The following is a 144,179-nucleotide window of genomic DNA, read 5'->3' as shown; positions in this document are numbered from 1 at the left end:
GAGCTTTGTCTGCTGTTAGAGAAAAAGGCAAGGACAGCGACTTCCTACAAAATCAATCCCTGTTTGTAACTAATTTAGAAATGATAAGCACAGAGACTACTCGTCCTTTTTTTTTTTAAAATATATTTTATTGATTTTTCACAGAGAGGAAGGGAGAGAGACAGAGAGTCAGAAACATCGATGAGAGAGAAACATCAATCAGCCGCCTCCTGCACATCCCCCACTGGGGATGTGCCCGCAACCCAGGTACATGCCCTTGACCGGAATCGAACCTGGGACCTTTCAGTCCACAGGCCGACGCTCTATCCACTGAGCCAAACCGGTTTTGGCGAGAATACTCTTCCTAATTTCAAAGTCGGGGGGGGCGGTGGGGTGGGCAGGAATCCTTCTGAGAGCTATGTGCAGCTGAGTGCAATGCAACAGATTTACTGAGCATGCCATGGCCCAGGCACAAGGCCAGGTGCCCAGGAAGAAAAATTAAACCCGACCCAGTCCCTGGTCTAAACGAGGTCATGATCATGACAGATATGTGAAAACAAAGAGCTCCACTTCGTGTGATAAATAAACTTGAAACTCTGTTTAATACCCATATTCCATCCAGTTCACACCGTTTCTGCCTCCAGAGAGCTCACGGGGCCGGAGGCACCACAGCTTCTAGAAGGCAATTTGATACTGATTCTCAGCTGCTGAGTCTTTATTCTGAGCCAATATCCTGTTGGTTTTTGTGCACTGTGTGAAAATGGCCCAAATGAGGAAATCAAAGCTGTATGCAAAACCAAACCCACACACACTCCCAGCATCATGCAAAGCTCACACCACATTCTTGGCTGTCTTTGGTCTTCGAGAGACACAGAGAAGGAAGTTACTCAAGCAACCCTGGATCCAGAGTCCTTGTTCTGTGCCAGTTATGATGGTGACAGGCTGGGTCCTTGGGGAGCTAACAGGTGGGAGTGCAACACCCAACTATGGAGTTCCCAGCTGATCTGGGCTTAGTTTATCCACCATACCTGCTATAGAGACCCAAGTGAATTATCCCAGACCCATGCTGACTCAAGGAGTGTTGTACTTCAGAGACGTTGTGGTGTGAATGTAAGCTTTCCTCCAGAGTTCACAGGGACACTGACTGGATAGGTCAGCTATGTGCAATTAGAACATCCAGCTGCCAGTCTCACTGCTGTGCAAGCAAGAAGACCTGTAAGTACACACTGGACACATATTGTTATCAGACTTGGGTGGTTACTAACCCCTCCTGACTCATTACTCACAACTTGGAAGGATACTGCTCATCTTCAACAATATACTTAGTAATATTATGTGTCTGCTATGTGTCAGGAATAGTTCTAGGCAATGGAGACATAGCAGTGAGCAAAAATGTAAACCATTGTAAATGTCAATTATGCTTGAAAAAGTGTTTTTTTTACAAAAATGTAAGCCATTGTAGAGCTCACTTGTGTGTGTGTGTGTGTGTGTATGTGTGTGTGTGTGTGTGTGTGTATGTGTGTGTGTGTGTGTGTGTGAGAGAGAGAGAGAGAGAGAGAGAGAGAGAGAGAGAGAGAGAGAGAGAAAATCTAGCAGTCAATCAACTGAATGTGTAGTATGTCTGATGATAAGCGATAAGGGAAGATGACTGCTGTGGGTAGAGGTGAGGTTGCGATTTTCAATATGAAGATACCTAGTGGAGTCATGTGACCTTGGGGAAGAGCATTCTAGGCAGAGGGAAGACTAATGTGCAAATGGAGAAACACCAAGAGGTCACTGCACAGAGGAGAGTGAGGTAGGGGCAAAGGGAAGAAAATGAGATCAGAGAGGCCATGCAAGGCCAGACTGGCCCTGGCTCTTTCTATGAGGGTGAAAGGAAGCAATTGCAAAGTTTGGTCAGGGAAATTACATGATCTGACTTTTGTTTTAGAAGGATAATTTTGGATTCTTTGCTGAGAAAAAACTCTAGGGGAGCCAGGTAGAAGTAAAGTGATCAATTAGAGGCTATTGCAATGCCCCAAATGACAGATGACTTGGACTAAGATGGTAGCAGTGGAGGTGATGACAAATAGCATCTGAGCTGCAGAGAGAGTGAAATGGCCATTAACTGAGATTGGAAAGAATGGGGAGGAGCAGACTTGAGGGTAAACATCAGGAGCCTGGTTCAGGACAGGTAAGTTTGAGATGTTTATTAGACATCCAAGTGGAGATGGCTGTTTTATATAAGTCTGGAGTTCAGGGGACAGGTCTGGGCTAGAGAGAAATTATGCTTTGGCAGAGGCTGAGTGGGATATTTACAAGCCTGGATGAGATCAGCATGGTGGTGAGTGTAAACAGCGAGGAGAAGCCAGAGCACAGTTCTTCACTCCAACTGACAGAGACGTGATGGGGGACAGGTTGTCCTACCGTTGGGTAGTAGATACATAGGAATAAGAATATACATAGCTTTTATCATCTGCTTGCAAGAATGGTTATTTTAGCATAGAATGTCAGACTTGACTGGAACACTAGAGATCATTTCTAGAAGAACCACCTAATTTTGGGGATGAAGAAACTGAGGTCTAAAGAAGAGAAGTGAATTGTTCCCTGTAGATGATTTCTTTTGTGACTCCTAGCTGTAGAGGCGGTGTGTGTGTGTGTGTGTGTGTGTGTGTGTGTGTGCGCGCGCGCGCGCGTGCGTGCACACGCGCTGTGCTAGGGATGGAAGTACTCCTCATGTGTTGGGTGACTTCTCCTATTTGCTGAGCCAGTAAATGACCCTGCCTTTTCTCAGAGGTGGGCCCTCCAGAGTCCTAGGCTCTGAGAATGGAGGTTAGGCTATGGAGCTTAGATAAGATAAAACTTTAAAGTTTGCTTGCAACCCCGCTCTTCCTTCTTTTGAGGTACCAGTGCTCTTAGATTCTATAACAAGTTAAGTTACCTCTAAGAGATGATCAGGTCATATATCTTAAATACTTACGTGGGAGTATTGTATATTCTGTGCTGATTCTTCCAAGGATATTTGCACTGGAGGCCTTATATCTCCCATGGTAGAATGGAAGGCTTTGCAATGTTGGGGTGGTTGGTAGAGTTAGATACCATGAAGATTAAGAGCATGGGCTTTGGAAACAAAACAATTGGTTTTGAATCTGGCCTCTGCCATTTACTCGTATGTGAGATCTTTGGCAAGTTATGTAGCCTCAACCCTTGGTTTCCTGTGAAGGGTTACTAGGAAGATTAAATGAGAGAATACTTGTTTATTCTCTCATTATGGTACCTGGCACATGATGCGTGATGAATTACTGGTGGGAATAATTGAGGTTTTACCTGCCAGAAGGCTGAGCTGAAGCCTGATCTTCAGCTAGCATGCACACGGACGATTGCGTGCTGGCACATGTAAGGACTGATTGTCCTTCGTGGTCTGGAGGGTTCAGGAAAGACACGAATCTTAATTAGGGCCGTTAAAGATGGGTAGAATTATTTTTTCATTGGGAATCAGAAACCTACCAAAACAAATCTTATTTAAGTCATTCTTTTTTTTTTTTTTTTTTTTTTTTACAATCAATTCATTTTGTAAAATGCATATTAGCAAGAAATTGGACGTTTCTTGCTTAAACTAATTAACTAGCCATTTTGAAGTATCTTAAAATAGAAAATATTTGGATCACATTTTAAACAGAAGCTCTAAAAGTGTAAGCCATTAATTTACTTCTGACTTTCATTGCCCGAGAGCTTCAGGAAAAGAGAAGAACTTGGCTTGATGTATTGTTTTATATAGTTTAGTCAGGGCTGAAATGGGCTTTTGATATGATTACTGGTCTCTTTAGAATTTCTAGTGCAGATGATTTCCATGAGGAATTTATTTCCTCAGTTTTATCCATCAGTTTTAAAGCAAAAATATTTAAATAGTGAGTGGGTTTCTGAACTCGGTAAACCCATTAAGCTGTTAGGGCTGTAACAATGACACGGAGTGAAATATATAATAACTGTTGCAATACAAAGTGGATTTTGTCCTCTGGGGAGCTCACAGCTGGTTTATCTCGAGTTTACTGAGGTTTCAAACATTCTGTTGAAGTCCATTTAAATTGCCTTATTCATTTTCCTAAGTGTTCATGTTTGTCCTTGTGGTCATTGTCAGTGTTAGAATTCATAGTGGATCCCTTTGCTGGCATTAGGGAAGGCCTTGGAGGTAGTCATAGTAACTGAGCTCACAGTTGTGATGTTCAAAGACTAAATACTCCAATTAAGAGGCAGACATTGTCAGGATGGATGAAAAGACAAGACCCAACTCTGCATGATCAGGAAAAATGTACTTGAAATATAAAGCTGCAGGTAACTTGAAAATAATTTGATGCTACAAGGTGTGGCATAAAAACATCATTTGGAGGCTGAGGTGGCTGTAATAATACCAGATAAAATAGACTTTGAGAAAAAGAATACAGCATTGCCAGAGGTAAAAAGAAATGATAAAGGGGACAAGACAAACATAAGTGTGTATGTGCCTAACAACAGCCTAAAAATGTATGAAGCAAAAAATGACAAATTATAGGAAAATAATTACAAAATTTTAGTAGGACTGCTGTAAAATGAGCATTTATTTTAGTGTATAATACATATGTGTTTTATTGTACCTGGTGCATTCATCAATATATATCATTTTGGGGCCAAACAACAATCCTTAATAAACTTACAAGGACTGAAATAGTATAGATATATTCTCTGACTATAGGGAAATTCATTAGAAACAAATAACATTAAGATATCTGGGTGAATAGCCCTAGCCGGTTTGGCTCACTGGATAGAGCGTCGGTCTGGGGACTGAAGGGTCCCAGGTTCGATTCCGGTCAAGGGCATGTACCTTGGTTGCAGGCACATCCCCAGTAGGGGGTGTACAGGAGGCAGCTGATCGATGCTTCTCTCTCATCAATGTTTCTAACTCTCTATCCCTCTCCCTTCCTCTCTGTAAAAAAAATCAATAAAATTATTAAAAAAAAAATATCTGGGTGAATCCCAATATTTTGCAATTAAAAAGCACATATTAAACATTAATGGGAAAATAAACTCATAAAAACATTAATGGATTAAAGATGAAATCATAAAACAAATTAGAAGATATTTTGTTTTATTTTATTTATTTATTTATTTAATATATCTTTTTATTTATCTCAGAGAAGAAGGGAGAGGGAAAGAGATAGAAACATCAATGATGAGAAAGAATCATTGATTGGCTGCCTCCTGCACACCCCACACTGGGGATCGAGCCCGTAACCTGGGCATGTGCCCTGGCTGGAATCAAACAGTGACCTCTTAGTACATAGGTCGACGCTTAACCACTGAGTCATGCTGGCTGGGTTAAATTATATATTTTAAACTCAGTGAAATGAAAGTACAATATATCAAAATGTGTGAGATGTAGCTAAAGCAGTACTTAGAGGAAAATTTGTGGCTTTAAATGCTTATAGTAGATAAGGACAAAGAACAATGACGTAGGTATCTCCTCACAAAACTAGGAAAAGAAGAGCAAAGTAAATCCAAAGTATGTAAAAGAAAGAAAAATAATGAAGACAAGAGCAATGACACAGAAACAAATGATCCAAAAGTGGTTTCTTTGAAAAGATCAACAAAACAGAAGAACTTCTAGTTAAACTGGTGAAGAAAAAGAACATAAATTAGCAATATTGGGAAGAAAAGAGGAGTTATCACTACAGATCTTACAGCTATTAAAAGGATAATAAGAGAATTTTGTGAACAAATGTAAACAAAAAATGAGATAATTTAGATGAAATAGACAAATTCCTTGAGAAATTGATTTAAGATGAAACAGAAAATCTGAATAGTCTCATTTTCAAATAATGAATTGAATTCATTATAAAAAACCTTCATACAATGAAAACTTCAGGCTCAGGTGATTCCGTTGGTGAGTTCTATGGAATATTCAAAGGAATAACTCTTTTGGAGGATAGAGGAGAAAATACCTTCCCGCTCAGTTTTGAGGCCAGCATAACCCTAATATCAAAGCATGACAAAGAGAATTAAAAATAATTCCAGACCATGATCCTTCAGAAACCGAGTTTCAAATATCCTTGAAAAGATTTAGTAAATTGAATTCAGTACTACAGGGGTGGGCAAAAGTGGGTTTACAGTTGTTCGTGTGGAGGGAAACATGCAGGTTACAGTTGTTATAATAGTTTTATTAACTCAAAAGAATGTCACAATGCAACTGTAAATCTACTTTTGCCCATCCCTATATATTAAAAAGGATTATATAAAAGTTATTTTTGCAGAAATGCTGATTCTAAAATTTAGAAATGCAAGTGACATAAAACAGCCTAAGCAAATTTGAAAAAGAACCAAGTTTAAGGATTTATGCTACCTGATTTTAAGACTTACTATAAAGTTAGAGTTTAACACTATGTTGTTTTTGTGAAAAGATGGTCATATATATATATAGATCAGCAGCAGTAAAGCAGGTCAAGAAAAGAGACTAAAATTCAGAGATAGTCCCAGCTATGTATGTTCAATTTTCAACAAATGCTGCTTGAGTAACTGATCTCCATATGAAAAGAGAAAACATCAGCCTTTATCTTACTCCACACACAAAATTAACTCAAAATTAATCACAGACCTAATTGTACAAGCCAATACTATATAAAAACTTAAAAGAAAACATGAGAATAAGTTTTGTGACTTTGGGTAGGCAAGAATTCCTTAGATACAACACACGAAGCACAAACCACAAAAGAAAAAAAATATGATAAATTGGATTTCATTAAAATGAGAAACTTCTGTTCACCCAGAGACACCATTAGCAACACAAACATGCAGGCAATGGAAGGGGAGAAAATATTTGCAATGCATATATATGACAAAGAATTCAATTCCAGAATATATACAGAATTCTTCTTACAACTAAATAAGACACACAACTTCGTTTTAAAATGAGCAAAACATCTGCACATATAAATATAAGTTAGCTGAAACCGGTTTGGCTCAGTGGATAGAGCGTCGGCCTGCGGACTGAAGGGTCCCAGGTTCGATTCCGGTCAGGGGCATGTACCTGGGTTGTGGGCACGTCCCCCAGTGGGGGGTGTGCAGGAGGCAACTGATCGATGTTTCTCTCTCATCGATGTTTCTAGCTCTCTATCTCTCTCCCTTCCTCTCTGTAAAAAATCAATAAAATATATTTAAAAAAAAAATAAATATAAGTTAGTTCAACTGTTTTGGAAGAGTATGGCAGTTTTTTTAAAAAAGTTAAACATATAGTTACTATACAAACCAGAATACCTTCCTTAGGAACTTACCCAAGAGAAATAAAAACTTATGTGCACAGAAAAGATTTGTACACAAATATTCATAGCATTATTATTCAGGAGAGTCCAAAGCTGATAACAACTCAAGTGTCCATCAATATTTGCTAATTGGACAGACAAAAAATGATATACCAATGTGATGAAAAAGTGCTCAGAAATTGAAAATAATGAACTATTGATAAAAGAGTAACATGAGTGAATTTCAAGTCATGCTGAGTGAAAGAAGCCAGACACAAGAGTCCATACTATTACATTCCATATGTATAAAATTCTAGAAAATGCAAACAAATCTACAGTGACAAAAAGTACATCAGTGGAGTCTGGGGTGGAGAAAAGGAAGAATCTTCTGAGGATGATGGAAATGTTTTATATTTTTATTATAATGGTGGTTTCATGTGTGTATACAGTTGTTAAAAGTTATCAATTCTAGCCCTGACCGGTTTGGCTCAGTGGATAGAGCATTGGCCTGCAGACTGAAAGGTCCCAGGTTCGATTCCGGTCAAGGGCATGTACCTTGGTTGCGGTCCTATCCCCAGTAGGAGGTGTGCAGGAGGCAGCTGATCGATGTTTCTAACTCTCTATCCCTCTCCCTTCTTCTCTGTAAAAAAAAAAATAAATAAAAAAATCAATAAAATATATTTAAAAGAAAAAAAAAGAAGAAAAAAAGACACCAACCATAAGTTTTGGGGTTTCCAAGGCCACTCTCACATTAGACCAGTTGGCACAAATTTGTGGTCCCCACAGACTCCCTCAAGTTGATAATCTATTACAGTGGTTCTCAACCTTCCTAATGCTGCGACCCTTTAATACAGTTCCTCATGTTGTGGTGACCCCCAACCATAAAATTATTTTCGTTGCTACTTCATAACTGTAATTTTGCCACTGTTATGAATGGTAATGTAAATATCTGATATGCAGGATGTATTTAGGGGTCGTGACCCACATGTTGAGACCGCTGATCTATTAGAATGGCTCACAGAACTCAGAAAAACATTATATTGTAACAAGGGCTAGAAATTGGAACCAACCAAAGAAAGAGATGCATAGGGGTAAGTCTGGGAGGGTCCAGAAGTGATGCTTTTGTCATCCCCCGGGATGGGTTTCCCACCTGGCTTTGAAGTGGGACAATACTCAAGGGATAGTGCCAACCTGAGTCCAGTGTAACCACCGTGCAGGTAAGAGCAGATTCTCAGCTCTGTAGCACCAATGTGCTGCTGCTTCCTCTCTGATGGCTTTTTTGCGGGTCGATCTTCATGCTAGTTCACGAGTGTGGTGGTCATGTGCTATGTTAGCTCATTGTCCCCTTTGTTTTTTGTAATAAACTCTGATTTCTGTTCAGAATCCATCTTCTCAGTCCCCCATCCCTTACAGAACTCTGTTTCTGGGATAGATGACCCCAACCAACTTCAGATGTGGAATGTGCCCTTTTAGGTTTCAACCAGATCAGCACATTCCTTTCCCCAGATCGTAATGATAGATTCATGTGACCCGTTTTGGTCCAATAAACTGTGGGGAGGCATTGTCCAGGGGCCTCTGAGGAAGAAATTTCTTGAAATTTCAAAAGGCCTGTATGACAAGACTCTCTCTCTTCCTGTTGGATGTTAACAAGAGAGTAAGTAGCCCCAGAAGCCATTTTCCAACTACAGGATGAAACCTTAGGATGAAGAAGACACTCACTGAAGAAGGCAGTCTTTGGAATCAATGTTTCACTGCTAGAGCAAGCCTCCCCTGAAGTTCACACGACCCCTGAAATTCTCAGTTAGGTGAAGCCATGCAAAAAGAGAAAATATTAAGGACTAAAGAAAATGACACTTGTCAAAGAAAAAAAAAAATACAAACTAGTACAGGGCTTGGATCTGACTGGATTAACTGTTTCTAATTACATATAGTTCCCTATTACTAGTGTTCTTTTTAATATTAGGGGTTGGTATTCTGTATCCCTGAATTAGAAGTTGCGAAGCGTAGAATCCAGTCGGTTTTACCCCTATCTGGCTGGAGTGACTATCAACCTGTTTCCTCATTGAGCATTTGGGTTATAGTCCTGAAAATTCTTTGACCTGTTGGGAAGAAATTAAAAAAAAAAGTTTGGACTTCTAGCTGGGAAGTAGGTGTGTGTGGATGCATGGTGGAGGTGGTGCGTTGGTATTGAACATTGAGATTTGGATCTTATTTGTAACCTCTCCGTACTCATTGGTTGGTCTCACCTGGGATGTACTGCGTATCCCCCAAATTTGGAATCATATCTTCCTGCTGTTACCTTATACAGGATGGTGCCAAAGTGCCGGGGTCCAACCCCAGCGGGTCCAGGGGTCCCCAAAGGCGTGGACGGAGTCGGCGAAGAAGGAAGGACACGGAGACAGCGTTCAGTTGATCAGCAGCCTAGCCAGGATCTCCAGCCAGGATCTCCAGCCAAGTTCTGGTCTGGATCTCCAGAGAGGTTCTGCTTAGGATCTCCAGCCAGGTTCAGTCACCAGGTTCTAGTCAGGTTCTCTTGCCATGTTCTATAGTCAGGTTCAGTCCAGGGTCTATTGCCATGTTCTCTCCAGCGAAGTTCTTCTGTCTCCAGGCTCCGTGTAGGTTCTGTCTTCTGAATTCTGTCTCATGAGTTCTGTGTTCTAAGTTCTGAGTGTTTCTGTCTTGTTACAACTGTATTTATACCAGTTGATTCAATCCTATCAATCTCTATTACAAAGGTTAGGGCGTTTCTTATCTCCATTCCAGGGAGTAAAGATTATGTAGCTTAAGCATGCTTGTTCATAGTTAAAGTGATTAATTACCCGCCTGGCACTTAGTTGAGGGGTTTTATTCCCTCCCTAACTTCAGGGGAAAATCCCTACCTGGGGATTCAACCTTTCTCGGAGAGGTGACCTTGGTTAAAACACAGCGCCAAGAAGGTGAGCAAACATATTAAGAAGAGTATGCCACATATGCCAGGTCCCTTGAAACAGCAAGCATGGACCGGCTCCTGGCACCAAAGTAGGTTTGTAGTTGTTCATATGGAAAATAATACAATAATTAATAAATAATAATGCAAGAATAAACTCTGTGTTTCACATACTCACAACTGTAAGCCTACCTTAGCCCCACCCTGTAGTTTAGCTTGTCTTGGACAAATGCTGATTGCCTGGTCTCATGCTCCTTCCTCCTCATGAAACTACTTCCTTCATCCTTAGATATTTTTCCATAGATAACCTGAGTGCAGACTAGAACATTTCTAAAATATTATTTTTATTGTTAAAATACTAATTTTATTTGATAAAAGTTAGAATAAATAAGTAAGCTCCCAAAAGAGAGAGGAAATAAGAAAATTCCTCCACTTAGAGTTAACTACTGTCAATTCAGCATCAACTCTTAATAGTTTCCTTCTTATGTGTATCCATTCTTTCAATAAACATTGACTCTACTGCTGTTACAATGATGAATCACTCTGCATTTGCAGTTTTGTAATTTGCTTTTTCACATAACCAGACATTGTGAACCATTTCCCACAGAGAACGTAAAATGGTTCCTCAGTTGGGTCTTGCAAATTGCCTGGCACTTTTGCTCGGGGATGCGCACTTTAATTAAAAGTTAAGTTCCATATACAGATCGTTTCTTTCCATCTCTAAATTTGCTTATTCCAGGAAGCCCATTTGTTAAAAATTATGAACAGAAGGGCAGAAAGAAGAGAAATCTTTCTTTCCATTTAAGAGCCACAGAAAAATGCTCTGAATGTATATTTGACATTATCATCTGCTTCGCAGATTTCTTTGGCTGGGATCCATTTTAATTGTGTTGCTCTCTGCCACGTGGACTCAGACTCGACGAAACCCTCAGTGTGCCTTCACTGGGGAGATGTGGGAGAAGAGAGGTGAGAGGTGGTGGAAGGTGGGAGTAGGGGGCAAGGAGAAGAGTTGAGAGTAACCACACCGGTTCCTGATCTGAGGACTGGGGGTCAAGTGAATGAATGTCGGCATTACTCTAACAAATCAGACATTGAGAAGATTTACTATGGAGGCAAATTGGCCTTTCTCTTTAATCTAATTGGCCAAATGCAGGCTGTTTTGGGGAGTGGGGGGGGGTGGGGAGCAATGTTTTTTTTTGCAGAATATGAATAGGTGGTTCTGCATACATAACAAAAAATTTCTGTGATCAAGCAAACTTGGGAAATGCTGTGTTTTAGATACAGTTCTATAATGCAGGACTTCTCAGGGCATTTAGCATGCTATTATGCACTGTGACTTTCCAAGAGAGGGAAATGCTCAACTTTTCCTAAACTCACAGACTCTCTCTCTTTGAACTTGGGTGTACACATATTACAACTCTGGAAAATGCTAGTCTTCGAAGTACAGTTCTCTACTGATACTGAATCAGGAAAAAAAACCAAAAACACCCAAAAGTGGCTCCATTGTTTTACTTAGGGTTGAGGTATCATCTTGTACTTTGCCTTTCTAGGGGGTACTTCAGTCAAAAACTGCCTTCTCATTGGGAGGTGGGGTGTGACAGAAGTCATTCTTGGGGATTTTAAGTGAGCGACTCTAAGCCCAGACGCTTCCCTGAGCAATCTTTGACTAAAGTTGGTTCTCTCCTTACCTTGCTTGCTGGAGAAGTTTGCAAAACAACAGGTGCTGGCTGAGACTTGAAAAGTGTGTTGATAGGTCTCAGTTCCTTCCCACTTGTATTCCTCAAACTCTCCGTTATGGAGGCTGTCAGCCTGGAATGAGACGCAGGCAGCTTTCCTTGCTAGAGCCAGCGAAAGGGCTCCAGTGGCCTCCTGACCAGCCCACTCTTCCTGGGGCCAGTGATTTACTGCCCTGGGCTGAGTTGGGGAAAGTCCTTAATGAGCCTTAAGGCCTGGAGCTGTGCTTGGAGCTGCCTCTAACCACAACTATTCTTATCAAAAAAATTTGCCAGAACACTGAGACCCCAGAAGAGGACATCAGATGGGGGAGTGGTAGGTGTTTTAAAAAAAGGAGGCAGGGCAGCATTCCTAGTCATCCATAAATTCAAACAAACAAAAGAAAATCACATCTAACTGTACTCAATTGCTCCTGTAAGAGAAGGAGTGTAATTCAAAGAGGTTTATGTATTTTGGCGGAGGATGGGATGTGTGGGGGAGTCTGAAAGCATAGAATAACATGACCAGGAATTAGCTCCAGCCGCTGGCCACCTCGTGCTTTCTCACTCCATCCAGCTCATGTGCCTTGAGCCAATATTTTTTTCTTTCTTCTTTATCCCTATTTGATCTTTCCCATGTCTGAGATGCCAGGGGGTGTTAAAAGAAGGGTTGCATGTGTCCACAATAATATCTTTCATCTCATAATTAGGAACCATTTCAAAGCACAGTCATATATTTTATTCTGTATGTTCTTACACCTAGCCTGTGAATGAGCATAGGATTAATTCCCCATTTCATAGATGAGGAACTGAAACACAGAGACTGAAATCATCACACAAGTTAATGGCAGAGCCAGGTGGGAACTTTGGGTTCCCAGCCAGGGGTCTAGGCTCACGGATCGAGGGCCCTCTGGGTTGCCACTCAAGTTCTCTGAGCTTTGACGTCTCAAATGAAAAAGAACTAACCTTTGGTCATAATAGTCCACCCACTGCAGGTTGAATCAAGATTATGAAGAGTGTTTATTAGAAAACCTTTCTGAGTCACCTCTCCGTGGCAGGGCTTGAGTTGGAATTGTGGAGATAAATGAAGACACCTGAATGGGAACCGGAAGGGGCTATTTATTCAGACCTTGCTATCCTAAGGGAGTCCACTACCATTTGCACTTGTCAGAGACTTGATTAATGACTCGTAATCAAGTCATTAAGAGGTGTGCCCTCATTGGAGTGGCTGACTTGAAGTGGGATTTGTTATGTGATCAGTTAGCAGCCCATAGTTGACTTTCACCAGTTTGCCCTAGGTTGGAAGTGGGAACAAAAATGAGAGAAACTGTCAGTTATAAATCAAGTCTTGGCCATTTTGGACCAATACCTATTTGGGTTATTTTATTTTGGCTTCCCAGTTGGTTGCTGTAGATGTCAGGTTGACTTCCTAGATGGGTTGTTGCCAGTTGTGGGTCACGGTTCTATTTTTATAAATACTCTGGCCCTTGAACGTTTGTATATTCAGTTTCTCAGGATTGAGAGGGGCAAAGGAGCAAGGAGGGGGCCTGGGAAGCGCATGGCAGTGAGGGCTCTGGCACCACCTGAGAATTACTAAAGCTCTGCTCCTACTCTTTGGGCCAGACACTGTTGGGGATTATTAGGAGACAGAAGTAAAGAAGTGAGAATTAATCTTTTAGTCTTAATATCTTTTCTCTGGTGCAACTTTATTTCACTTGATATTTTTTAAATTGATTTATTATTTTTTATATATATTTCTATTGATTTCAGAGAGGGAGGGAGAGGGAGAGATAAAAGAAACATCAATGATGAGAGAGAATCATTGATCGGCTGCCTCCTGCACGCCCCCTACTGGGGATGGAGCCCACAGCCCAGCACATGTGCTCTTGACCAGAATCAAACCCAGGACCCTTCAGTCCACAGGCTGATGCTCTATCCACTGAGCCAAACCAATTAGGGCGCACTTGATATTTTTAGTTTCCGCTCTTTGAGAAGGGCCCAGTGTAGCGGGATACTGCTTATTATTTCCAAGATAATGAACATTCGGATGTTATTAGCAAGTGTGTGTTCAGCTCTCTGCCACCCGGTCCTGGATACTTGGGGTATTTTTTGATTCTGATTCTCTAGAGAGATCCTATTTTGCCTGGAGGAAATGGGGATGATTTCTTAAAGGCGGTGACATAAGAAAGAAACTTTGAAGAATGGATAGATTTTGGGGCAACTTAAAAATGTACTTAAAAGTGGAAAGAACAGGACAATAGGAGCAGTGTGGGCAAATATATGGAGTGGAATGAGATTGTATTCACTGAATGGCAAATAGCCTGGTAGAGGAATAAGATTGGTTTGGGGTTAAGATTGAAGGGACTTTGAATCATTCTTAGGAGCTTGGCTTTTATTGGTGTGGGAAGCCTTAATGTTTTTGAATGGGATCTGAAATGATCAGAGTCATTATTCTGCCAGAAGAATGTGTGGTGACTTTGAAAAACAAGTCAGGTTTGAAGCTGGGGAAACTAGTCTTTTTTTTTTTTTTTTTTTAAGTGTTTTCAACAAAGAAGAAAGAAGTTTGAACAGAAGTCAACATGTCTTTTGGAAGGCAACTGTCAAAAACACTCCAAATTAAATGTTTTTAGGACATCTATCTTTTATATGCACATGAGTCACAAACCTGTTTTAGATCTAACATGGTGTTTCTGAAGCTATCCCTCAGGCTCCGCTGTGAGGCCAGGTAGAGCCATCAACAGTCAAATTTATAATGAACAACATAAACTGATGAACAAAAATAGATCCAGAGGCATAGAAACATCAAACAGTCAGTCCGTCAATCCCCAGAGGAAAGGCAGGGGAGGGAGGGGGGAGAGGGTAAGAGATCAACCGAAGGACTTGTATGCATGCATATAAGTATAACCAATGGACACAGACACTGGGGTGGGGGCATGCCCTGGGGGTTGGGGGTGGCCAATGGGGAAAAAAGGAGACATATATAATATTATATGTAATACTTTAAACAATACAGAATTTAAAAAATAAAATAAAATAAAATAAAATAAAATAAAATGTAGCTGCTGGTAACAACAGGTAAGAAAGAACAAGCTGTGAGAGTGAAGGCAGAAGTACCAACTTAGGGAGCAAAGAAGGGCAGCTTGGAGACTCTCATAGCCAGTTAGCCTGGAGGTCAAATCACCCCCGGTATTGCCGACAACAATCAAGGCTTAACTACAACAAGACTGCGCACAAAGACCACTAGGGGGTGTACCAAGAAAGCATAAAAAATGCAGAGACAAAGAAACAGGACAAAACTGTCAATGGAGGATATTGAGTTCAGAACCACACTTTTAAGGTCTCTTAAGAACTGTCTAGAAGCCGCCGATAAATGTAGTGAGATCCTCAAGAAATCTAATGAGACCCTCGATGTTATGATAAAGAACCAACTAGAAATTAAGCATACACGGACTGAAATAACGAATACTATACAGACTCCCAACAGCAGACCAGAGGAGCGCAAGAATCAAGGCAAAGATTTGAAATGCGAAGAAGCAAAAAACACCCAACCAGAAAAGCAAAATGAAAAAAGAATCCGAAAATACGAAGATAGTGTAAGGAGCCTCTGGGACAGCTTCAAGCGTACCAACATCAGAATTATAGGGGTGCCAGAAGATGAGAGAGAGCAAGATATTGAAAACCTATTTGAAGAAATAATGACAGAAAACTTCCCCCACCTGGTGAAAGAAATGGACTTACAGGTCCAAGAAGCGCAGAGAACCCCAAACAAAAGGAATCCAAAGAGGACCACACCAAGACACATCATAATTAAAATGCCAAGAACAAATGACAAAGAGAGAATCTTAAAAGCAGCAAAAGAAAGAAACACAGTTACCTACAAGGGAATACCCATACGACTGTCAGCTGATTTCTCAACAGAAACTTTGCAGGCCAGAAGGGAATGGCAAGAAATATTCTAAGTGATGAATACCAAGAACCTACAACCAAGATTACTTTATCCAGCAAAGCTATCATTCAGAATTGAAGGTCAGATAAAGAGCTTCACAGATAAGGGAAAGCTAAAGGAGTTCATCACCACCAAACCAGGATTATATGAAATGCTGAAAGGTATCCTTTAAGAAGAGGAAGAAGAAGAAAAAGGTAAAGATACAAATTATGAACAACAAACATGCATCTATCAACAAGTGAATCTAAGAATCAAGTGAATTAATAATCTGATGAACAGAATGAACTGTTGATTATAATAGAATCAGGGACATAGAAAGGGAATGGACTGACTATTCTTGGGGGGGAAAGGGGTGTGGGAGATGCGGGAAGAGACTGGACAAATATCGTGCACCTATGGATGAGGACAGTGGGTGGGGAGTGAGGGTGGAGGGTGGGGCGGGAACTGGGAGGAGGGGAGTTATGGGGGGAAAAAAGAGGAACAAATGTAATAATCTGAACAATAAAGATTTAATAAAAAAAAAGAAGGGCAGCTTGGTTTGTTTGGTAAAGGGCAGTAGTGCATAGAGTGGATCCTTGTACAGCAAAACGAGGGGGAGAAATTTAAAATATATTTATCATAACGTGTCCTTGAAACCTTGGATAACCAAGATTTGACTGAATTTGCATTGATTTAAAATCATGGTTTTTGGAATAAATGTCTGCTATTAAGTTATTTGCTTGTAAGTGTTCTAGAATCCTTAAAATATGTGCATGGTTTCTGATCCAATTCATGAGTTAATCTTACTGAAATAATCAGATGAATTTTCAAAGATGTATGCATGAGGATGTTTTTCACAATTTTTTTTATTGACTTCAGAGAGAAATGGAGAGGGAGAAAGAGATAGAAACATCAATGATGAGAGACAATCACTGATTAGCTGCTTCCTGCATGCCCCACACTGGGGATTGAGCCTGCAAACTGGTCATGTGCCCTGTCCAGGAATTGAATTGTGATCTCCTGGTTTATAGGTTGATGCTTAACCACTGAGCAACACCATCCAGGCTTTCACAGTATTTTTTATAACAGTAAAAAATAGACACAATAGGAAAATAAATACATTTTGGTATATTTAATCTATGACATTGTGCAGTCTTAAAAATGATATAATTATATGTTGACCTGGAAAGACATTCATGGTATGGTATGAAGTTTAAAGAAAGGAGGTATCCAAACTATGTACATAATATGTTTCTATTCTAGTAAGAATATATTCTAACTAAATATACACACACATATATGTATATATATTTACCAGATGTCTATATATAAGAACATTAAGAATATTGTATATATGTGTATGTATATATGTATGTAGAAGCATCTGGAAGCCACATAGCAAAAAATAACAGAGGTTTTATCTAGGCTATTTGATATGGCTTCTTTATTTTCTTCTTTAAATACTTCTGTATTTTCAAAAAAATTTTTCCATGAGAAATTAGCAATTAATTTAAAGAGATTACTTCTGTAAAAAGAAATAGGATGATTTGACCATTCTAGAACCTTTTTTTGGCATAAAAATAAATGGTAGTCTTTTTATAATGTACATATACACATATTTATAAATATACAACTGTTCGTAAATTATATAAATTTATATATAGTGTGTGTTTGGGTTCCAGTAGTTAAATATATACATCTATCTATAAAAAGGCCATACATGCATATTTAGGAAACCTAGAAAGTACACTTTGTGATGTAGTTAAATTCCCTTTTGTAAGTAGATTAAGTGACTCTGTATAATGGTGTGTTTTTCCTTAGAAATGATAGTCCCCTCCAGGTGGGGAAAATCACTACTCAACCCTGGATCTTTCAACCTGAGCTTTGGAGGGTGGTTGCATAGCAACTGCTGTTGGTGTAAATGACTAGTCTTGGTTCTCTGGGGATGCTATTGATTTGTACAATAAAACTGTGCATTCAGATCCTTTGCTGGTTATATTAGGATAAAAAAGCTGCATGAGCTAGGACCTTTTAGAAGCTTTTTGAAAAGAGACTGATTGGGATGAAGGACATTTGATTTGTTCCACTGGAGATAATGCATTGCATACAAGGTGGCAGCGAACACTGAGATTCAAGGAACGAATTCTTTCCCTTTTTCCCTATCAGCTTTCACTGAGTTCCTCCTAGGTACCAGGCATCCTGCTGTTCACTAGGGATACAGAGATGATCAGATGTTGTCTCTGCCATTTGCGAGCTTCTACTCCAGTGGGCGAGAAAAACACAAAAGTTAATAACTAATACCTGATGCTAAGTGACAGAAGTATGTACAGAGGTATTCTGGGACACGGAGAAACGGTATCCAGTGACACCTGGGATTGTTCCATAATCATTTCTTTGGCACTGGGGAGACACAGATGAGTGAGACTTGGCTCCTGGCCATCAGGACTTTACAGTCTTAGAGGGGAGACAGAAAAAAACAATTCAACCTCAGACAACGTGGTAAATGCTCAGCTAGCATAGGGATTAAAACATGAGAGCGCAGAGGTGGGGATTAATGAATGATTAATGCCTATTTAATGCTCTACTGTTTACGGAGCCCTTAAAACATACATTACCTCATTTGATGTTTATGAACAGGTAGGATTTACCTCCTTTCATTGATGAGGAAACTGAGGCTTGGAGATGTTGTGACTTGTTAAAGGTTGGTGTATTAGTAACAAAATACCAAAGACGGGGTGGCTTAACCACAGGCATTTATCTTCTCACAGTTCTGGAGACTAGGTCCAGCAGGGAGGGTTCCTGATGAAAACCCTCTTCCCGGTTTGCAGAGCACAGCCCTCTTGCTGTGTCCTCACATGGCAGAGAGAAAGAAAATGAGCAAGCTCCCCGGGGTCTCTTCTTATGAGGACACTAATCCTATGAGACCAGGGCCCCACCCTTATGACATGACCTCATTTCATCTTAATTATTTCCTTAGAGGACCTATCTCCAAATATAGTCACACTGGGGCTTAGAGCTTCAACACATACATTTCTGGGGACATAAACATTTAGTCCATAACAGTTGGGCTGTGAACTTAGGGTTTCAGCTTTCAAATGGTACGGACCTGAGTGTGTATATTTCGTATACCACCCTGGATCTCAGAGGCATTTTTTTTTTTATACCAATGTGATGAATCAGTGACTCTGTCATAAGGAGCTTTGACATTTGGGATCTCTGCCTATGCTCCCTCGTCCAGCTGGTCTTCAGGACTCCCTTTCCACAGTGCCCTGGGTTTATACAAGATCCATCAATACTCATTTTGAGCTTGTCACTTGGAACTTCCAGTTTTAAGGAGGGGAGATGGCAGGAACGGAGATAAAACTGGGCTTGCAAGAACTGAGGCTGAGATGGTGGATTGAGATCAGAAGCTGGAGGCTGGTTCTGTCTTAAAAGAGGAGGATGCCTGGAAGGTTCCCATTGCCCCATCCAAGATGAGATGGCAGCCTGCTGCAGGAGCATTTGGAGGAGGTGGAGATGGAGGTGGAGAGCTAAGAGCAGTAGTGAGGGCCACAGGGCTGGGAAAGGGCAGTTAGCTGCTGCCCCATATTGCATGCCCCTTCTTCTTACCCCCCGTTAAGGACAGCAAGCTGCTTCTTCCTGCTTGTATGGGGTTAATGTTCCCCCTTCTTGGCCTCCTTCAGCTTCATGATCTTCAATCTTGACTGCACCTTCAGATGACCAAGGGAACATTTATAATGTTAGTGCTCAGGCCCCATCCTCAGAGATTCTGACTTAACTGGAGGATTACTTAGGGTTTCTATTTTCCAAATAACTTCCACAGGAACCCAAGGAAGAAAATCAGACACATTCCCTCTGTCCCCCCTTTTTAGGGTGTGGGGCATACACTGTGAGTCCTTCATTTCTGACAGTGTCATCTATTTTGATCCTCTCAAAATAGATAGGTCTCATCGATAGAGAAGTATCATGACCTTGAAGGTGAAAACTTGGGACTGCACTTGGCCTGTGAGTTGTGAGGCCTCCATTGATAGGCATGAGGCACAGGTAGAAAGAAAAGCCAACCTTAGCATGAGGAAATCAGGAAGGAATGACTTCAAATCACTTTGCTGGTTTGGGCAGACACAGTTTCATTTCATGTGTTCCTTGAACATCTGGACGTCTACTATGCACCAGGTGCTGGGCTAAGAGCTAGCCCTTTGGCATGTGGCAGGGCTGGTGAGAGTGGCACAGCCTTGGGCAGGGGCTCTTTGGGCATTGTCGGAGCATGGTGGAACAAAAAAGAGGTTCTACCAGGCACCGTTCCCTTTGTCTACACGACTTATCTACTGAAAGAATAAAATTAGTTTTTTTCATTTAAAATTAAGCCTAGTAATCCCATTGGAATGAAGGTTTTCACACTGCAAAAAAGGGTCATTATGACAGGTTTAAACTACAGCCTGGTGACCAGGAAAAGAGAACACATAGCTTTAGACCCACGTGTCCCCTCTGGTGAAGCTGACTGCTCTGACACCCACAGATGTCCATTCATCTCTGCGCAGGAACATTCCACTAAACAAAGCCAGTTGATTAGCTCACATGCTGAAGATTTTCAAAATATTATTCCTAAGGCATTTTCCATTGTTTTGTTTTAATTCAAGAGGGTTTTTATTTAAGACGTAGAGGTCGTAAGTTTTATATCCTCAGGCTTGATTTAAAACCTAGCTATGTTGGATAGTAAACAGTGGTCTTATTTTCTTGTAACAATAGCTCGTGACATTGTAGTAAGAAACTGAACTTGGCAGCTGAACATAACAGAAAGTGTGTGGTTTTTTGGAGTTAAACAGACCCAAATATGAATCCTGATTCTGTCAGTTACATTGTTGGGATCTGGGACGAGTTACTCAACCATTTAGGTTCTGTTTCTTCAACTTTAAAATGAGGATAGCAACATGATAAAGTGTGTGCATACCTTGAATGGTACCTACTATGTAATTGCTTTTTGCTGAGTTTTCCTTTCTCTTTTTGTAATGTCATGACACATCCGTCTGCAACCTCCGGGCCCACGTTTGATGAAGCATAGAGCACACAAGGTGGCCTTTGTTGAAATTCGACTTTGGAAAAAGAGAACACATAGTTCCTCCCATGAATTATGAATATCAAAGGAAGATAAAATAGCACGTTTCTTAAATGTGTAAATGACATCTGATTTGTATGTTTGTGAATGGTTGAATGGTAGGCAGCCACAATGACTTTATGTTGATGTGACAAGAAAAACAATAATACCTGTCCATAGAGCCTTATCTATGTGCCAAACACTTTGCATATGCTGCCTTATTTTATCCTCACAACTCTCAAAAAGAGGTGTTATCATTTCTTGTTATAAATAAGGAAACTAAAGACAAGACCATTTGTCTTTCCGAAAGCCACACAACCAGTGGCAGAATTGGGATTCCAAGCTGAGGGGGTCAGTCAATCATTGAAGACGGTGGCTGTTATATCAGCAACTAACCGTTAATAGATAATCAATATTATTTCTTGACAAATCTCAATCATGAGGCTAGTATTCCAGTACCAGTATGTTGGAACTTGCTGAATGAATGGCATCAGTGTCTGTATGTAGGGAGTGCTTAGCTATCCAACAGGATAATTTCCTTAAATGGGGGCATAAACTGGGTGAATGGAATAATGTTCCCTAAAGAACCCAGGGCTCCTTTGGGACAATGGCATCTACAATGCAGTGGGTACTCACTAATAATGTTAATGTTTGCTTTATAGTTTATTGAATGAATGAACAATTATTTACTTAACTGTTTTGTCTTTGTTGAACATTTTGGTTGAGTACAATTTTTCCATGTCACCATAGAGCTATTTTGACTACCTTCTTGACTACTCACTTATTTTGGTTTATTAAGTCTTTGCAAGTATATCTTTTGGGCGACATATTTATTGTTTTGACATTTATGTTGTAATGACATGTAAAGGGTTTATAGCAAGGTCAGAATTCATCCAGTGAATACATTGAACAGCAACAGAATATGCACTTTGCAATGATGAAAAGGTCTTAATAATTTTTCTGTAGTCAGTCTAATGATTTCAACTAATCTTTAATGTACATGAGTTTAATTCCTATTAGGAGCAGAAAACTTGGAATCATTTCAGGTCTCGCTTCATACTTGTCTTTAAGAATTTAATCTTTTTCTGAGTATCAGTCTGTAGTTGGCTATGTTTTCTCCATTTATATGCATTCATCCGGGTCAAAATGTGGTTAGAGCGATGACATACAAAGGAAACTCAGGACTCCTGACACAGAGCCAGGGGCCTGAATAAACATTCCTGTGTCTGAGATTTTGGGGTTGGGGGAGGTCTCTGGACCTGTCCCCTCAAAATGTCAGGAGCTTACTGCATTTCCTAGAGAATGTGCCTTTGGTGATAAAAAACAAAAATACATAGCGATCAGTACATGGATATATCTTGCTCTTTTAAAATTAGGCAGATGATGTTAAAAGGTTGTTGGTGGTGTTGATGAAGAAGAGAGTGGTTGGTGAGTAAGATCTTAATAACAGTCCTTTATTGAGGCAAACAAAGCCCAAAGACAACATTTGGGCAAACACTATTGAGAGCACAGCCACACAGAACCCACGGGACTCCATAAGAATACAACCAAAACTGACTCCAGCCCTCATGGCTTACCTCAGTCCAGAAAAGATTCATGTTGGGGATTAATGGGCTGCATAAGGTGTCCATGGCCAAGAGGAACTGACAGGGTCAAACCTCTAGGAGTCCTCACATTTCTGGTTTCCCATTAGATTTTATCTGCTGTTTCAAGCAGTAGGGTCTGGCAAGAGGGATACAAAAGACTCTGTGATTCAACTTTCACAAGAGCGGGGGAAGCAGCAAGGCCAGGCCTCTCTGTTAATACTCCTCTGTGCTTTCAGACCACAGTGTGAGAATCTGGAGATCAGAGGGCAGGAGGAGGCTGCAGCGGGAATCTTGGCCTTGTATCAGTTTTAGGGAGTTTTGCATAAAGGTATTTACTTTTGGAAGATAATATTAGCTCACTTATTTCCTATGGAAACTGTAAAATAAACACTTCCTTTAAAATAAACACATGCACATACTTAATTCCTATTTGTGCCCTTTCTCTGACTAGGGAGAAAGAAGTGTGTGTGTGTGTGTGTGTGTGTGTGTGTGTGTGTGTGTCTTTGTGGCTACATTTTTGGTTTGCTTTGACTTATTTCATGCTGGCTGCCAAGCAGACATGGATGGGTGGATTTTGATCAGGGTAAAAGCAGTTTGCCCATTATCTGCCATGGTGGGACTTGCGCTTACCCGTGGGTAGGCCTCCCTGAAGTTCAGCCTGTCTGTCAACATGCCTATGCAGCAAGATTGATGTATTTTGAGGTGGAATTCTTTTTCAAAGTCTGCGTGGGCCAGCTCCTGGTCTAGTGCCATGTCTTACATAGTAATGTATATCACGAACCTTCACGGAGAAAGAAAAAACAGGCCCGTGTTTTTGAAGTGCCCTTCGGCTTCAGGCAGTCCTGGTTGCCCATATCGTTTTGGTAAATTCTTTTTGCAGTAGCCTCGGAGTGAGTCCAGGGTGCAGAAGAGAAGAACGTATTGTGCTTGTGGTTTAGCAGTTTATCTGTCACCGCTCCTGTGAAAGAGCCAGGCTGCCTCACGGGTGATTAATTCAATGCCACTGTGCTAGGGTAACAGCGAGTCACTTAGTGCATGCTGTAGTCAGTCTCTGAACTAAAAGGTGTGCTGATTTCTACATTGGAGCAGTGGGCCTGAAAAAGGGGGAATTGTTTTAGGCTTATTAAAAAGAATAATGGTATTGCATCCCCCCTTCCATTGATTTTAAGCACTGTATCAAGTATGGCATTGCATATCAAATCACCTCACGATTTCTATGGGTCAGAAATTTTGAATGGAGTAGCCTCGACTCTATAGATTGATTCAGGGAAAACTACTCTATGATGTTGAATCTTTTTTAAAAAAGTATACTTTTATTGATTTCATAGAGGAAGGGAGAAGGAGAGAGAGATAGACACATGAATGATGAGAGAGAATCATTGATTGGCTGCCTCCTGCATGCCCCACACTGGGGATTGAGCCTACAACCTGGGCATGTGCCCTGACCAGGAATCAAACAGTGACTTCCTGGTTCATAGGTCGACTCTCAACCACTGGGCCACACCGGCTGGGCTAATGTTGAATTTTTTGACTCATAAATATGGTACTTGCCATTTATTTAGGGCTTTAAAAATCTTCTCTCAGAATGATTAAGCAGTTTTTAGCGTAGAAATCTTACACATTAAAAAAAATGTATGTCTAAATATTTTGTTTTGTTTTTTTGATACTATTGTAAATGGTAGTATTTTGGGGAGTAGCTTAGTGGGGGTTTTGACTCAGGCTCTATTAGGAGGTTGCTGTGAAGATATTGGCTGGGACTGCAGTCATCTGAAGGCTTGCCTGTTGCAGGAGGATCTGCTTCCAAAATGAGTCAATGTAGGCTTTTATTCCTCACCACATAGCTTCTTCTTAACAGTGTGACAGCTAAATTCTCTTCAGGGAGGGAGAGAGAGAGAGAGAGAGAGAGAGAGAGAGAGAGAGAGAGAGAGAGAGAGAGACTTCTCTATTGCTTTTTTGTTTTCTAGTTTATTGATTTCTGTTCTTTATTATTTCCTTCCTTATTCACTTAAGGTTTAACTTAGGTCCCTTTAAGCTTTTTCAGTAGGAAGCTTAGAGTATTGAATTTAAAACATGTTCTTTCTCATGTGAGCATTTAAAGCTATATAATTCCCTTTAAGCACTGCTGTAGCTGCATCCTACTCAGTTTGATATGTTGTGTATCTGTTATCATGCAGTTAAAACTATTTACAAATTTTCCTTGTGATTTTTTCTTTGACCCATGGCTTATTTGGAATTATTTTATATAATTTCAAAAAATGCAGAGATCCTCCAGTTATATTTTGGTTATTCATTTCTAATTTACATCCATTGTGATCAGAGATATACTTGATATGATTTCAATTCTTTAAAATGTATTGAGACTTCTTTTATAACCCACCAGAGGTCTGCCTTGGTGAATGTGCCATTTGCACTTGAAAAGAATATATGCTTGACCATATTACATGTAGTGTTTAAAAAATATCAACTAGGTCATTGTTTGATTGAGTTTTCAGATCTTTTATATCCTTACTGAAAAATAGAAAAATCCATTTGTTCTATCAATCACTCAGAGAAGAATGTTGAAATCTTTGTTTCCATGTAGGTTTGTTAATTTTTCTCTTCTGTTCTATTAGTTTTGCTCCATGTATTTTGAAGCTCTGCAATTAGATGCATACACATTTAGAAGTGCTATGCCTTCATGAAGATTCACATGCTTATCATGAGAAAATGTATCTCTTTCTATCTGTTAATCTTGTCATGATGTCTACTCTGTCTGAAATGAATATATTTCCCCAGCTTTTCTTATGATTAGTGTTTTCTTGGCATATATTCTTTTAAAAAATGTTTTTATTGATTTTAGAGAGAGGGGGAGGGAGAGGGAGAGAAATAGAAACGTTGATGAGAGATTGATGGGCTGCCTCCTGCACACCCCCTACTGGAGATTGAGCCCACAACCCGGACATGTGCCCTGACAGGGGATCCATCCAGTGACCTCTTGGTTCATGGGTCGACGCTCAACCACTGATTGAGTGGCGTATATTCTTTTATCCTTTTATTAGTAATGTCTCTATTTCAATGTGTTTGAAATGTTTTTCTCATATACAGTGTATAATTGGGTCTTTCTTTTTAAAAATCTTATCTGGCAATTGGTTTTGTAATTATAGCGCTTAGACATTTATTTTTAATGTATTATTAAAATACTTGCATTTAAATTTATCATCTTGCTATTTGTTTTCTATTTGTCTCATACTTTCTTTTCTCCATTTCCTCTTTTTCTGAGTTTTTTTTTTGGATTAATTTAGCATTTTGTTTTATTTCTAATGTTAGCTAATTTCTATACTTTTTTTTTCTTGGTGGTCATTCTAGTGTCTACAATATGCATCTTTAAGTCCTCATAGTCTGCTTTCCAGTAATATTCTACTACTTTACATATAATATAAAAACATTAAAGTTATTTACTTCTATTTCTCCCTCCCATCCTTTCTGCAATATATAAGACCTTTTACTTATACATGTATTATCAAAATACATAGTTATCATTTTTGTTTTAAACTGTGTTATATTATAAAGGAATTTAAAAATGAAACAAATCTCTTTTTTATTTGCTTGTACGCTTACAATTTCCAGAGTTCTTTGTTCCTTTTGTGTATCTGAGTTTCCACCTGTTATCATTTTCCTTCAGCCTGAAGAACTTCCTTTAACATTTAATGTAGTGTAGGTCTGCTGATTATAAGTTCTCTCATCCTGTTTTTGTCTGAAAATGTCTTCATTTTGCTTTTATTTTTAACACTATTTTTGATGGATATAAAATTCTAGGTTTGTTTTTCTTCTTTCTTTCAGTAATTTTAAGAATGCTATTCAGCCAAAACCGGTTTGGCTCAGTGAATAGAGCGTCGGCCTGCGGACTGAAGGGTCCCAGGTTCGATTCCGGTCAAGGGCATGTACCTGGGTTGCGGGCACATCCCCAGTGGGCGATGTGCAGGAGGCAGCTGATCAATGTTTCTCTCTCATCGATGTTTCTGACTCTCTATCTCTCTCCCTTCCTCTCTGTAAAAAATCAATAAAATATATTTAAAAAAAAAAAGAATGTTATTCAATTGTCTTTTGGTTTACTTTATTTCTGATATAAAGTCAGTGATTTTTCTTATCTTTGTTCTTCTGCATCAGTTGTGTGTTTTTTCTCTCTGGCTACTTTAAGTACTTACAGTTTTTCAGTACTTCAGTATTTCAAGTTTTCAGCTATTCTAATAACGGTGTACCTTAATGTGTTTTTCTTTATGTTTATACAGTATGGGCTGTATTGATACTCTTGGACCTCTAGGTATGTATAAGGGTGTCTCCAAAAAATGTATATAGACACTAATCATAAAGAAAGTGTTTATTATAATACATTTCATTTCCATAATATATATTAATAATAAAAGTATAATATGCTAATTAGGCCGGACATCCTTCCAGATGAAGGCGGGGCTGCGAGGGAGGGATCCAGGCAGCCACCGTGGCTGTGAAGGCCTACTCTTGCACGAATTTCGTGCATTGGGCCACTAGTACATATATAATTTTGAAAAGTTTTGGCCATTATATTATACTAGAGGCCCGATGCATGAAATTCATGGAAAAGTAGGCCTTCCTTTCCCCAGCTGCTGGCACCAGCTTCCCCTCTGGCACCCAGGACCTGGGCTTTGTTCCAGCCACCAGCAGGCATCTGGGACCCTGGCTTCCCTCCAGTCCCAGCTTCATCCAGAAGGATGCCTGGAAGGATGTCCAGAATGATGTCTGGTCAAATTAGCATATTACCCTTTCATTATTATAGATAATTTCTATGTCCTCATGTTCACTAATACTTTCTTTTCTAGTGCACAATCTGCTATTACTCTTATTCAGTAAAATTTTCATTTTGGATAATGTATTTTTCAGTCATAGAAGTTCTATTTGGTTTTCTTTTATATCTTCTTTTGTTTATATTCTCCTTTAAATCTTTGAACACAGAAAAAGGTAATTTTAACCATCTTTGTGAATTCTGTCATCTCTGGAATTTCTATATATGTTTCTTTGAGTAATTTTTTCTTTTTTCTGGTTACAGGTCCCATTTTCTTGCTTCTTAGAAGGGTTAGTTATGTTTTGAGAGGATCCTGGACATTGTGAACCTCACATTGGTAAGTGGATTTTGGTATCTTCTTTTAAAGGTTGTTGGACTTTATTTTGGCAGGCAGCTCTAAGTTGCTTGTAGATCAGCTTGATCCTTTTTAGGTTTGTTTTTTAGTACAGGTCTGTAGTGGTTTCACTCTAGTACGGTTTAGGCCCAATACTCCAGGAGTCTCTTCTAAATGCACTGCTTGTTCAATGAGATTTATCCACACAATGGTTAGAACTTGGATGACTTCCAGCACTGTATGAGTTCTGGGAATTGTTTAGCTTACAGCTCCTTGTTAATTGTTCTTTCACTCATAGCTGTTTTTTTTGCCTGGTTTTGTGGTGTCTTACCACACATATGAAGAACTGGCCAAAGACTCAAGGGCCACCTATGCAGATTTCTGGAGCTCTTTCTCTTTGTAACTCTCTCCTTTCTGGTAGTTTGCCTTGCAAATTCAAGCTGTCCTAGACTCTCCAAAGTCTAATATTATTTCTTTAATTCAATAAGATCTTGTGTTCTACTTGGCTTCCACTTTTATACATTTTAGTCTCCAGGTAGAAAGCTGGGGAATTTTTAGTGCCAATCTAATTTTTTTCTTTTTTTTTTTCTTTCAGGGACCAAGTCCTGTGCAGTGTGCAGTCCATGTTTGAAAAGAGTTGTTTCATATATTTTGACCTTTAAAAAAAGTTGTTTGTAGTGGCAAGTCTAGTTCCAGTTACTACATCACATATTGTAAGTAGAAGTTATAAAACTGATTTTTAAGGCAAAATGCAGTAATCTTTTCCATCACTTTTTGTATAGTTTTATCTGATGACTGGTTAACTGAAAAAAAAAAAACACACACACACACACCATCTCTTAGCTCAATTTTTAGAAATTAACAATTTCCAATAAAAGCACTAGATCCTTAGAGCTGAATTGATCTGATGCGTCCTTTATGCACTGGGCAGAATTCCAAAATGATTTTTTGGAAGGAAACTTGGCTTCAATCTCTTTTAACAAATATCAAAATATCCTCCTTTTTTCTCACTCATTCTGTTTTTAACTTTAAAAAAAATGAATTCAAAACAGCTGGACGAGAGACACATCAAATCATAAGGAATTGTGCTGCCCTGGATTGCCAGTTACAGTGCATAAAAGTTTGTTGCATACCTTTATACAGAGCCGTTAGTGTGGTACACAAAGAAAGGCCTCTGATTGCTATCTTGGCTAACATGGTGGTTTTATGTTCCCATAGTTTGGAAGCTATGACTTAGGAAAAACCATGGTACCTGGCTGACAAATCAGTTGACATAAATGTGCTAACCAAATCCTGGCAGGTGGCCTCGTCTGCTGGCTGGCTTCTGGGAAATGATAAACCCAGAGGCCTGAAAGACAGATCACCACTATCTCCAGACTGTGAAAGTTCTGGAATCAGAATCTGGAGCAAGTTCATTGCTCACTATTTTCACTGGAAATGAACCAAAGAAACTGCCAAAGGCTCCTTCTATGTCTGACACCCGTCACACAATGCAACATTGTTTGTCAAGTTCTTTTTTTTAATCTTGGTGGTTTTAGGAAGTTAAATACACATACATAATTATCTATCTATCTAAATATATGTATGTTATAGATGTACATATTATCTTCATAGTTTATATGTTTTAATATACAGATAAAGCTATTGGAAGATAGTTTCTCAGTTACCTCACCTGTAATATATGGATAATACTAATTCATACTGCAAAAGGTAGATTGATTAATACTCTTAAATAACTCAGTGCCTAGTTATATTATTATGTAGGTATAACATATAATAAGACGCTAGTGCTTCTTTGTTACCCCAAGACTCATTTTATAAAGAGTGCTATGAGCTTGGCTGTACTCTGCCCTTGTTTTAGCTTTTTTGTGTGGGTGTGGTATTTGTCTATAAAACTCTATTTTGCATATATTTTATTTGTTTATTTATTTTGGCACATATTTAGAAACACATTTTGATGGTTGAGGTAACAGATCTACCTGGGTGTTCAGATCTATCTGCCAATACCAAGTAAAGAACTGAGGTAAGAAAATTCAAGTTAAGTTGTGGTCATTCACAGGTGTTGGGTGGAGAAGCAGAAATTCTCACTTTGTAGGTGTTGTTCTCTTGTCTGAGATTTGGATACAGGTATGACAGGCAAGAGTGGAATTATAAAATGTTGAATGGGAAAGGCAAAACAAGTTAAAAGGTTTCATAGAAAACACTAGGTCTATTTTATTTTAAAAAAATATGTTTTTATTGATTTTAGAGAGAGAGGAAGGGAGAAGGATAGAGAGATAGAAAATCAATAATTGACTCATCAATTGGCTGCCTCCTGCACGCCCCCTACTGGCGATCGAGCCTGCAACATGGGCATGTGTCCTGACCAGGAATCGAACTGGTGACCTCTTGGTTTATGTGTGAACAGTCAACCACTGAGCCACAGGCTAGCCACCAGGTATATTTGAAAGAGAAGGAACTTAGAAACATACTACTATCGTGCTGATCATTTACCTATTGCAGTGATGGCGAACGTTTTGAGCTCGGCGTGTCAGCATTTTGAAAAACCCTAACTTAACTCTGGTGCCGTGTCACATATAGAAATTTTTTGATATTTGCAACCATAGTAAAACAAACATTTATATTTTTGATATTTATTTTACATATTTAAATGCCATTTAACAAAGAAAAATCAACCAAAAAAAATGAGTTCGCGTGTCACCTCTGACACGTGTGTCATAGGTTCGCCGTCACTGACCTATTGACTGAGCCCCAGTCCCACAATGCTATACTCAGCTCTGTGATGCTTAGAGCTCTATCAAACACATATACCAGCTGATAATTTTGCCAGCTGACTTCCTATTGGGTTCTGTTAATTTCTATCGCTAGAGGGAGACTGGAAGGGAGGAGCTGTGGAATAAAGGCTTCCTATCTTATTTCTATTGGGTCTTGTCAGTGTTGTCTTGATGTTGGAAGTTTACTCTTGTCTTTGGCTTCTTTTAACTTTGTCAGACTAGGTATATCTTACTTGCTCAGAAATATCATTGGTAGCCAGGTGTTTCCCTTTCCTCAAAGCCATGGGACTCTGCTAAGATTTTGAAATGCTATCAGCAGCTAGAGGTACCAGTTCCTCAGAGGACTAAGCTCCAACTTAGTGGGTATTCCTTTTCTGAGTTTCTAGGTTTTGATAACCTCAACCTCTTTCTTTTCTCCCTAGTCCTAAGGGTTGTATAGTCTTCCTTTTCTTATCATCTCTAGCTTCTCTAAGTTCTCTCTTTTGTTCTTTCATTTCTCTAATACCTGTGAAACCAATTCTCAAATTAAACCCTCCTCTCTGTTTAAACATCTGATATAATTTTTTTTCTTCCTTATCTCCTCCCTTCTTTCCTTCCAGGGATAGACCAATTCTAATAGGAATACCAGTAGTCCTAGTAAACATACCATAAATAATAGAATTCTTGGACTGGTTTGATTATGACCTTGGCCTTGAAGGTAGCACTGAACTTCTTTTCAAAGGAAAATGGGGCACTCTTACTTAGTCCATGCCTTGAAGTGGCATAATCATTAAATTATCAACTACGGTGACTTGGAATAAAGTTCCTGTTAAAGGAAGTTCCTTGGGGAACAAAGTGGCTTGCTGCACTTGAGTATTATGTAGTAACTAGAGGTCCGATGAACGAAGATTCGTGCAAGAATGGGCCTTCCTTCCCCTGGCTGCTGGCACTGCCTTCGCTCTGGCTGGAGACACCTTTCCGCCTTCCCATGCTGCCAGAGGCCCGGAGCAGCTGGGGGTGGGGTGGGGGGGTGGGGTGGAGTGGTGCAGAACACCTGGGTCTTCACCATGGTGATGACGCAAGCATCCCACTCTGCCCCCGGCCACTCAGCGCCTGCATATGCAAATTAACCCACCACCTTTGTTGGGTTAATTTGCATATTCACTGCTGATTGGCTGGTGGGCGTCGCAAAGGTATGGTCAATTTGCATCTTTCTATTTTATTAGTGTAGATAATAACTGCAAGGATTGTAGCATGAGATAGCTTTTTTAGCCTGCACTGAAGGAACCGCAAAAAAGAAAATGACACGCTCAGTATTTAAAACTCTCACCCTATGTCAGAGAACCAGAGAATTTCTATGGCTGCCTTATAAAAGACCCTTATATTTCTCAGAGTATTGGAACAGTATTATTAAAAACCAAATTCACAATTTAATTGTGTGGATTGCAGAACTACAGTGTAAATTGAGACCACAGACTTGCCACATTTCTAATGTGAAAGTTAGGGACTTGACTGGGAAAGAGTGGGACCTGAGATTTGGAATGAGGATATTCTGGACTCAGAAAAAGCTGAAATATTCAAACCTCTCTTAAGTGTCCCTGAACTTTCTTTGTGAGCAAGGTAAGCTCTTCCTTCTAAGTTTGAGATGACCTCTCCCTTTACTCAAAAACACTGTTTAATCTCACCTAACCCTGTTTTCTTATGAGAGACAACCTCATCAAGACCACTTTTCATTGGCTCTAGACTTATAGCTAGATCTGACTCTCATCTTGTATAGGCGTACAAGTGTAAACCTGACCTGTGAAGTAGCAGTATACTTCATGAGAATGACATGATTTAGTTAATTTATATGACCTAAAACCTGTTGAGTAAGGAGTATGTGTGGAAATAAATTCTAACTGTATTAGACCAAGGAGAATACAATATAGTATGAAGTTAGTCTGATTTTATTGATATGGGGGCATTTATAAGAGGATCTGAGTTTAATGTGTTAGCTTAACTAACTTAAAGTGGCTCTGGCAGGGTGCTTGATTGGTTGACCAAAACTTGGACTAAATAGTGGCCTACATTCTCTTAGGCTGAAACGTCAGAACTTGCAGAGCAGGGGTCGACAATGATGGTTTATGGGTCAAATCTGCAAGCTAAGAATGGTTTTCACATTTTAAAGGGTTGTCAAAAGAAGGAGGAGGATGGGGAGAAGAACCATATTTGGCTTGCAAAGCTAGATAAAATGTGTGCTATCTGGCTTTTATAGAAAAAGTCGAGTACCTCTGAGATGGAGGAGGAATCAAAGGTTTAAGGTGGTAGGAATAATGAAATCATTTTATCATGTGCCTCTTCTCTACCTCTTCCAAGTGTATTAAGACCCATGGCCTGTGTGGTCACAGGCAGAACATAAATGGGGACAAGTGGACTCCTCTCACTCCTCAGTGTTTTCATTGAAGAGAAAATACCCTTTGAGAGATGGAAACATGGGTTATGAAACAGTAGTGAACCTTTGCCTAAGGACCAGTTATCTGTTGGGACTTTTCTTGCTTTAGTAGACATGGCTTCCTGAAGGAAGAGAAGACATGGGTTGCTGGGACCCATGCTTCCAATCACCTTATTCAGGCTGAGGTAAAGTTTTCTAAGATAAAGTTGTCTTGCATATCTCCACGCACCTCCTTAATCAGTACTGGAGCTGATAAAGTGATTGCTGATTGGGTGACTGGTTTCCATGGTTACCACAAAATTCTTTTGGGGTAAGAAATGCCATTCCTTTTCCAGTTTACCTTTTCCGACTCACACACTTTAAAAAAGCAATGTTTGTAGTTCCTGCCTCTTCTGTGTCAATGAGAGAATTTATTTTTTAATGTGTATGAACTGGCAACTTCTCTGGAGGTAACAAAGCATTGTTGTCGGAATGAAGTCATCTGTTTGGAGAGCAAAGCCTCAAGTATCATTCAAGGGGCGGGAACCCAGTGCCCTCTGCAAGCTCAGCCCTTTGGCACACAGAACCATTGTCAAAACCTGTTTCCAGAGCAACTGATTTCTTCCCTGAAATTACTTAGCAGCTCTCTCCCTAAGGGTCTGGAGAAAGTTCTTTAAAGGACCTTATGTTAAGGCAGCTTGTCCCTGGTGGAAATCAAGATCATTGCCAGCAAAAGAATTTAGTAATACTCTTAAGTGGCTCATGTAATAAACTTTTATGGTTTCATGCCAAGGTGTGTGTTTGGGGGTTGAGTTCTATTTGATGTCCCATGATCTCTGAAACATGCAGATAGACGGTCAAGACAATGTCTGGTTTTGGGGGCTATTTTCTGAATAGTTCTGTATCTGAATACATAATACAGAGAAAATAGCTATTATCCATGCATTTACCCCAAATCAGGATGGAGTAAGCAGCAATTCATTACAGACTTTTTTCTGACTCTGGTACAGTGGGGCGTGGGGGAAGAGAAGACTAGTCTCTCTTTTGACTTTTTAAGTCTTTACTTTTAAAAACGTATTTTAAAATACCTACAAAGTTTAATTTGAAAACGAATGTCCAAGACTGAATTGCTGAGTCAAAACTAACAAAAGTGGAATTTAATATAAGAGTAAAAATCTGTGATTAGGTTAAAAAATCAGTTTCCTAAATAACTACCAGGTGGGGAAACTCTCTATTTTACAGTCAGAGGGAATCTTTTCCTATTAAGGGAGATCACGTCTTCTACCCTCCCAACTCCACCAAAGCCTCTCTTGGGCCGTGTGCAAACAAAGGATAATTTAAATCTCATTTAAAAAAAGATTACACAGAATACTTCATTGTTGAATGATATTCATTAATTAAGAGCTAAAGAATAAGAGCATTTTAACTACACAGCTGAACTAACAAAATTTGATATTTAGGCTATTAAAACCTAAAATCCAGGTCAATCATTGAAAATAAAATTGAGCACATACAGAAAGTGAAAACATAACTGAGAAAATGCAAATGGCTATGCAGAGACAAGAAGGCATTGGGGTCCCATGGGTAATCTTCTATGAGTGAAGTATGTTGGATACACTTAACCTTAGGTCTCTTGATTAAACCCAGGATGGTTTTCACATTTGTGGGGGATGAAAGGACATGGATTCCATTAGGTCACACGAGGAGGGCTGCAGCCAATTGAAAGAAAGCCCCAGCCAAAGGCCATGCACGGCTGGTCTAGAGCAGTGGTCGGCAAACTGCGGCCCCTTGGGTGAGGCTCTTCCACAAAATACCACGTGTGGGTGCGCACGTACAGTGTGATTGAAACTTCGTGGCCACACTCAAGGGGCCAAAGAGCCGCATGTGGCTCGCGAGCCGCAGTTTGCCAACCACTGGTCTAGAGTAGATCTTTCACCTGCCATGGCGCGTTAGTTTCAAAGCATCTGCACCTTCATTATCTCTCTTGCTCCTCCTGCCTTACAGCTGTGGTCATTGAAGTTCTGAGAGAAGAAATTGCTTCAAGTTCCCTGAGCCAACTAGCAGCAGTGCTAGGGACTATTCTCCCAGGCCCTTGCTTTTTCGTATGTGACCCCCCCGCCCCCCACACAAGAAGGCTGTATCCTTCAAAAGGTTGTTATCTTATCTGAGAAATGTTAACCCCAATTTCTACCTTGAATTTAAATTGGGTGGAGGTGGAGCACTTCCCTATCCAGTCTCTCCGTCTATGAGCTGCTTCTTAAGTCACCCGGGCCCCTGATTCTGGTTTCCTTTCAGTGGGGTCTCCAGATAGAGGGAGTTGGCAGCAGCACCTAGGGCATTGGGGTTGCTGAGGCTTTGTGGCCCCTCCTTGAATGGACAGAGCCTGGAATAGTCGTTCCAGGAAGCAGTGGGAACCACATAAGCTGTCATTCCTAAACTAGAGGCAAATTGCCCTGGTCTTCCCAGAGAGCAGAACTTCTATGGGTACTGAATTGGGGGAACCTCTGCTTTTTTAACTCCTCCTTCCTATTCTTCTCATACTCATCACTCGCCCCCCTTTCCCTGTCATTGATCACATTTCCAATCCAGAATATTCTCTTGTCTTTGTATACATGGTCGTGCTGCTTCACTAATGAACACTCACACTGGCTTTTTAGATGGGATTGGGGTTCTCAGCCACATAACCGCATGGATGGTCTTGCTATGTATTCCCATGATGTCATCTCTGGCCCCTGTAGGAGCAAATCTCAACCTGTCAAACCAGTCCTGCTGGGCTGCAGACTCATTTATTTAATTACTCACTTCAACACCACTCTTCGCTCCCACCTCTCCCCATTCTGGCCACATGTCCTTCCATATCTCTGTGCTTCAGACACTTAATTGCCAGACTGACATGGCATGGATTCGGTTTACTCAATCATCACAATACTAAGAAGTATTTATCGAGTGCCTAATTATGCAGGGTGCTATATAAAAAGGGCTGGTGACCATGTGAAAAGAATAATAATCCCTTACATTTTATGACAAGTAATGCTATCATACCCATGATCTCCTTTAATACATCAACTCCAGCTATTTATGTCTTACACCTCTGTCGAAAGAGATGTGGGATACTTTTGGCAGACCTGAGACGCTGCTCACAGGAAGGACTCCTAAGTCTTGTGGGCAAAAGAGTTACACAAAGGTTCTCAAGGACCAATTTATTGAAAGCCTTTGACATTTCTCTGCCTCTGATTCTGATTCTGAGTTGAAACACCATTGTGGGAAAACAGGGGATAGGGAGGGGGCAAGAGCCATTCCTCCAGTTTAGGAATGTGAGAAGGTGATTTGGAGGAAGGGGAACAAGTGAGGTACATTTAATGTTCCAGGGTTGGTCCTATGTCAAGTAGACAAATATTTAGACTTGCTAATCCCCCAAAAGATTTCACTTCCTACAACTTGTTAGTGAGATGTTAATAAGTATGGCACAACAAGAGGCATCCATTATCAAAGAAATTAGGAAATAAGATATCCTTGACACACATTAGCATCATAAAGGCTCTGAGAAACCCTGCAGCAAAAGAAACAGTTAAACCTTGTTTGACCCAGAGTTTCCCCAAAGTATTGGGTCATGGGACCATTTTGGGGAGGAGTACCTGTGAGCCTCTGTTTCCTTCATAGGGTTCTCTCAAGATCATTTTGAGAAGTTCTAAATTTGACTAAGTTTTGTAACGGAGGGAGATACAATAATAAAAGAAACAGTCTTGAGAATAAGGAGGAACCAGAACAGTGCCTAAAATGAGAGGCTGAAGGACTGGGGTAGAGGTGGTGGTATGCCTTTGCTATTATTGGCCATGGTGAGGGACTTCATGCTGTGAGGTCTCACCTTCGTTGTCTCACTGTGAGTTTTCCTCTGGGAGAAAGACGATTCTAGGGTTGAGTTGTTTCCCCTTCAGTTTAGGGAGAAAGTCAGAAGATTCTAGGCTTGGGTCCTGGTAGACTTTTAATTTAGGATCAATGGATTCAAACCTACACTCTTGATTTCTTTGCTGTGTGTGTGTGGTCAGGAAACAGGTACTCATTAGGAACTACATTGTTGACCCTTCACCTACTTTTAGAAATCCTTTTACAGTTTTTGCATGATTTTCCCTGGAGGAGGTTTGGGATCAGGCTGCTGCCAACCTACCAGATGACACGCACTATTTCTGGAAACTCTTGACCATATAAAAATACCTAAAATGTTTTTTCCCTTGTCAAAATATAAGACCTGGCCTTGGTGAGGTTTTAATCATAAATTAATTTTGCTTGGAAAGGCCCCAATATTTGGTCTGTTTTTTAGGACGACCTTTGAAATTCAGTTCCAGGGTTTTAGCACGTGTTCTTCAACAAATAACCTGATGTATTTGAATGGTGCTGCTAAATTTCTGAAACAGCATTAAAGGATGTTATTTTTTGGTGTGGCTGGGAATAAAAATACCTTGTTAAACTTTTGAACCATACCCCTGTGCCTAGCTAGCTGGGCAGATGGGGAGAGAGAATGCCTGGTTTTATTTTTTTGGAAGGGGGTGGTACCATGTGAAGTTTTTCCCAGCATAGTTTCACTTTATTTGAAGAAGTTTATTAGACAAGACTAATCTTTAGGCAATAATAGAGATTATTTGAGATTCAAATATTTACACTTTGAACTAGCTGTAGAAATATTTACTGATTTCTGTGATTTTAACTTAGACTCTGTTATTCACTGTATTCAATTCCTGCTTTGTTCTTGGAATGCAGTTTGAGGTAATATATGAAATGTATAAATAATTAATATGATGGTAACTGTAGAATACTTTTTCCATTGAGAAAGGTTTACGAATAATTTCAAAGAAATCTGAGGCTGGTTTTAAACTTTAGAATAAGTTTTGGAGGTAGGAAAGACAGTTGTGTTTTTTTTAAAAATAAATATGCTTTCATTGAATTACCTCTGTGACTCTTTATATGGAGGTTAAGACTTTCAGGAAGAGGGCTGAAACTTTACAGCTAAGGTCCATTTTGATTATCTTTGATTTGAATTCATTGCTTTTAATTTGCCATTCTTATGCTATGATTTTCACACGGGTAAATGAAGGGTATTTTGACTGTCAATGTTTTGACATTTTTATTAGAGAAATTTGAAAATCACTTATTCATGCCAATTTCATGATCCTCTGGCGCTTCAAAGGAAAGAGTCTGCAGTATCCTAGCCATGCAACATCTCAAGAAGGACTTACATTTATCCTCAAAAATGAAGTTTCTCTTGGTATATGTTTGGCGAACATATTGCAGTGCTAAAAACTTGTGCAGAGGAGCATTTTGAAAAGATTATTCCAATTTAAAAGTGATTCTGTAACATCTGTGAATTCAGTGTACATTTCAAGAAAAATGTTGTTGGCTTTGTCTTCATGCTAAAGTCATACCTTAAGCAATAAAACCCAGAGATGTCCTTCTGAGCTGCCATGATTCATTCTTCAACTGTCCCACTTCTCTTTCATGTTTTAGGGTAATGACTGCATGTAAATGAAGTTAGAATTTCATGTAGTATAGATTTTGATGAAAAAAAGATAATAGCATTCTTCCAACCTCTCTCTTTTTGTTCAGGGATCAATTTCGTTTGCTGTGGTCCTTCAAAACCAGAACTCCCAAATCTTCAGTACAAATGGCAGATATATGTATATATATATATATATATATATATATATATATATATATATATATATATATATAAAAGCAAGCCGATTTTTTTTAAGTGAAAGCAAAGTTTTATTACAGAAAAGCCCCCTGCTACAGGGAAGGGACCTAAGTGGGTTGCCCAAAGCAAGCTGATATTAGATTCCTCCAAATTCATCCCAAGGATGGGCCTACTTGGGACAATTTTGTGAACACCCGCACACTGTTATTTCCTCCCTTCCTTCCTTCCTTCCTTCCTTCCTTCCTTCCTTCCTTCCTTCCTTCCTTCCTTCCTTCCTTCCTTCCTTCCTTCCTTAATTTTTTTTGCTACAAAAAGCTTTATTGTTTCCATTTAGCCCAATGCGTGGGAGTGGGCTTTGGGTAGTTAAAAGAATGGCTGGAGGTTTCCCAGAGAGGCTCAGGCAAAAGCCAGACACCTGGGAAATGCAGAGGGGCCCCTCACAGGCCTCTGGGCTCCACAGGCTCCTAGTGGTGCCTGAGGGTGAGCCTGTAGAAGAGATAGTCGCCCAGCCCAGCCTGGGGGCCGGCAGCCTGCGGAGATGAGTCAGGTGTCGCCCATCTTCTTGATGAGTTTCACCTCCTCACCCAGGAAGTGGTTCTGCAGGAAGTCACAGAGCTGAGGGTCTGCGGGTAGAACCAGGGCCTGCAGTTCCAGGAGGGCCTGGTTTAGGCTCCTCTCCGAGGCCAGGGAGGCTTCCAAGGCGTCCTGAGTTTTGCCCACTCATCTTGGGGAGGCTTCAGCGCATCCTGGAGGAGAATGTGGCCACCGCACTGTTTTTGCATCTTTAAGAGACGCTCAGCGCCCTCACGCTTCTTCTCCATCAACTCCCAGAAGAAGTGGCCCATGCCCTTGAGAGCCACATCGTCCTGGTTGAAATAGAAGCCCCAAGAGAGGTAGGTGTGGGGGGCCGGCAGGTGCAGGTTGGCCAGGCGGTTGACCGCAGCCTCCACCTCGGTGGAATAATTCTGACGAATTTGGGAGCTTATGGTTGTTGGGCAATAAGGAGTTAAGGCAGAGAAAAACGGTGTGTTGGCTGGTCCCAGAGGTGGTTCTGAAGGTGGTGACTGGATGAGACACAGGAGAGAGGCCGGAGGCTGGAAGAAGGAACGTCCCTGTGTCTGTTCCGTCTAAACACTGTTGAAGCAAGAGACAGATCCGGGAGCGCTGAGGGCACTGTCTTGATTTTCTGGTAGAGCAGTAGTTTGGTAGAATTTCAGGGCTCATAGACCACTGCTGCTCCCTATGTCATTGAAACAACAGCAACAACAAAGCAGGTTATTCTGTAGGTAATTGGAAACATTCCTTGATTGGTTTTGGGGTAATCACATGTTCCAGTGGTTCTCAACCTTCCGAATGCCGTGACCCTTTAATACAGTTCCTCATGTTGTGGTGACCCCCAATTTCATTGTTACAAATTGAACATAATTAAAGCATAGTGATTAATCACAAAACAATATGAATTATATATGTGTTTTCCAATGGTCTTAGGTGACCCCTGTGAAAGGTTCGCGACCCACAGGTTGAGAACCGCTGTCAGAAGCATAGTTTTGCCCACCCCCTCCTTTTTGTTGAAAGAACAAATAAGTGGATAGCAAGGCAATTAAAAGCTTTCTGCTATCAGAGCCTACCTGTAGAGAAGTTGACTTAGTGGGTCTGCTGATAATAATTTTGTCAAGAACCAGTATTGTTGTTTTGTCATAAACAGCACATTGCTGTGTCTCAGATTTCCTCAGCCCTCACCTTATTCCAGACCCCATCACCTTATTCCAAAGCTACTGTAGCTACTTCCTAGCTGGTCTCCTGCCTCCAGTCTCTTGTATCTTCCAGTCCCCAGTGGGTCTAGTTGGCTGAAATGTCATCTTCCTTCCTAAAATGTCAAGTCCCACTTGTTAATTCTTTCGCAAAAACCTGTAGTGGCTCCCCACTGTTGACCTCCTCAAGCTGAAACACCTGATTCTATGCGGCAACATGCAAACACCTTCTCTGCTTTGGACCAACTGAGTATGGCCCGGGTTTTATATTCATGCCCACCCATCTTTTTTTTTTTTTTTTTTTGTGGTGGGGAGATCAAATTTTTACCCATCAGGCAATCTGATAATATGTACTGGGTCTTAAAATGTTCCCACTCTTGAGGAAAGAATTCTTCATAGAGGAAAAATTTAATGTACAAACATGGCCATTGCAGTTTTTTATATAATTAGAAGTTATAACCTAAATGTTCAGCAAAGCAGAATTAAGTGTGGCACATTTATAAAACATGGACAATGAAAATGGTGTATACTAACTTGTAACATAAAAAAAAATACTTACATTCCAATAAAAGAGAAAAAATATTAAACTCTCTATGCAGTATAAGCTCAAGGATATATATCCTGCTCTCCAAAGTCCAAAGTCTACAACTGTCAGGGGAGGGTATCTGTGGGTGTGGGATTATGGGCTACTTTCATTTATTTATTTATAACACTTTTTAGTGTTGTTGATATTTTAATCAGAAAAACTTTACTTATTTTTTCTTTTTATACATTTAATGCTTTTTCTGATAACAAGGGTAATCTGTACCCATTGTTAGAATATCAGGCAATACAGAAATATATCCATTTTGTAAAAAATAAAAATCACCTTAATTTCAACTAAAAAATTCATCAAGTGATAATTAGTGTTTTTTCTCCCGTTTGTTCTGCTAACACATGACACACAATAGCTGTGGCTTAAACTGTACACATTTATTTTCCCCTCGTGTTGAGGGTTGAGGCTGGCCGTGGATCTGCCCCGGGTTCTGGGATGTGCTCCATGTGTCGTCTCATTCTCCATCTCAGGCTAAAGGAGCAGCCCTGCTCAGGCTGGTCCCCATCTTCACAGCAGAGAAGACTAGATCCAGAACCACACCATCACATTTAAAACCTTCCATTGCTCAGCGCAAGTCGCATGGATAAGCCCCATGTTACTGTGGCAGGGAGGTATATCCCACCCATGGCAGGGGCGGAGAGTTAGCTACCACAACCACCAGCAACGTTTTGGTTTATAAATCCTTTCAGACTTTTCCATATACCAGGGCATGTGCTGGTCTGTCACTGTCACCTTCCCTCAATCAGCTCTAGTTACATGGCCTTCTTGCCTTTCCCGTGACCTTGCATTTGTTGTCCTTTTGCCCCAAATTCTCTTTCTTCAGATATCAGACCTTCTAGTGAGACCTGCCCTGACTCCCATATTTATAATTGGAGTAACCCACTGCACAAAACCATTTCTCTCCCTTCCTTGACTGATTCCCCCCCCCCCCCCCGCCCCACTACAACATTGACCAATTCCTAAACACCGTGCATTTTACTTATTTATTTTATTAATTGCCTGGCTCCCTCAACTAAAATGTGAGCTCCCTGCGGGAGGATGGTTGCTATTGCTTCTTCTGCATCCCCAGTGCCCACGTTGTGTTCAAGAAACGTTTGTCAAATGCACGAACACATGGGTAAATCTCAGAGGACCGTGTACCGGAATTGATAAGTGGGTTACAGGGAAAAGGCGTGTGTTTGTTCCATGCTCACTTATTGGGAACCTGCTATGTGTTCGGCAGTGTGGTCATGACTGGGGAAACAGGAGAACGTAGACTGTCCCTGCTCCATTCCAAGTGCATGTGGCGACTGGCTCTGCTTGTTCAGGCTGGCTTACCTGAGCAGTATTCCTTAGGGAGCCGTGGGGCACGTTTTTCCGTTTTTTTCCTTTTGAAAATCTAAGGAACGGTATCAAGTGCTTCTGGAAACTCTTCAGAAATTAGAATGCATAACATTTTACTATCTGCCTATTGGAGGTAGAGGGGATCAGGGATGAGAAAAAGACCAACTTTTAATAAACCAGTTTTACTATTAGAATATCAGCAATGGCTTTGATGGAAGAAGGGAGAGGGGGGAAGAGATCAACCAAAGAACTTGTATGCATCTATGCATAACCCATGGACATAGGCAATAGGGTGGTGAAGGCTTGGGGGGCCAGGCAGGGGTTAGAAGGGGTCAATGGGGAATAAAAGGGAACATATACTTTCAATAATAAAGATTTATTTTAAAAAAGAAACAGCAAAAAAAAAAAAAAAAAAGAAAAGAAAAAGAAAATGAAGTTTGTGCATTACCTTTGTTCTTAAATGTATCTTTATGAGCTCATTTTCCTGTTTCTGGGATAATTGAGATGTAGCTGAATTGCATTCTTTGCAAAGAGCAGGCCGGGGTATATTCAAATTTGAATTTTAAAAGGAGCCTCTTACCATCACTATAGCTCTGGGTCAAATGCTGGGTTGAGTAGGAGTAGAATGGTTGTTTCAGAATCATTTTATGTTGAAATATGTTTTTCAAATGTTATTTTAAAGAAACCTAGGAAAAGCCCACAATTTGACAGGGGAAGCAGATTGCTCGTCACACATCCATGTGGGACTCCAAGATGTGAAGTTAAGGTTCTTAGTCAGACAGAGCTTGTGAATATGGAAGGCCCATAATCGTCATAAAAGTGACATAGCGTCCTAAACACCCCTCTAGAACACTGAGAAGGTCGTACCATAAACTGCAGGGTAAGACATGGACTACCATGGTGGGGGGAGCTATAGGGGCCTTATGCACATCTTCCATGCTGAGGCAACTCTAGTAATAAGGGTTTTATTTTTATTTTTTTAATAGATTTTTATTGATTTCAGAGAGGAAGATAAGGGGGAGAGAGAGAGAGAAACATCAATGATGAGAATCATTGATCGTCTGCCTCCTGCATGCCCCCTCCTGGAGATTGAGCCTGCAACCTGGGCATGTGCCCTTGACCAGAATCAAACCCAGGACCCTTCAGTCTGCAGGCCCACGCTCTCTCCACTGAGCCAAACCGGTTAGGGCTAGTAATAAGGGTTTTTTCACAAACATAAACAAACCAGAGACTACACATCTCTCTCTGCAAAGCCCCTGGCACCGGCCTTTTGCCCATTCTCTCCCATGATTATATATAAAAGATTCGCTGGCATTTAATAGGAAAGTACAAAACCTCTGAAGACCCAGGTAGAGATTTGGTGGAAAAAACTAACAAAAGCTCTAATCTCAGACCCTGGGAGGTGTCTCGCCTCTGTAAGTAGAAGCAGATTTGATATCATTCCTTGAATTAGAACCATCTGATGCACAAAGCCCCTTCTCAGCTGCCCTGCATCACTTATTTTCCAACTCCCTCTTCAAACAGTTTGTCTTCCAATAAAGCATGTTATCGTTTGTTCAGAAGACTGATAACCCAAGAGTCGTGAATAATGGAAAAATGACAAAATGTGCTCTACATAATCAGTTGGCAGAGGAAGGAGAAATAGCAGCTGCTTGACTGTTGTAACATACATTTTTAAACTGTATTTGTGAGTCAGTTGGATGCCAAGTCACAGATTTTCTCCAACAATCTCAGGATGGCTTAAGGCCATGCAGATAGGAGCTTCTTGGTGGTGTTCTTCTAACCCCGAGCCTTTGGTTTTGGGGCGTCGGGGGTTAGAGGAAGGCACCTCCAATGTAAATGCCAACTGGAACCAGATAGTGATATTATGTACACACACATTTTTGTCATCTGTATAATGTCAACCTCCATAAATGGTGAATGCAGGTAGGCAGTGATTTACCAGGAAAAAAAAAATCAATGTCATTTGGGGGGGGGGGGGGGTGGAAATTAAAATCAATTTATGGGAAAAATCAAAGTTGATGGCCAAATTTTTGTAAGCCAAAATAAATACTTTATATAAGAACAGAAATTGATATTCACAGGGCTCTGAATGATCATTTTGCAAGATAACAAATTTTTGGAGGACTATATTGGTTCAGGTGACAAGTTAAAACCCCAGCTCTTCCCCTTATTGGTTCTGTGATGGTTGGTAAGGGATTTAACCTTGAAGAACCTGTCTTCTTAACTATAAAATGAACACCATAACATCTTATTTATGAGGTTCTATTAAAATGAGTTGATGGATATATAAGTGACTTGATTTTGTTTATTAATGTTTAAAATTTATGGAATTGAAATATACAGAGAATAATCTAACATATACCCATGTACTAATCACTAGGTTTAAAAACTAGTAATACTTGCCTTATTTTCCTTTTTAAAAGAAACCTCAAACCAAAATATTAGCAATATAGTTGATTATTCCTTATTCCATCCTTGGCTTCTTTTATAGAATTAACTATTATTCTAAAATTGGTTTATATCTTTTCTGTCCATATTTTTCTGTTTATTATGTATGTACGTATCCCTAAACAATAGATAGTATTGTTTTGCAAATGTTACATATTTATAATTATAATTATACTAGAGGCCCTCATGCATGGGGGTTGGTGTGGGGGGAAGGGATCCCTCAGCCTGGCCTGCACCCTTTTGCAATTTGGGACATCCCTCTCACAATCTGGGACCACTGGCTCCTAACCACTCGCCTGCCTGCCTGCCTGCTTACCCCTAACCACTCGCCTGCCTGCCTGATAGCTCCTAACTGCTCACCTGCCTGCCTGCCTAATCACCCCTAATTACTCACCTGTCTGCCTGATCGCCCCTAACCCCTCTGCCTGACTGCCTGATCACACCTAACCACTCTGCCTGCCTACCTGATCACCCCTAACTGTTTGCCTGCCTGCCTGACCGCCCCTAACTGCCTCTGCCTCAACCCCGCTGCTGTAGCTTTGTCCGGAAGGCCATCTGGAATGACGTCTGGAAGGTTATTCAGCTGTCCGGTCTAATTAGCATATTACGCTTTTATTATTGTAGATTATAAATAAAATTGTTTAAAATCTTTTTGCAATTACCTTTTATGCAACATTAATTTTAAAATTTAGCCATGTTGATACATTAACAAATATTACATTTATTTAAGTTGCTATCTAGTATCCCATTATATATAATTATTCATTTCCTCAGTGAGCCTGCTTCTAAATTTTTGCTATTTAAGCAAGGCCTCCATGAACATTCTTGTACATCTCTTCTTGGGCATATGGGAGATGGTTCTCTGGGTTTAGTGTCTAGAAGTAAAATTCTGGGACAGAGGTTATATGCCTCTTTAAAAGCTAAAAATATTGCCAAATTACTCATCAGTCTTAGTATGTGCCCCGTAGGTGAGTTCTAGTTTCTCCATTTCCTCCTCAACAATTAGTTTTTTTTAGATATCTTGTTTTTCTGAAGTGATATCTCACATCAACTTGCATTTCTTTTCTAGCTACTGAGGCTGAGAAGTTTTAGGTATTCCAGTTTTCTGAGAATTTCTGTTCAGACACTTTATCCACTTTATAATTGCATTCTTTGTATTTTCTTACCAATTAATAAGAATTATACTTACCTTTTAATTTATGTGTGACAAACAGTTTTTCCCATGTATGTGGTTTGTGTTTTAGCTTAGTTTATGGTACCTTATATGGTAAAAATTTTAATTTTCAATATAATAAATTTCAATATAATCAGAAAAAAATCAACCTTTTCCTTTATGATCTGTGCCTTTGGCATTTTTTTGGGGGGGGAACAATTCATTTCTGTATGTTCACAAAAATATTATCTCCCTATTTTTTTTCTTTTAATACTCACATTTAGGTTTTTAATCTGTCTACGAAGCTAGGTTAAAATAAGTTCTTTTTTTTTTTTATATGGACAACGGTAGTTACAGCAACATACATTATACGGCTCATCCTTTTCCACTGACTTTTAATGACACCTCGTATACATGTGTTTTTCACCACCCTGAGAAAGTTAATGTAACTTTACTTGTCTTCATACTTGCACATTTTCTTAGTCATTAAAGTGGTCTGACTATTCTTGGCCCTTTTCTTGTCCATATGACTTTCATCAACTTGTAAAATTCTGTAAAACTCCCTGTGGCAATTTGATAGAAATTGCATTAAAATTCATAGATCAGGATGCATTGAAACGATATCTTAGATATTGAGCCCCCATCCATTCCCATTATTTCTTTTTACACATATTTAGTTTTGTTATCGGAGAGATGCACAGATGGTCTTTCCCTGTTGCTAGTGGCAGTAGGGTCTTTCGGGTACCGCTGGCATAAGCATTTCTGGAGGCCCCCACGGGAGGATAAGATGTGGTAGAAAGCTTTATTTGTGTGGAAGGACATGCTTGGGTTTCCAAAGTCCCATTTCCCTTTATCCAGTCCTAGAAGAGGGGCAGCTGGGCATTCAGCAGAACTAGAAGCAAAGCCATTGTCCAGAGTTTCTGTTCCGTGGTGGAGCTGGGTCCAGGACAGGCTAGTTACAGTCCATCCGTCCACTGGGTGGGGTCCACATGGCTCAAAGCAGGGGAGCCAGGAGAGCATGCAAACAAGAGCGCAGGAGAGCAAGGGCGAGAACTGTGTGTAGGAGATTACATATCTTAAGTCTTTCTGCTCCTGCGGTGGCCACGCCTGCTATGGCCAATGGCCTGTTCCCAGGTATGACTGACACACAAGTACCTTCCCTATGTCACCCAGACTCTGTGGGGCATACATCTAATTTTTGGCCTTCCCTTTGCCTATTTCCAGTTATTCATAACTGGGTTAAATTACAAAAGTATCAGTTTTTTATTATTCAGTGCTGTATTAATATTTTCTCAAAAAACATTGAGCATCTTTTTTTTTAAATATATTTTTTTATTGATTTCAGAGAGGAAGGGAGAGGGAGAGATAGAAACATCAATGAGAGAGAAGCATTGATCGGCTGCCTCCTGCATGCCCCCTACTGGGGACCGAGCCAGCAACCCAGGCATGTGCCCTTGATCAGAATTGAACCAGAGACCCTTTAATCTGCAGGCCGACGCTCTGTCCACTGAGCCAAACCAACTAAGGCACATTGAGCATCTTATGTTACATGTATTACCTATTACTTAATGTTGTTTTGTTGTTGTTGCTTTGACCAGGCTTGCCATGTCTGTTGGAAACCCCATAGTTTCAATGGTCCAGGACCTGTTTTTATGTTAATTTTTCAACTTGGTATTCCTTTAGGCACGGGTAGTATAAATTTAACCCCCATACCCACCTATGTCACAGGTTAGAGACTTTTCCTTCTTCTCACATGAACTTTCTCCCCTTCCTAAAACCCCTGCAGATGAAGGACCATCTCACTACTGTCCTGGACTGTGGGAGGCTGCCCTTCGGGAGACCTTGCTTGACAGGAGACTCAGTTCTAGCCTCTGCCCTATCATGGGATTTTAAAAAAGCCATAAGTTTCTGGGTGGACATTGAAACTCCAGTCCCAGCCAGGACACCTCTTAGGCCACCGAGACCCTCAGCTTGCATGCTTACCACTCTAGTGTTAAGTCATTTCATTTCTGCAGTTCCCTTTTGAGACCAGCTATATATTAAACACAGTTTTGGTTATATTTTAGAATTTCTAAGAGTAGGAGGGAATGCATTGTCATAACAGGTAAACTTATTAAAACCTGTGTAGGATTTTACAAATATAAGCTAGAGATACTTTTTTATCTTGTACTGCAAACCATCATTCCTAAAGTAATTTGTGTTTATAAGTAGTTGTTTTCATGTATTTGCTTTGCTGAAAGCAGGGTACACACCACAATTTTACGTTAAACTTACTTGGGAGAAATCGAAGCACGAATTGCAATTTCGTTTCTAAGGTTGTCGTAAAGCCTTGGAAAACAGGATGATTCCTGGCTGCAGGGGAAGACATAATTCTATTTACTGCTGATTTATAGGAATCTTTACATTTACATCATTGTTAATTCTCTGGACCAGGATCAATCAGACCCTGCTGGGTAATGGAAAGCCAAGAAGCTCAAAGGGACGTGTCCTGTTTTGTATGTCCAAAGCAAGGGATTTTGGCATTTTGATAGATTGACAAGCTTTGCACTCATCTGCTTTTTTTACTGAGTTCATAGAAACGGGCTTCTTTCCCAAATGGAGGATACTAAGAATTTATTTCCTAAAGAACAGTTTTATCATCATTCTAGGTCTGATTCTCTCCGACAGAATGAAGTTTTTGTAGGCAATAGAGATTTTTGTTGGTTGGCCAGAGTACCTGTCTATTGAAATAGTGAAATATTAGCTGATACTTTCGACTTAATATGGTTCCTCTCTCCTGTTTAAATGTTTGTTACTCCTAGATTTTTATTTTGCATTGTCATAGCAACTCATTTCAAAAAAACAGAGGAGTAGTTAGCAAACTCAAATTATTTCACACCAGAATTGTTTATTGTTTTGTTGTAAAGGTAGGTTGACAGTTTAGGAAAAATCAGTAACTTGATTATATGAGTTGATGCTTGAAGGTGTTACCAGATTTTAGGTACTTACTATGATCAGGAATCTACTAACAAGTTTGAAAAGTCACATGTTAGTGCATTTAAAAGGTAGGTATCTACACTAATAAAAGAGAAACATGGTAATTGGCGTACGACCGCTACCCTTCCCATTGGCTAATACCCCTGTCACTCACAGAGTAGGGCCGAGATATGCAAATTAACTGGCAGCCAAGATGGCGGCCGGCAGCCAGTCAGCTGATGCGAACAGGGAGGCTTGCTTGCTTTAGTGACGGAGAACTCCAACGTTCCCCGCCTGACTTGCCGGCCTCTCAGCTGCAACTCTAAGCAACTATGTTGCGAATATAGAAGCTAAAAAAACCCCAGAAACCTGCTTTACTCAGCGGAGCTTCAGCCAGCTGGACCGCAACATTGTATCAAATACAGATGGTAAACAAAGGCCAGAAACCTGTTTTCAGCAGCCGAGGCCTCAGAGCTAAAGCTGGCCCAGAATAAAAAAAAAAAAGAAAAAAGAAAAAACGGAGTGGTTGGGAGCTTCAGTCCCAGCCTGAAAACAGCCCTCAGCCCCTCAGCCAGACTGGCCAGGCACAACAGTGGGGACCCCCACCCTGAAGGGTGTGTGACCAGCTGCAAACAGCCATCATCCCCTCACCCAGACTGGCCAGGCACCCCAGTGGGGACCCCCACCCTGATCCAGGACACCCTTCAGGGCAAACCAGCCAGCCCCACCCATGCACCAGGCCTCTATTCTATATAGTAAAAGGGTAATATGCCTCCCAGCACTGGGATCAGTGGAGCCGCGAGGCCTCCCGGCACCGGGATCAGCGTGACAGGGGGCAGCGCCCAAACCCCCTGATCGCCCTGCAGCTCTGTGTGTGACAGGGGGCGGGGCCCCAACCCCCCTGCCCTCCAATGGGCCCTGCTCTGTGTGTGATGGGGTAGGGCCATAACCTCCCCATTGGCCCTGCCCTGAGTATGAGAGTGGCGGCGCCCCAACCACCTGATCGGCCCTGCTCTGTGGGTGTTAGAGGGTGACGCCCCAACCCCCCCCCCCCCCACGGGCCCTGCTCTGTGTGTGATGGGGTAGAGCCATAACCTCCCCATTGGCCCTGCCCTGAGCGTGACAATGGGGGCGCCCCAACCCCCTGATCGGCCCTGCTCTGTGGGTAATAGAGGGTGGCGCCCCAACCCCCTGATCTGCCCTGCCCTGAGTGTGACAGGGGGCGGTGCCCCAACTCCCCTATCAGCCCTACTCTGTGAGTGACGGGGGGAGCTCCTCAACCCCCTGATCAGCCCTGCTCTGTGCATGACAGGGTACGGAGCCCCAACCCCCCTGATGGGCCCTGCTCTGTGCGTGACAGGGGGCGGTGCCCCAACCCCCCAATCGGCCCTATCCTGAGCATGACTGAGGGTGGCATCGCAACCTCCCAATTTGCCCTGCTCTGTGCATGACAGGGGAAGGCGCCCCAATTCCCCAATCGGCCCTGCTCTGACCCCGACCAGGGGCTGCACCTAGGGATTGGGCCTGCCCTCTGCCACTCGGGAGCAGGCCTAAGCCAGCAGGTCATTATCTCCTGAGGGGTCCCAGACTGCGAGAGGGCACAGGCCAGGCTGAGGGACCCCCCCCTTCCCCCAAGTGCACAAATGTTTGTGCACCGGGCCTCTAGTCCTTTAAATAATTGGTAAAAGAAATATGAATAGTATCCTAACTAATACAAATCTAATTGCTCTCCCCAGCTTTTGCCACTGATGAATATTTAGTAATAAAGAAAAAAAGAGTGCACCTGGATGGGTCCTATCCTCTGTTAAAGCTTTTTGTCTCCTTGAATCAAAGGACTTTAGAGGAGATCAGGGTGAAGGTGGAGAGAAGGCTAGTCAACCATCTCTGTGACAAGACGTGCTCACATTTCCTTACGTGGTCAGCCCTAAAGCATCATCAGATGATTTAAAAATAAACATGTGAACAACGACTTCACTCAAAAGATGAACAATCTAATAATTGGTCACATCTTCTTGACACTTCTTACTTATTTCAACTCTAGAGTAACCACTGAATTTATAGTGCACAGCTAGTCAAACTTTTTTTTTTTTTTAGTGTCTACTTGTTGGTTGGTGTAGCTAATTTCTATTCCTGAAATAACATGTTCATTAGCATTGGATAGGAGCTATTTTGAATCACTCTCTCAAAGACACCTACCTATCACAATGGTGAAGGAGAGAATGAGACTGTGTGGGCTCCACGCTGAGCTCTGCCCCTGTCTAGTGATTACCCTTGGCAAAGCTGCTTTAGTGCTTCATTTATTAAAATGCACATAATAACAGCACCACCCTCACTGGGTAGCTGGGAGGATTAGAATATACACACAGAAAGCATGTGTGCCCCATATAGTGAACATGCAGTATCAGCCACTGTAACTAGATGTGCACATATTCTGCACGGAAGCACACTCAGAGTACTTCGCTCTTAACAACACACTAATAATCAAAATAGCATCCACCATCCCTTTGGGAACTAAAATGTGATTTTTCAGCTGAGAAAGCAAGTGATCTATCTAGGTTGATGATTCCATAGGGGAAAGTAATGCCTCTCTTTTCTGATATTTCAACCTCTTTAGGAGTGAACCCTAGGCAACTAAATTCGAATGTTAGCTCTTGTGTGCTTTGTTGATTACTCATCTTTCTAATCCAACATTTAATAAGAGAAATCTGATTTTCACATCTGGGCAAAGGACTTAAATATCAGTTGTGTTTTATTCATGGTGCCTTGTCCAATTCCCTTAATTGTCCTTGCAATGTCATTTTGCTGCCCCCCTCTTTCTTTTGCTGTTCAGAACCAAAGCTTTTCCAACTGGAACGATCCACTCTGGCTTTTGAAATGCTAGCTCTCCAGCTGGTGATGGAGTGTGTGTAAACGGCAGAAAGCCTGCGCTAGTGAATTTCTGGTTTGCATTAGACCATCATGGTTTATTGTTTTGAGGGCTTTTGAAGGAAAGTTCCAACCCATGGTGTCATGCCACATCTCCAGGTGACCCATTCCTTTAACATGACCTTCTTGTGCTTAGCAATCACTTGGGTAAATCTTTAGATACAGTTCATCACCGTCATGTCTCAAATGAGGCTAATCTGAATCCCTTGAAAGCACGCATAAAATATGTAATTGCCCTTGAACATAAGCACAAATGATTTACTGGTAAATATTTGTTTTACTAGACCACATCCCACTTCCCCAGACTGCAATCTGTATTTCACAGATGCTTGTAAGACCCACATATTCTTGTTGGTTCATGATGGTTCTAAGTCAATGGCTACTTAAAGGTCCCCCCCACCCCCTGAGTAAAAAAGTAATAAGAGACAGAGTAAAGGATCTTTTATTTCTTTTATTTATTCTGCTGTTGACTTCCCTGACAGTGGTTTCCATTACTCTCTGGGCTGATTTGCTGTTCATTAGACCTTCTCTTAGCCTTTGGCAATCAAGACCCTCTACATCTGAGCTTTTTACACTTACCTCTCTGGTCCTCCTAGCAACATTTCTTTTTCTCTGCAGCCAGGTGCGTAAAGACCAGCCTTTGTGTCAGTTGTCCTTATTCATGACCTCATACGTTGTCCGAGGCTCTCTTCCCCTCCTTCCAGCTCTGGACTGTCATCGCTAGTTCCCTCCTGACCTCTTGGTCTTAGACTTGATGGGTCATGCCTCCTTCCCAACTCCATGAGAAGCTTGTCATATCCAGTTCCACTGACCTAGACATTCCGGAGTATAGACATCAATCCGTGTACACAGTGAAGAATATTCTCATATATAGCTTTGGATTTCTAGCATTTCTGGTGTGGTCTCTGGTGTCCCCGCTCCTTCTCTGGTCCATCTTAGTCAGATTGGAAAGACAAAGATAGTCTTTTATTTCTTTGGCATCTCATGTTTTCAACACTCCACCATCCATGTACATATATATTGTTCATTGCCTTCTCTATGTCTGGTGTATCTTTTTTTTCAAATGACTGTTACAGTGCATTTTAAGTATTTTATTATTGAAGGCAATGAATTCAGATGTGGTAGTTCAAATATAGCATAAAAACAACATATTGTCTAGACTTCTTGCCTTCTCATTATATACAAAACTAGAGGGAAAATGGGGATCCTGGAAAAGCCTTGGCATTCGTGAGAATGTCAAGGATGAGCTGCGGGGATATGTAGATACCAATGTGTAGACACCAACAGGGATAAATGGCTTTCCAACTATAGGACATGTCCACCTTTGCTTATTCATTTCTTTTTCATAGTGTTGCTTGCCTCATCAACATAAACGATCATGAGAAAAAGAGAGCTGTTGGTATTTTGCTTAGGGGGGCACCTTACTAAGTTTTTTGATTTACATTAATAGAGATACCAATTCACTTTTCCTGGCTCTCATCCTGTAAGATCAGAGTTCTGAAAAGAGTTAACGAAATAATTTGACTGCAGCATGCCTGCTTAATCTGCTAATGTATAGTAATTTATGAATATTGCAATTATTCATAGCTATTTAGAGTGGAGAATATCCCAAGCATGCTTGGCAAATCCATTATCCGTGAAAAACTGTATGTATTTAGATGATTCCCAGGGTAATAGCATTCTCCATCCCACATGTTTGAAGATGCTTTCTTGAGCCTTCACTCAGTCACAGAATCTCTGCCTGCCAACCCCAGTGATAACTGTTCACCCCTGGATGGGGGTTCTTTGTACCCAAATGGTCCTTCTTAACTTTGCTATCCTTGAGATTAGGAAGAAAAGGAAAGAGAAAGCTGGACCATATTTACTTGTCAGGGAGGGCACAGTCCCATGAGGCACTTGGTATTAAACTTCTGGAAAAGCATTTTATATGATGCTCCTTGTAGGAATTTGGGATCAAGTTAGGGAGCAAGCAAAGGCCTCTGAGGATGTCTGTGGTTGTTTTAACCTTTGAAAGTCTGCACATGTGCTATATCGCAAACCTCAACACCATTTTTTGGAATTCCTTCATCAATGCATTTAATAAAAATGTACTGAGTGCCTGTGATACGCAGGCAGGTGCTTGGTGTAAGGGGATAGTGAGAAGTAAAACAGTCTAACCTTCTGGGACTTACCTTCCAGTGGAGGGGACAGGTAGTACAACAGTTACAGAGTTTCATACACTCCATGGTAACCACTGGCGGTGGGACATGCCAAGAAGGAAAGTTCCAGAGTACTCGAAGAAAAGTGCCCATGTAAGACAGGGTTGGAGATATCTTCCTTGAGGGACTGAGGTTTGAGATGAGATATGAGATGAGACATGGCATTAATCAGTCTGGTGGAGGTGTGGGTGGGTAGGGGGATAGGACATTTATGTGTCAACTTGACTAGGCTACAGGGCCCCGTTGTTTGGTCAAACACTGATACCATGAAGTTTTTGTTTGTTTTTAGATGGGATGGACTTTTAAATCAATAGACTTTGATTCAAGCAACTTACCCTCCGTAATGTGGGTGGGCCTCATCTATTCAGTTGAAGGCCTTAAAAGCAAAGAGGTCTCCCAAAGAGGAAGGGCTTAGAATTCTGCCTCCAGACTGCAACAGAGAAATTCTGCCCGAGTTTACAGTCTTTGGGCTCAAGACTGCAACATCAACTCCTGCTAGAGTTTCCAGCCTGCAGGCTTGCCCTGGGGGCTTGGCAGCCTCCACAATCATGTGAGCCAATTCCTTAAAATAAATCACTCTCTTTAGGTAGATAGATAGATAGATAGATAGATATAGATATAGATATAGATATAGATATAGATATAGATAGATATAGATACAGATATAGGTCTCCTATTGAATCTATTGTTCTGGAAAACCCCAACTAAAACAGAAGGCGAAGAAGACGTTGGCAAAAGGAACCATGTGTGCAAAGGCTCTGAGGTGGAAGGGAGCCGGCGTTTGAGAGAATAAATCATGGGCAGTATTACCTAAACATGGAGAGGAGAGCTAGTGGCGTAGGAGTAGCCAGGCCAGAATCTTGTCTTGTGAAGCCCTTTATGAAAAGCTAGGACTTTAAACACAGCTGCAAATATTAATTCCTTGGTTTTGTATGACTCTATTCTTTTAAATTCACTCACTCGCCAAAGTTTTTAATAATTGTTTACATATTATTCATTCTTATACTTTTCTTACCACCATGTAAGATTTCCATAAGTCATTTTTATCTACATACTAAAAACGTCATTCTTTCCCCTTTTCTCCCTTTTCCCATCTGTACAGGGTGTTACCTCCCTAGATGTTTCTTCTTTTGATCTTCATATTAGTCGTGCAGTTGAGCATTTCTGCTGGCTGAGGCTTCAGGTCTAACTTTATATAGGGTGTCCCAAAATTCACGCAAGATTTGAATTTTGTGTGAGCATTAACAACAACAACAACGACGACGACGACGACAAATAAAAGCCTAATTTTACTTGTTTTTTTGAATCAGATTCTAATATCTGTTGCCCTTTGATTTCAATCCCTTCAATTTGATAAGCATTACCAAGTACCAATTATGGCCCAGGAACAGGGACAATGAAGACCAATGAAGACCACGGCTTTGTGTATGTTCCAGCAAAGCCATGGAGGCCATTTACCTGATGTGCTATTCCATACATAACCCTATGCTGTATACTTTATGAATCAATAAAAAATTTACAATTTTTAATTATAAACCTGTGTTTTCTATCAAAATTACTTCTTGCGTGAATTTTGGGTCACCCTATACTTTGGTTCCCCAGTTTGTCCACTCTCGGCTTTGCTCCCCACATCCTTCATGACTTTCTTTTTACAAATGATCCATCTCTCAGTCTGAACTGTCTTGAGGGTCCACCAGTAAAGGTGCCTGGCCTTCTTTAAGGGGAGCGGGGTGTAGGCATTTCAATCTTGGGCAGGCTTGGAAGCTGCTGGAACTGAGCATCCTCATGGTGATGATGAAGAGATGGCCCAGCTGTTCCTGCTATCTAGGTCCTCAGCTCTGCCACAGCTTTTTTTTTTTCTTTAAATGTACTTTTATTGATTTCAGAGAGGAAGGGAGAGGGAGAGAGAGATCAATGATGAGAGAGTCATTGATTGGCTGCCTCCTGCATGCCCCCTACTGGGGATCGAGCCCACAACCCAGGCATGTGCCATTGACTGGAATCGAACCTGGGACCCTTCAGTCCACAGGTGGTACTCTGTCCACTGAGCCAAACCAGCTAGGGCCCAGCTTTTTTTTTTTTTTTTTTTTTTTTTAACTTCACCTAAGAGCATGTTTTTATTTATTTGAGAGAGAGAGGAAGGGGGAGAGAAACAAAAGTTGTGAGAGAGAAAAACATCAATCAGTTGCCTCATGTATACATCCTGACTGCCGGGGTCCAGCCCCAGCAGGTCCAGGGGTCCCCAAAGGCGTGGACGGAGTCGGCGAAGAAGGAAGGACACGGAGACAGCGTTCAGTTGATCAGCAGCCTAGCCAGGATCTCCAGCCAAGTTCTGGTCTCGATCTCCAGAGAGGTTCTGCTTTGGATCTCCAGGGAGTTCTGTGGCCATGTTCCCTCGCTAGGTTCTTCAGCCAGGCTCCATCCAGGCTCTCCAGCCAGGTTCTGTCCAGGTACTCCAGTCAGGTTCAGTCACCAGGTTCTAGTCAGGTTCTCTTGCCAATTTCTGTAGTCAGGTTCAGTCCAGGATCTTTTGCCATGTTCTCTCCAGCAAAGTCCTTCTGTCTCTAGAGAACGTTCTGTATAGGTTCTGTGCCTAGGTTCTGTCTCTCTTGGTCCTGTCTTCCAAGCCCTGTGTCCTAAGTTCTGTCTCTTTCTGTCTTGTTACATCTGTATTTATACCAGTTGATTCAATCCTATCAATCTCTATTACAAAGGTTAGGGCGTTTCTTATCTCCATTCCAGGGAGTAAAGATTATGTAGCTTAAGCATGATTGTTTGTAGTGATTAACTACCCGCCTGGCACTTAGTTAAGGAGTTTCATCCCCTCCCTGACTTCAGGGAAAAATTCCTACCTGGGGAAACAACCTTTCTCGGAGAGGTGACCTTGGTTAAAACACACAGCGCTAAGGGGAGCAAACATATTAAGAACCGTATGCTATATATGCCAGGTCCCTTGAAACAGCAAGGATGGACCGGCTCCCAGCACCTGACCAGGGCTGGGGATCAAACCTACAACCCAGGTACGTGCCCTGACTGGGAATTGAACCCAAAACCTTTTGATGTTCCAACCAACTGAGCCACCCAGACAGGACTCTGCCCAAGTTTGCATACTTTCTGAAACCTAGCTATTCAGTTTTTCCTGCAACGATGTAAGCTTCCACATTTGTTCCTGGTGAAGCCCTTTTCTCCTTCTATTTGTCAGAAACAGTTTCTGTGACTTGTGGCCCAGGGAGCATATAGCTCCAGCAGGAAAGAAGAAGGGTGAAGAATTTGGGTGTGGCTGGAGAGAATGTGTGGGAGTAGTTGTAGATGAGGCAGTTTGGGCCAGGTTTTAGTAGAGGGTGACAGAGACCTCAAAGAACTTAAGAATAAAGCTGTCTTCTGAGAGAACATTGTGGAATGTGTTCAGTTATTGAGAAAGTGAAGCAAGAACCAGTTGGGCCCGTCAGTGAGTTTATTTTATTTTATTTATTTTTAATAATTATTTATTGTTGAAAGTATTACATATGCCTCCCTTTCTCCCCCATTGACCCTCCCCAGTCTGCCCCCACCCCCGCCCCAGGCCCTCACCACCCCATTGTCTGTGGCCATGGGTCATGCATATATGCATACAAGGTTCTTGGTTGATTACTCCCTCCCGCCCCCTTTCCCTCTGAGATTCCTCACTCTTCCATGCTTCCATGTCTCTGGGTCCACTCTGTTTATCAGTTTATTTTGTTACTTAGATTTCACATATGAGTGAGATCATGTGATACTTTTCTTTTTCTGACTGACTTATTTCACTTAGCATGGTACGCTCCAGGTCCTTCCTGCTGTCTCAAAGGGTAAGAGATTTTTCTTTTTTACTGCTGCATAGTATTCCATAGTATAAATGTACCACAGCTTTTTTAAATCCACTCATCTACTGATGGGCACTTGGGCTGTTTCCAGATCTTAGCTATTATAAATTGTGCTGCTATGAACACAGGGGTGCATACATTCTTTCTGGTTGGTGTTTCAGGTTTCTTTGGATATATTCCTAGAAATGGGATTGCCCATCAGTGAGTTTATTACTGAAGAGTTCCAGAATCTGTCCCAGAATTCCATGGGAGAGGCAAACTCAGGGAAATGGTGTGAATTCTATGCAGGATGTGGGAACCTAATCCTCCGTTTTGTGTCAACAGAAAATGGCTGGTCAGCCTGGATTGTAGAAAATAGAAGCCCAATAAAGTGACATCATGGGAGAGAGCTCCCTGTATGCAGTGCAGGGACCGGCAGTGACATGGACCAGCCTGGTGGTCACAGCCAGAACTGTCATCCTCTTAAGGCCTCAAATGGCCAAACCATTCACTCTCCTGAGCGAACTCCATGGTCATAAAAAACCTTATTATAATATGGATATTCATGGAACTATGCTTCTTGGGGAGGAATCTGCAGCTCAGGCCAAAATGAGGATTAGGGCTTGTCTAGCAGATATGCTTCAATGAAAATTAATATGCTGACAATTTGGGTTCCTGCATGAATCTTGCGGGATTAGTTAATGTGGGTCCACTGCTGAGATACTGATCGAATTTCTGACTTTATGAATCTGAGGATAGGGTTGTGGACTGTGGTGAATTCATTAGTTCAAATGACATTATGAAGCCAGAACTTCTTTGTACTTCCATAAAACCACATTTTAAAAAATTCTATATTATAGGCAAAGGTTTATTATATGCTACCCAAGAAGGTTGTTTAGGAAGGGAGTGACATGATCAGAAAGACTCCTGGTAGCAGGGCAGAGAGACTTTGGCAGAAGGGAGACCAGGTAGGAGGTTGCTATGATGGCCCTGTGGAAGCCAAGAGATCTGAACTAAGGCAATAGCAGTGGGGATCGGGGGAGATGCCACTGCTGGGCTGGACTAGGGTCTTTAGATCTTCATGACCTGTTGACCTGTTGGATATAAAGGGCAAGGGACTGGTTGGAATCCAGAATAGCTAACGAATGTTTTGTCTTCCCCCACTCCCTTCATTAAATAACCATATCTGAATTCCCACAGACAGTGCTATAACAGTTAAATTGTGACAGTATGAAAAACAGAATCTGAGTTAAATTAGTGCGAGGTCAGCCCAGCGCACCAAACCACCAAGTCCCTAAGAGGTTTAGCAGCATATTGGATAAAGTGAAATTAATCCTTTAGAGCCACAAGTTGACATATGCAGACGCTAGGAACCCATAAACTGTACTGTGAGCATTAGAAAAGGAAGCCAGGAAACGCAGGGAACACATCTGCATTCTGTCCTGCAAATAAGGCCCGGCTCACCGTGTCATTTGCTTTTGTAGCGGTGGACCAGGAGGAGGAGGCTCTGAAACCGTCACATCGTTGACCTTTACAACCCAACACGCTGTCGATTGGGCCTGTGCACAAACTCGAGGCTGTGCAGTCAGGTCACTGTTTAATATGATTCACTGTCCTAAATTTAGAAAAGGCTGTGGTTCTAACAGCAAGTGATAAAAACCAGAGAATTTCAAGTTCTTGTTGGCGGCCGTGGGTTACATTCCCTTTTAGGCGAAGTCAGAGCTGCCAGCTGCCTTCATGAAAATGACCAGCCTGTTAGGAGAAGAATAGCCAGGAGGTGCTGCAGATAAGAAGTTACAGAGGATTAAAAACTCCCCTCCACTTTTGACTTCACAGTTAAAATATTTTCTTTGTCTTAAATTGCTTTAAAAGCAAGACCCATAAGTGCCTTTGGTGACCCTTCACTAGCTTGCGTGAAATAACGGGCTGTGTGGTTATGTGATGGGTTCAGGATCCTGGCTGCAGCTAACCGGTGTTGGAGAGCAGACCTCAGTCTGCATGAAATAGTTGCAGATTTGCCAATAAGTCATAGAATACAGTAGTTCATGTGTGACTCGGGAGCCCCCGCCACAGCTGTTTTGAAAACTGGACCACACTGATGCCTGAAAGAACCAGAAACCTGTCTCATCGGATTCCGTTGGGCTTATCAATATTTTCCCCTCGGGGTACAAAGAAGGCTTTGTGCTGCCGAGCTGATAGCTCCGCTGGAGGGAATGTGCATGGCAGGGAATGTGCCAACAAGCTTAGAAAAGAAAACAGAAAAGCAGTGGAGACACTGTCAAAACGAAGTGCCATGTTTTTTGTTCCCTCTATGGGGCCACATGTTTATGCTGAACAGATCCAGGGGCATCAAAGTGCTGGCTTTGCTTTTTAAGAAAACGCCTCCTCTTTCTTTTATATTCTCTTCTGATAGTCTCTTCTGTGTTTAACATGCTTCAAATGCCATAAGCTTCATTTTATTAGGAAACAGCACACACTGCTCAATCTGGGATAATAGAAGGTATATCTCTTCTATTTTAACATATAGGGGTAGACAAAAAGCGTGGTGGGGGGCCCAATTTGGGGGGACCCAATGCCCCGTTCAGGGGTCTCAACTTTTTTGCATTCAGTGCTAGCTTTTGAATGCTAGAAATTTTGATGGGGTATCTCCAGACATGAAAGAAACAGTAAAAACATCAATGTAGCTACTCTTATGGTAAAACCATGTTTTGCAGCATCTCTAAAACCATCTACAGTTATTGCAATAGTCACCATCACCCTTCAGTTTGGTGTTGCTGTATCAGTAGATTTACTGTCCTGCTCTTATTCTCTTACATACTCATGAGGCGAGTATCTCACATTTCCAGTAAACACACTTTCTTTCTTTGACTACTCTGCTTCTTAACACTTGTTTTAAACTTATTACATCCTGCTCTGTACCCAACTATGCAAACCCACGGATCTTAACATTCCATCTGGCACACATTGCCGGAACTGTAAGTTTTATGCTATTGTAGCAAAAATAAATGTTATATGGAGATGAAAACTTGGCAGCATATTTATGTGGCTCTGGAACATGCCTTGGCATACTGCCTTCACACAATATTGGCACGATGGATAATCTCAAACAAGTCACAGAAAATTTGTGCCTTGATTCTACCTTCTGCAAAATCTGAGTAAATTTGTTTTCTATAGACCAGTGATGGCGCACCTTTTGAGCTCGGCGTGTCAGCATTTTGAAAAACCCTAACTTTGGTGCCGTGTCACATATAGAAATTTTTTGATATTTGCAACCATAGTAAAACACAGACTTATATTTTTGATATTTATTTTATATATTTAAATGCCATTTAACAAAGAAAAATCAACCAAAAAAATGAGTTCGCGTGTCACCTCTGACACGTGTGTCATAGGTTCGCCATCACTGCTATAGACATACAATGAAAGCACTGTGAGCTCTCTAGAGGTGATCAGCTGTGTAACCTTTCTGCAGGTTGGATTCTCCAGGAAACTGACCCTGAGATGGAGATAAGCATACAGAAAGGGTCCTGAGGAGTATCCTCAGGATGAAGAAGTGTGGAAAGAATGGAACAAGGAGGACATGGCAGGAGAGCTTGGCTGTGGTTCCACCCAATAAGTTCTTAGCCAACCCCATGAGAAGCTCTGGGTCTGGCATGGTCCTTTAGATTTGTGCCAAGTTGGAGCAAGGGCGTAATCTCTTTATCTAGGTTGACCAGTCATTGAAGATAGCCTGCCCTAGGAAGGGGCAGTGACTTTGGGTGAGATAAGTCTCTTCTGTTGAGGCACATCCCAGAGAGGGCTCCTGGCAGAGAGCTGTCATCCCACAACATTCCCAGGAGGTGGGGAATCAATTCTTTATTGCACAGTATATATAACAAAAACCAAGCTAGAGGAGGCATAGGCGCACAACTCTGCTTTCTTTCATGGTGGTGGGTGGTTTCTAGTGGAGACCGAATTGTGGCATGATTGGTTACAGTGAGAATTCCTCTTCTTTGCCTCCAGCACCGTCACACAAAGTTCCAGGGCACCCCGATGCTGTAGATCTGACTGCAAGGTTCTAGCAGGGGAATTGCCCAAAGATTCTTCCTTGGATTGGGTTGATCATCTTGCTTTCAACAAGTCTTGTCTTCTTTATGCACCCAGTATGATGTAATTTGGCTATTTTCTAACAGTCAAAGTGGAACACGTATTACATCATGTCTCTCAAGTCTTGGTTATTTGTGCAAAAATAATCAGGTGTTTAGAGAGCACTGCATTTAGTTGATTTGTCTTCTAAATCTTATAAGGTAAGATAGTACTCCTAATCTCTCCCTTTTTATGACCTTAACATGTTAGAGAACAGGTCAATTATCTTGTAAATTGTCTCTTATTCTGGACATGCCTGATTGTTTCCTCATAATGTTTAACTTGTTCCTCTTCAAGGTAGGAAATTAGTGAATTTAAGTGCTTGATAAGAGTTAGGTTAAATAGTTTGGTAAGAATACTTGATTATACTCATTTTGGAAAAGAAAAGTTGTAAAATGCATTTTGGAGCTTCAGAATCCATGAAGAAAAATTGACAGCACTAAGGGGAAGTAGATGATTTTAAAATTATAGTTGGACAATAAAAAGTCTTCTCTCAGCAATTGATAGGAAAACAAGGCAAAAAATAATCAGTAAAGATATTGGGCCGTGTTCGGCAACTGCGGCTCGCGAGCCACATGTGGCTCGTTGGCCCCTTGAGTGCGGCTCTTCCACAAAATAACACGTGCAGGTGCACGTACAGTGTGATTGAAACTTTGTGGCCCATGTGCAGAAGTCGGTTTTTGGCCCGGGCAAGTCTATTTTGAAGAAGTACTGTTGATATTTGCCTCTATTGACTAATGAGTTTGCCGACCACTGATAGGGAATCTAAACAAGGCTGTTAACCACCTTGACCTAATTAATATTTATAAAAGATTAATACCTCATGGGTGGAGGTGGAAGAGGATATATGGGGATAAATTGTGATGAAAAAAAATAAAATAAAGGGAAAAATATAATATTAATATCTCAATGCTTAAAAATAAACATTCTCTTCAAGCATATGCAGCATACTCATCAAGATAGACCATATATCAAATCATAAAACAAGCTTTTATAATTCAAAAAAGATTGAAATTGTATGTATTATAACCTCTGATCAGAGTCATTATATGATAAGTCAATAATAATAAGATATCTAGGAAACCCCTAATATTTTGGAGATTTATCTGTAATACTGTCAGCAATAAATTAAAAACACTTTTAAATAATTTATGAATTAAAGTAAATAAGAAAACATTTTAAACTAAAAAAAAAGAGCCCTGGCCAGTTTGGTTCAGTGGATGGAGCATCGGCCTGTGGACTGAAGGGTCCCAGGTTTGATTCCGGTCGGGGGCATGTACCTTGGTTGCGGGCACATCCCCAGTGGGGAGTGTGCAGGAGGCAGCTGATCGATGTCTCTCTCTCATCGATGTTTCTAATTCTCTGTCACTCTCCCTTCCTCTCTGTAAAAAATCAATAATATATATATCCTATCTAATAAAAGAGAAACATGGTAATTGGCGTACGACCGATACCCTTTTCATTGGCTAATCAGCGAGATATGCAAATTAACTGTCAGCCAAGATGGCGGCCGGCAGCCAGGCAGCTTGAAACTAACATGAGGCTTGGTTGCCTCAGTGATGGAGGAAACCAACGTTCCCCGCCTGCCGCTGCCTCTGAGCCGGCAGTTTAAGAAACGTTGTAACAAATACGCCCAACTTCAGCCAGCAGATTCGCAACATTGTAAGCAAAGGCCAGAAACCTACTTTCAGCCGGAGGCCTAAGAGCTGGAGCCAAGCCTCAAGCTAAAGCTGGCCCAGAATTAAAAAAAAAAAAAAAAAAAAGGAAAAAAGGAGCGTTTGGGAGTTCAGTCACCCCCAGCCTGAAAACAGCCCTCAGCCCCTCACCCAGACTGGCCAGGCACCCCAGTGGGGACCCCCACCCTGATCCAGGACACCCTTCAGGGCAAACCAGCCGCCCCACCCATGCACCAGGCCTCTACCCTATATAGTAAAAGGGTAACATGCCTCCCAGCACCGGGATCAGCGTGACAGGGGGCAGCACCCAAACCCCCTGATGGCCCTGCGGCTCTGTGTGTGACAGGGGGCGGGGCCACAACCTCCCTATCCACCCTGCTCTGTGCCTGATAGGGGGGAGCTCCCCCCCCCCCCACGGGCCCTGCTCTGTGTGTGACGGGGTAGAGCCATAACCTCCCCATCAGCCCTGCCCTGAGTGTGAGAGTGGCGGCGCCCCAACCCCCTGATCTGCCCTGCTCTGTGGGTGATAGAGGGCAGCACCCCAACCCCCTGATGGGCCCTGCTCTGTGTGTGACAGGAGGTTGCTCCACAACCTCCCCATCGACCCTGCCTTGAGTGTGACAGGGGGCGGCGCCCCAACTCCCCAATCAGCCCTGCTCTGAGCCCGACCAGGGGCTGCACCTAGGGATTGGGCCTGCCCTCTGCCACCCTGGAGCAGGCCTAAGCCAGCAGGTCGTTATCTCCCGAGGGGTCCCAGACTGCGAGAGGGCACAGGCCAGGCTGAGGGACCCCCCCTCCCCCCCCCCCCCGAGTGCACAAATTTTTGTGCACCAGGCCTCTAGTATATATATAAAAAGAAAACAAAAGTACAACCTATCAAAATTTGCAGAAAGCAACTAAAGCAATGCTTAGAGGGAAATTTGTAGCATTATTATTTATTTATTTTTAATCCTCACCTGAGGATATTTTTCCATTGAAGCATTATTATTTATTTATTTGTAATCCTCACCTGAAGATATTTTTTCATTGATTTTTAGAGAGAGTAGGAGAGAGAGGAAAAGACAGAGAGAAATATCCATGTGAGAGAAACACTTTGATTGGTTGCCTCTGGCACATGCCCTAACCAGGACCCAGGCCAGGGAGGAGCATGACCCAGGCACATGTCCTTGACTGGAATCAAACCTGGGACCCTTTGGTCCACAGGCCAATCCACTGAGTCAAACCAGCTAGGGTGGGAAATTTGTAGCTGTAAATGCTTATATTAGAATAGAAAAGTCAAATAATAATAGAGGATCCAATTTGAAAAGCATAGAAAAAAAGAAGAATGAACTAAACATAAAGTAAGTAGAAGGAAAGAATTTAAAAAGATAAGAGCACCTATATATATAAAAGCCTAAGTGACCATTCGACCATCAGACTGTTCAACTGTCTGACCGTTCGACTGTTCAACCGGTAGCTATGATGTCTGACCATCAGGGGGCAGATGCTCAACGCAGGAGCTGCCGTGACTTGGCAGTTGTGGTTCTCAGAACTAGAGAGGAGGGAGCCCAATTCCGGGGTGTGTCACCCGAGAACCACCCTCTCGCAATCTGGGATCTCTCTCGGGATGTCGGAGAGCTTGTTTTGGCCCCATCGCTGCAGGCCAGGCCGAGGGACCCCACCGGTACATGAATCTGTGCACCGGGCCTCTAATAAGTAAATAAAAAGCACACAGCAACTGCAAATCTCATATTTTGTTGTTTGGAGTGTAAGATGGTATATTTACTTTGGAAATAGGTCTGGAAGTTTCTTATAAAACTAAATATATACATACTCTTGGACCCAGCAGTTCCTTTTCTAGGTATTTATTCAAGAGAAAGAAAACATGTTCACAAAAAGCATTTGTACAAGAATTTTTATACAAGTTTTATTTATAATAGCCAAATGAACTACTAATATATCCAATAATATGGATGATTCTCAAAATCGTTCTTTTGAGTGGTAGAAGCTAACTCCAAAAAAGTATATGCTGTATAATTCTATTTATGGGGACTTCTGGAATGGGCAAAAGTAATCTATGGTATAAAACTTCAGAACTGTGTTTGTCTCTGAAGGTGGAGAGTTGGGGGGGGGGATTGACTAGGAATGGTCATGAAAGAAATTTCTGTTAATGATATGGACTTGGGCTACACAGAGGCATCTATTGGTTAAAACTGAGCAAATATAATTTAATATTTGTGCATTTCATTGCATGTAAATTTTCCATCAAAAGAAAACATTGTAAATAAATATTGAACTCTACTTAATGATTTGCATACAGAATATTTAAGGGTAAACTGTACTGATGAACTTCACTTTGAAATATGACAAAAAATAAGATGAATTGATGGGTAAAGAATGCATGCAAGATGTAAAGATGTGATAAAATAAGTATAGTAACAAATAAATGGTACCATTGGTGTGGTGCGTGTATAAGTGCACTGTAACATTCTTTCAACTTTTCTCTTAGAAAACTGTCAAAATAAAATATTGGGGTAAAGGTATTTTGGGGATAATTAGAGACAGTTCAATAAGGACTGGATATTAGGTGACATTAGAGAAATTTTTCTAGTTTTCTTTGGTGTTTTAGTGGCATTGCAATTATGTATGAGAACTTATTCTTAGGAGCAGTAAGCTAAAATATTTTGTAGTTATGTGTTATGTCAGCAACTCATTTGAAAATGGTTCAACAAAAATTTAGATAATATGAAAAATAAAGCAAAATGTTAACAATTATTTAATCTAGAGCATGATTACTGGGCTGTTCATTGTCCTTTCCTTTCATTATAAAATACTGAAAAAGTAAACAGAAGTAGGGAGATAAGATATCAAAGGACAGCGAATAAAAAGAATGGAAACTCTACACTTGAGAGATTTACAATTTCCAATCTTCCTTCAAAAGGACCAAAAAGGGGACATCTGTAATACTTTCAACAACAAAGACAAATAAATAAAAAAGGATCAACTTTAGGTGGGACCTATTGCTGGACCTGGTTGAGAAGTCCAAGTCATTAACACTCTCTTCCTGCCTTATGTCTTATTTTATTTTTGGACCATTCTTACTTCAAAGTTTGAATGTGAACATCTGTGTCCATGACTTTGACTTTTTGTCCTGATTCTAGACTACATTGTTTATGCGTTTGATGCTATATCTTTTTCACCTCAGATTAAGAACCAGGTTTTTTAGATTCAACATATTCATTGAACCTTAATGCCTAAACTTTGCTTCACTAGAGATCCATCAGACACTTAACAAAAAATTTACTGTTGAAAAGAAATGTAGGAAGAAGAGTAGGTATAACACAGCAAGGTGTCCGTATTTGTTTTGGCTTAGCTTCTGTTAGGTGACCATACCCCAAGAAATGACAGAGAAACATAGCCTATGCACACAACTCTGGGCCTGGGAGGAGGCTGGGGGACAGATGTTCTCACAAAGACCACCAAGTCATCATGCCTGGGAATGTACTGGGAAGCAGCATTTGGCTATCTTCTTGGTCTCATTTTATGTTTGTGTCTGTGTCTGGGTACATTTATGGCTATTTGGGTTTGCTTCAGGAGCTGGAAGGCTTTCTTTGGAAAAATTATGCTTTGCTTCATTTCACTGAAAATTCCTCAGCTAACATATTTTCCTATTATGGAATCTAGCTCTCAAAGGATTTTTTGGCTGAAAATAGATAAATGTCTTGATAAAAAATGTAAATAGAGTGAATCTCAGAGTATCTCAAACTGCCTCCATTTTAACTCCCTGTATGATTCTGATGGAAATTTGGGTGCCCTTTACATTGAATATACTAGATTAGTGGGCCCTGAACATAACTGTCCCCAAGGATTTCATGGAGAGCTCTTCTAAATTTAGATTCTTGGGTCCACCTAAAAAAAATCCACAGAATCAGGATCTCTAGGTGATGGGCCCTTGAAATTCTTTTTTTTTTTTTTTTTAAAGCTACCCAATTACTCAAATGGTAAGCAAGTTTGTAGATCTATACACCAGTGCCTCTCAAATTTTAATGTGTAATTGAATCACCAGGATATCTTGTTAAAATGCAGATTCTGATTCAGTAGGTCTGAGGTAGGGCTCAAGGTTCTGTATTTTTAACAGAGCTCCCTGTGCTGCTGGTCTGCAGACCACCCTGTGAGTAGGGAGGAACTAGATTATATCCCAAAGTCTTCCTATTCCAGGGAGCCTATTTGGCCAACATTCAGGATGTGACAAACTTTCTTCTCACCTCCTTGCTTGATATCTCTTTGCTTTGAAATATTGCTTGAACAGTTGATAACTCAGATTAGGTTAACCATCCACTTCGGTTTACCCAGCAGGGTCCTAGTGTATGTCTCCTGTCCTGGTATAATTACTAAAATTCCTTCACTGCACTTTGGAATAATAAAAATTGAGTGCTACTGTCAGGTTAAGGGCAGAAGCAGCTGTAACATTAAAATGATGCATCGGCTGCACTTGTATTTCAGTGCAACCCTCATGAGCCTCCACTAGAATCTCTCTCTGAACCCAGGTGCTTGCTGTGCTACCATGTGTACTTCAGTGCTATGTTGATAAACCTAAATCCTAAACTAGGGAAATAAAGGCATTAACATTTATTGAGTTCCAACTATGAACCAGATAGAGGGAATTCCAAATTGGAAGAGATCGCTAAGATCATTGAAGGACACGGTATAGAAAAGTTTAATTCACCTAGATTTCCTGGGCAAACCTCTACATCTAGTATTGTAGACCTAAAAACCTCATAAAAAGACTTTGATATGACTATGAAAACAGGTAGAGGAGGTGGATAGGAACAGAGAAAACTTGGTGCTTTGGTTACTCTTACTGCAGTAAAACGCCCATGAAAATGCACCCAGCGATTAAGGAAAATTGAACAGAGGGTGATCGGCTCCTGGAACTCCCATCAATGAGCTATGCAGGTTTACCTGGATCATTTCATTAATCTTGCAGTAACATGACTATTTTAAAGAATTAGAAATTTTGGAATAAATTTGAGTGTGTGGCAGGGTTTTCAATTGTAGAAATTTACCTGGGCCAGTCTCATGTTGCACGTGCATTATCTTATTGAGTATCCAAAATAACTTCACAGGGTCGATAGTATTATTATCATCTCCATTTTACAGGTGAGGAAAACTGAGGCAGGAAATTTAGTTTCATGCAAGGTCACATCTCAAGTGAGAGATAGAAGTGAGATCCAAACTTGGGTATGTGTAACTCTGAGGTCCTTATTCTTAACCACCCCATATGGTTTCTGTGCATTAGTTAATGTTCCCATTCTTTCCACATCTCAAAAACAACATGCTATTACCCTACAGTCTAATGTGACTTGGGATTTGGGCTCAGGATCAGGGACTATGTGAGATACACTAAATATGGAGCAAAGACAGAAATCCATTTTGTTGACTTGGGGTTGGGGCAATTAGACAAAAATGTATGAATTTATTTTACAACTTCATGAGGTAAAATTGAAGGACAGTGACTTGCACATATTTAGAGTGTACACTTTTATACAGTTTGACAAATGTATACACCCATGAAACCATTCATGTAATCAAGTTAACAATTATTACTATCTCCCTAAAATTTCCTCCAATTCCTTTGTAACCCATTCCTACCTCTGTCAAGATCCAGCAGCAACTACTGATCTGCTTTCTATCACTACAGATTAGTTTACATTTTTAAAGAATTTTATATAAATAGAACCATACAGTATAGACTTCTTTTTGCCATGCTTCTTTCACTTGGCATAATGATTTTGAGATTCATCTGAAATTTCAATTTGTTGAGCATGTCGCTAGTTTTGTTTTGTTCTTATTTTTTGTTTTTTTAATTGCTGAGTCGTTTTCATTTCCCTGATGGTAGGCATTTAAACTGTTCCTATTTTGACTATTACAAATAAGGTCACTATGAACATTAGTGTAGAACTCTTACTATGGATATGTTTTCATTTCTCTTGGGTAAAAACCTAGATGTGGACTAGCTAGGTGGTATGGTGGGTATATGTTGAATTTTTTAAAGAAACTGTCAAATTGTTCTCTAAAATGTTTGTAGTATTTTACATTCTCGACAGCAGTGCTCCACATCCTTGATCTGGCAATGAGGACTAGCTGAGATAATAGAAACTCAATGAGGAGGAATATGCTTGTGGAATTATGAAACATCGGATTGTGTTGCTACTGGAAGTGGGGAAGGCTGTCTTTGGAGATTTTACGTAGGCCGAGACTATGTTTTAGACTCTTACATAATCTAATCAGAGCTAAAGAGATTGGCTAGAGAACCTTGTGCACCTACTTCCAACTGATGAAAGAGTCTGAAGCAATGTGACCTTTTCAGTTAAGCTGCCAAAGAAGACTCAGTTGAGGAAGTCAGAAAGTGTGGGCGGAAATGCATGGGTTTCAAATTAGATAAATATGTGTATGATTATTGACTTTATAGCTGACAGGCCATGATTGTGTTCTGGACACTTCTACTTTATAAGCCTCAGTTCCCCTTATGAATAATATATGTAAAGCCCTTGACATACAGTAACAAATAAATATATATTTCTTTATTTTTCATAGATTAGTACTTAAAATATTAGAACAGTATATTCATCATTTTTTGAGAATTATCTTTTAAAACTCCAGACTTCTTTGACAGACCATTTTTCTTGTATTTGTGTAATTAGTGAAGCCATGCTTCTGGTCTCTCCCTCTCTTGGCTATAAATTCCGTGAAGACAGCAGACTTGTCTACCTGGCTCCTGGTTGTATTCCCAGATATTAGCATAGAAATTGGTACACAGTAAGCAATAATATTTATTTCTTAAATAAGTGAATAAATGCTGCTTGAAAGTCATTGCTATACAACTGTTGGGTCTCTGGCAAGCTTCTTAGTTGCCTGTTTTTCCTCAGGAGAGGCTAAGATACCAGAACGCATTCCAATCAGCAAAGGCTACGAAAGGGAAAAAACATACACAGATGGCCAGAGGCAGCTCCCCTCATTCTTCTTCATTCCAGAAAATAACTCCCCAAATAGAGTCTTTTTTTTTTTTTTTCTTGATAGGGATATTTTGCCTTGTGAGATAGCTATTAGTTCAATAAAAAAAAATCTTGGTTAGCCCTAACCGGTTTGGCTCAGTGAATAGAGCGTCGGCCTGCGGACTGAAGGGTCCCAGGTTTGATTCCAGTCAAGGGCATGTACCTTGGTTGCGGGCACATCCCCAGTGGGGGGTGTGCAGAAGGCAGCTAATTGATGTAAAATATATTTTTAAAAAATCTTGGTTATAAATGCTGTAACTATCAGCTTTTACAAGTTTATTTTGAATGGTCGGGGAATTTCTTTTTCTGCTGTACATTTCCTCAGGTTTAGTGGCTCTTCAATGTTGTGAAAGTACCTGATATATAATACAACCAAAGCTGAAGCCCTGTCTGCAAAGTTGAGAGCTGTTGGGATTTTGGCTTTTTAAAACATTCAAAAGGAACTTTGAATGACTGCATGCAAATCAGGGCAGTAGGGGATGACACAGAATCAGAACTGCTTATACACAGTGATTGGAATCCTGAGGAGTCCTTCTGAGAGGCACCCAGGGACGAGGATGGGAGGCTAATGTCAGTAGCTGGCCTCTGGGCTGGCATGTTAAGCCAATTAATGACAAGGTGCACCTGGTAGCTGAATTTTCCTTTCCATTTTCTCTTTCAAGAAAATGTATATTTAAAAGAGAAAGCTAGGCGGAAAGAAAGGCCAAAAATACAAAAAGGGGAACAACAAGAAAGGCAGGCCTTTATTGACGTCCCTGCCCCTGGCAATTTGTTCTTTTTTTCTTTTATTTCTTTCTTTTCTTTTTTTTTTTTAAAGAAGAAATGCAAGAATGTGCTTTTTGAACGATCTGAAAAAAAACACGGTGTTTCTATCTCCAGTAGAACTTGAACCACATTTGAGATTATGTTAGCTTTAGTTGACAGCTCTTCAGCAGAAGGGCTAAAAATGCAAATCCTCAGTTTTTACTACATGTGGAGTTTTTCTTTAAGATTGTCAAGTCAATATGGTTGGGGAAGATGGTAATTAGGAGTGAACAGATGGCCATTTTTAGCTGAGATATTAAATCTAGATATTTAATAGAATCATTTGCCTGTTGGAGTCAGTGGGTGTGATGTAGTATACTGGTTGGCAAGACATCAAGTTTGTCAAAGCTACTTAGGAGCTATGATAGAGATTCAAGTTCCTTATAAGGTTTTTCGGAATGGGGCAGTGTTACAGTGGGGGGAAGATTTCGATACCATGCCACACTATGCCAGAACCGTACGCCGAGGCTCTGTAGACTCAAGGATGCAAAAACAGAAACATATTAGTTCCAACCAACAGCATGGTGGCAGAGTCAAAAGGGCACTGGAGACGCTTCTACTACTGCTCTGCTCTTCCATGACCGTGATCTGGGGCAAGTCGCTGAGTCCCTCCCGCTGGGCTCCAGGGTCCTCATTTTTCAAATGGAGGAGGGCTGCGATTAAAATGCAGGTCAGTTATTTTCCAAAGCCTTGCCCAGCTAGGAAGGTCTCACTAGATCAAAGGAGCTTCTATGTCTTTGTGTCATGTGGGCACTTTTCTGTGTTCTTGTTAGTTGAGTGCAAAACAGTACTCACACTTTCCAAACATCAAGGTTTCAGTCTGCATCCTTCTCCTCCGTGCACTTGATACTTTAAGGATTTGAAAGGCTATGGGTGTGTGCACTACAGATTTCAGAAAAATCCAGCTGAGCTCAAAGCTAAGAACATGTCAGTGGTAGCTAAGCACCTCTGAGATTTATCAGAAAGGCCACTAGGCAGCAATCAGAACACCCATCCAGGCCATGTGGGTGAGCTGAAAGATAGAAGATGAAGATCTGGGTAGCATTGGGATTTTCCAGCTTTTATATAGTATCTACTCATGCCATCTTTACATAAATTTAAATAAAAATGTTCTCAGAAAAACATGTAGTCAGAGTGTGGCTAAAGATTTTTGGTTAGACCAAGGGATGGGAACTGTTGTGAGGGAAATTTCATAGCAAAGATACTATTTAATGAAACTAATTACCTGTGGAACTCCTAGAAGGAAGGACACATGGCCTAACTGCACTACAAGAGAAAACTTTACTATTCGGAAGCAATCATAGTATAATTTCACTACAGGAGAGGCAGTTCATGTCTTCACAAGTCCAGTGTTTGCCAAGTACGTAAGTCACCTCCGAAAAAGGTATTTATGATCATGATTATCCTCAACGTCTCAGACTCATCATCATGACGTACACATTCCTGCAACCATTGTAAAGAGCAAGGTCTGTTTTGTAACCAGTGGACACTCTTGGACTTAGAGGCAGATGACAGCTTTCCTGAGAGGGAGCATGAGCCTTGTGAGGTGACAGCACCCCTGACACCCGGCCCGGGTAGAGGAAGTCAGGACTCAAGGGGCAGTGTTCCTACCTAGCGGCGGCTGAATCAGGCTGGGTACTGGGTCCCCTCACCCAGAATCTCTGGGTGCTTCTGTCTGCGTCTGAACAATTGGCCAGGTGGATTAGACGGCTGCCTTGGGTGGTAAATCTTATGGTTTTAATTAGACATGAGTTTATCAAATGCATGGCTAGTGCCCAGGATTAGGCAAGGATGAGATGCCTTTCCAGCAAGCATTTTCTTCCCTCATACTCAATGTGGACACACTTCGCTTTGTATACAGGTCTGACTGATGAATGAGTCTAAAACTTAGAAACTCCTCTCAATTTACTTTGAACAAGATTTCCTCATTCCATGATTTCTTTAAGCCTCTCCATGGAACTGCCCAGTAGCTTAGGTTATAGAAGGGTTGGCAAACAGTGTGGATATTTTATTTCATTTATTTTATTTTTTTAAAAAATATATTTTATTGACTTTTTACAGAGAGGAAGAGAGAAGGATAGAGAGTTAGAAACATCGATCAGCTTCCTCCTGCACACCCCCCACAAGGGATATGCCTGCAACCAAGGTATATGCCCTTGACCAGAATCGAACCCGGGACCCTTCAGTCCGCAGGCTGACGCTCTATCCACTGAGCCAAACCGGCTAGGCATGGTGTGGATATTTTAATTGCTGTTTGGAAATTCAAGATGATTTGAAAAACAAATGGAATTATCAAACTTCCAGAATTTAATATAAACAATTTTCTGTGTAAATTCTTCACTATGACTATGTGTCGATGTGCCGACATCAACTAGATATGGAATGTAAACAGGATTGCAAATCTCACCAAAAAAAAAATTATATATATATGTGTGTGTGTGAGTGTGTGTGTGTATGGAAAGAGATAGGTTTTATTAGTAAACTTATCTTAAATAATCACCTATTATTACAATTAAAAATAACTAAATATGAGTTAAAAATTCAGTGTGAAAATGTATATGTCCATTGTCATCTTAACTCATGATTGCTGATTTTTTAACTCCCACATTTATTGCATGGCTGCCTCCTTCTAGTCTTTTGGGACTCATATCTTCCCTGACTACTTTATCTGAGAAAAACTTCCATTAAAAAAATCCCCTACCTGTCTAGTCCAGGGTACAAAAGGACAATTATAGCAGAGACCACAACATGTGCCTTTTATTCCTTTACCAGAGGCCCGCTGCATGAAATTCGTGCAAGAGTAGGCCTCCTTCCCTTTCCCCCCACCCCCTCCCCCCTCGCTGCTGGCACTGGCTTCCCTCTAAAACCTGGGACCTGGGCTTCCCTCCGGCCCCAGCTTCGTCTGGAAGGATGTCCAGAATGATGTCTGGTCTAATTAGCATATTACCCTTTTATTATTATAGATATCCCCCCCCCCCAATTTTAGGTAGGCACCTAATTGTCCAAATAGATGGATCATTTTCCAGATGTCCTTGTAATTAGCTGTGGTGTGTGACTAAGTTTGTGTCATCAGAAAGGGAGAGGAATGGAAATATAACACATGTGGGTCATCTCCTTAGTGATGAGTCACTTGCCCTGGACATTCTGTATTTATTCCCCACAGGATGAAATGCAGACATGGGGCTGGTGAGCTACTCCAACCATGTGCATAAGGATGCCTCCCTAGGGTGTGGACAGGGCAATCCAAGAAACCTTGGTTCTTGGGAGCCTTTACAGATGGAGCCACCTTCCACTCCTGGACAGGTTACCGCTGGGAGCAATATATATACTTCTATTTACTTTGAGCATATGTATTTCTGATCTCTCTCTTACTGAGATTTAGCTGTACACTAAGCAATACACTCTCTACCCCATTGCCGGGAGCCGGTCCATCCTTGCTGTTTCAAGGGACCTGGCATATATGGCATACGGTTCTTAATATGTTTGCTCACCTTCTTGGCGCTGTGTTTTAACCAAAGTCACCTCTCCGAGAAAGGTTGAATCCCCAGGTAGGGATTTTCCCCTGAAGTTAGGGAGGGAATAAAACCCCTCAACTAAGTGCCAGGCGGGTAATTAATCCCTTTAACTACGAACAATCATGCTTAAACTACATAATCTTTTCTCCCTGGAATGGAGATAAGAAACGCCCTAACCTTTGTAATAGAGACTGATAGGATTGAATCAACTGGTATAAATACAGTTGTAACAAGACAGAAAGACTCAGAACTTAGAATAGAATCAAGAAGACAGAACCTACACGGAGCCTAGAGACAGAAGAACTTCGCTGGAGAGAGCATGCCGGAGGATCCTGGAGAGGGACTGGCCTCGGAGCCTAGAGACAGAGCCTAGCAGGAGAACATGGCAAGGGATCCTGGACTGAACCTGACTACAGAGATTGGCAGGAGAACCTGACTGGAACCTGGACACTGAACCTGACTGGAGAGCCTGGACAGAACCTGGCTGGAGAACCTAGCGAGGGAACATGGCCACAGAACCTGGCTGGAGATCCGAAGCAGAGCCTCTCTGGAGATCAAGACCAGAACTTGGCTGGAGATCCTGGCTAGGCTGCTGACCAACTGAACGCTGTCTCCGTGTCATTCCTTCATCACCGACTCCATCTACGCCATTGGGAACCCCTGGACCTGCTGGGGTTGGACCCCGGCACTCCCCGAACCCAAATCCCAGGTATGTGCCCTTGACCTGGAATCAAACCCTAGATGCTTTAGTGCTCGGCTGACACTCTAACCACTAATAGCCAGGACTCTTTATTTTATTTTTCTAATAAAATTACTAAATGTGCCATTTGATAAACAACTTAGATTTTATATACTCCCCTACTACTCTATTAGACTCAGTATGGCACATCTTCTTAATCTAAAGATCAATACAGAGTCTTCTTTCTTTGGACTCAGTATGGCACATCTTCTCAATCTAAGAATCAATACAGAGTCTTCTTTCTTTGGACTCAGTATGGCACATCTTCTCAATCTAAGTTCTGTACTATCCACCTTCTTACCCTACTTATCCTCTATAGGGGGGTCTGTAGCACCCTGGTGGAGTCCTATCCGTCCCGAGTGTGGGGTTCTCAATGGGGGGGGGGCTTACCTAAGGGAATCCTGTTCCAGGGGTTCCCAAAGGTGTGGACGGATTCGGCGAAGACTATCCACCCTCTTCCTACGGTGGAGTCTGATCCGTCCCGAGTGTGGGGGTTCTCAATGGGGGAGGGGGGCTTACCTAGGGGAATCCTGTTCCAGGGGTTCCCAAAGGTGTGGATGGAGTCGGCGAAGAAGGAATGACACGGAGACAGCGTTCAGTTGGTCAGCAGCCTAGCCAGGATCTCCAGCCAAGTTCTGGTCTTGATCTCCAGAGAGGCTCTGCTTCGGATCTCCAGCCAGGTTCTGTGGCCATGTTCCCTCGATAGGTTCTCCAGCCAGGTTCTGTCCAGGCTCTCCAGTCAGGTTCAGTGTCCAGGTTCCAGTCAGGTTCTCCTGCCAATCTCTGTAGTCAGGTTCAGTCCAGGATCCCTTGCCATGTTCTCCTGCTAGGCTCTGTCTCTAGGCTCCGAGGCCAGTCCCTCTCCAGGATCCTCCGGCATGCTCTCTCCAGCGAAGTTCTTCTGTCTCTAGGCTCCGTGTAGGTTCTGTCTTCTTGATTCTGTTCTAAGTTCTGAGTCTTTCTGTCTTGTTACAACTGTATTTATACCAGTTGATTCAATCCTATCAGTCTCTATTACAAAGGTTAGGGCGTTTCTTATCTCCATTCCAGGGAGAAAAGATTATGTAGTTTAAGCATGATTGTTCGTAGTTAAAGGGATTAATTACCCGCCTGGCACTTAGTTGAGGGGTTTTATTCCCTCCCTAACTTCAGGGGAAAATCCCTACCTGGGGATTCAACCTTTCTCGGAGAGGTGACTTTGGTTAAAACACAGCGCCAAGAAGGTGAGCAAACATATTAAGAACCGTATGCCATATATGCCAGGTCCCTTGAAACAGCAAGGATGGACCGGCTCCCGGCACCCCATCTCTCTATTTCATTTTCTTCGTAACAGTTACCACTATCTTTATCTTATTTGTTTATTATCTTTCTCCTCTCGCTAGAATGGAATTTCCATGAGAACAGAAATCTTGTGTTAACTCTATATCCCTAAGACTAAAAGTGCCTGGCACATAGTAGGTGCTCAATAAATATTTGTGAATTAATTAACAATTAATTAATTAGTTGTCATTAGGTCAGTAGTAACTAGTAACTAGTTACTAGTAAGTAGTAACTAGTGCATTCGTTATAAGAGTACTTTTGAATGGACTGTTCCACGGCTACTGAGAAGGTGATAACTATCTGTAAGAATGTGGCTTTGATTTGAGTCACATCATCTTTCACTGGGAAAGTCAAATTGTTCTATCTTGTGCCACATCTCAGCTTCATCAATAAGAGGCCAAGGTCTAGGGCTCATTTGAAGATGGCAATTATTTAATTCTTCTGTTGTTTCAAAGGGGATAGTTTGGTGGGATAGAATGAGGTAAGAAAAGGGGAAAGTGTGAGCAAAAATAGCTGGATGGAAAGGTAAAAGGATTAAGAAGTACAAATTGGTAGTTATAGAATAGTCACAGACATGTAAATTACAGCATAGGGAATATAGTCAATAATACTGTGATAGCTATGGATGCGGCCAGGTGGGTACTAGAAACATCAGGGAGGGAGGACCGCTCTGTGAAGCACATGATTGTCTAGCCACTCTGCTATACATCTGAAACTAATACAGAATAATACTGAATGTAAATTGTAATAAAAAAATAAAAAAATTACCTTAAAAATTGTATTTATTTTTTCTACCAAAAACTTAAGGGTCATGAGTAGGGCAACTAAAACAATTCATTGGCCAATCTACACACTTGGGGGTGCTGTGAATAATTCAACTGGGATGATACGTACAAATAGGGCCTGTTTTAGGCTAACCTAACCACAACCTAATTAAGTATCAATTCACATGCTTTCTTCAAAAGATAGGCACCATGTTTGAGAAATGGCACTCCAAATATTTAATGAGTAACAAGCTCACCAGGAAACACAGAAGTGCTCCCAAGTTTTCTCCTGTGACTGCATGTCACTCAATCTATCAGCTCCCAAGATGTTTAAACTCCAGGATAATTCCACTTTGATTCATTTATGAACAGGAGAAATTGACCAGTAGGCTACAATAGAAAATTATTTAAAAATTATTGATTAAGCTTTTAAGGTAAGAAAGGGCTTTTGTAAACCAATTTTCTTTTAAAAAATTTAAATTCAAACATAATCTGGAGGCCAAAAGAACACATTTTAGGACATCTGCTGCCCATTTTTGGTAGAAATAAACATTTTGAACAGAGGGTCATGGAAATGGGCAAGATATGAACACACAAAAAAAGAGATGTGATAGACAAGAAGCTACCGAAACAATTTGCAAAAGGAAAGATGTATCTATAATGAGAAATTTAGTAAGGCCTCAAAACCTTAGTGATTAGTTATGGGTTAGGTTAGAATCCAGGGGACTTTTTGAATAGAACCCCAGCAGGTTTATGATGTATGTGGTGAGATAACAGGGCAGTGGGATGCATTTGGTCATTCATTCCACACATATTTGGTCATTCATTCCACACAGGTGTACAATTACTTGGTGATGAACTGGTGGGAGGGGGGGTTATCCTTTTATCCAGTGTCAAGATCATTATCAGTACATTTCATGTACTCAAAGAGTGGTCACATATTTACACCTGGTACATCACAAAAGAGTCGTACAAATGAGGTATTTAGCCCAGAATTGCTGGGGTGTTTCTCGGCACCTAGAAGGGTTCAGGAATCTGGAGAAGGGGCTGCATGTAAATTAGTAAAGAGACAAGAAATATAAATTTGGAAGGCATTTTGGGGAGCCAGAGGAGACCTAGTTTCAGTAACCAAGTTCTTCAAATCTCTGGATCCCTAGCTTTTTATTAACACAAATTGCCCTAAAGCAAAGCAGATATAAATATCAAAAGATAAGGTTTGGTATACAGTTGGCATTGTCAGGTTGGGGAACTGCCTTCACCATCAGGCAGCAGGCAATAATATATGCAAATCTTTAGGTTTGGGGAAATGTTTTTGGCTATTCCAGCAGCAGGTAATAATAATATATGCAGATGTTCAGGTTTGGGGAAATGCTTTCGGCTATTCCAGCAGGCAATAATATGTATCTTCAGCCCTGCTGAATATAGAAGCCCATCAACCTTTTGAGGACTTCTTGCATTTATTATGACATGCTGGAACTAGCTTCCAGCACAGAATGATGTTTACAACTAAGTCAGTAAAGAGGCGGAAGCCACAGAGGAGTATGATGCCATAGTAACACTTCTTTACCCAGCATGCCTGTTCTGGGACCTTTATGTCTTACAAGGAGAGATGCATTCTCTCTCACGGTGAATCAGGACACAGTCTGACTCCGATATGGGCATATTCATAATGCGGTGAGATATTTTACATCTGGACTTGACCAACTAGTGAGAGTCAGTAAAATCCTTTATCCCGAGTTGCACTATAATTGGCAGGGAGAACAATAAAGTAGATGCGAGTTTGCTCGACCTTGAATAAAGAAGTATTGTTGAGAGAAAATGAGCAAGGGCAGACTGAGGTTTCCAGTTGAGTAAAATCCTACTTGGTTTCAGCAGAAATGATTGCTTTTCGAGTAAGCTCGAGATTACAGTGGTTCTCAAACTTTATCACATGCACGAAAACGCGGACATGAAGATTTATCCCCAGAGATTCAGACTCAGTGAGCCCGGGGCTAGATGTTGAAAAGTGCATTTTCCAAAAGCTTCCCAGGTGATTTCTGAACACGTGGTTCTTGAGCCACACCTTGGAGGAGGACCGCTGTCTAGAAACCACCAGGATTACCTGGAAGCTTGTGATGGGAGGGCAGAGACCCGAGGCAGGGTTTTGGAAGCAATCTGGCACAAGCTTCTACAGGACAAGATGCTGTTCAGTTTTCCATCCCTAATGAATAGTATCTGGGGCCTACAGTAGCTGGCACGCGATTGAGAGCCATTTTAAACAAGACAGAACAAATGATGTGCAGCTGCAAACTGCTACCTTGAAATATAAACTCAGCTGCAGTTTGTATCCAATTTCTTGCAGATGTGGCACAGCCACGCGGTAGCAGTCTCTGGAGCCCGTAACGCTGCAGGGGTGGCTGCACGAATCGGACAAGGGCAGCCTGCACATGTGACCATTATTATTTCTCGAAGTTATGACTGTGTAAATATGCAACATGACCAAAGATTAAGTGCCTCAGCATTGCATTTCAACCGTGCTTCTATTTCCCTGACTGTAACACAAACCCCCCATGAATATACTGTCTATGCATTTTTATTTCTCTTTTGGGGCAACTTGATAGCCACTATATTGCATTAAAAGTACATCACAGCAATCTTAACTTTCCGACACTTGTTTGCTATTTAGTAGAATATGCTAGGGGAAATATTTTGCAGAGAATGACTGGCTGATTTGAAATTCCCCTGGGGCTCACCTGGGGGAGATGCTGAATGTACCTGTAGTCATGTTGATGGAGTGTATTCTCAAACTCTAGATCAGTGGTTCTCAACCTTCTGGCCCTTTAAATACAGTTTTATGGTTGTGACCCAACCATAAAATTATTTTCATTGCTATTTCATAACTGTAATGTTGCTACTGTTATGAATCATAATATAAATATCTGATATGCAGGATGGTCTTAGGCGACCCCTGTGAAAGGGTTGTTTGACCGCCAAAGGGGTCGTGACCCACAGGTTGAGAACCACTGCTCTAGACTATATCACAATTCCTTGGGTGGTGTTTGTGTAAAATACAGCTCCTAGGTCTCACAGGCAGACATGCTGATTCAGGCCTGCAGTGGAGTTGAAGAAGGAGCATTTTAAACAAGATCCATGGATGATTCCGAGGCAGGTGGTCTACAGCTTCCCCTTTGGTGAGCTCAATAGGGAGATGCAAAGCCATGGAAATTGTGGCCTCTGCGATTGATGCACATAAATAGAAGAAAGATAATAAAGACATTCATTACAGGCAAGTGATGAACAAATCCCTAATAATGGCCAACGTTTACTGAGCACTTGCTATGTTCCAGGCACATATCATAACTCATTTATGTCTCAGAATTAGGTTCTGTTACTATCTTTATTTACCACTAAGTTGAGGCAGAGAGAGGTTTATTATCTGGCCTAGAATGCCTTCATAATAGCTATTAAGTAACATTGTTGGGTTTGAGCAGGCAGTTCTGCTCCCAAAACCACTTATTCTAACTCCAACCCTGCAGCCCCCAGCCAGTATGCTTTGCTTTCAGAATTCAAACTTGCCAAGTATATAGGCCAGTGTTTCTTTATTTCATGTGTATGAAAAATTGTATAACAAAAGCATTTTCTCAGAGTTCTCCTTTAACAAAGGAATTCTTATTTTTAACAAAAAGAATCAATTTGGTAGCATTTGTACTTTTAAAAAATCACACACTGTAATCACTCCAGCAGGCACTACACTTAACACTGGGGATATAGAAATAAAGGTCTTCCAGGGAGAAGACAGGGTAAGGAGAAAAGGAGGTGGTCAGAGTCCAGGACAATATACTGCAATTGCTTTTCTAAATGAGATCAATAGAGCTTTTACTTTTCAAGTTGGTGATACCACTGGGTGAAAATGACTTACCGCCAACATGAGAGGGAGTTCAGCATTAATTTTATACATAGTTTTCATTTTTATACATGTCTGTGTAAGACATCTTGTTCTTATAAACAGTGTGAATAGACTGTTTCATTATAGTAATGTCACTCACTTCTTTTGACTACTTTTGTCTTCTATACCAAAAATCACATGGAGAACTACCATAAAATTTTTTTTAATGATCTGTAGCTGATAATTAGGTTCTATTTCAATTTTGTTTAAAATAAAGATTTCAAAATAGTTTTGCCCTTTATAAGGACATGCTATGTAGTCACTAGAGTTATTCATTTCTCAGCTTGTAGAAAACAACAACACAAATAAACCTTACCTTTATCCTTGAAATATCTTCACCAACCTCAATAAATGACTATTAATTTTATCTGGTACTCTTACACTTAGAGGCACCCCTTCACCCCTTTTAATGTGACATGTTTAGAAAGGGTTAAGAAATAAAAAAATATTATTAATTGCAATGCAATTTTACCAATACAGTATTTTCTTTCAAGTTCTTTTAACTTCTAATGTGCTTTGGAGATACACACTAAAAACTTTTAGCTATTCAACTTATGAAAAATGCCCACCATCTGACCTAATCGTCAAAGCCAGTTCCCTTTGTCAAAGAAATCAGCCAAAATCTATGTATCATCCATTACGCATTTGAAAGTTAACACTAAAAAACTGTATAAGTTAAATTTTAAGAATGTGATTTCTGCTGTTTTACAAATGTTGATATTTCAAAGAAAATAATTACATTTCTCTTTTAATTTCATTCAATGGAATCCTTTATGTTAGAAAAAGTCTAATTTCACTTATCATTAAACGATGGAATGGAACACAATGGAAAATTTCATTCATATCATTTTATAAAATCCACTAAATATAAATTATAGATAATATAGATGACAACAGTCATGTCAAGATTAACCCATTATAGGTAATGTAATTAATTGTGTTATATTTAAACAGATTTAGGCACCCATGGGCATTAAACCTGAGGTCATTTTAAATTCAGCATTAGAACATTGTCCATCTTAAATTATGTCTCTATTTGTAGTTTTTAGAACCATACAAACAGTAGAGATCCAGTTCCAAAATGTCTATGAAGGCCATTTATACTTAGGGAATCTTAAAAAAAAAAAAAAAAAAAAAAAAAAAGGACTTCCCCCAACCCTAGGTCCCAGGCAGATGATGGGGTTTTCATTTTGTTCACCCCTTCCCTGTAGGTATATTCCTTCCTGGGTCCTATCTTTTGTAGAGTAATTTTACCTCTCACTCCTTTTTCTGCCCTGTACTTGGGCTATTTCTTCAGCACCCCCTACAGACCATAGTCCTGAGCCACCTGGATTTACAAAGGCACCCAAATCTAGCAACTCATTAGTCATGCTACTTCACTCAATTGTTCTCAGTAATTCTCCCTTCCCATATTTGTTAGGTGTTTTTATCTACAACTAGTAAGATATCTCCATTTATTAAAAAAAAAATTCTTCAGCATTAATTAGGTGCTTTGATCCCACTAGATGACAGAGTTACAAAGAGGAGATAAAAAACTGCTTCTATTTTTGTGGAACTCACTTTATAAATACAAAGAGATATGCAATGGTGGGTTAAAGAGCTAACATGAAAGCATTGGAAACGGCCTATATAAACAACTGCCCAGAGGAGAGAGTGGGGCAAGGATACAAGAGAGATCTCACTTGAAAGAAGGTGAGGATGAAAGCTTTTCAGGCGGAAGGAACAGTTGGGGCCGAAGGTATAAAATGGCATGGTATATAAAAGTTAGCATTGGTGGGGCATGGACTATTTAGATTAGCTAAACAGAACTTTCCACAGTAAACAAATGCTACCAGGAGAACCCAAAGTTGTTTTGAAATATAAAAAGAGTTTTTTTCCTTCTTGCTTCGAGTTGATGAAAGGGAGAGATTTTGGCAGCAAAGCAACTATGTGGAGCTGGCTCAGGAAACTTTATAGAGGTCATTTTAAACTGTAGGTGTTTGGGGCTTTGTTGAACAGTATCTTGGAACACAACAGAAATTAGTTAATTTCAAGATTGCATAGCGGAAACTGAACATCTTGTAATCACTTGAAACTGGTCCTAATCGGCCTTACTATTTTGCTATATGGACCTCAAAATATCAAAACAAAACAGGAAGATCTAGCTTCATAACTGGTTTGTTGAGAAATTGCCCCTCCAAAGTAGCAGTGGACTATAAATAGAGAATACTTTTACTTTGTTCTATTATTTACTTCATCCATGACCCATTGAATCTCTTTCCTTATCACTTGATGATGTCTTAGGCAGATTCTATAACTTTCCAGTCATCTTTTGCAATTAAAAGCTGTCCTCCATTCTGTCTATATGTCTCTCTCTCACTGCCTTCCAGGGTGGCATTTTCCTATAGTTCCAAGGACTGCAGGGTAATGGGGTGTGGTCTGTTTATTCACTCCTCCAGAACTCCAGCACAGGATTGGAGGGTGAGAGGGGGTGTTGTCTGTGTCTGGAACACCTCTTCTATCTCCCTTTTCTAGGCAATAATAGTTCAGCTATCAGGTGAAGAGAGAAGAGTAAAAAAAAAAAAAGAAGAAAATATAATTTTTCCTTACTAGTGAGGATGCCATCCTCTTTCTAATGGTTCTGCCAGGTATAATGGAAGGTGTTCACAAGCTGGTTTTCTGGGGTGGGAGGGATCATGTAGATTCCTCAGAGGGGACTATGGAGCCCCCACAATCACAGTCTCTTAATGAGGGAGACCCAGCTCTTGCCTGAGCTTTTAACCTTTCCTCAGCCACTTGACCGTATTCCCCAAGTGTCTTTAGTGTCCTTTGCCTCTCTGAAGTCCTGAGAGGGGTGAGGGAGGCTTGGTGTCAGACATTTGTTTGGGATAACTCTGGAATGTGAGGCAATTGAAGCCTTTTGTTTTCAATCATCAGATTCAGGACAATAATAAAAAAAAAAAGAGTCCAACCTGACACCTTTTCACAGTTTCATTTTAGGACTATTTTCTTTGTTAAGTAGAAGGGTCTCTCCAATTCGGCTGGGTTCTTGTGGTCAGCTCTGGGGCTGCATTTGAAGGAAGATACTGGAAATCTCCCCTCAACCCTTTTACCCCTTCAAATTAGAGAAACTAATTAGGGTTGCCAGATAAACTGATAGTAAGGTAATCAGAAGCCTCTTATTTGATGAGACATTTAGTGGAGTTTTGAATATGTTTGGCCTGGAGAAGAGATGATTTGGGGATTATATGATAAGTAGAGGCCCAGTGCACGAAACTCGTGCATGGGTAGGGTCCCTAGGCCTGGCCGGTGATCAGGGCTGATTGGGGCCTTCTGGATGCTGGCCAGAGCCAGGGCCTTTCTTCATTCCGTGCTGCCCCCTGGTGGTCAGTGCACGTCATAGTGAGCGATCAAACTCCCGGTCTCCCAGTCGAACTCCGGAGGGGGCATTTTGCATATTAGCCTTTTATATATATAGTTTCTAAACAGATGATGAATCTATCAGATAGCATAGGGATTAGGACTTCTGCACCCGGGAAGTTACAGGAAGATTAATGTTATTCTGTGTAATGTCATTCTACTTAAGAATTTCTAAAACCCAAAGTTTTCTAAAGGTAAAATTGACTATCTCAGGAGGCAGTGAACTCCCTATTATTGAAAATATTTAAGTTTAATTTGACTACTACTTGGTAGGAATGCTGCCAAGGGACTTCAACAATAGTAATTCATAAGTTGACTTTTAATATTCCTTTCAATTTTGGGGGTTGTTTTACTCAAGAGAAAGACACAAAATAGCTAACCACATTAGTTAAAACTTATGAAGATTCAAAATACTGATGGGCTCAACACTGATCTAGGTTCTGATTCTCAGCTTTTTAGCTTTTCACTTAAAAAGCACAGTATTTATGCCCCAGCTGGTTTGGCTTAGTGGTAAGGGCATCAGCCTGCAGACTAAAGAGTCCCAGGTTTGATTCTGGTCAAGGGCACATGCCCGGGTTGCGGGTTGGATCCCCTATGTGGGGCATACAAGAGGCAGCCAATCAATGATTATCTCTCATCATTGAGGTGTCTATCTCTCTCTCTCCCTTTCTCTTCCTCTTTGAAATCAATAAAAAATTATTTTTAAAAAAAGCACAATATTTGTGATTCTATTTTGTTATTTTATAAAAAGACTATTTTGATGCATTAGCTAGAGTGTTTATGTATTTATATTAATAGGCAACATGTGTTTTTAGGTAGAACACATGTCTATTTTTTAGGGCATCATCTTACCAACATCAAGACATTTTACAAAACTTGTAATCAAAAGATTTATTGGGCAAAGATTCAAAACCAAGGTAATTTGATGATTTCAGGAAAAACAGTGAGTACTATTGCTTTTTCAATATGTACTATTCTTGGAATATTGATGTTTCGATGCTGACTCTTATGAAACAGATTCCAATTAAAATTCCATTGGGCTTTTTAGAATCTGAAAAAGCTATTTTAAAGATTAATCAGAAGAACAAACTGGAGAAAATAGGCAAAACTTTTGAAAATGAAGAGCTTATAGCCCCACTTATATTTTATTAAAATTTTATATTAAAACTGAAATACTAATATAAAATAGATTGATGAAAAATAATAGGTAGCCCCAAAATAGACAGTGTTGTATAAAAGAATTTAATCTATTTCAAAGGAAGCATCATAAATCAGAATGGTGAGAGGGATTTATTCAGTGAATTTTTGTTGCACATATCTGATTAGCAATACAGGAAGCGGAAAAAATAGATTCAGATCCACATTTCATACTATGTTTCAAACTATAGCCTAAATTGACGAATAAAGTATTATTAATAGACCATAACAAAACCTAGATTAATATAGAAGAATATTTAAAATCTAAGGATTAGGAAGACCTTAAGTTAAAAAGAGAGAGAAGAAATAATAGAAATGTATTATGCCGAAATGTAAAACATCAAGAAACAACACATGCAATAAAAGGAAAAACTGGTAAAAATAATTGGCACTATATATGACAAAGAAATGCTTAATTTCTTTACCAAATAGAGCTCATTTAAATTCATCCGAAAAATTACTAAAACTAGAGACAGGGGGCATGAGCATGTAAGTCACAAAAGAGAAACTTCAAAAGGCAAATAAACATATGGAAAAATGTCCAGCCTCGTTCAGAAATGTGAATTAAAATGAGATGTAATTTCACCTTCTAAATTATCAAAGATTTAATTTGTTTAAAGACCAATCACACTGATGAGAGAACAGAGAAAAGCAATCTAGTAATATGTGTAAAAAGTTTAAAAATGTCAATATTCTTTGGCCCTGTCATTATTCTATTTCCAGAATCTCCCCTGAGGAAATAATGCAAAACAGAGCAAAAGTTTCACATTTTTGCAGAATATTGAAAATCATAGTTAAAAAAAGAAAAGAGATAAGGCAATAGTTAAGTAAATTATGGTACCTCCTTATTAAGGAATACTGCAATGCCACTAAGATTGTGTTTGATAATATGAAAAGATGTATTTTATAATGCTAGGCAAAATGATGAAAGTATGTAATTTCTTACATATGCTTTACAAAAAAGACTAGAGGGAGGGTCATCAAAATATTAACAAAAGTTGCCATCAGTGCCAGGGATAATATCACTATATTTTGGACCGTGTTGGAAAAACCCAGCCAAATTCTTATTTGGCTCTGTTTTCTCTCCATGCCATGTGGCTTACCACCGGACTGTTAACTCATCATTTCCTCAGTCAGATGGTAATAAATTTAATTTGATTACCTCTTCCTTTCCATTAGTGATATCAGCAGGTGACCTTGGTTGTGCCTGAGACGTTTTTTTGGCCTCTTAATCAGGTTTGGGAATCTCCTTTGATTTTTGAGAAACACATTAGCAGCCATTTAAATGGAGTTCTTCCGCAGTTGAGTGCTGTCACTTATTTTTCAGTTGATTCTATTAGCTCTAGTTTTACAGAATATCACCCTTTCCGGTGACCTACAATTTCTGGGACTGTATTTATCTGGAGCCTATCGCCTGACATGTGCTGACTACACCACCTATCCTCTTTTGTTCCCCTACTCATCCAACTCATCCACTGAGCCTTGACTTTTCCTTTTGGTGACTGCCATTTCAAGTTTGGCTATTTGGAGGGTTGCATGTGTGGGAGGAAAATTCCAAGCAATCTGACCCAGTTTAGAAATCCCGGGCTAGGATCCCATCACGAATGCAGATGGGTAAATCTACGTGCTGTCTGCTGATGGCACACCACAGAACACATCACGTTTCCCACCCCCAGTCACTTCCTATCCTATCAAGAGACACAGTTAGGGATCACAGATGCACAAGACCGGCTACTTGTTTGCCAGATTCTCACAGGAAACAATGAGGTCAGTTTGCCACGTCTTTTTCTTAGTAAACTCATGCTGACTTCCGGCAATCACTGCGCGCTTTGCAAGTGCTCATAAACTCTGCTTACTAATTCCTCCTAACATTTGCCAGGGATACATGCAATAATACTTTTTCCTGGTTTTTGAAAATCAAGAAACCTGCTCATGACCAGTTTTATTCTTCAGATCTTGATCTTCATCATTTCTCAAATGTTATCGTAATCCTACCTGCATTTTATTTCAGCTCGCTGAAATGTAATGAATTTGGGTAGTGAGACCTAAACTCGTTTAGCATGATTCGGTGCTTTCTTTCAAACTTACCTTACATCTAGATGTTTAATTCCCGACTAACGATGCTTGTTCTGTCCTTTTCAGATGGAAGACCATTCTTGATGGAAAAGATCAAGCCACACTAGAATGAGGTAATTGTTTCTCCATGTCATCTGTTTGAACTAAACCATCTTCTCCATTAGATTTAAAATCCATTGATTCTTTTTACTCAAAATACAGTTTGTTGACTTAAACATTTTTTATAAATCTCAGCTACTTCACATTTCTTGGAGATTTGTGGCTGCCTTTTGCTGTGACCTTATGCAAATTATTTAACCTTGGTTTTCTCATTTGTAAAAAGGAAATAATGGTATTTTATATTGCCAAGTTATTATGAAGATTGAATGAATCAATGTTTGTGAAGGGCCCAGAGAGTCAGCACTACCTATGTGTTAATTAAATATATATTTTAAAAAACCTGTGCTCCCTAGAGAACCCTGACCCCCATTTTGTATATGCCACCTGTCTTGTTTGTTCATTGGGATTATCATAATTGAATGGCCAGAATTTATTTCTTCATGAATGAATGCTGTAGACTAGCCTCAGCTATTTTGAAGCACACTAAATGTATTTGATCATTTGGTGCCTTACTTATTAGTAAACTCTTTAGATCTCTCAATCATTTTGATTGTGGCTCACCAAACCTTTACTAGTGTTTTTTTTTTTTTTTTTTTACTAGTGTTTATAAATGATAACTTTTGGAAATGTTTTTATGAGCTCTGACTTTTGAATACATTATTTTTTTTTCAATTAAACCACAGATAATGGATACCATTTCTCATTCTTACAGAGAATAATAATAGTTTAGTTTAAGGCTGTTTTTTTCTTTTTCATTGGTATATATTTGAATGATGACCAAATGATTTAAATCTTATTAACGATGATACATATGATTTATAGCCCTTATCTACAAAGCAATTACCAGAACTATATGCTAAAAAGTTCTGATATTTTTCTGATTATTTACTATGAATCAATTTCTTCACCTTTTATGTGGAGCCTATTTCTAGTTCAAGTTCGAAAACCCGCATATTTAGGTAGATTTCTCCATCCCAAACTTGCATGGCTTCCATCTAGATTTTCCAACTCTGATTCAATAATTTTATTTTATAACCTGCTTTGACCTCTTGTTTATCAGCTTAGGGAAAAAAACGGAAATGTATATATTTAACACAAATTTATGAAGCAACCCCTTCATGTTTCAATGCATACAAATATATCTTGTCTCTTTTTCCTATGGAGGATGTCTGAAACTCAATGTTGAAGTTTCTCAAGCCCTTTCCCCCCTCCTTTAAGAAGTTGTAGAGAAGCTCTGTAGGAGAATGTATATAATTTTTAGTGATTTAGAAAAGCATGGCTCCCTGAAATCCCTTTGGCCGGATTTGGCCAAGTGAAGAGCAGAATACCACGCCAGTACTTAGGAAACGAATCGCTCAGCTCTGTGAAAGTAGGTGAGCACCTTTCAACTTCCAGTCAGGATGACAGGGCAGGGCAAAGTGGGCCTGTCTTCTGCTGGCATTTCCAATCCATCCAAACGAGCAGCAAAGGGAGGAGCTAGCAGCGCTTCATGCTTAATGCCTACTGTGCACTCATTCCTTTTGTGGAGAACTTGTACATAAGTGACCCAGAAGAACATCTCGAGGTCTCTTGCTCTCTAGCCTGCTCTGCGGCCTTGGCTATCTTCCTCCGGCCAGCTGGACAGCAGTTGGGTGCTGGGGGAGTTCTGAGCAGAGCTGCAGATCTATTTTGCTCTCTTTGCATTACCAGTGGAGTCTTTCATGCCTTCCCATTTCACACAGTGATCCTGGCTCCTTTCCTTCCACAGTCCCCTCACCCTGCCTGACTTGAATTCCTGGCAGCCTCTGCGATTTCCTGTTGGGGAGCCCAGCAAGTCTGAGTTTTCTCACCTCTGTGTACTTCTGTTCCTTTTCTGGACCACAGGAATGTTTATCCTGTTTTTAAGCACAGCTATGTCTTTTTAGTGAATTAGAAATATTTATTAATGCTATGTGGAGTTGGTAGCTTACAGAGATATTTTGGCCAGAAATTTAACATAATCTTTTAAGATTTTGGAGTCTGTCTTTTTTTGTCCATATATTTATGCATACATGCAAAAATACAACACACACAAAAGTGTGTGTTCTATATCTATATATATATCTATATCTATATCTATATCATCTATATCTATATCATCTATATCTATATCTATATCATCTATATCTATATCTATATATCTATATCTATATCTATATCTATATCTATATCTATATCTATATCTATATCTATATCTATATCTATATCTATATCTATATCTATATCATCTATATCTATATCTATATCTATATATCATCTTAAGATAAATAGAATCATGTTATACATTTTCTTAAATAATTTATTGCAATAATATCATAAAAATATATTCATTCAGTGCATCTTCCTTTCTCCCTTCTTCATTTCTTACATAGTATTCCTTGATATTTACACAATACAATTTTTTAACCATTGCTTTATTTTTTGACATGTAGCTTGTTTCTAGTATTTCACATTCTAAAACTAATCTATAATGAACATACACTTTAAAAATATATATGTTTTTTATTCATTTCAGAGAGGAAGGGAGAGGAAGAGAGAGAAAAATTTCTCATTGACCGGCTGCCTCCTGCACACCCCACACTGGGGATCGAGCCCTCATCCTGGGCATGTGCCCTAATCAGGAATCGTACTGTGACCTCCTGGTTCATAGGTCGATGCTCAACCACTGAGCCACACCCGCCGGGATGAACATACATTTTTATATCTTTATTTTTTCCTCTGAACATGTGTAAGTATTTCTGTAGTTTAGATTCCCAAAGTGAAACTTCGGATACAAAGGTCATGACCATTTAAAATTTTAGAGACTCTACGAAATTGTTCTTCAAGGAAACTGCACCAATTGTGTCTTATTTTCTCAAACCCTAAACCAGTCCCACCTAGACTGTATCACAAGGTAACATGCATGTGAAGTGATATTTGTACCACATCCTGATGTAAACAAGATGCTTTTGCATTGGGATGCAACTGTCTGGGAGCTCCATGGGCCTCAGAGAGAAGTATCGCAGCACCTGCACTCTGTTCCTAGCACAACCATGGGTGAGAAGCTCTGGCCCAGACAACATCATAATATCAACCTTTTAACTTTTGTCCATTTAATGAGTGATAATATGTCATCATTACTTTAAAATCCTATATAATAAAAGGGTAATATGCAAATTGACCCTAACAGCAGAATGACTGGGAATGACTGGTCACTATGATACACACTGACCACCAGGGGGCAGATGCTCAATGCAGGAACTGCCCCCTGGTGGTCAGTGCACTCCCACAGGGGGAGCTCTGCTCAGCCACAAGCCAGGCTGAAGGCTGCCAGCACACTGGTGGTGGCGGGAGCCTCTCCTGCCTCCTCAGCAGCACTAAGGATGTCCAACTGCAACTTAGGCCTGCTCCCTGCTGGCAAGTGGACATCCCTCGAGGGCTCCTGGGCTGCCAGAGGGATGTATGACTGCCAGCTGAGGCCCGATGCCCCCGGGGAGCAGGCCTAAGCCAGCAGGTGGACATCCCCTGAGGGGTCCCAGACTGCGAGAGGGCACAGGCTGGGCTGAGGGACGCCCCCGAGTGCACAAATTTTTGTGCACTAGTAGATTATATAACTTGTGGTCTTGTTATGGAAATAGGTGGTGGGTTATGAAAGAGAATAGGGGTCCAAAACAGACTTTCGTATTATGAGGATTTAGCATAATAAAGGTGTAACTAAAATGAGAAGATAAATGACCTTGGGATGGCCATTTCAAAATTCTTTAATTTATTTAGGCAGCATATTCCTTTTTTATGTATGCACAAGACTGATATTTGAAAATACTATTCTAAATAAGTCCAGAAGTGCTCTAAGTGCTATGAAAACATTGTGACTGTCAAAAATATTACCCATAACTTGGAAACAGACAAAAGAGATTACCAGGTGTCCTTTCAATGCTGTGCTGGGTTTGGTTTTCTGTTGCTTTGCTGTTTTACAACTCTGTAGGGGCAGAGGTTAGCTTGTGGATTTATGTCCAGTAGAAATGCAAATAATTTCAGTAGAACAGAGAAACCCAGTGATTATGCCTATAACCTGTGTGACATTAACTAGTTTTTTTTTTTTTTCTGAAAAAATCTAACCCAGCAAACTATTAAGTTGCTTCTAGATAACTAGTGTTTCAAATTCTCTTTGGATTGGTTGTAACGTCTTACTGGTTTCCTCAATAATTAGTGAGTTAAACAAAATCTTTAACATGTTTATTTTAAATTTGCATGAGAGTGTTGTTCTTTAAGCTTTTGAAAACTGTGCTTTAACAAGGCATAGGTTACTTGGCAGCCTTTCCTTAGTGGTACATAAGATAATGGCATGACTCACTACTGACAGCATGTTAGATTTGATGAGTTACGGTATCAAGTGGAGTATCACCTTGTATCTTGTCAGTGAGCCAGTTAGAAATTAGTGAGATCAAATCACAGTGTTGTGGGCATGCCCATCTCAAAATATTTTGATGAAGCTTTAATCTGGAAACACTTTGCAGTAGGCATTAGTCATTATTGTCTTCCTGCTCAGCATCTGAAACCTGACTCTTATAATTGAGGAATTTCCTATCTATGCTATCTTCTAGCTGTTTTCCCATTATAGCAGCTGAACATGGCAGTTACTCCTTTCCCCGATTTCCTTTGAAGCTGGGACACAGGTATGTGACACACAGCTCTAGACTTTCCATTGGAGACTGGTGTCTCAAGGCAGCGAGATCTGCAGGAATCCTGTCTGGTGATGGGCACTAGTTGTTGTACGATGGAATCCTCATGGTGGCCATGGCTGGGGTAGGAGTGTCCTGGGTAAGCACCTAGGGTAGAACAGTGGTGACAGAGTTAGTTTTGTGACCTGATTCGACAGCCTTGGGACCCTGAGGTTATGCAGTCTCGGAATCTGCCTCTCCAGCTACCTTGGAAATTCACGAGTTACTTAATACTCTTTTAACAACTTCTCAATCTTCTTCAGTCAATGAGAGTCTGTTTCTGTTGCTTGAAACAGTGGACACTGGCTGGAACCAACATTGAGATGAGAGTTGTCTGTAGGCTGCAGTCCATCTGGGAATAAATTTGGTTTTCTACCTGCCCAGGTGTATTAGTGACCAAACTAATTGTATTTGAGAAGACAAAAAAATGTTTTGTTGAATGCAGATGAAGAGACCAAGAGACTCAGAAACTAGAGAGTAAGGAGATTACAGGCCACAGCAACTTGTTCTGCACCCCCACCCGATCCCTGGCCCTAGCAATGGCTGTAGAGGTGGCCTGCAAGACCTGCCCTTTGTCAAAGTGCTGAGGGCAGTCCCAGCACCTCTGAAAGCAGTAAGGGTGTGTGTGTGGGGGGGGGGGGTGCGCAGGGGCGGGTTAACGGTAGCTAATGTGGCCTGGTTGGGGCTAAAGGCAGTGAAAGAAGACTAGTGTCCTGGAGTTTTCTCCTGGCTTTCTGACTATTCCTTCTTAGTCCCCGTGACGGTTGCTCTCTGTAGGCTGCTGACGCAGATGAAAGACATTGCATCTGAATTGGTTTCAATGTTGATATGAGGATCCCTAAGATTCTGGCCCTGGGTTAACTGGTGATTCTTAGGGACCTAGAATGCCATTGTAGCCTCCTAATCAAGGGGTAGCGATTTATTTGGCCATGTAATAAATATTTAGCCATGTCCACGCCATAGCAGGCCCAGGGGAGGGAGGCAGTGTGTGCTCCAGTTTGTCAGGGTATAATCAGCATCTGGAAGAATTCCGCCATCAGATCCCCGACCTCTGGGTAAGAGCCGTTGTGGTAGGAAGGGAAACACTTCTAGAACTCCTCCTCCACACAAAAACTGTAAATCGAAAGGAATACTGCACCCATGAGAAATGATGCAAATTTACTCGGTCCTCCAAGCTTCCTGATCAATTTTAAGCTGCCCAGTATCCTTAAAAAAAATTGTTCTGCTTAAATTAGCTGGAGCCATTTCCATTTGAAGTGCCCTGATACAACCATATATGATTGTCTTCCCGATGAATTATATAGTGAAACCTAAAATAAGAAAAAAGGAGGTCTACTCTTGGCAGTTTGGTGTATGTATCAGAGGTAAATAATGCATTTCAAAAGGAGAAAACTAACTCCTGTGATAAAATAGATGTGCGCTTCTGCAGGCACTTTGAAGTTTACCAACCAGCCAGGAGGCCAGGGTTGGACACTACTAGCATATTTTACTGATTTAAACAATGTGTGCACACCCATTTATTGGACCACAGGCAAAAGCCCGAGTTTGGTGGAAATCAGAATGCTGCATTATCGTGGAACAGAGATCTTGGGAAACATAAATAAATGCAAAATCTCCAGGAACACTCTACTACAAACAAACAATGGAGCCTCATGCTGCCATTCCTGGAAAAATAATAATTGGCTTCTAATAGACAAATAGTTCTAGGAAGAAGAGAAAATACAATTTGCAGAGAGAACAACAAGCATACATTTAAGGGGCCATAAAGCCCTCTGTATAATAAATGCAGTTTAATAAAACAAGAGACAAAATTAAATTGTGCCCAAAGAATTAAGGTAGTTTCTTGTTGCAGGAACGACAGAAACCATATTTATGAAGACACTGTTGCTCTTTGTTTGTATAATATTAATTTATATGATCCTGGGCAAAAGCCAAACAAGTAAACTGCAGAGATTTTTGTTTGTTTTTAAATCAGAATCACCAGCAACTATTGCTGTCTTTCATATTCAAGCATTTGTTTATCCAATACAGTTTTTACAGAACCTCTCTTTTCCAGACTTGGCAGGGACTGGAACACGAAAAAACAACAACAACATGATACATTTGAGCAACTGAAAGCAGTTGTTGGAACACAGAGAGCATAAAGAGCTGCAGATAAGCAAGGACCAGGTGACAGGGTCCTTTTAGATGGTATTAGAGAAATTAGACATTATACAATGTGCAATGGGGAGGCATTGAAATGCTGTAAGTAAGACACAAACACAATTTGCTTTGTGTTATGGAAAGATCACAGCTGCCACATGGAGAACGGATTGGAGAGGCCAAAAGTGGGCGTGTTGGTGAAGTAGGTGGGGGTGCAGGAACTCAGGGGAGGGAATGACAGTTGGAAGGATTCAAGATAAATATAGGCAGTGAAATTAGCAAGAATTGTGGGTATGGAGAAGGCAGGGGGAAGGGGGGATTCCAGATTCTGATTTGATCAATAAGGTGGCTGGTGGTACCAATCTTAATTATAAATTACACAAGAAGAACAAGAATTGGGATGGTGTACCAGTAAATGATGAGTTTGATGCTAGGTATATTGAGTTCCAAGTGCCCGAGACATGCAAGTTAAGATGCTAAAAAGGCTACAGAATACGGGAATTACAGAGCAGAGATCTAAGCGGAAGACACGGGCTTTGAAATCATCACCTTCTTCTCACAGTTGGTTGAAGCCAAGGGTAAATGAGGGAGAGAACCTGGAGGAGTAAGCATAAGGCCTATGGACTCCACCAAGAAGAGAGAATCTGGAGGCAGGTCAGGCCTGGAGATGTCATAGAAACAGAGGAACGAGATATTCAGGAGTGGGGGTGGGGGGGGTCAAGTAGACGTTGGACTGAGAGGTGGCCAATGAATTGTGCTATTAGGCCTTTTTCTGTGAGTTGTTGCTAGGGAAGAGTCATGCTACCTACTGTTATAAGGCAATGTTTTCCCTCCTTCTCCTTTTTTTCTTCTTTCCCACTTCCTCTTTCGGAACTCATCTTTTTTTTTTTCTGTTCCTCTTCATTTTCCTCCTTCTCCTACCCATCCCCTCCTCCTTGATCTTCTTCACAGACCTCTCACACGCTATGACCAATAGCATACTTAAAAATTCTGCCACGTATGTCACATCTTTTAAGTTCACAATAAAATTGAGAAGAAGACACAGAGATTTCCCATATACCCCTGACCCCACACATGCACAGCCTTCCAGGCTAGCAAACCCCTGCACCCGAGTGGTGCATTTATCACCGATAAGCCTGCAGCAACACATCATGATCACGCAGCGTCCACCGTTTACACGAGGGTTCACTCTTGGTGGTGTGCATTCTGGGGGCTTAGAGAAATGTATAATGATATGTGTCAATCATTATTGTATCATAGAGTATTTTTCCTGCTCAAAATAGCCTCAGTGCTCCATTTAAGTCTGTGCCAATACTTGGCAACCACTGATTTCATTACTGTCTCCTTGGCTTTGCTTATTCTTGGTGACTTTCTAAACCAGCCGTGGGCAAACTACGGCCCGCGGGCCGGATTCGGCCCGTTTGAGATGAATAAAACTAAAAAAAAAAAAAGACCGTACCCTTTTATGTATTGATGTTTACTTTGAATTTATATTAGTTCACACAAACACTCCATCCATGCTTTTGTTCCGGCCCTCCGGTCCAGTTTAAGAACCCATTGTGGCCCTAGAGTCAAAAAGTTTGCCCACCCCTGTAAACACTAGTTGATAAAGACTTTGTTCCCATAGCCTGCCTGAGTCAGTTCCTAGTTCCAGCATCAGTGACCTCTCAGAAAGTTACTAGTAACTCAAAAGTAGCCAAGAGGGAGAACTAAGTGTTTTTCCATGAAGTGCTGGGCTTACCTTTCTATGGGTTGCCTATTTTAAACCTTTGTAAGAACAAAAGTTAACTTGTGGATCTTTCCTCCCAACTTTTTCTAGCTAATGGAAGGGAGAACCCCAAAAGTTTAAACTTCTGTATGATATCAACCAGTTTTTAATATATACCCAGCTTCTCAAATGTGTTTTGATCCAGTTCTAAAATCTTACTGTTTACCTCAGTGATTAATGAGTTAAATAAAATATTTGACAACTGTTTTTTGTATTTGCCTGAAAGTCATAAATTCTACCTTTTTGAAAATTATATCTTAACAGGCATAGGGAGACAGAGCACTGATGGTGCCCCGTGAATGGAATGGTAGACGGCTCTTACTTCTATCTTGTTCTTCTGGCAGGACCCCGCATTGCTGTGTTATGAAAGCAGACATCTCTCTTTTAAAAAAAGGAATATATATATATTATTGATTTCAGAGAGGAAGGAAGAGAGAGAAAGATAGAAACATCAATGATGAGAGCAAATCATTGATCAGCTGCCTCCTGCACGCCCCCCACATTGGGGATCTAGTCTGCAACCCAGGCATGTGCCATGACTGGGAATCGAACCGCGACCTCCTGGTTCATAGGTCAATGCTCAACCGCTAAGCCATGCTGGCTGAGTGCAGGCATCTCTCTTTAAAGTGGGCAGCTTTAATTGAAAATGACTGGCTTTGGAAAGATACTGACCATTGGATATGGATTTTCTAATCAGAGCAGCAGTTACTGTCAGCATCCTGCTCAGCGCAGCTCCTGTGGCCGTGTTAGATAGCAGTAGCTCTGTAAGTGACCGAACCTAGGCAGAAGAAGGGGAAGGCTCTGCACATCTGCTCTGTGTCCCTCCCCCACTGTAGTGGACACATGTTATGCATGTCATATATGTTTGTGTCTCTGTAGCAACTTCACAAAGGCTCCTTGGTCTACCCGAAGGAATCAATGGCTTTAGGTCCCTGAGAAGATAAGTCAAAGGGAGTCAACTGTGAGGTAGAAAAAAGGCAGAAAACAAACCTAAAAGTTCTACAAAACCTGGAGGTGCAAGGACCTGCAGCTCAGAGTCAGAAGTCAGTGGAGATGGGAGACCACGAGGCTCTGAGCATCTGAATAAGGGGCCGGAGACATATTTCTCTGCATCTGCCTGGAACCATGTTTGGTACTTAGCAGAAGCTAACCAACTTTTATGAATGAATGGTTGGCTCCGGGACTAAGTGAAAGAGAAGGCTTGAAATGACAAATAGCAGAAGGGTTTGAAGGAAAAAAAATGATAGAGAGACTGTGGCTGAGGGAGACTGAACAGAGAGGGCAGAGACGTGCTGGAAGGTCAGGGTGCTCAGGAAGACGTGTCTCCTGCCCCACGCTAAGCCCTGAGTGAGAATGCACAGGTGTGCACTCTGCCGTCGACAACTCCACCGTCATGAGTGCGTGTCCCCCGATGAAAACTAGCAATGACACCATCTGCTCTACCTCCACCCTGGGGAGGCTGGGGCTGAAAGGCAATCTGTGTGAAAGGGCTCACAAAGTCCCAGCACCACTCGAGTCTGTGTTTCTAGGATCAGGTGTGGCAGCAAAGGTAGGAAAACCCTGCATCACCCATCTTACCGTTGAACCATGGCAGAAACTTAACGCCCAAATCCTAGAGTCTCTGAAGACTGGAAGCAGTTTTCAAAAGATCAAAAAGCTCTGTAGTCACAGGAAGACGAAGTTCCTCGAGAGCCGTTCGGCTGCCCCAGGCCTGCAGCAGCGGCCCTAGATTTCAGACAGTCTTGGATTAAGAAAGGTGTCTGTGAAGGGAATGTCAGCAGGGCTCCCCTCGCACCCGGAGGCTGAATCCAACCACAGGGTCTGTTGTGTTTGGACTGGGTTTGCTGATGTTCTGTGACAACTAGTTCCGGATGTTTTATAAACAGTTAGCCTGACAGTGATGAACGAGGGTAACATTTGGGTATCATCTGAACTGCAATGAAAGACAGATGATTATTTTCGGCAGAAACAGTCACTGGCCATGTGTGAATGGAAGAGCCAGCGCCCCGAGGCTCCCACTGTCTTCAGATGTGGGAACGGATCAGAACCCACTTGCGATGAGGCCCAACAGCCTGGGTGACCATCCTGATCTGGACGTTGGGTAGGGCTTCAGGACATGCAACATACTTTAGGAAAGCCTGTGTTTGCAGCGCCGAATTTGAGTGATACAGAAAGAAAGGGAGACAGTTCAACTGTGGCAACAGTAAAATCAACAGGCCAGTCTGGAATCTGGGATTCATTTGGACTCACAATTAAACAACAACAAAAAAAGATGTATGTCCTATTTTATTCCTTAATCAGAACTTTACATTGATACATAATTTACATACCATAAACCATCCATTAAAACTATACAATTCAGCCCTAGCTGGTTTGGCTCAGTGGATAGAGCGTCAGCTTGCAGACTGAAGGGTCCCAGGTTTGATTCCGGTCAAGGGTGCATGCCTGGATTGCAGGCTCAATCCCCAGTAGGGGGTGTGCAAGAGTCAGCCAATCAAAGATTATCTCTCATCATTGATGTTTCTATCTCTCCCTCTCCCTTCTTCTCTGAAATCAATAAAAATATTTTAAAACAACAACAACAAAAACTGTACAATTCAGCGTTTTTTAAGTATATTCACAGATATATGTAACCATCACTACTCTCTGGTTGCAGAATATTTTCATTACCCTGAAAGAAAATGTGCTTATTAACACTCACTCTCTATTCCCCTTTCTGCCCAGCTTCTGGCATCCACTAGTCTAGTCTTTGCCGCTGTGGAATCGCCTATTCTGGACATTTCATATAGATGGAATCATATCAGATGTGCTCTTTTGTACCTGGACTCTTTTACTTAGTATAATATTTTTTTAGGTCTGTCCATGTTGTAGCATGTATCAATACTTCATTCTTTTTATAGCCAAATAATATTCCATTTTATGACCATACTACATTCTTTGGTTGATGGACATTTGGACTGTTTCTACCCCTTGACTTATATATAATGCTACTACGAATATCCATGTACAAGTGTTTCGTGTGGACATATGTTTTCAATTCTCTGGGGTATATAACTGGGACAGAAATTGTTGTGTGCATGGTATCTCTGTGTGTCATTTTTGGAGGAACCGTTCCTTAGAGTTTTAAGTGAACTAGGTGAGCATCAGTGCATCTCCTCATCTTGCAAAACTCCCAGAATCCTTTGCAAGAGGGGGATGCCAGTAGAGGAATGTGCAGGTGAGGTGGCTTGAGGAATGGCTTGAGTGGGAGCTGCCTCTTCAGGTGTCAGAGTCCCTGACAGCCACAGAAATGCTGGCCTCTCTTTAGAAGGGAATTAACCCTTGCTGTGCCCGTAGAGCTGGCTATTAGCCGGGATCTGCTGGTGGCGATGGAGCCAATGATTTGACAGCGGCAATGACTGCTTTCCCTATTTTCTTTTTTATATCAGGTCACCAGAGAAATAAATTCACACCTACTGTATACCCAGCACACTGGGAGGTTGCTCTGAAGGGCACACATGAACTTGGCTGTTGACAGTCAGCCCAACGAACCAGGCACCCGTGTTGAGCAAAAAATTTTGACCAAATACCAAATTGTATCGTATAGATTGTAGGCTTTCCAGGGAGCAGAGCATTTGGCATGGGCTGTGAATATATGTAGGGACCCCACATTCACCGGCTCCCCAGGGAGAGTGATGTGAGGCTAAGTTGGCTCTAGTTGTACTTACGTAATTCGTTCTGGGATGGAAGAGGCATCTACTTTCTTCCCCGAGGCATTATCTGGCACAGAAGTCATAAGAATGCTGCTAAGGCAAATCTAGGGTTTGTTTTGGTCACATGGTAATCTTGAGCCAAAGGGCCTGGGAGACATATGGGCCTCCTTCTAATGGTCTATGAAGACCAATGAGTCACCTGGGCAAGTCACCCAACCTTGTAGACTCTGGCCATAGAAAAGAGTAGGTCTTTCTGAACACCAGATGCCTCTGTGATTTGATTTCTTTCTGGTATATGACTCACGTGGAATGATTTTTTTAAAATTACTGTCAACTGAACAGTCTTTCTGTTCTTTTCTGCAGCTGAATCTGGGTACATGGAGATGAAGCTGAATCAGTATTTTTTTCCACATTTAATTCAATTCAGCACAGCAGGGTCTGGATAAGGCAAGAAATCAGGAAGCAAAGGAACCCTGGGTGAATGTGAGAAAGTAAAGTTCTGGTTCAGCTTGAAGTTAAACCAACACCAGGGGTAGACAAGGCACGTTCATCAAAAAGTTATTTCTGAATCAGAAGCATGGACATTTTGAGTAACAAAAATAGGAGGCATTTGGGGAAGTTTTGTTCTAAGGGCCACATTTGAATTTCCTAGAAATCACTCTTCCTATCATTTTCCTAAAGAACGCAAAGAGTGAAGGTTTGGCTTTTAGTTACCACTGATAGTTTAATACTATGTTAACAGCGGTACAGGAGTTTTAAGCTGGGGGGAGGGAAGGGGGGGATAAAAACTGGAGTTCTTTGGATTTAATAACACACGGTAATTTAGAGCAGATACACTCAATACCAGTCAAGGCCAGCTACATATGGCATAGGAATTTTTTTTTTTTTAGGTCAGTCAAATCCAACACATTTGAAAATAAATGAATTTGGCATAAATCTTTAAGAAGGGCAGACTCAGTGATGGACTCCCAGCATGTTGGAGATTTCACATGGGGTGGCCACCAAATCAATAGAATCTGAAGTCCCTGTGGAAAATCGGCCTTTGAAAATCAAGCAGGAGTGCTAGCTAATCTTTTATGAGCTTATGATGTGTGCCAAGCACTATCTTGAGTATTTCACATATATCAATTCCTTTAATCCCCCAAACGATCCTTAGGAGCGTAATGGCTGCTTGTTACTCTCAAAAACTTCAGAAAGACAATAATAGAGCTGGAAAGAGAGAGAATGACAAACCAAATGGGGACACTATTACAAAGGAGTAATCTGAATAAATAATCTGAGTGATCTGAATCAATAATCTGTACAATTCTAGCAACTGTTCTGTAGGTTTGAAATTGCATCAAAATAAACATTTGCCAAAAACACCTCTATGAAGAAAATCTCATTATTATTCTCATTTTAGAGATGAGAAAAACTGAGACACAGAGAGGTTAAGCTACTGTGAGGCAGAGGACAAGCATTTAGAAACTGTTATAGCCACCGGATACGAAATGGTGGAGCCAGGATTCCAGATCACTGTTCAGGGAGATAAGGAAGGTGAGGGGGAGATAGAGAAAGAAATAATATTAATTGTTCAAGTGGTTCTTTTGGTCTTCGTTGCTCCAGAAGCATAGTTTGTTTTCTTTTTAAATTGATTTTTTACAGAGAGGAAGGGAGAGAGATAGAGAGCTAGAAACATCAATGAGAGAGAAACATCGGTCAGCTGCCTCCTGCACATCTCCTACTGGGGATGTGCCTGCAACCCAGGTACATGTCCTTGACCGGAATCGAACCTGGGACCTTTCAGTCCGCAGGCCGACACTCCATCCACTGAACCAAACAGGTTTCGGCCAGAAGCATAGTTTTGATCTTGTCACCAAGCTCAGCATGTGGGTTCTTGGGCAACTTACGCAGAGATGCGGGACAGGAGCTGGGAGGGACCTAGCCTGTCATTCAGTCCAGTGCTTCTCAGAGTGTGGCTGTGGACTGCCACTGGTCCATACACTGCTCCCTGTTCACAAGGAGATGAACATGGCAGAGGACAAGCATTTAGAAACTGTTATAGCAACTTGACATTGCAGCTACATCCAAACATCAGCATCATTCTGGTAATTCTCCCCCCCCCCCACCCCTGCTCATTAATTAAGTGCCTACTGCATGTTTAATATTGCATAAGACTTAAGCCTGCTAAAGACAAAGTTAGATCAGTAATAACATCATGTCGCATCTCAAATATGATAGCCATTTCAAATATATCAAGTCCCTTTTAAAATTTCTAAAGTCTATTTTTAAATTGAGATGTAATTAACAAATAACATATTCATTTCAAGTGTGCAAAGTAATGACTTAATATATGTATAAATTGTGAAATGAGCATCACAATGTCTAGTTAACATACATTGCCACACAGGTACAATTTTTTTGTGTGAGAACTTTTCTTGATCATAATTTCTTGTGATGAGAACTTTAAAAATCTACTCTTTTAGCAACTTTCAAATCTACAACACAGTATTATTAGCCACAGTATTCATTTTTGCATTCCACAAAAGATCAGTTCCCAACAGATTGGAAGGAGAAGAAAGGAAAAATCTTGCTCCCTTACCATAGATAGTTTGAAAAGCCCTGGGCTAGTCATACTCTCTCTTCACCGCTGAGAAAACCAAGGCTAAGAGAATTAAAGAGCTTGGAAAGTCTCATAATTAGCCCTAACCGGTTTGGCTCAGTGGATAGAGCGTTGGCCTGCGGCTGAAAGGTCCCAGGTTCGATTTCTGTCAAGGGCATGTACCTTGGTTGGGGGCACATCCCCAGTGGGGAGTGTGCAGGAGGCAGCTGATCGATGTTTCTCTCTCATCGATGTTTCTAACTCTCTATCTCTTTCCCTTCCTCTCTGTAAAAAAAATCAATAAAATATATATTTTAAAAAAAAGGAGGTCTCATAATTGGTCAGTGGGAAGGGCAGGAGCTAGGACTGAGCCTTCTGCTTCCAGTTCTATGCCTTGCACTTCTCTTCCAGACACTATTCTCCTTGTGCCTTCACACAACCTAGGCAGCCATGAGGACAGCCAAGGGCCTCTCTCTCCTCTATCTTCAAGCTGCCCTTGGACTCCAAGGCTAAAGTCTGCCCGTGTCAGTCTTTGTTGAGTTCAGACTCTGGGCTTAGGGAGAGAGAACTCTCTGAAAACAACAAAGCGCATTGTTTCCTGCCTCTCCTGCCCACTTGCTTGTCACTGCTTAGAAAAGATTGATCATTGGTGAGAATAAATAGGAAACCAAGTTACTAGGAATATTTCCTCAGGAGATGGCACCTTTTTAATCCCAAAGAAGTTCATAAGTCATCCAGCTGTGTCAGAGGCTCGTGGTAGCAAGGTGTGGAAGCCAACTGGCGCTCCAAGTGGAATAAATGGAAAACTTTGGTTGTGGAGGCAAAAGGGAATTCTCCATCTGAATTAAGAAAGAATTCTGCACTATTGAAAGTCTAGGTAGAGAAGGCTAGACCTGGTTTCTGACTTCATTAAAATGAACCCTGTTTCATTAGAACTTAGTTAACACAATTTGGAAAGAATCAAGGCTAAAGTCTATTGAACTTGGCCTAGTTGAGAAATTAAAACACGCGAATTCAACTCCTGCTCTTGGAAATAGTCCACCTTCTTAGATTATAGGGGACAAACCTGACCTCCTTCTAAGAAGCATGAGTACGTTATATGCTTCTCCACGGGAAATGGACTTTGGTGTTTCTGAAATCATACATTTAAAGGGCAGTTTTTATTTAAAATTCTCTAATTCAATAAGTATGGAGCTTCACATCAACCAAGAGCTTGTTTAGGATCATTTTTACTGTCTGGCTGCTCGCAAAAGTCAAATCAGTAAACTATGCAGGACAAAATGTTATTAATGCAATGCAAATAAAGACAGGGAAAGGGAAATTTTAGAAACCCAAATAAACACCCTTCATGTGATTTGTTTTCCAAACAGTTCCCGAGATTCTCTTTCCGCTGTGGTCATGCCTCCAGTGCCTTCTAGCGATAACCCTGGATACTCCACATTTCAGCAAGATACAAATATTTCTCTCTTGTGTTCTTGTTTGCTGTTTCTGTTAGAAACAATGAAAGCCACATTGGCTGGATGGAAATCTTAGAGGGATGAAGGAAGAAAAGATCAATTGTTTGACAATAAACATGGCAAATCCCATGAGATTCAACAAATGCTTAAAAACGAAAGCAAGAATATTGCGCTTTGATTTATTAACTATACAGTGAGCTCTAGAAATGATTGGGCAGGTGACCTGTGTGTGTGTGTGTGTGTGTGTGTGTGTGTGTGTGTGTGTGTGTGTGGCGGGGGGGGGGGGGCGGGGAGGTGAATTTAAACACAAAATTTGAAAAGTCTTCAATGACAATTCAGAGATCAAGAGATGTGGGAGAGCTGAATTTTCCTGTGACTGGGATGGTTTTGTTCTTAGCTTAGCAAAATGGACCTGGGATCGTCTAGTTTTATAAACTCCTGATAATGAAGTGGCTCCGGTTATTTGCCATTGTTGAAAGGGAATGAACCTTCTCTGTAATCTTGATGTTCAGTGTGAATTTGGGAAATGCAACTGAAATTTGTCTCTCATTGCTGACTGCCTAGAGGCACCACAAGCCAGGCCCATGTGTCTGTCAGGAAAGTCAGTTCTTTTCCTGGTAAAGCCCTCTCTGTGTCAGGATCATGTGAGATTCCCCACACAATGCTCAGAAAGCATGAGATCATCCTGAAATAATGAGAGTGAGAGCTGGGACCTGACTTCATTCCTCCCCCCCGCCCTCCCAACACACACACAGATTTTGCTTTCCACTCTTGTCCGTCATATCTAAGAGGCTGACGGTTACCAGGGGCTGTGGCCGGGCACGAGGGAGAATATGTCACTGCTGGCCGTGTTGGCCATAGCAACATGTCTGCCTCGGGGCAGATGCAGTATGGATGGGCAAACAGAAAAATGTGTCCGAAGGCGCGGAACTGAAAGAGATCAAAGGTGAGTGCTGAGGCCGTCCATCAGAAACTTTCAGTGACTAGTAACAGGGTGTTCACACAGTCATGTTACTTTTCAGTAAGCTCTCAAGCTGACCAAGAAAATAATTGATGTTGTTTTGTCACCCGTTGGCAACTTCTCAAAAAGCCTATGGTAGAGAAGAACCCTCATTTCTTACAACCTCAATCAGGGCTGAATTACATCAATCAACAAATGGATCAAGCACCAAGAGCATTGAGTTAGTAGCTGTTGAAGCATCAAATACATATAAGACATATTACTTATTCACAAGAGAAGTTCAAAGTCAGTGGGAAAGATGTGTACACAGGTTTTTCAATGCAGTAAGACAGGAGCTATAATAAAAGTACAGAGAAGGTGCTACAGGAACACAGATGGGGGGTCAATTGCTTCTGCAATTCAGGCTCTAATTCTGCAAAGTCTGAGAAAGTATCAGAGTGCAGGAGAATTTAGATTCCTGGAAGGAGAAATAGACTTTACCAAAGAGAAGGATTTAAGTAAAGAAGCACATCAGCTATGAAGGCGGAAGTCCGGGATGTAGTTGATCTTTTCAGTGAGTAAGCATAGGACAGCTTCATTGCCAATATCTCTGTGTCAAGAGGTATAGTCTCTCGGAAAAACAATTTCCAAGACTCTTGTCTCACTTTGGACTCAAAAATCCCATTGGACGCAATGATCTCTTTGTTCTAGTTGTGTCAGACTGCCCCTCAGAAACAATGAATGCACTGGTCGCAGAGGTGGGATTACTGCTGGGGAGATGGTGAGCCTCACGGAGAGGCTCCCCAGAGCACTGCAGCCAGCCTTGAATAGGAGCCGAGAGAAGCAACTGCTCCTGTGTGGCATCATACACGGGAAAGGCCAGAGAGCAGTGCAGTGCTAGGCCAGCCTGGTAACTGGACAGCACCAGGAGGTGGGATCTGGCAGAGTGGAGGCTGAAGCAGGAACCACGGTCATGTGCTGCAGGGGCAGCATGGAAGACCAGGGGGACTTCACTCCGGTAGACACCAGAAGGAGATGACTTCTGCAACCTCAGATTCCTCTTTTGTACAATGAGCTAGTTTAACTAAATCAGTCATTGGCAAACTTTGCTTCTTAGAGCCTGAGATTCCATAAAGGTGCCTCTGTGGCAGGAGATGAGAAAGAGGCCAAGTTGGAAAGGCTAACCCTCCCCAAACTCAACCCAACCTGAGTATTTTGATTTCATTTGTTTTCATATTGGCAACCCATGTGAGATATTATTAGAAAAAAAAGTATAATTTACTGTTCAAAAAAATTCAGTATCTTGGACTAGAGAATTAAGTCTTGACTGTGATTCTAAGCCTCCCTTATTTCCTCTACAATCTCATAATACTTGTTTTATGCTTCTCTAAAATACGTCCAATTTCACCTTGTGTTACTTTTCATGTTTCAAAGATGTGTACTTTTTCTCTTATGAAATTTTTCACTCCATAAAGACAAGTTTATGGCTGCGAAACTCTCCCTAGTGAAACTGGCCTCCTTCCCTCCTTCCCGTTCCTCAGCTTCCCCAAGCTCAGCCCTTAGGGCAGGGGTCCTCAAACTACGGCCCGCGGGCCACATGCAAATACAAATATTGTATTTGTTCCCGTTTTGTTTTTTTACTTCAAAATAAGATATGTGCAGTGTGCATAGGAATTTGTTCATAGTTTTTTTTTTTAAACTATAGTCCAGCCCTCCAACGGTCTGAGGGACAGTGAACTGGCCCCCTGTTTAAAAAGTTTGAGGACCCCTGACTTAGGGCCTTTGCACTGACCGTTTTCTCTATCTGGAATTGTTTTTTCCAGATCTCCATAAAATTTGCTCTTTCACTTCCTTTGCTCAAATGTGACCATCAGACTTATCTGATGGCTTTTTCTGAGCACCTAATATTTAGAACAGAACCACATCCCCCTGCATACACACACATACACACATGTTCCAGAGGCTCCTTGTTCTGTTTTATTTCCTCCACAACACTTACCGTCACTTGCGTATCTTACATTCATTGTTTGCCTCACATCTGCTCATCCCACTAGAATGTACATTTCAGGGTGTAGGGCCTTTCTGCGTTTTGGTCACTGCTCTGTCCCTGGAACAGAGCCTGGCATGGAGGAACCCCCACTCACTGGACGCATTTGAGACTCAGCTCCTGCCCAGCCAAGACCTCCTATTCTGTAAAGATAAGATTCCACATCAGTCACTCACACTTTAGCCAGGTTTGCTTTTTGCCTGTAACATCTAAACCAGTGACCCAATAAAACTTACCTCCTCTAGTACCAACAGTAACTGGACAGAGTGGTAAAAAAATACACACACACACACACACACACACACACACACACACACACAAAAGCAGGGGGTTGGAGTTGAGGATTTGGGTCTGAACTGTGACACAGCTAGTGAGGTACTTTTAGGTGAGTTACTTAACTTCTCCAAGCTTCACTTTCCCCATTTGTAAAATGAGGAAGTAATTTACCTTGGCTTGAATTACCTCCCTCAAGAAGCTATTGCATATTTATTACCATTGATATAAAGTGCTTGATCACTCATAAGGCAATGTGTTAAGAGGTATTAAACACAAGAGAGTTAGGGATTTGAGTTCTTGTCCTGGTTGTATTACTGACTAGTTTAGTGACCTTGGGCAGGTTGCCATTTCTCTGGGCCTCAGTGTGTGTGTGTGTGTGTGTGTGTGTGTGTGTGTGTGTGTAATAGGGAAGAAAAAAATCGCATGAAGTGCCGAATGCAGACGCTGAGGGAGAGAACCACCTCAGCTTAAGAACACACCTTATATGGGTATGTTTGGTTGTGAAAATGAGGCCCACTGGGCACAGCTTCACTGGACTAGGAGTGAAACAAAAGGAATTATGTTTCTCTCCATTATAGAAAAAAGATATTAGTGAGGTGACCCCGGCAGAGAGAAGTGCTGGAAGAGGAGCAGTGAAACAGAGGAGGCAGGGGTGGGAGAGAGGGCCCAGCAGAATGGCTAGGGGCTGGGGCCCAACTGGAGAAATGGCCCCTGAGAAGCTGTGGGTGATGGGAAAGGCCAGAGGACTCTTAGGACAGACCCAACTAAGGTCCAGTGAGGAGACGTGCTCCAGAAAGACCCGGATGCAGATCCACTGCACTTACAGACACATTTGGTCTGGGCACTCTCCTCTCAACACATGGACAGTCTCCCTTTTCTTGGGCCAGCTCTCTGCTAGATCCTTCTTTCCTTAGAGTTCCCATGGTTGTGCTTGGGACACCAAGGCCCAGTCCCTCTGGTTAGAACTGTCCTTTTTAAGAACATTGCCTTTCAGGAGTAAGGAGCAATAGCAGTACTTCTATTCAGGTTTCCTAAGATCTTTGTTTTTTCCCTTGACCATTTCTGTGCACACTTCCTCACTCCTCTGTTGTGCATTTGATTCTGATTGACAGCATCTGGGGCTCTTTGGAAATTTGCTTTTAGTCCTATCAGAGCCTGTGCAGAGAGCCCTTAGTCAAAGGGCGTGGGATTTTATTCTCCACAGCCCTGCCCATGGCCTGGCGCGCTTGCCTCAGTTGGTCCTGAAGTGTACCTTACACCGTGCCTGCGACTGCAGCCTTGCTTGGCTTCCTCCCCTTTCCTCTCTGCTTCCCCCACCCTCTTTCCAGTCTCCTCTAGAAGTAAATCACTTCCTTAATAAACGACTTGCTCACAAATCTCAAACCCTCATCTCAGGGAGCTCAACCGAAAAATCCTCCCAATCTCCAAAAGCTTAGGTTCCTTTAGGAATCGGATGAAAGTTCTGGGCACCTTTGCTAAAAGAAATTACATGTACATCCCCATGTAATTGGCTCGCCTCTGCTCCATGATCTTGGAAGTGTAAGAAATAACCTCATCCATAATTTTCCCAAATGAATCTGACTCAGCCTTCTACCCACCAGGTAGTTGAGAAATCCAAGTTCAATTATTTGTGACGGCCTTTCTCAGTCTCCCTCACTATTCACTTGAGATGGTACAGGAAACCTGGACCGAAAATGTCGGGGAGAGCCTCAGGAATTCAGTCCAATGCACTCGAGTTCTTGTCCTGCTCTCAGAGGTGCGGGAGATAATATGTGGGATAAGCTCCGGGATCTGTGCTGAGCTCCCCACTGCAGGCTGGTGTTCAAATGCTGTCAGTGTGCAGGAAACACACCCAACCATTCTCATGTGAGTCCCAGAAGAATTTATATGGACAACACCTCTCCCCTCATTCCCTACCCCCAGTTCTGTTCTCACCCCCCCCCCCACCGCCCCCACCCCCCATCGCCCGCCCCCCAGCCACTTTCCTCTTGCCTTCACTTCCTTCCCCCTTCCAGGGTAACTCCTATCTCTGTCCTCTGCTCTCAACAAAGAAGTGGATGGAGGTGAGGTTCAGGGCAGAACCAGGTCCAGGAGCACTGAAAAGAGAAACTTGTCTATCTCTGTAGCAGGGGGAAGGGAGGAATTGCCCTTTTATTCATTTCCTACAAACAAAAACTGATTAAGGGAGGCATTAATTACCCAGTAAAATATCCCTGCTTAGATACAATATTGCATACAAGTTTAGGAAGTTCCTAGTTCCCAGGACTCTCGGTTACCAACTCCTGACCTGGAGGAAGTATGAAAGCCAGTTATCGCACAGGCTATCTCTACCAGCCAGTGATGAGGACACTTGAGTCTTGAATGTAAAGGTCTCTCCTTAATTTAGAATCTCTATCTTATGCCTCTGGCTTCTCACTCATTAATAACAAAACTGCTTCAGTTGAAAGATAAAGTGAGGCAAGAATGCCAGGAAACAGAACCTTTGTTTGTACCAGAGTGCCCAATTAATAAGCAAGCACTGGGACTTTAAAAGCAGGGTGCGGGATCTGGATTGGAGAGGTTTGAGAGACAATGCTCCCTCAAATCCCTGGGTTTAGGGCCAGGATCGGGATGTTGGTGCCGTTTTCTTACCATTGTCGACATCATGTCGCTGTGATGGCAATACTTGTTGAATCTGTGTCAAAAGCAATCTCATTTGGTGTTTTGGCTCATGAGATGGTGACAGGTCTTGGGCAAAATACTTTGGCCAGGTGATGGCAAAGGTAAATATTCCCAGTGGTCAGATAGAGCTACAGGGACTGTGGGATTCAGTTAGACATGAGCAGAGGAAGGACAATGGGCCAGGTCACCAGAGTGGAAAGCGGGCAACCCCCACGGCCACCCCCACCCTCCCCAGCGAAGGACAAATATAGGGTGGGACCGCAGGGTGACCTTTCCTCTCCTAGCATAGTGCTGGTCTTGTGGTTTGGACCCTCTGATAGTGCCTCCCTAGAAACAACATCTAGGCCTCAGTTGTATTTCAGCTCCAGGCCCAGAAAAATCTCAGGACCAGTTGCGTTGAATAATGATCCCTTCCCTGGCACTCACCAATCAATCAGTGAAGACCACAACCCTGAAAGGACACACCTAGAAAGCTGCGGAGTAGTCTATTGAGAATGTCCCCTGGGACCTCCCCTAAAATCTCCACCCCAAAAACCCTTAGGATGGAGGACCCATGTGCCCGCCCTCCTGGGAACTGGCCCTTGACATTTCCTTCCCCTAACCGCCCCACCAGGCGAGTCACCTTTACCTTCCTCACTCCCAAGCTCCTGGGGCCCTTCTATAACTTGTTTCCTAAGCCCATTTATTCTACAGATTACTTCTTCTACCTCTATAATGTAAAAATAAATCTTTTAAAATATGTTTTTATGATTTTTAGATAGAGAAGAAAAGAGTGGGAGAGAGAGAGACACATCAGTCAACTGCCTCATGTATGCCCCCTACTGAGGATCAAGCCAGCAACCCAGGCATGTGCCCTGACCAGGAATCAAACCCAGGACCTCTCGGTCCATGGGACAATGCTCAGTCACTGAGCCACACCAGTCATGGCTCAAATTACCTCTGTAATTTTATAAATGAATGTCCTCTTATAGTTTGAGTCTTGGCTCTGAACTCTTTCTTAGCCAGAACTGGAGTTCTGAGGTTGCTGAATCCAGGTCCAGTCTGACCCCACTGTCTAACATCCAGTGTTGTTCCTGCTGCCTACAATAGGACTCTCACCTTCTTATGGGTAGTGAACATGCATCTTTCATCTTTATGTACCTAGCAAACAGCACAATGGCTGGCACTTACTTTACTAATAAATAAATGTTAAATTGATCTAACTCGTCTCGTATAAACTCTGTTACAGTAGTTGATTAGGATGAAGCGTTGGTTATATTGATCAAGTTTATAAATATCTCCCCTTGGAAAAGGGGTATGTCTTTACATTTGCACTTGATATGTACTATGCCATCTGAAGAGCAACAAAGAAGGTCAGATCTGCTTAAATATTCAAATTAAAATTTGAGTCCCACCCTAGCTGGTCCCACCCTAGCTGGTTTGGCTCAGTGGATAGAGTGTCAGCCTATGGACTAAAGGGTCCCAGGTTTGATTCCTGGTCAGGGCACATGCCCAGGTTGTGGGCTTGATCCCCAGTAGGGGGAGTGCAGGAAGCAGCCAATCAATGATTCTGTCTTATCATTGATGTTTATCTCTATCTCTCCCTTTCTCTCAGAAATCAATAAAAATATATTTTTAAAAAAATGACTCTAAGCCCTAACCGGTTTAGCTCAGTGGATAGAGCTCCGGCCTGCGGACTGAAGGGTCCCAGGTTCGATTCCAGCCAAGGGCATGTACCTTGGTTGCTGGCATATATCCCCAGTAGGGGGTGTGCAGGAGGCAGCTGATCGATGTTTCTCTCTCATCAATGTTTCTAACTCTCTATCCCTCTCCCTTCCTCTCTGTAAAAAAATCAATAAAATATATTTTTAAAGAATGACTCTAAGTTCCTATTACATTATTACACATTACTCCTACCTCTTCTATCCAGAGGGTTACTCTTGTTCTTGACTCCTTCCCAGAATAAGAACTCAGATGCAGCCCCTTGGAGCTGAAGTATGTTATAACCACTGCTTCATATTTACAACTAAAACTCAACCTTGGCATTAGAGGAGGAAAGGAAGTATACCTATATTTGGGAGTATATAGTTATGATTTCTTTCATAGTGTAAAAATAACCCATACCAAGTAGGTGAATCAAGCTTGCACCCATTCTTTGTTGCCCTTCTTATGTGTGTGAGGCTGAGGTTTTATTGGAAGCCACTCTTCAAGTGAAAGCAGAATCACCTACAAAACAGCTTTCATTCATTTGCTCACCAGAAAGAAAAAAATGGTATATTAATATTCCATGTATAAAATCATAACAGTGATTGCTACAAAGAAAAGTCTTGTTGGTCTTGGCATCATGTTAATAATTATGGGATATTCTTATTTGTACGAAAGTCTGTTTTTAAAATCTTGATTACAGCTTTAATGAAAGAAATTTGCCACTCATGCTCTTCATATATCTGGGGCATGTAAGAAAGTGGTCCCAATATGGTCAAGTTGTCTGCCATCAATGGGAGCACAGCCAAAGGTCAATGCCGGAGTTCCTTCACTGGAATAAGTTCTGCATAAATCATGATGTGGATCAAAGTGTCTCCATTTCATTGTGATGTAACTTCCACTGAAACAGACACAGTGGTGAAATGTTGCTTTTATTCTTTAGAGAAAAACAGATTATTTAGTAACAAGGAATTTAAAAAAGGAATTCTTAATTCCTTTTCTCTCTTCTGGTGACTGAACTGTGATAGTCAAATGGATAGCAACATACAAGAATTCCCTTGTAGTCCTTGATCTTTTGCAGAAATGCTAAGATGCCTGAGCTATGTGGCTTGTAATTATTATAATCTAGACAGAAGTGCCAGCTGTTGTGCTTTCCAATGTATCGGTGGTTGCTACATTTTCCTTCTTGTCTTTGGGTTTTATGACAGGAAACAGAAGTGCTTCTTTGATGTTATCGGTGTCTGTGAGAAACATAATGGCTTGGTGGATGCCCATGCCCCAGCCAGCTGGGGGGCAGGGAAGGGGGGGCAGTCCATAGTTCATGGCAGTGCAGAAGTCTTCATCTATGAACATGACCTCATCATCTCCAGCCGTCTTGGCCTTGGCCTGCTCTTCAAAAAGCTGCCACTGCCTCATGGAGTCAGTCCCTCAGCTGGGTGTAGGCATTACATATTTCCTTCTTCATGACAAACAGCTCAAAGCCCCAGTCAGACCCTCTCGAGCCCAAGGGCTCATTCTCTGCAATGGTCACAGCTGAATGTAGGATTGATGCATGTCATTTACAGGAAGTCCCCAACACGTTTATCAAGGAGCCTGGCTGTGGTCCAAGGTGGAGGCATTTAACAGCTTTTGTCACATATGTATCAGTAAGAATTTTCTTCTACTTTGAAGAGGTTAGTTCTATTTTGAAGAGGATGGTAGGTAACCTTGTAACTGCCCGTAATGTTCTTCACCATCCCTGAGATCATCTCCACGATTTCCAGGATATCTCGATAGTCTGTGTAAGCCATGTAGAACTCACAGGTGGTGAACTCAGGATTATGAGTCAAATTGATTCCTTCATTCTGGAAGTGGTGTCCAAATTTGTGAACTTGTCCATGCCACCAACCACCACATCTTATGGTAGAGCTCTGGAGCAATTCTCACGTATACTGATTCATGTCCTATTCATTGTGGTAGGTGATTAAAGGTTTGGCTACAGCTTCCCCTGGGATGAAAGAAATACATATGCTTTTCACCCATAATCTATTGGCCAGAACTCAGTCACATGCTCCTAATTTATTTGCAAAGGCAGCTGGAATATGTGGTATTCCTCTGTTCCCAGGAGGAAGAAATGGAATGGATGAGCATCTGGCCGATTTCTGACAAACCTCATATTCATTTTCGGGCTTTTCTTCCTCTCTTCTTTAAATCTGTTTTGAAACACTTTAGTCTCTGGGATTTCTGGGGACAAGAACGTTCACCAGTTATACAAATATAAAGTAAAATTATTATATTAATATAATTTGTCATGAAAAAATGCAAAATGTCGAGGTACTTTTAAATCACGTTTCTGTAAATAATGACATTTTTATACACTCAAAATAAGTATATCCATTAATAGAATCATTCAGTGAGGTGACTGTATCCTCCTCTCCCAGAGCAGCTCTGATTTTAATTGTTTATGTATTGGGGTTCCAAGTAAGATTTTTTCCATATGAGAATTTCCCTTCTGGAAAAAAGGTTTGAGAGGTACTGAATCTGGACAGGCTGCTCCCTGGACTCTGGTCACATAAGGATCAGAATCTTTCTCCATTCAGATCCAGGAGCCAAAAAAGGATCTTTTCACAAATGCAAAGAAGGGGGGATCAGAGAAGAGACAGAAGAGACAGTTTCCAAAACATTCATATTCTTCCTGCTTTTGAGTTCTGAGTCAGCAGAGTACGAGCTTCAGCAGCTCTGAAACACTGTCCTCCACGAGTTTTGGAAAACGAATCAGCTTCCATTCGTGGACACTTGCATTTCCACACTTGCATTTTACGAAGCTTCACACCCAGACCTTTTGGCTTTGAGGTTTGCTCCGTTTAGACCCATACTGCAAAGGCCTGGACTCTGATCACAGCCAGGAATTTCTTCAGCTCCAGGGAGTTGTTTGGTTTTGTGTCATTTTATTCCATTTTATCCCTTCCATATGATTCAGATGTTTCAGTACCAACTCATGGTTGTTTTAAGAAGAAGAAATAAAAAAGCAGCAAAACAGCACCTCTCTTTAAAACAGGAAAACGTGCTGGTTTGAATTTCCTGTCAGATTTTGGGCAGGTTAGTTGGCAGTTGGTGATTTGGACACATTTCAGGATTCAGACTAAATTTCACAGAGTTTTATTGCCTCCCTCTGGACCCCTGTTACAGGACAGGAAGATGCCAGGCTTACCTTAGTAACCACGCTTTTCATTAGCTGCCCGCCTGGGGCACATCACAAATGCTTTCTCTCCATTGTCTCGTGGCTTTTTACTCCATCTGTGCTTTTGGAAAAGGACTCTGAGTCATCAGCAGCATTTTACAATGGGGGTGAAGGGTGTGTGTGGGGGGGTGGGTGGGAAATGGGACTTAGCAAGAAAGAGCCTGATGTCACTTCAGTCCCCTGGCAAGGCAGCCACGCCTTTTTGCAGTTATTGTTACCTTAATGAGTTTTTCATTGTGGAATACTTCCCAATATACAGAAAAGTTACAATGGTGGTGCAGAGTTCCTGTGTGCCCCTCCCCCTCCTTCCTCATTGTCAGCCTCTCACATTACTGTGGTACATTTCTCACCCTCATACACCAATATTGATATATTATTATTATCTCAAGTTTGTACTTTATTTCACTTTTCTTAGTGGCAACCTGATACCCTTTTTCTGTTCTAAGATATGTCATCCTGGGTCATACATTACATTTACTTGTCATGTCCCTTCCACTATCATTGTGGGTGGGTGGGTGTGTGTGTGTGTGAGAGAGAGAGAGAGAGTGCGTGTGCGTGTGCATGTGTGTGTGTGTGTGTGTGTGTATACCAGGCTGGGATGTAATATGTAGGTCATGGCCACCCACATTGAAAGCCACTGGTACAGAGCAAATTACAGTTAACCACTCCTTTAAATTCCTGGCAATCATTGAAAAGAGAATGTTAAGGAACATTCCAAATATTAGGAGTATTTGTGATGTTAGTTTGTTACAGTAAAAAAAAAAAATGGAGAGAACAGAGTTATATTTATGGGAAATTGAACGGCAAATAGAATGTATCCTGGAAATGGAGAAGATTCAGGCTCCAATACCATTCAGGCCTATAGGGACCCATAGAGTTTTCAAAGCAAGCACTAATGTGCTCCTGCTCATGAAGTTCGCTTCCTTTAGGCATGCTGGCTGTCCTCAGTGACTCAGAGCAGTCACTTTTACTGATTTTTTGTGAAATGTCAGAGGTGGTGAGTTGCCTGGGCGTAGGAAGAGTTGGTGCGTAGGTTTGGCCTTCATTGGCTGTTTCCCACGGGAAAGGTCAGTTGATTAGATGAAAGATGAAAGGCTGTCCCTGTCAGCTGTGTCAGGCCATGCACAGATGGAAGGAAGCAGGGAAGGTGGGGTGTGTACATTTGTCACAATCCTCAGTCCAGATCACTTAATATGGAATTCCTGCCTTATTGGTGATGGAGTATGGTAAGGTCAAAGGTGATGAGAAAACTTCAAAATATTTTTTAGGGCTGATAGTATGACACCCCTAATCCAACAAATTCCTGTACTTAGGGTGTCCTTGTAGGCTTTGGAAAGGTGGCAGGACAGAGATAGATAGATAGATAGATAGATAGATAGATAGATAGATTGATTGATTCAGTGTTTATGGCTACCTGAGAATGAAATCTCTATGGTCTCTATGGGATAGACAGGATTTGACTGGGGTAACTCACCTTGTATGTTTCAAGCCAAAGTGAACAGATTCTGTACACTTAGTGGTTGTAAATAAATAGGACTTAGGAGTGTTTTAATTTTTTTAAATGAATTTCCTGCCCTTAGAATACATTGTTGGAAGCAATTTTCAGAATATTTTCATCTTTCTCCTTACCCCTAGGTAGGTAACTTGGTCACAATCTCCAGCTGGGGTCAGCTTTGCATGAACTTCTCAGCCCCTCCTTGGCTTTTCATATTTACTTTCAATTCGCTAAAGCTACTTCACTGTTTCCAATCTGCTTCGGCCTGGTGTTTCCATTGGGAAAGTAAATGGCAAAAGACCACATGACACTCAAGGGCAAACACTGCTGAAGGCCACAGCTGCTGCTTAAGGGGGAAGCACAGGCTGGTTGGAGGGCCAAGGCGGTGTGTGGAGGCGCAGCCAGAAACGTGGTAAGGGGAAAAAATGCTCTGCTTCCTCCGTAGTGCCTCTGTTTAGGTCCTCTAGGAAGCAGACACCAAGATGGAATTAGAAATGCAAGACATTCGTTGGGAGATAAGAAAAAGAAAAGGGAGAAGGAGCAGGAAGCAGAGAGGAGACCCTCAATCAGGATGCAAGTCTAACTCCGTGAAGGGAGAGCAGGAAGGAAGAAGAATTAGGTAGGTAGAGCTTCAGACCGCAGGGCAACCCTAAAAACGTCTTGGCTAGACTGATGGGGATCCCCAAAGCACCAAGTCCCACTAGACTAGAAATTCCTCCACTGGGCAGGAATGCCTGCTCTAGTCAGTCCCCCACCCCATGGTTGGTCATTGGCTAGAAGCTGCTGAGAAGAGCCTAGCCTTGGTGTGAATGTTGCCATGGATCCCAAAGCTTCAGAAGCTGCAGACGGGCAGATAAGTGCACTGCTCACTACGGATTCTCTCTCAAAGGGAGATCTGAGCAGTGCCTTTCCTTGGCGGCCACACCCATGAATCACATTAGTATCAGAGCTCAAAAAAAAAAAAAAAGGCAAGAATGGGTGTATTCCATCTCAGATATCTGGTCACCCAGCTATTCTCCTCCCCCCACCCCCATACCATAGACGATTGTAAGAGCCACAGAATGGAGTTAGAGTGCTGAGAATTTTTCTTTATGTCCTAAAATCCGAAGGCACCTGGCAAAATTTACCTTGACCCAGTTCAGTTTCTTTAGGCTGCCTTATGTGGTCCAAAATGCCTCTCCGACAGTTTGCAGTGTGCTGACTCAACTTGGCAGAGCCGGAAGCCTCTTGGCAGAAATGAGAGCTATCTCACCTCTCAGATCGGTGCGGAAAGGGAAATTAATTCACTGGGTTTTATTCCTTTTTCTTTGTATGGTGTTGCCTTTAAATGTTACAGGGTGTTGGCTTTTCTGTGACTCAGAAGCATAAATCCTTTTCTAAGGTGCAGAGTTAAATTTCAGAATGAAGAAAGTCTCTTCTTGTTTTTTATTTTAAATGCAGTAACTGATTATACAGAAGCAGTTGATTCAAATATTGCAAAAGGGGAAGAAAGCCGGGAGCATAAGTGACCCATAAGCCAAAGGTAGTTTCTGAACACGACTCTGTAGGTAAATTCAACTTCACAAGGAGTTTTTCAAAATTAGGCCACTTATTTCAGGTGAGCCTATTATTGAAAGCATCTGCTCATTTACTTTGACCAACACATTCACAACTCCTTCTCATATTTTGTATCTCTGGGCCCAGACATTACAGTTATCTTCATGTGAGAGTTAAATTGGAGCCTGACAAATTAAAGGCTCAAAGGGACACAAAATTCCACCTTCAGAACAAAAAGTGCCTCTCCCATGGATAAAGAAGTGGTGGCACATATATACAATGAAATACTAATCATAAAAAAGAATGAAATCTTACCATTTATGACAGCATGGGTGGACCTAGAGGGTATTATGCTAAGTGAAACATATCAGATGGAGAAAGACAAATACCATATGATTTCACTTATATATGGCTTCTAAAGAACAAAATAAACAAACAGAAACAGACTCATAGATGCAGACAATAACTGAGGGTGACAGTTGGGAGGGGGTGGGGCTGTGTTAAAAAGGTGAAGAAATTAAAAAGTACAAATTGGTAGTTACCAAATAAGTCGCAGGGATGTAAAGTACAGCATAGGGAATAGAGTCAATAATATTATAATAACTATGTATGGTGCCAGGTACTTGAATTATTGGGGGAATCACTTTATAAGTTATATGTATAATTATCTAACCACTATGCTGTACACCTGAAACTAATATAAAACAAATTGAACGCCAATTGTAATTGAAAAATAAAATTTAAATAAAAAGGAAAGAGCCTGTCTGGCGTGGCTCAGTGATTGAGTGTTGGCCTATGAACCAGAAGGTCAGGGTTCGATTCCCAGGCAGAGCACATGCTCGGGCTGCTGGCTCAATGCCAGATCATGCAGAAGGCAGCCAATTAATGATTCTCTCTCATTAGTGATATCTCTATCTCTATCTTCCTCTCTTAAATCAATAACAATATATTTTTAAAAAATATTTAAACATTTTTAAAAAGGAAAGAAAATTTGGCATGTTCCTAATAGCAATACCTAATTCTTCCATTTGGATACCTTCAGCACTTTGATCTATAAATAAACTAGCTCATTAAGAACAACCATTGAACTCTCCCAGAGATCCAATTTTTCCAGATGCAAATTCCAAAGAGATTCCACAGTCTACCTCTTGGGCTACAGCACATGTAGGCACCCACGGAATGTATGTGATGAACTTGATTCAAGAAAGCTGGCCAAACATAAGTGGAGAAGGGGTAGTGGAAGTGGGCGGGTGAATCTATTCTATGTTTGGACTCCAGCTACCCCTCTAAGCTTAGCTTCCTGGGAAACCCATATCAATGCAAAAGAAAGGAGAGACAGGATTTGCTTAACTTATCTCACACCCATTGCTTCACTTCTCATAAACTGCTTTCATTTCTTTAAGATCAAGGTATATGGTCCTGTTCTTTGCTTGCTACTGATTTCATTTTTAGTCATAGCATCATAATAATCAATGGTTTGTAATGGCTTTCAGAACTATTGTTGGTTGTGGAGTTCTCTTTAACATAAAACAAAAGTCAGGATGGAAACTCTAGAGCTCTGTGTGCCCAACTTCTTCTTTAGGCTCTTCCCCAAATCGCAAAACTCTATGAGATATCATTGGAAAGTCACTGTTACAGTGGAAAGAGGTTTTGAGTCCAGTTACTATTTCACTTTTGTAACCTTGAGTAAATAGCAAGAACAACATAGCAACAATGGTAGTAAGGCAGGGTCCTATAAGTGCTTATTATTATATGTAATTAGAAAGGTTTGTTATTATAATTAGGAATAATAATCATAAAGATCGCTTCTAGGGCATGCTCAATGTGCCAAGCACCGAGCTAAATTCCTTCACATGCATTGTTTCCTAGTTAAGGCATTTGTCTAAGCCATGCGGCAAGTAACGGGCAGAGAGGGGACACAAACCCCGATGTGTCTGACTCCAGAGCTGGGACTCCAAGGCCCATGTGTGTGCAGCTTCACAGCCTTAGGGCCCTAACCTTTAAGATATAGAGATTGGTGAAGTGACCACTAAGATTTCTTTTAACTCTCTTTCCATGACAGTTGTGTTCTGAGCTCTAAAAAGACACGAATTACAGCCTCTACCTAGTATTATGGTCATCTACTAGAACCCCACCTACTGCTCATCCCGCCGGAAGAATGATGACATGCTTTTCCCCCTGTTATAAAGCCCCCTGGTAAGTCATTAAAACCACTATATTCTGCCCAGTTTACAGATTTTAACTGGCATCACCAATGACTTTACTCTCTCCTCAACATTCTTTTTTTCTTTATCTCCTTTGGCAGAGAATTTGGCATTTTCAACACCTAACCTAAAATCAGATCATTATTCACATCATACTACTCAGTGAGAAGGGAGTGTGGTGGTGTGGTTATTTTCCTAGCTTTGTTAGTTGAAAGTCCCCAAAAGCAATGACATCCTTGTAGCAATGAATGGAACCCATGGCTAAATCTTGGTTTCTGTATACCGTTCTCCCCCAAGATGAGCACATGACTGTATTTATGACTTTGACATGTGCTGTCCACTTACTCTTGAGTGTGTGGGAAAGGCCCTGTGAAGCAGGGGACAGCGGGCACTGGGCATGGACTTGACAGACTGCTCTCATGACTCGCCTGCTCAGTGAACCAGAGCAAGTCAGATTATTTAGGAGGGGTCAGCACTTTTCATGTGAAATAAGAGGGTTACACTTGTTTCTTGCAATTCCTTCTCCACTCTGCAGCCAGAGCGATCTTCATGCAAAGTGAATTTGATCTGTATCACTTCTTTGCTTCCACCTGTTCCCTGGCTCCACAGTCTCCCAGGGGAAAGCCTACCCTCTGTAACATGAGAGAAAACAGTCCTGCTCACTTTTTTTTAGTAGCATTTCTTCCCCCTTATATACCTTATGCTCTACGATGCAAACTTACTAACTTGAAGTTCCTTTATGTGTTGTACTCTCTTACCTTTACATCTTATTTTTTAATCATTAAGGGTGGTTATGGCAGCATTCATTATCAAAACAAAAAGACAGGAGCTACCATTGGTATGGTAGAACCCTCTTTAGTCATTGAAAAATTATGCCATTAAAATAATATCTCACTACTGATAAGCTACAAGGAAGTGACTGAAGGAGATTCTCCTACCCAGTAAAGGTTATGTCCTCCCAGCCTCGCTGCTTGCCTTCCCTGGGACTGCCCTGTGTCGGTGGATCTCCAGGGGTATAGGCTTTGGTGCTTTCCCTGGTGGGCAGACCCCTGGGGATGTGGGCCCAACAAGTCCCAAATTTATTGCTAACAGTCTTAGTCCAAGTTCTTCCTAAGTAGTATATGGTATTTCTGTAACGCTAAAAAAATAAAATAAAATAATACCTCAAGAAATGGAAAAGTGTTCAGAATATCCTAAGCCAAAATAGCAAGCTATAAATCAGATTGTAAAATAATATATATATATATTATATTCAGAGAAAAAATTGTGAAAGGATATATACCGAAAAAATTATGATGATAGTTTCTGGATGGTTGCTTATGGACAGTTTTGGTTTCTTCTCTATGACTCTGTTTTATATCCCCACCCCCTTTGGGTTATGCCGTGATTATCCATTACTTTTGTAAATAGAACCTCTACACCTTTGCTCATGCTGTTACTTAGATCTGATACAATTTTTCCTCCTTCCTCTTCTTTTCACTCACCTCTTCCTCATCTGATGTGGGTGCCATTTTCTCCAGATTGCTTTCCTTGGGCCTCCGGGCTGAATTAAATGCTTCCTATATGTATCTCTGGCCTATACCTGGTGTTGTAATGACCTGTACTGAACTAGTCCGTCCCATGCGTTTCTATGCAGTTAGAAACTGTGCTTTAGTCACTGCCATATCCCTAGGGCCTAACACAAGCCCAGCACCTCGCAATAGAGTCAAATATTTGTTAAATGAATTAATGATTTTTTTCTGAACCTCAGCTTCCTCATCCATTATGTGAAATTAATAATATGCATCTCACAGATTGCAGTGAGGCTTACCTGAGGCAGGGCATGAGGAATACCTGTGAGAGACAGGATGAGAAGATGGCTTCTTTCTGGTGCACAGTTTCCTCTAAGCCGGTTGGCCAAGTGTGACTCACAGACTGAATCCTACCTCATGCTTTTGTATTACCCACGAGTTAAGGATGGTTTTTAAATGTTTAAGTGGTTAGAAAAAAAATCAAAAGAATACGAATATGTCATAACACGTGGAAATTGTATGAAATGGAAATTCCAGGGTCCATGAATAGTTTCATTGAGATACAGCCATGCACATGTGCTATGTACTATGGCTGTGTTTCGGACACAGCCACAGAGCTGAGTAGCTGTGACCCAGGCCTTATGGCCCACAAAGCCTAAAATATTGACCCTGGGCCTTTAATAGAAAATGCTTGCTGACATCTACTCTAAACTCAAAACTTCTTCTGCCCGTCGCTGCCCCGGCCCCTGCTTTGGACTTGGGTTCTGCTTTGATGTCTTAGCCTTAGAGACATTTGATATTTCCTCACGGATCTAGAGGGAAGGCGTTATTTCTCATTTATCCCGACACGGCCATATGACTCTCCGTGCAGAACACAACGGGGCGTTTCCCCAAAGACATTTCATCCTTGGGCATGTCTCATGTGGCGCATTCAGGAACAAAATTACTGGGTTCCCCGGCAGACGATCTCCTTACTCGGGTTATTTGTTCAAGGAAGGGCTTCTTCTGGTTTTCGTAGATGAATGTCTGAGTTTGAAATTTGTTCAGATGTGTATGGTTTTTTATCTCTGCATGGGGCTTCCTTTTTATTTCATTTTAAAAAAGAAAGTAATTTAAAAATGAGGGGCTTGTGGGTATTAAAATTAGAGTGGAGTCAGGTACATGGTTGGAAAGTGACGGGAGGGAAGGAGACGGGGAGACAGAGAGACAGAGAGGAACTAAGGGGTGCAATGGGCATCTAGTGAGAAGACAGGGGGGCTAGAAATCTTGCTTGGGAAGCAGGAGCCAGGGAGGTGGAAGGAGAACACCTCAGGAGTCGGCCTGGTGCTCTGAGGACATTTTTGTGGTAGGTAAATGACTCCCTGCAGAATGTTCCTAACTATCTGGCATCTGAGTCCCTCCTGTTCTGTCTCCCCTGTCTGTGCGGTACAGCCGTGGTTGTACGTGAAAGAGAAAACGTCAAACACCCTGTTTCACGGGGGAACATGGTGTACCTCCTTCCAGAAAGAATGCAGCGATGCCTGGGCCCCGAGCTGCATTCCTGAGCTCCTCGGAGGATGTAGTAAACAAGTCGTTGGGATCCAAAGATTCATGAAGAGAGGCTCCACACTGTGAAATACTTGTGATTTCTTGGTTGCTCCATTTGGCACCATACCACGCGTTGTGAAAAACAATCATTTTTACAATGTTATAGACTGGTCTAACCACGAAACCCGCCAACTCCTCCCCTCCCTGCATCCTAAAATTGCTCTGACAAAATAAAAAACCCCAACTAACACTATATTCCAGGAAGATGGAAAAACCAAATACTAAGGGTTAGAAGGGATGATATAAAGTACATGTGTGAGCTTTCAGTCTGAACCAGTTTATAACCCAGGCTGTGTGTGTAAATTCACAATTGGAACCTATAAACTGAGATATGACACTCTGAGTTGGTTTGGGGGAAATTGCATAGACTTGCACTAGCCAATGCCTGCTACCAAGTATTGTTTTTCCTTAACTCTTTAATTTGAGGGGTTTTACTTGATTTTGAGGATTAGCTTAACCGACCTTGGATAAATCTCTTCTCCTCCTACCCCCCACCTTTTGCAATGCTTTGAAAGAGAAGCTTAAGTTACATCAACTAGAAACATGTGCTTCAATTTGATCTGTGGTTGGTATTTCTCTTTACACAGAACTGGCCAACTTTTGGTGCCTATAAACATTTTCCTTTTAAGGGAAGGGAGTGGGTTTATGGTGTAGAATTCCCCTAACCTACTAGTACATGGGGACACAGTTCCTGGGAGATGTTTATCGCACAGTGCACCTGTGCACGGAAGAACTCCTTTTCTGTGTTTCTGTGCCCAATTACCATGTCGTTTATAGTAAAACAGTCTTCTCCAGAACCCATTTTCCCTTCCTGTTAATGTCAGCAAAGCAGCATAGACTTGGCTCATTCTTAATCAGCAACTTGTAGATGTTTCTTTTTCCTCCTAAACCAGGGATGGGCAATAATTCTATCAAGAATCACAATATTATAAACTTATGAACAATAATAGATACAGAGGCAGAGCTGCCTCAAACTGATTGTCAAACTGCAGCGGGAAGGCCAGGGAGGGTTGGGGGGCAAGAGGGAGGGGGGTAAGAGATCAACCGAAGGACTTGTATGCATGCATATAAGCATAACCAATGGACATAAGACACCGGGGGATAGGGGAGGCCAGGGGACTGTCAAGGGCGGGGAAAAGAAAAAGGACACATATGTAATACCCTTTGTAATACTTTAAGCAATAAAACAATTTAAAAAAAAAAGAATCACAATATTCAATAAGACCTCATCATTTAAAAAAGTAAATACATAAAGAAAACCCAGAAAGCAGTTTACCAGTATACTTTTTAAATTAAAAAAATTCTATATAATAAAATGTTCATATGCAAATTGTCCCCTCAGAAGTTCAACGGACCAGGAGTTCAACCACTTGCTATGATGTATGCTGACCACCAGGGGGCAGCATGGAACGGAGGAAGGCCCCGGCTGGCAGCAGGAAGGCTCCAATCTGCCCTGATCGGCCCTGATCGCTGGCCAGGCCTAGGGATCCTACCTGTGCACAAATTTCGTGCACTGAGCCTCTAGTCCTATATAATAAAAGGCTAATATGCAAATTAACCAAATGGCTGAATGACCGGTGGCTATGACACGCACTCACCACAGGGGGAATGCCGCTCAGCCAGAAATCAGGCTCATGGCTGGCGAGCGCAGCAGCAGCAGCAGCAGCAGCAGCAGCAGTGGTGGGAGCCTCTCCTGCTTCTGGGCAGCGCTAAGGATGTCCAACTGACAGCTCCCAGACTGCGAGAGGGTGCAGGCTGGGATGAGGCCCCCTCCAACCTTCCCCCCCCCCCCGCCCCAGTGCACGAATCTCAATGAATCTCATGCACCAGGCCTCTAGTTTATATATATAAATGTACAAAACCCAATCCTCTATCAACCAACCCTATATAAAAATGTACAAAACCTAATCATATTTCCTTATCAGTAGGCTCGTGCTGCCAGCAAAGGTAACACTGTGCTTTCCTCTAAAGATGTGCAGGGTTATGGGCCGTGGAACAGATGTTTGAGCTTAATGACTACCCATGTTCCATCCTGATTTCTTTTAAAATACGTAACATCTTTTAGGCATCTTCTAATACAGACTGACTGCATTTCTTAGAAGCCCCTCTTTCTCCTTTAACACAGACTTTCAACTCTCCTTCCTGTTGGCTAGATGGTTCCAGGAATGCTTGGATTTTTTTTAAAACTCTGGCCTTTGCTTAGGCCTAAAACTGGGCAGACTGCCCTCATGGTGCGCGGGAGTTAGACCCCCCGTGAAGCTGGTCTTGATGTGTTTGCTCTGATGAGCTCTTCTCATTTTTGGTAAAAAGGCGATGCATGTTCTCTCTCTCCTGGGCTGGATTCCTGGAACTCAATCAGGTTTGCTGGGGTTAGCGTTGCCTCTTTCCCCACCTCCATGTAGAAGAAAAACAAAGACAGGTGGTTGCACAAAGGCCCTGGTGAGTAAATCTAAAGCACCTGTGAAAACTCAAAGTCAATATTTTCTTTAAAGTAAAGGAAAAGATAGTGTACACAATTGTGGGTCATTTAACGCAGCTGCCATAGCAGAAATCACCTGCATATCAATGACTGGCTTCTTTAGCGGCTCCATGTGTCCTGAGGGTCCCTAGGTTGGGCAGTGCCCTCTGCCAACTTATTAACAAGAAAGCCCAGTATTTTGAACAAAATTGCTATGTTTCTATTTCCACCTGAAGGAAACCAGTGGTAATATTGCTTACAAGTCTTAAATGCTAGCTGTGCTCCTGGCACCAAACTAAGTGTTTTATATGGATTATCTTGTTTAATCCTCACAACAACCCCATGAAGTAACTACTATTATGTTCATGCATAGATCATAAAACTGTGGCTTAGAGAGGAGAATTAATTTGCCCACAGTCATAGCGTTTATAATTGATTCAACCCATAACCATTCTGACTTGAAAGGCCACGCTATATTGTCTTTAGCAGTTGAGTAACTCATCTAAGTGTCTTCTTCTTCCTTCCCAGGTTTCAATTATTCATCAAACAATGATTTATCATTTCTTAAAATCTACTGGGCAGTTATTCTGCTGTCAGTGGTGTTGGCCTTATTCAATGGCATCTCAGTTCTCCCCCGCAACGGCCTCTCTTGGCATATGGTGTCTTGTCCTCCAGGGTGTCTCCACATGGCCTCTCTCCAGCAGCAAGCCTAGCCCTAGACTGTCTCACAACATGGCAGCTTTCACATAAAAACTCCAAAAAGAGCCCTGCCAGTGTGGCTCAGTGGTTGAACCAGGAGGTGAACCAGGAGGTCACAGTTCGATTCCAGTGAGGGCATATGTGGGCTCCATCCCAGTAGGTGGCAAGCAGGAAGCAGCCAATCAATGATTCTCTCTCATCATTGATGTTTCTATTTCTCTCTCCCTCTCCTTCCTCTCTGAAATCAATAAAAATATATTTAAAAAAGAAACTTCAAAAAGAAGCTTTCCAAAAAAAAAATCAAACCTCATTGTGTAAGTGCTTATCAAACCTCTGCTTGTATCACATTTGCTAAAGCCTCATTGGCCAAATCAAATCACATGGTTAAGATCAGCTTTCATGTGGTAAGGGGCTTTACAAGGGGATGGATACCAGGAGGTCTTGTTCATTCGGGAAGCCACCACACTAGGAATTATAGTCGTAGTAGCAATATCTGTTACTTATTGAATGCTTACCATGTACCAGTCTCTTTAATCATCATAGTAACTCAACCAACCTATCAGCTTGGTACCTTTATTCTCATTTTATAGGATAAGTAACTAAAGCTCAGAAATTCTAAGTAACCTGATAAGATGACCAGAGTGAATTCAAACACTGGTCATTCTTTCTCTAAGGTCCGAATACAAGGGACAGAAGTGTGACTTGTAGGGGGGAATAAAAGGAAAGAATGTACTGTTAATGTAATAATAGGCCTTGGAATTTGCAAGGAAGAAAGAAAGGTGTTAGTGGCCTTCCATTGATGGGCGCTATAGTGTGTTTGGGGCCTTCCTGTCTCAAAACTGGCTTTCTTACACCAGCAGTCATCCTTTCCACTCTGGCATTTTACATGGAGAACACAGGCAGTAAACAAGATTGGGTATAATTAGGCTCATCAAAATGTGAAAGAATGTAATGCGACTTTTCTTTTAATCAGCCTATTGTTTTAATCCTTGGCAAAAAAAAAAAAAGAAAAGAAAAGAAAAGAAAAAAAAGCCAGCCTTTCCTCTGGCTGTGTTTTCCACAAGTTCTTCCCCAAAATCATTTGGGAAGCAGAGAGCTGGATAAAGAATGAGAGTGGAGGGAGTTATAATACCCTACAATGCAGATTTCAAAACATAGCTCAGATTTTTGGAAAATCCCTTCATGAGCATGAAAAGTGCAACGACTAATACTCAGATGCTTTTGCCAGCTGACAACCACCATGACACTTGAGCGTGGTTGCAAATGTTCTCTCTCTCCCACCAGCACCCAGGCTGTGTTCCAGGCGATGAACACAGTGTTTGGCCTGTCTCAGGGCTGGGAGTGTTATGAAGCGTGGGCATTGTTGGGTGAGCCTGGTTGGAAGGGCAGTACTTAAAAGCAAGGGAATCATGTGGAAAGATTAACGGAAACATATTAAAATATGATACCTCCAAAAATAATTTCTTACAAGCAGTAGAATCAATGCATTGTGAAACAAACAGAGCTTTCACTATGAACCTCAGGGAAGAAAAAAAACTGGGGGTGGCTGGCTCAGTGGAAAATATCAGCTGTGATTTATTTTATTTTTTTGGCCTTTTTTGTGCTACATGGCACTAATTGATTGAAGGGCTTGGTTGTGGGGTGGGGGATGCAGAGTGGAAGGGATAAATTAAATCATGTGATATTTTTTGGTACATTATTTGTGAGGGTGTATTTTTTTTTTCACCCCTGTATCTGACTGGTTACTTCTCTATTGTTTTGGTGTTAGAGGTAATTTTTAATTTTAAGTAGATTGCTTGGTTTTGCTGAATGTAGACACTTGGAGGAAAAGCTGACGAATGGGCCTGCAAAATCACGGGGGTGGGTGTTGACAGATCTGACTGACATTTGCATGGCATTTCCCAGCATCCTTTTCCCCAACCCCGCACCCTAGTGGCAATAACTTAATGGTACAAAGGTCCTGGAAAATAGCATTTCTTAACCAATTTCTTTCAAAGTGAAACCCATAGAGAAAAGAGTCATTTTATCTGAGCAAATAACAAATTCTTACAGGAGCTTGTAATCGCTGTCAACTCTTCCCCCTCTATCCCCCAAAATAGACTTTGTGGTGTGAAATGAGGACAGCAAATGATTCATATGTAAGTGAGTTTATAATTCATTTTAGAAATAAAGCTGAACTCATAAAGTAGAATCCAGGAAAAATAAGAAAGAATGAATAGGCTTAAGGGCACATCAGGCTACTTAGGACCAAAATAAAAATATTTGGTATAACTTAAAATAAGTCTCTATTTATTTTGTGAAAAGGTTAGGTGCAGTTAAAGTTTCCTCTGTCTATTGAACAGTCACTTGAAAACAGTTTTGTAGCATGCATGTAGTGACTTCCAACTTATGGAGGGACTGTGCGCCTTGGACTCGTCAATGGTTCTGTGGCAGTGGTTCTCAGCCTTCCTAATGCCGCGACCCTTGAATACAGTTCCTCATGTTGTGGTGACCCCCAACCATAAAATTATTTTCATTGCTACTGCATAACTGTAATTTTGCTATTGTTATGAATCGTAATGTAAATATCTGTTTGCTATATGTGTTTTCCGATGGTCGTGACCCACAGGTTGGGAACCGCTGTGTGAAGGTTTCTCATGTAACGTTGTTGACAGATAACAAAACAGGCTGAGAGGTTTTATCACTTTCCTAAGGTCACATGGATCATAAGTGACAGAACCAGGAGTTGAACTTGGATATTCTTGGCTACTCTAGCTCTAAAGCTCATTCTTGTTCCATTAAATTGTTCTGAATCTCACTGTCCAGGGCTTTGTAACTATGGTAGCCATGAACCTGCTCACCTATACTCTGGGTGATGGAAAGAGTTTTGGATTTAGAAGTAGGAGAGCTAGCTAAATTAGAATCTTACCTGATATTACTTAGCTGAGTGACTTGAAACACATCACTAAAACTCTCCATGCCTCAATGTTATCATCTGTAAACTGGGGGGAGATATTTCTCTACAAGGTTGTTGTGAATGCAGAAATTCTTCAAAGATGGTGAGTGCTCTACAAAGGCACGCTCTTGTTATTTATTAAGCACCGACATATATCTAGCAATAGGCCAGGAGCTATGAGAAATTCACAAGGCTTTTCATAGTGTTCTAACAACCTGTCCTTCCTTCTTTCCCATCCATTCTAGAGGCTCCATGCTCTAGTCACAGTGAACTTTTTAGTTTTTCCATATATAACGTGCCTTTCCTATCTCTGTGCCTTTACATATTTTATTCTTCCTGTCTGGAATGCCCTTTGCCTAAAAACTCTTATGCATGCTACAGAGGCCTTTTCCAACTCTCTTGGGTAGAGTTAATTTTTCCTCTTTTGGGCTCCCATACACTGTGTTCACACCTCTATTAGGGTACTATAATTCATCTGTTTATATGTCTACTTCTGCCCCACCTAAGCCATGAGCTCCTTGAGAGCAGCTGCTGCCATCTGTATTAACCGTGCGTGCCTGGCACATGAGAAACACCCAAAGGCTTGATTGCTGGATAATTAGATGTGTAAGAATTACTGTCCTGACTGGCAGATACATCATAACCTAATTTAGGAGCAAGACAAAACTTGGAACACTAGAAAGGTATGAGCAGCACATAAGTTCAGATGATAGCAAGATCACTGAAAGCTAAAGTAACTAGACAACTAAGTGTGTGGAATTAGTTAATAATAAGAAATGAGTAGGGAAAACATTAAATCCACCAGAATTTATCTAGGAGGGAATCCTATTGGTTTGGAAGCCCTCCTGTGATAGATATTAAAGACTGGTAAGTACTCAAGGGATCTGCTTAGGGACAGAACTGTTGGGTAAGAGGAAGGGGGTTTATCTAATGTCCCAGGGAGATAAGGAATGAGGAAGAGGATTAAGGGTGGTTGAAGACCACATGCCCAACCAATCCTAATGAAGTTACCTAAATCCTGAAGATATTAAACTGAATAGATGTTCCTTGGTGGTTTGTTTTTTAATGGAAGCAATGAGTAGACTTACACCAGAGACATTCTATGTGAATACTGGAGCAGGGAGGCAAAGAGATAAGCTAGGCACAGGCACTCCTAGAGAGAATGAAAAGAACCCTTCTGAGGGTCCAAAGAGCTAGATTAGGGTTTGGGCCAATTTTAACCAAATCTCTAAGGCAAGCATGTCAAACTCGAGGCCTGTGGGCTGCGTGTGGCCCACAACGAATATTTTTGCGGCCCAGCCAATATGGTATGTAAGAAATGTTTTAATAAAAATTTCGTAACTTAATTTTTACAATATCCTGTTATACATAATTATTAATAACAAACTACAATGTTTGCCAATGACTGATTACTATAATAGTGTTGCATTCATTTCCCTTATGTGCAGGCACACCATTTCTCTCCACTAATACTAGCAGTGAATATTTTAGAAGCTGATTGCCATGTCATTAGTCTTGAACTGACTTATTTGGTGTGCGCAACAGGAAATATTTCGCTTTTGGAGAACAAGAAAAGTAGGTTTATTTGCATTACGCTTATTAATTTGTGCAGTTATTCGGTGTCTGGTAAGTTAATGTTCAAGAATAAATATTAATTTTCATTAAAATGTTCTATTATTTTATGTTAATGATTACTCATTTATTTCAATCCTTTGTATTCAGCATGTCGCTATTGAAATAAAACTATGTTTCTATGAAAATTGAAGCTTTTGTTTTTTTTGCAGCCCACATAAACTTAAACCTTGTTTATTTGGCCAGTGTTAACCTTTGAGTTTGACATGCTTGCTTGAAGGAATAGAGCTGGAGGGCAAAGGGAGCGGGAAACTGACATCTAGATGACAATATCAAAAATAACTGTTTCTCTAGAGCAGCGGTTCTCAACCTGTGGGTCGCGACCCCTTTGGGGGTCGAATAAACCTTTCACAGGGGTCGCCTAAGACCATCGGAACACACACACACACACACACACACACATATATATATATATATATAATTACATATTGTTTTTGTGATTAATCACTATGCTTTAATTATGTTCAATTTGTAACAATGAAAATACATCCTGCATATCAGATATTTACATTACGATTCATAACAGTAGCAAAATTATAGTTATGAAGTAGCAACGAAAATAGTTTTATGGTTGGGGGTCACCACAACATGAGGAACAGTATTAGAGGGTCATGGCATTAGGAAGGTTGAGAACCACTGCTCTAGATCAAAAAACAGCCATGAATCTTAAGGAATCAATATTAGAGCAAAATGACACTTCAATCAATCCTCTTTATAGACATTCCTGTAGCCACTGACCCTTAGACCCATAGTCCACAACTGTCAGTTCACGGACCATGTTAATAGAGGAAAGTTCTCACCTGTTTCTGGATAAGTGAGGAAAAACAGCATTGGTGTGAGATCTTCATAATGTTAAATTCATTAAAGAACTGTCTTTGTTTTGAAATCATATTTTTGCACATCATTTTGTTATAAATGTCCTTTCTTTTATGAATTGATGGTTTCTTTTTGACATCCTTACCTGGCAAAATTAAAATGTGTCAATTTTGAATATAGTCAATAATATTCCAATAACTATGTATGCTGTCAGATGGGGGTGAGATTTATTGGGATGATCATTTAGTAAGTTATGTCATGTCTAATCACCAGGGTGTACACCTGAAACCAATACATTTATGTATGTCAACTGTAATTGAAAATTAAAAAATTTAAATGTGTCAATTTTATGTCCATCTCCTACATTTCTTGGGATTTTCACTGGTTTATAAAATCCAAAAGTCTAGGAACCGCCTCTCAATGTGACCACAGTATAATTTCAATTAGCTGGTTTTTCTTGGGTGAAACGGAAGGAATAAGACCTAGTTTCAGTTGCTAAATCCACTGTTTCTGGTCTTGGTGGGTGTTGTTTATGGCAATGCCTTTTTGATTCACATCATCCATTGCCTCTTCAAATTAAAATTTGTGAGTGGAAGAATTGCCCTGAGGCCCCACTGAAGACTGTTTGCATATGGATAGGGTTTGGTTCTGTAATCAATATGCTATTCAGCAAAGTAAATCCTGCTCCTAGTATAAACAATACCTTGCATTGTGTTATTACAAAGCAGTGTTTATGTCGTGATTACATATTTTCACTTACATAATTATGAAATGCACAATTATTATGCTGTACAGTAATTGACCACAAATGGCACGCATTTCATATACATGGCTGCAATTCCTGTGACTGTCTGTAGCAGGGCCAGCTTCCTGCTCATGCAACCTGTGCAGTCCCCCAGGACCCCACGCTCAGGAGGGCCTAGCGTGGTTTAATGCTCTGCAGTTGCTGTCTTGAAATTACTTATAGTTTTTGAACAAGGGGCCCCACATTTTCCCTTCCCACTGAACCCTTCAAATTATGTTGCTGGTCCTCTTCTTATATCCAACTGCTCTTGTGAGGATGCCAGTCAGGCTGGGAGATAGCAATAGAGAGAAGAGGCAGAGAGAGAAGGAGTGAGATTTGTTCTCCACAGCTCCCTGGATTTTCCTGCCTGCACAGGAGCTCTGCCTCCAATCTAGCCCCTGAGCCCCTGGACACAAAGTATAAGGAGGCCTGGGGAAGGAAGTGCCCCAAAGAAAATCCTTCTCCACACTTATCTCTCTCTGGCACAGGCCTCTGCCTTATTCTAAAGGCTGGGCTCAGTTGGCTTTAAGTTCTTTTGAGGATAACTAGCGGAGAGAGGGGCAGGAGAGTCTAGGCCAGGGGTGGGCAAACTTTTTGACTCGAGGGCCACAATGGGTTCTTAAACTGGACTGGAGGGCCGGAACAAAAGCATAGATGGAGTGTTTGTGTGAACTAATATAAATTCAAAGTAAACATCATTACATAAAAGGATACGGTCTTTTTTTCAATAGTTTTATTCATTTCAAACGGGCCGGATCCGGCCTGCGGGCCATAGTTTGCCCACGGCTGGTCTAGGCTGTCTGATTTTTTGCAGAAAGATTAAGGCCCTAAATATCTCCTCATGGCCTAACATTTCATCTGACAGAGAGCATTTAGGTTAATGCAGAACAATCACCTTGGAAGGTCAGGGGGTGGGGCATGGGACTTCTCTTCAATTCCTTCTTTGGTGTAACCCTTGCACTGTAGGTGTCTGCAGCAGGAAGTGAGCTCTGCTGGAAGAAGAGCAGAGAGAATAATTTGCACTGGTCAGGTAGCCAAGAAAGAGCCTTCAGGAGAATAGAAGCACTTAATGGGGTAAATTGCTGCTGTAAGATATGCAGCATAACCTGCCTCGCTCTCCCCCACTAGTTTAGAACACGTTCAGTAGACATGATGTTTCTCCTTATGTGTGTTTTTTTTAAAAATCAGTTTTTACTTTCTTTTTTTTAAAAAAAATATATTTTTATTGATTTCAGAAAGGGAGGGAGAGGAAGAGATAGATAGAAGCATCAATGATGAGGATCATTGATAGGTTGCCTCCTGCGCGTCCCCTACTGGAAATTGAGCCCGCAACCCGAGCATGTGCCCTTGACTGGAATTGAATCCAGGACCCTTCAGTCTGCAGGCTGATGTTCTATCTACTGAGCCAAACCAGCTAGGGCTGCTCCGTATGGTTTGTGTTAGTGGATTTCTTTGGGGAACTCAAAAAAGTGCCAAGTTCTAAATTCAAGTTGATTCAACATGAAAATAAGGATTGTACATATGGGCTCAGGAACCAAAGACTAGAGGAACAGTGAGCAACTGCCCTCTGGGTGGTGTGGCCTCTGTGAGAATTTCAGTTCTGCCATGATCTTTCTGGTGAGGTCCTGAGAATGTGGGTATGTGGCCCTGAACTGTGGTGGGGATGGCGGGCATTCTTGTGAGCAGAGTGTAGCCTGTGCAAGTTGTGAACTTGTCAGTTTCGGGGATCAGTCATCCTTGCCCAAATTCCTCATAAAATTGTTGCACCTGTTAGGTTGAGGTTTTGTTTAACTCATATAGTAGACTTCAGATATTATTGAAAACAGTACTTTTGTTATCAGAGAGCTGCCCATGTCTGAGGGGGCTTGGCTTTCCCCTCCTCAGATCATGTCACACTCAAGAGAAAGAATTCAGACAAATGACAGAAAGCAATGTTGAAGCAAAGCAAGCAGATTTATTAAGGAAGCAAAACAAGTGAATTTATTAAGAATACCCTTGGCATAAAGCACAAGTGGGCAACTCAGCTAGTCTGAGTGTACAGCCTGGTGGGGTTCAAGGGTTTTATACCCACCCAATAGGTTTCAAGGTTCCGCTTATACATTATTGCTACTTTTCCCAGAATTTATGAGAACATCTGGTGATTTTATTTTGGCTAGTCTCCAGACAGCTGACCTCTTTGTTCAGTGCATGAGATAAACTACCCCTTTCTCCGCCTTCCCCTCTTCTTGCCCTAGCAGCTATTTATCCTGCCACATTCCCCCCTCAAGTGATACCATCCAAATGCTTTTGGGTTTTTATTATTTGTCCCCTAGACTTCATCTGTCCTTGGCTTTGGCTGGCACAAATGGCATTAATTGGATCTTTGTGATTTATTTTCCCAAGTGAGGGTGATATACTAGTAAGCTATGTATTCTGTGGTTAGGGAGGAGAGATATAAACCATTTTCTCTCAAATGTCCTTGCTTGGGGAAGATAAGGTCTTGTAATTCACAAGCTGGCTGCAAGCTGCCAAAACTGTTTGGCTTGTTTAATTTTCTTGTCTCAGTTTCCCCATTCCACTTGCCTAGGAATTTTCCTAGCTTCTTACTATCCTGCCACACGTTTGTCATTAGTTATGCTGCCTTTTAAGTTTTTCCAAGTTTCTTATATTTCCTTTCCTTTTCTCTCTCTCCTTTTCTCCTTTTTTTTTTTTTCCTTTTTATTTCCGTACACTTAAAACTTTACTGATGCCATAAGGTTTATTTAGGACAGTGTATGTTGCCAGCCATAGGTCAGGTCAGAACACTCACTGGGTAGGCTGCAGGAAAGAGATATTTTGGTTGCAATAGAACTTAGGAAATATATATATATATATATATATATATATATATATATATATATATATATATATATATAAAATCTCCATAAATTACAGTAAATATTGACAAATTCAGTTTCATGTGGGTATTCAGATTTTGAGTGAAAGCAATCTCATGCACAGATATTTACTTTGAATATGTTCTCCAGTTTTCAGTAACCATGACTAATTCCCCTTTTCACAGAGAGTAGAGAGCAAGTTGGCTCTCATTCTAGCAACACACACACACAGAAACACTCAAAAACAGAAAATAATTTACTGTGCACATGCTGGTAGTTAGGCATGTATTTAGAATTCAGAAGTAAGAAAACAAATGCAAACCCTAAAATCATAGTGCCAATTAAAAATGAACTAAGTATCGTTGCTAAAGGGGCTGAATCACCATTCCACTAATTCTTAACTCTGGCTTTTGCTAGGAAGGCAAAGAATTGGTAAACTCAGAGTTTGAAATAGCTAAAGAACCACATCAAATAAAGACATTTATTGAGTGCTGTTATCGATACCCTGAGAGATGTGAGGATAATATGATAAGACCCTTGCCTTCAAGGAACTTATATTTGTAAAGAAAATATATCAACCAAGTTAAGTAACCATATAAGATGTGAATGGCACTTGAAGGTAACAATAGAAGAGAGGCAGAGATGATCAATTTATAAATGGAATGTATGGAATTGTCTCAAAGAGGTAAATGACTCTGAGGCTGGCAGGAAAGGAAAATCTCCCTGGAAGAGGTAGGTAGATTTGAATATTTAAAAGGGGGCATTCCAGGCAGGAGAAGGCATGAACAAAATCACAGAGGTGATGAGAGATCCGTGTGCACGGGAGTGAGATGATTAAGCCAATCTGGCTGAAATGAAGTTTCGGGATGATGAATAATTGGAGATAGCACTGGAAATAGCTAGTGTATTGGATTAGACAGGGCCTTGACCCTTGGGGACAGGAGGGTCACCATGCACCATGAGAGACTTGTTCTGACAAGGTAACCATCTCTGAATTTGCCTTTCCCTCAGAGCCATCTCTGCCTGCTTTCCCTTTCTGCTTTCACCTGGAAGCCAAGTGTCCACTCCCACTGGGTAGACCTGCCTTTCCTGGCTCCATTGATCCAAGTCTGACACAAGTCTAGGCCTGGCAGGTAGGTGTGCAAGACCATGCGAAGACTTCCTAAAGCTCATTACTCTTCCAACTTGGACAGGGCCAGTTTTGAAAATGGGGCACTGAAGTCTGCTTGCTTCCGGATGTGTGGAAACACCGTCTGCGTGCACAATGGAAACACAGATGGCTTCCCCTACTCACTGCTTCCAGAACCCACTCATCTGGCCTCCGACCCAAGAACCTGAGAAGTAGGTGTAAAATTGGGCGTTTGCTCAAAGGGCAAGCATTGCATAAAGTTTCATCTCCAACCTGAGCAAGCCTCTGTGACTACAGACCTGATCAGGCATTATTGTGAGAAAATGAAAAGCCCAGACTTTGTGGTGTGCCTTCCGAGCTGAGTAATTCTGGGGAGTAATTATGAAGCGGGAGAATGATTATACAAACTGCAGACTAAACATTGGAACCCTGTGTGGGGGGCCGGCTGACAAGCAGAGGTAATTAATAGGCAGTTACCACGTGGAAGATTCTGGAAAATAGGGTTTTGTCGTCTGAAATTCACAGTCTCTGACAGAAGAATATTAGTAAGATGAATGTAGTTGGCTCAAGTAAAATGGAGAGGAAAGGCATTCTCAAGTCACTGTTGGGAAAACTCCTGGTGGTGTAGGGTTCCCTCTGTCCCCTTATGAAAGAGCCTTCTCCTTGAGTGTTACAGTTGGCGAGCGTCCGGGTAAAGGATGTCACAAGCAAGCGCTACAGCTGTACAAGCAAGCCACTGGGAAGATTAGACACTTGTTAGTTTTTATAAAGTTAGGTGTCTGGTCTCTGTTTCTTTGCCTTCCAAAGGCACTTCCTGGCGGAGAGTTACAACAGTGCCTCACAGAAAGCCCAGGTCGGCAGCATCTGCTCTATAGCTTGGCAGACTACAGCTGGCCCTGAGCATGGCCGGCTAATTTTCTGGATCGGGTGGGCTTCAGCCAAATAGGACCCTCTAATCCCGGGCCCCTTCTCCTGTCCCGGAGGCACTGAGTATTAGAAGGTGTGACAGGGATTCCTGCCTTCCTTTCTGTCGGGGTAAAGGGAGGGAGCATCATGGGCATTTTGGAGAGCCAGGAGCCCAATCTCCAGAGCTGGTTTTTCCGAACACTTTGAAGCTTCACTTTTATGATCTCCAACTTTTTCCCCTCCCATATTCTTTTTGGGGTCCTTTCCTCAGCACCACCGTATCCTCACTACTGCCAGATCCCCTTGTTCTAGTCCCTAAATGCCTAATTTAATCTTCCTTTGGAATGCCACCTATGTCTTCTTTCATTACTGTATGTATCCCACGTTCCAAAATGATCTGAACCCCCACCTTTTCAGAGTGTCCATTTCCTTGGGGTGACTCCCAGAACAAGTAAATAGATTGATTAATTCCAACTAAGATGTGAATGACTGGTACACTTGGGGAGTTAGAAAATTAAGGTAGTTATTCTGTATAGAAGGTTGTTTGAAGCCAACTGGTTAAGAATATTTTATATCTATCCTTCCACATATATTATCTTGTATATTCCTGTGAAGCAGATAATCTTATTATTTCAATGTTACAGAAGTGGAAATTGAGGTTCAAAAAATGTAAGTAGCCTATTTAAATAAATAGTCTAGGCAGGGCTTGAACCCAGATCTCTGGTTCCAAGAGGCCTTGCTCATTGCCTCACACTCCACTGCATGAACAACAGATGAAAATGTATTTGGATAGTTGATTGTTCTAAACTTTTAGAACAACTAATAGGTTAATCTCTAAAAACAAACAATCTGCTTAAGGCAATGCACTGGACTAACTCTCCACCAAATCCAAGGTGAAGCCCTTACCAATGTGATGGTATTTGGAGATGGGGCTTTTGGGAGATAGTTTTAGATGAGGTAACAAGGGTGGGGACTGAATGATGGAATTAGTGCCCTTATAGTAACAAACACTAGGTAGCTTACTCTCTATCTCCTTCCTGGCCAAAGCAAGCAGGAAGAGTTCTCACCAGAATCTAATAATGACGGCACCCTGATCTCAGATTTCCAGCCCACAAAACTATGAGAAAATAAATTTCTGTTGTTTAAACTATGCAGTCTATGGTATTTTTTTTATGGTAACCCAAGCTGTCTAATATAGGATAATACAGAGAAAGCTGGGACCATTGTGCCAATGTGTAGCCATATCTGTTTACTTACCAGATGCCCGAATGATGACTCCCAAGAAACCAGGGAAGAACTAGGAAAACAAAACTGAACCAGAGAAATCTGCTGCTCCTTTTTTATAAGGTTTACTAAAATTATGTTTTGCTGCAAAACCTTGAATACAGGCCTATAAGATAGTCCATAATTTCTCTCAGAAGCTTGAAGTTTTCCTCCAGTCCCCACCCACCCAAATTGGGCACAATGTTCCCAATTGTATTAGTTATAAAAAATAAATGCAGTCCTGGCCGGTGGCTCAGTTGGTTGTGGGTTCAATTCCTGGTCAGGGCACATACCTAGGCATCCAATTGGTGTTTCACTCTCACATGAATATTTCTCTCTCTCCTTTCCTCTCTCTCTCTCTCTCTCTCTCTCTCTCTCAAATCAAGTAAAAGAACACACAAATATATCCTCGGGTGAGGATCAAAAAAAGAAGTAAATGTAGAACCGTGCCTAGTCATTTTAAGTCATTCTCTTTTTGACTTAGTTGGTTCCATCTGGTGTTCCGGATGAAAGAAGTGCCCTTGAAAGAGCTTTATTTAGTCTTTGGAAGTTACTTTCTATGATATCAAAGCTACACATCTGGTGAGTGGCAGACTGTAAAGTTTCTCTTGGGATAAGCCAAGTGGGATGATTCGCATCACCCAAGGGTGATGTCATAGTCCAAGATCAACTGAAATGTGCTTAGGCAAAGGAGGAATTCATTATCTCTCATAACCAAACCATGAGAGAATTTGGGGAGATTTTAGGGGTAATGCAGATGAGAACTCAATCATCATAAGCCTCTGTCAACCCACCACTGGCCTCTGCTGTTCTCTACTCTGTTGCATTCTATCTAACAAACATTTCCCCAACAGCTGGAAATAAGACCAGCAAACAACTCTTGCAGCTCACAGCTGGGCTCCTTTGCTCATCCCCAAGACCAGTTGACATTGATGATAGCAGTTTTAAACTACAGGAATGGAGTGGGGAAAGGGATCACCTCCCAAAGATAAAAAATTGCAGGAAGGGACAGCATAAATTCCAAATAAACGATACCATAAATGGTTATCGGAATCAATGGATGATGATAAAGCCCATTATTTATGCATTACATGTATTCTTGAAATGTAGGTTTTAAAGAAAAACTTGATTTGTAACATCTAAAATTCCCACTATCTATAATAATAAAAGTGTAATATGCTAATTAGACTGGACAGCCGAACGACCTTCTGGGTGTCATTCCAGACATCCTTCTGGACGACCATCCCAATGAAGCTACAGTGGCGGGTGCCAAGGCAGAGGTGGTTAGGGGCGATCAGGCAGGCAGGCAAGCAGTTAGGGGTGATCAGGCAGGCAGGCAAGCAGTTAGGGGTGATCAGGTAGGCAGGCAGAGGTGGTTAGGGACGATCAGGCAGGCAGGCAAGTGGTTAGGGGCAATCAGGCAAGCAGACAAGTGGTTAGGGGTTATCAGGCAGGCAGGCAAGTGGTTAGGGGTGATCAGGCAGGCAGGCAGGCAGGCGAGCGGTTAGGAACAGTGGTCCCGAATTGTGAGAGGGATGTCTGACTGCCACAGGGATTGGGCCTAAGACGGCAGTCAGACATCTCCTGAGGGGTCTCGGATTGCAAGAGGGTGCAGGCTGGACTGAGAGACACCCTCTCCCACCCCCCTGTGCATGAATTTTGTGCACCGGACCTCTAGTTTTATAATATTACTGAAATAGAATTATAAATGAATGGAAAATTTCATTTTAAATACATGGTAAAGCTATACTTGACCAACACCAGCTCCTTCTGACTCACATATTTCAAAGACAATGACAGTTTCAGATGAAAAGTAACTCTAAAAGGGCTTTGAAAAATAATGAGAATGAGAAAGAATTCAAGTAATGAGACATTTATTCACCCATTATTTTCCCTTAAGTATGTATACTGTAACTGGAAAATAATGATACCAAAAAATTTAAAAAGTGGCAGACACACCAAAGCCTTAAGCCAACAATTTTAAAATGTAGTCATTTCATTGATATAATAACAGCTAACACTTTTGGAATATTTACTAAGTACAGGTAACTATTATAAAACTTTTATTGGCATTTTCTGAATTAATACTCAAACTCATAGTCCAACTAATCAGGCCTGTGGCCAACTCCAGCCCACCATCTGTTTTCATATGAAGTTTTATTGGAACCACAGCAACGCCCATTCTTTTATGCATTGTCTATAGCTACTTTCACACCATAGTATTAACTAGTTGCAACAGAGACTGTATGGAATTTATTATCTGGTCCTTTATATAAAAAGTCAGCTGATCCCTGCAAAACAATCCTATGAAGTAAGAACATACTTATCTGTACTTGATCCCAAGGTTACATACTGGCATTGAGAGGGTGGTGAGTCAAACCCAAGTCTGTCTGAAAATAAAGTCTATATTTTCACAACAGGGAACACAGGTCAAGAGCCAGACTGTATGGGTTCAAATCAGACTCCACCACTTAGAAGCTGAGTATGGGACATTTTTCTTAATTTCCCCATGTCTCAGATTTCTCCACAACTCTTCCAGTTAGTACTTAATGTTGTTGGTCATCCTTGACATCAGTACAGCCTTTGGACCCAAGGGAATCTGTCCCAGGCCCTACATTTCAGGGCCTCCCACATTTTGAAGTACCTTCCTTAAACATTTCAAAGTTCCCTCATGTACCTGGGAACAACTGGAGTGGCAGGCTTATCTGGGTAGGGTCTCAGGACCAATATCCTTGGGGACCCTGGTTCCCATTTCTCTCCTTTGGGGTATTCTTTGCTCTCTACTTCCTATCTACCAGTGGGGGTCAACCAGATGTCCCCCAAAACTCCAGGACTCATATCTATGGGATAATTCTGGGGCCCTTGGCCTGGCCTTGATTCCAGGAGAGTGGCCTGACAAGCAATTGCTCCCCAATACAGCCCAGTCATTCCTTGTTGAGATTTCAGGAAATTGAGCCACCTTATCGGTGCAGACACACTTGACTCTTAGGAGACACAAGTTCAGAGTTCTGGGGTACCCACAGCCTACTGCCAACCCTCACTCTGCCACATGTTGGGTCCATGTGTCAGCTATCACCCCTCCATGTTCTATTATTTGGTAGTCCCTGGTCTATAGTGCCCCAAGGCAGCAAAAGTGGCATCAAACACCCTTTATCCTGCTCACCATCCATCACTGGCACCAGAATGGTCAAACCCCCTACCTAAGCAGTCCTCGAGAGGTGGTCATCCACTTCTCCTCAGAGAGCTTTTGAGCATGACTCTGTGAATGCCAGCAGACCCTTCTGACTGATGCATTGTGTAGGTGCCAATCTATGTGTTGACACTGAACTCCATGTTTAAGACATGTGGGTGAGAGATGGACATTCCTTGCATAATGGGGCCACTCTTCTTTGTTTGCACCCCTCCCTGTGGTGGGGTGTGTGGAAGGCCGAGGTGCTGTCAGTGTTGAAAGAAATCACATTCTAGGAATTCAGTGGTTACCCAAAGGAGTTCTACAGAAGATATGGTTGGAAAATGTGCTGTTCTGTGTTTATTCTCCAAAATTTCAAACAGTGCATTTCACATAATCAGAAAGTGAATTAATATTCACTTTTCCCTTCATGCTCTGGGTAAGGCTTGCCTTTCTGACCAACATCCATGATGCTAGTAACAAGCCTGGAGAGAGTCATTGGAAGCTGGGACTCATGTTGGCAGGATGGATAATGAGGCATCATGAGCGATGATATAACCAACATTAAATAAATGGTGTTAGGGAAATGCTGAGGCAAGATCTATATTGTTTCAATATACAGATATTCTGAAGAGCCATAGTGTTGTGAGTGTTAGTTATAGTGTTGTCATCTGTTTCTCGCAGTGGGAAAGGTGAAATTGACAATCTAACAGCAGAGAACACAGATGGTTTTGACACCTGCACAGGAAACGATGGTGCCTAGACACTATGAAGAATCTTCACGTACACTGGTTGGGCAATGAACAAATATGAAAATACTTCTTCCCTACTTATTATCCTAAATCTTCATTGATCAATCATTATGCCTCATGTAGGCCAATAAATTTTGTTAAACATTTGTTTATATTGTCAGGGACCCTGGAAAAATATTTGCCCAGTACACACCCCGGGGACAGTCCTACTTGTGGTCATCTTGTTTTCTTTCCTCATAAGTTACTCTTACTTTCATTTGTAGTTTCTCCTATCTGCTTTCAGGTTTGTACTTCCCCGAACATTTTCCACTCATTTAGGTTGCTCTTTGTTGTCTCCTTTTCAAAAATCAATATATGCTTTGTAATATTGTGTACTCCTATTCAAGCAGATAATTGCCACGCTTCCTCTCTGTCTCTTTGATCATCTGCCTGTCTTAGTCAGCCAGGCGTTCTCTCTCTCTCTCTCTCTCTCTCTCTCTCTCTCTCTCTCTCTCTCTCTCTCTCTCTCTCACACACACACACACACACACACACACACACACACATCACTATGCACGCATACACACAACCAATACACATAATGCCTTAATATATAGGCAACATGTTGGCATAGAATTTGTTCCTTGCTTTAGGACCTATGAAACTCATGATATAAAAAGCCCCATACTTAACACAGAAAAGAGAGTCAGGATCATTCTCAGACCTGGCATCTGGACAATCAGGTCATAGTATGCTGAGAATGCCAAGATGCCCAGGATGGCACAAGTGGAAATTCTTTGAGATGTCCTGTTGTGTGCGCTCCTGTCTGTGGTTAGAACTTGGCTCTTTAAACGTTTGGTTGCCTGTTGGATCAAGTGTCCTGAGACTGGTGACAGCTGCCGTGTTGGATGAGATAATGGGGTGTTATGTGTAACTCATGCCTATGTGTCTATATTTTTACCATAGAAAGCTAGTAAAGTAAAATCACATT

General features: G+C 41.3%; 2 pseudogenes; both read right to left on the bottom strand.

Annotated features, from left to right (window-relative positions):
* Window positions 1-38,915: 38,915 nt before the first annotated feature.
* Window positions 38,916-110,557, bottom strand: LOC132213712 (ferritin light chain-like; annotated as a pseudogene).
* Window positions 110,558-113,383: 2,826 nt separating this feature from the next.
* Window positions 113,384-123,901, bottom strand: LOC132213711 (lysine--tRNA ligase-like; annotated as a pseudogene).
* Window positions 123,902-144,179: the final 20,278 nt, after the last annotated feature.

This window comes from Myotis daubentonii, chromosome 12, assembly GCF_963259705.1.
Source record: "Myotis daubentonii chromosome 12, mMyoDau2.1, whole genome shotgun sequence".
NCBI lineage: Eukaryota > Metazoa > Chordata > Mammalia > Chiroptera > Vespertilionidae > Myotis > Myotis daubentonii.
This window is presented reverse-complemented; position numbering and strand designations above follow the sequence as displayed.